This window comes from Agelaius tricolor, unplaced genomic scaffold, assembly GCF_023055355.1.
Source record: "Agelaius tricolor isolate 1412-34295 unplaced genomic scaffold, bAgeTri1.0.p SCAF_5, whole genome shotgun sequence".
NCBI lineage: Eukaryota > Metazoa > Chordata > Aves > Passeriformes > Icteridae > Agelaius > Agelaius tricolor.
Window position 1 is genome coordinate 18,123,079 of NW_027269265.1, and position 109,342 is coordinate 18,232,420.

The following is a 109,342-nucleotide window of genomic DNA, read 5'->3' on the forward strand; positions in this document are numbered from 1 at the left end:
CACTGGAAATTGCAAATTATTGATCTGTATAGCAAAATTCCGTGCCTCTTTACATATTAAGCAGCATCTAATGTTAGTTAAGTCCAATTTATGGAAACAGTTTTACAACCACAGCTGCTCTGAGTTCCATCCCAGCATTCAGAAAGCTTGTGCCATAAATCATCACCTGCGTGCTACTTCTGAACTCGTTGACAATGGAGTCCACCATTATAACTTTGTGCAGATAGAGAATTATGATGGTGTCAGAGCCTTCATTCCATCACCTTTCTTTACTCAAAATGCTGGCCAATAGAGTGCTCTGCTAAATTCTTTCCTTCTTTAATTCCACTAGCATGGTTACAGTACTGATGCATTAGGTGATGTGTGCTTAAGAGATCTGCAAGGTATTTAGATGCCTACCTAACTGTCATTGACTCAGAGTTTCTTGCCTAAATACCTTTGGGAACTTGTGAAACTATTTCTTTGTGATAATGAAAAAAAAAGGGGAAAAAATACCCAGAGTGCTTTCAGACTGCTTAGCAGAGTTTTACATGCCTTTTTTAATAGCAATTTTTATCTGGCTGTTCAATAATGTTAAGTCTCTTGGATCTAGATATTGCCTACATCACATTAGTTTATGTAGTAAAAAGGCAGATTAGAATTATTAAGTGGGATCTGTATAGACAAATACAATGTAAAGATGTAAAAATACATAGTGGTTTATATTGTTCCTTTTAAACAGAAAATCTCAAGGATTTTCTATGCATTACATACAGAAGTAACTGCAGCTGGTTTAGAGCTGTAAGGGTGCATTCCTGAATTACTCCATAAAAGGCTTGAAGGGATATAATGGAGGCTGCCTGAAGACAACCTGCAAATGTTAGCTTAGGAAATAATTATATATTACATTTTTCCATTCTTCAACATGAAGATATGTTATCTTCAGAGATATACAATAGTTCCCAAGTCATGTAAACTCTTCTTTGCCTTTATATTACCAGAATACAAATGGTCCAGAACATTATTACAATTATATACAGTGACACATTTCTTTAGATGGGTAGCTGAATGAAATACATGTCACCTCTTGGTCTGTAGGCTGTAGCAGATCTGCTAACTGTGAGAAGTCACTGCCTATGGGTTGATTCACAGTGAGGTTCTCACTTTGCTGAGAATATGCCATGTGTGAGTAACACTGCATTCTCTTGCCATGTTACATCTAAACTGTTGTAATTCCACTACATCTTCTCCCACAAAATACTATGAAACAGGTAAGGAAATGGAGAATGGTGATTATTCCAGAAAGTTACATTATGTATTAGGATAAATCCAATTTTTTCAGTGCTCTCTTTTTGCCAAATGCACTAGATTCCCCTCATGGATTTGTGTTGGGGGTTTTCTTTTTGTTTGGTTGGTTGGTTTTGGGATTTTTTGTGACTCTAGATGTGTATGCACAATTTGTGTAGAAACCCAAATTGGGATGCACCTACTGTTAGGCTTTGCATCTTCAGAAATGCAGAAATAGCTTTTTCCTTGTGAGTATATTAAGACAGTCATGAGCTGTTTTCATGACTGTTATACTGCCTGACACACTGTTCCTACTATTAATATTGATGATTTCTAACTTACACTCAGAACACAGCCCTCACTCTTCCTACAACAGAATAATAATTTATTGATTTGACTTTGCTTGAAATATCATCCTGTTTCAAAGTAATTTTCCCCTGAGAGCTCCTGCACTGAAGGTGGCAATGGTGTGCAGATAAGGGGACACAGGCAAATCCCAGTGTTAACCTTCTGAACAATGGCTAAACTAGTGATTGCAAAAGTTCTACATCTGGCTGAAAAAATGCATGTCTTGTACTACAAGGCTGAGGAAAAACGTGGGACACTGTTGGAGTGAAACTCAATAGAAAGCCTCTTCTCATTCCTTATTCCACAGCTCCAATCTCAATCCCATTGCTTTCACTTTTTGGGAACTGCTTCTTACTACTCGAGCCATGTGAGAAATACGTTACTGAATTTAGAAAGTAGTAAAGCTCTTCTGAGTACTGTAAAAGTGATGATGATTAATGCAAGAGTTGTAGTCAGCCTTTCAAATGCTCAGTGTAGCTTCTTTCTTCCCTTGCTGTTGAGAGTAGAAAAGAAATAGGCAAGACTGAAAGCTATAGGAGGACTGGTCACAGTGAATGGTGTTTGTGCAGACTGTTCCTCCCTACTTCAACTGTTCTATAGCTGCATTAATCCCCACATTTAATAGGCTGCTGATATGATATATTGCATTGCAAAACACTGAAAGGAACAGCTGCTGTTAGTGGTTGATTCTAAGAAATGTGGAAGTTTTCAGTCAAAATGGGTGGTAAGACATTTCTTCTGAGATCAGCATTAATGTCTTTGGTGTGGATGGCCCCTGATCCTGCCCCACTGGCTGATGAGGCCACTGTCAGCTCTGTGGGAGGTAAGGTCAGAGTGCAGGATAATTGTTCTTCCATGTAACTGCATTCATTCTACTCTTCCTGCTGAGGAACAAGCAAATATGCAGGCGAGGCAGCAACACAGAAAACAATCTGAACTCTTACCCAAGATCTCTGTGTCTTCTAAGTGCAAAGCTTTGTAGGTTTGTTTCTTATATCTGAAGGCTTTAAACAAAGGGACATTAGTGCAACAAGCATATACATAAAACTATGGGAAGTTTGGCTCTATTTTCCTTTCCTTTCTACTCAAGCAGTGCAATTTTGCACCTTGCATGTGAAGGTGTGGTTTAATGTGTTTCTTCCACTCATTTATCCCTCGTTCTGTGTTCAAGCTAGCGAGTCTCTCCAACCTATTTATTGTTACCCTTCTCATGTCAAAGCCATTTATTCTTTGATCTTTTATTTGTATTTCAAGTGTTGGGGTTTTCCTGTTTCTTTCTGAGATCCCCACTAACATGGTTGCCCATGCTTCTGTCACTATGCTCCTGATATTGATTGTCTTTCATCTGCTGCCTCTCATTTTCCCTTTCTGGATATTTTGTGTGCTACTCTTCCTCCGTGCCTGCTGCTGCGTTCCTTCACAAGGTGGCAGTGCCACTGCCCTGGCGCTGCATTGCCTTGGCAGGCGGGACTCTCACACGGGCCATGGACCTCATGCCCAGCGGGGCTCACAGCCCCGTTTCCCCTCCCCGGCCAGCCCCGGAGCCGTGGGACCCATGGGTAAGAGACGGCCGGGGCGGCAGAGGGTGTCCCTGTCCAGGGTCCTGAAAGCTGGCTAGCCTGGCTCCTGCCACCCGCCTCCGCCCTTCCTTTCGTGGCTCTGCTGCTGGTGTTAATGGCAAAGAAACGGAGGTATCTTCGAAAGCTAACTCCCAAATTTCCTGTTTAATATGGAGGAAAGTTATCAGCTGGATAAGATAGAGTTTCATGTATCTATCAAGTAAGAAATCTTTGAAAAGTGACATGAGGGAAGAGAATAGTACTGCTTAAAATGAACTTGATGGCTTGTTTTTATTAATCAGGCTTGCTATTTTTGTCAGATATCAGCCTTTGATCTTATGAGAATTCTTCAGGGACATCATGGAAAAACTGAGAGCCAGATTGTAACTCTCTCATGAGTATGATGCAGGAGTAATTGAACTGAAGTCAAATTAAACTAATGTGAAACAGATGTAAGTGGGTTCAGACAGACTCAGTTTCTGCAGCTTTAGTTAATATTTTCTTACGAGACAAAAAAAAATCTACACTATACTAATACACTAATAATGTGCATGTAGTTTTTCAAATAGAAGAAAAAAGTGAGGGAACTACTACACTATAGTCCCTGCTGGCCATAGAAAGGGACTGATATAAAAGGTGTCTGAAAGCATGAGTCTGTTTAATGAGGAAAGGCTACCAGAAAAAAGCCAAGAATGGTGAAGATGATTACAAACTGTGAACCAGGTACCCCCTGTCCTCTTCAGGCACTTAGATGACTGATGTGTTAGGATGTGAGAAGCAGGATCATGGTGTATTCTGTTTAGTGTCACTGGCCAAAGGAACTGCAGACAGGCTGTGGTACCATCCCAGCATAGTTTAATGCTGATATGTAGTTTCCTCTGGCAGATTCGCTGTTTTCATTTAAACCATTTCTGCCAATCAGTACATTTTCTGTTCTGAGCATTAATCCATGAAATAAGGAAAACATGGCACTTCATGGGGTAACTTAAAAAGCGAAAAGAAACTCCATGCAATAAAAGACAATAAAAACATTTCCTTTCCTTGCGTAGTCCTGATTCTTAGTTAACTCTCTGATTCCTAATGACAGTAAACCTTCTGAAAACTACTTGAACAAGAAGTTTTCAGCTTATCCTAAAGAGGAGGTTTTAAATGTTCTCCTTGACAGAAAGCTTCCTGGAGAATAAAGAAATTATAAAAGGATTCTGCACTGGATCATGTCCAAATTAATACTACTGCAGGATGGGTCAATAGAACATAAAGAACAGGATGCAATTCACTTGAGTTGCTCTCTTGGTCTCAGTGTAAATAACAGCACTCCTGTGCCAATAAACTGAAAGAAGAATAATCTTCACAATTAGAAACACCAGATTTCAAACAACTATATAGGTAACCATAAACTGAATAGTTATATACACAAATGAGTACAATGTTAAGTCTAGAAAAAGACTGTCTAGGCTTCCATCTAGCCCTGCCTCATTTCTTCAGAGCATGTAAGAAATGGAACGAACAAGTTACACATGATTTCTGTCTACTATCAAGGATCAAGTTATTTTCCCATTCCTGCTCACTAGATTTAAGTAGGTATAAGAGGTATTTATTCATCTGGTTTTCTATGGCTTTCTTTGAATTACATCAATTTCACTTCTAAATCACTCACCACATTAATGAACAGTAAAAGGGCACTTAGCATTTTATTCTTTTTCCAATGAGATGGCTTGCAATAGACGGCCTTTTATCTTTTGTGTTGTGACTGTCACAGGCCCTGTCGTGTAAGGTGCTGATTTTCAACTAACTTCAACTCTGAGGATTTTGAGTCTGAACAATAAACCCTGAATGAGAAGTAAGAATTTAGGAAGACTAGTCAAATCCTGAAAATTCCTGTCCAGGTACTAAAATAGGTTTATTTTTCTTGGTGATCTTTCATTTAAACATTAAATACTACTGAATCCACTTAGCTTATAAAAGTTGACAGAGTAACAGCTTGAAACGCTATAGCTTCAAGGCACCAGTTCTCCCTGTCATAAGAATATGACATCACTGAGGGGTGAAAGGCCTTTTATTTGCATAAGATAATAGTTACGTTTCTATGCAGCAGCTGTGCTGTCAGTGAAAGATGCCAAATTTATCTCTGAAGTAACCCCATTGATTTTAAATGAGTTACTTTGGGAATAAATTGGCCCTCAATAAAATTGCAGGTTTGAGGCATTGAAATAATTGAGCAAGTTTTCCACGATCATAACATGATTAAAAAATTACAAAACAATTACATGATGTCATGCATTTATGTACCCGATAGACCACAACTGATTTGCCACAAGGTTTCTCAATCATAAAGCTAGAGCAAGTATGTAGAGCTTACATAGATATTTTTTGGGAGTATGGGATTAAGGAGATACAAGAAACATAAATATGGTATTGTGTCATTATTATCTATTTAGTTTTACAGGAAGTCAAACAATTGTGAGATGTCTCATCATATCATTTTCATGACAATTCCTCTTCTTTAGCCAGTAACAATCAGGATGCATTTCTGGTAATACACCTGAAGAATTCACCTCCAGACTATAGACTTCTTGCATGTCTTAGCAGGAATTTAATGCCCTCAGCTTATCAATGGATATTTCAGTTTGGCCATCTTAGGTGAGTTCCCAGCGTACCGGTGTCTGTGGCAGAATACACTTCATCAGTTAACTGCTGATAGTTATGGTGGAGGGACAGGGTAGTGCTTGGGTTAGGGTGACACAGCTGAGTGATATTTGTCTTTATGTTAGGTTTTCCCTGGTGATATACAAGGAAGACACCAGTAAGCTGGAAACTTCTGCATGCTAAGGAAAAGTTATTTACACACATATATATATATTATATATGTGTGTGTATAAATACATGAATTGTTCCTTATTGATACATATTTGATAACTTGTCTTGTTGGGGCTTCAGAAAGCTTCTGAAGCCTTTTAGGTCACTGTAACCCTAATTAAAGTGATTATACAGCACAATTAGCAAAGCCTACCCTCAATTTTGTTCCCACTAAGTTTGCAGAAGTAACATCAACAGAAATCCCAAAGTGTGTTCAGAATGCATTGTGGTTTGCTTGCAAAGGAAATACCTTCTGCTACTGATGTCATCATTGCAATCATCTGAAATTCAGTCTGACTGAGCAGGCTCATTATCATTCTCACCATGTCCTCCCTTGGAGCAGCCTCTCCCTCCTCCTCCTGTACAGCACAAAACAAGAGCCACAGGGGTGCTCAGATTAGGGGAACGAGAGACTCCTAGCACCTCCCTCAAGAAAACTTGCTGCATTACTTCCATCTAGTTTCTTCAAACTACGTGCTGCTTTACAGGACCTTGCACCCCAAATGAAAGAGTGGATTCCCAGTACTGATTTCCTCTTCCTGTTTAGGGTTGAACAAAGACTAGGAGAAAGCATGGATTTAGTTTCACAACGTCGATGTGAAAAGAGTGTGTCAGTCTTCACAGTAAGAGTTTCCTAAGGAGACTCACACATTTTGGACTGCTTTGAGTTTGTTTTTTTTTTCTTCATCAGGGCAGATTTCTCCTTTTTGGTCTTATGAGGTTAGTTCAGAGCTAACCTCGAGCAACAGATGAAAAAGAAAAACAGAAAAAGGGCAGTTGAGAAAAAAAGTACAGGGGAAAAAGCAGAGCATAAATTATCACAGGCATCAGGTTTAGATCCCAACCACATTTCCTGAAAATTCAGAAGGTCTATGGACCTCTGGATTAATTCTGGTATGGGTCTCTGACCATGACATATGAGAATCTGTGGATCTGTCCACTAAACCATCCCCTGTAGGTGATCCCCTTCACACAAAGAGTTGATTTCCACTGTGAAAGAGAATAGGCAAGACAGGGTTAACCTCACACAGTTTTCCTTCAGGCCCCCAGAGGGGCTGGGGTTTTGTTTTCCTGGCTAACAGAGGGGAGCTGGGGCATGTATTGTAACTGGAAGTGGAGACCTTTCTGGTGTTACTAGCCTGTTTTGGGTTTGAGGGAAAGCCTGGAGAATGAGGAAGAGGAGGGAGAACGCAGATCTGGAAAGAAGCAAGTGCCTGGTAATTGCACAAGTGTCCTCCGTTTCCCCGAAGGCCCCTGACAGCTTAGGGCAGCTTCGAGGAACCTCCAGCCTCCTGCCCCCTCCCTGCAGCTTGGCCGCGCACAGCCCCGCTGTGCCAGGCACTGCCTTGACGCGAAGTGTCTGTCCCTGTCCACAGTGCGGATCGAGGACAGAAAGGGTGCAGGGGTCCCTTGGCTTTCGGGGCACCCGGTCCTGGTCCCCAGAGGCTGCGGGGGCTCGGGCGATCCCCTGCCCTTCCCCTCCCCCTGCGCTGCAGAGCCTCTGGATGCTGCCGTACTCCTGCCATGTGCTGCCGCCGCCGCTCCTGCTGCTCGTAGCTTATTCGAGCGTGTCTCCGGCTGCAAACTCCGCCAAACAAGGCTGCATTCCCCTCCCGGGAAGGATTCCTCGTGAGTACCAGCCGGAGCCTGCCCCCTCCCTAGGCACCCGCCACTGCCTCTTACAAAGGGACTCGCAGGCTCTCCCCACCCCCTTTTTATGCCAGTGAAGAGAGGGGCTCCGTGAATTCCCTCCAAAGCTATAGGGTGGCTCCCTCCTCCTCCTTCTCTTCTTCCTGCTCCGGCTCTCCTGGGCGAGCCAGGCTGCTGCTGCATTGAGCCGGGGTAGTCCCAGCCTCGCCCCTGCCTCGCCCCAGCCGCGCTGCTGCGGCTCCCGCCCCATGGCTGACTTTTGCTACCCCTCTAGAGCCCGGGGCTGAACTGAGGTGCGCTCATTTTTGGGGGATGGCTGAGGCCAGGGAGCTTGTGCACGTGTGGGAGGTGTCTCTGGGGGCGTGGGGGGCTGGACGACTCCCCGAGCCTTGCAAGCCTGCGTTGTCTCCAGCCCGGGTTCCCCTCGGGTGGGCGCAGCAGAGGGGCCGCGCTGCAGCGGGGACCCCGCCACCCTGACATCTGCAGGTGGACGGGGCGAAACAGCTGCGGGAGCCTCCCCAGGAGCCAGCAGCGCCCTGGACCCGCTGCCTACCTCAGTCTGCTCCGTTCCTGCTCCTCCAGATTCTCTCCTGTCCTCAGTCCATCCCTTATACCCCTCTCTGTGCTGGGGTGCCTGCAAACCCCTCCATTCCACTCCCCTGCCCGCCCCTCCCCACCTTCTTCGATTTATTTGTGTATTTCTTTCCTTGGCAACCACCAGTTTCCCTCTGTCAAACAGCGCAGGCTCCCTATAATTTGAAATTAATTTGTTTGACTGCAGCATCAGACAGGAAGGTTGGGAATTTATTTAATTCTTTTTACTCCCTTTGCAAAAAGGAAGCGATGAAATTTCCAATTGAGACTCCAAGAAAACAGGTGAACTGGGATCCTCAAGGTTGGTGATTCTCTATTACTATCATTACTACTGTAATAACAATTATTATTATTCCTTGTGTCTATTGACTCGTAGCAGACTATGTGATTCCAAATGGGAGGAGGCGTTGGATGTTTATCTGCTTTCCATGAGCACTGCTCAGTCTTTCTTGCTCAATCCTATAGCAGTGCATTAGAAAATGCTACTGAGATGTCGGGTTGGGTGGCTGCATGGCTAAAACCTCTTCTAGGTATAAGTTTTACAGTTTTATATTTGATACCTCTCTTGCCTCCCCCTCTCCCTTTTTCTTGAGTATTTTCAAGGCAAACTTGGCTGGCATGGCAGTGATCTCTGGCTCACAGCATTGTTTGTTTTATCAGTGGCTCCTTTGTTGTTTCTAGTGATCATTGTCTCTGCTAAATGGGTGGTACAGGAGTGGACACAGATGTGAGTGCTTGTTCAGGGCTCCTCGATGGCACGTGTTGGTTGGCAGGAGCAGAATGCTGCAGCAATATCACCTTTAGTGTGGACAGAGCTTTAGTCTGAATGGTATAAAATGACACATTAAATAAGGGAGCCCAAAGGGACCTTCACACTCTTTACTGTGTCCTATTAACAACTGATCAGCCCAAGTGGATAGTTTGATTAACTACATTTGGTACATTTGGACTCAATCTTAGGAAATGTGTTTGTGTGATGGTGGAATGAGATTTACGCCAGTGCAGTGGTTTTCAATAAGATGATCCGAGTAGTATTTAAAAATAAACCATAGTCAAATACTCTCTTTGCCTGACATGGGGAGGAGGTTCATCTGCATCCTACAGAAGTGACTGAAAAAACTCTTTTGGTAATTTGTACACTGGTGTGTCATATTTCTGTGCATTGGTACAGGAGCAGAACAACTTGAAGCCATTGCTCAGGTTTGCAGCAGAACTGCTGGCAGCCAGTTGCTGTACAGCAGTGCTTGCAGGAATTATGAAGTGATAACACGGGCTTTGATTATTCCTCTTTATTCCACAGGTTTGGTTTTAGTGGTCAATTTGCCTGTCATCCTCCATTCCCTCACATTTACAAAATGAAACATTAGAAACAGTTTCTCATGTTATAGAAGGAATACAGCAGAACAATCTGCTGTACACACAATTCAGGTTTAGTTTAACCCTCAGTATATCTTTAATTAGATGAAGGATGAAATTGACACATCAGCCTCCTCCGCCCTCATCTTTCTAATGAACACATGGGTAGTAGTGCTAACAGAGATTTAATTATTTAAAAAACAATATATTCCTTATCCTAGGGTCTAAATTCTTTGTGGTGAAAACTTGGTCTACCCAGGTGCTTTTCTAAATGTGTGTTTGCCATTTTATGAATTGTAAAATATCTTTTAATGAAAAAATCTTTTCCCTTCTTTTGTCTGACAAGACACTTAGGAGGATGTATGATGGCATTCTGCGTGCAGCTCTTTGCTTGGCAATCAGTTTTAAAGCATATGGATCCAACAGGTGGTTGGCCACAATTTACTGATGTGATAAAATCATAGTATTTTAGCAGTTAAAACACCCCAAACCCAGCAGGTTTCCTCTCCGCCTGCTAAAAACTTCAGAATCCTACCAGTTATTTCCCCTTAGTGTATTGACTTTGTTAGGTAGACAGAAAGGATGCTGATGTGTTGCTAAGAAGGAAGCAAAAAAAGTTCTTTTCTAATTCTCCAAGAGACTCAGAAACTAGATAATATTTGGTGTAATAGAAAACAGGCAATTTGACAAGGAAAATCTGTCAAAGTCCCAATCCTTTAACCAACAGAGGAACAGTACAGTGACATTGTACTCACATAGTCCCACTGAAGAATTATGAGTGTAGAAGACAAAGTCGATCAGAAATCTGTTATTTTTGAAACAAAAATATATTTATGTAGATATAAATGTTACCAATGATCTATGTGAAATAACTAAAAACTCTAAAATGAATTTGATTTACAATCACACTTATAGTCTGTTCTCTGCACGTACAAGAATGATGTTATGGTTTGCATCCTGTGTGGTATCTCTGGAATTAAGAGCTGAAGTAGCTTTTCTCAGATACAACAATCAATGTGTAGAAAGTTGGTGGTGAAGGGATGCAAAGAGTCCTAAGTATTAGAGCACAGCTCATGTCCAGTTAGCATTCTCACTCTAATACCAGGCTCATTTCAGAGTTTATTTTATAACTGTGCCCTGTTCTGGTTGTCAGCCAGAGAACATGCAGTTTCCATACTTTTGTCTGGTAGGAATTGTGATAACGTGCTAACAGTATTTGGAATAGATCAACTGATGCTCCTGGCAAGCAAGATAGCAAGGACATAAGTGAGGGCTATGGCATCTCAAAGACTGTTTAGACCTGATTATTGCAGGCAATATTTTCTAGAAACTATACACATTTCTAAAGGTTGGGACTCTTTTTTTGGAGATGTGGCTGGCTTGGAATTGATGATATGCTGGTTTGAACCCAGGTCAGAATGATAGTAATTGAAATGAATTAATGCTCAATGCCATAATGCTGACTAAACTATAAATATTTATATAGATAAATAGATTAGGGGTTGTTGGTGGCTCTCTTCTGGCATAGAACTAGTATTCTCAGTTTGCATCAGCAAAAATCAATATACCATAGAAACTCTGTTGGCCACAAAATCAACAAAGATTTGGAGATTGGAGAGAAGGTGTTAAAAGAATATAATTGACATGAAGAATGGTCTGACAGACAGGTGATGGGACACTGATTTCTTAGCCATTAAGCTGGTCCAAGCAGGGCTTGGAGATGAAACTGTGACATTATCATGTTGTGAATTATCTTCATGTGTCTTGGGCATAAAGTATATCTCTGTGTTACATGTAAATGCTGAGTGTGTTTTATATATAAATCAAATATTTCATAAACCTGGAAGTGTTAAGTCTGGATTCCTACAGTGAAGTCCCCTTACTAAATCAAGCAATCAAACTATATGAAGCCCTTAACAAACAGATCAAACTAAATCACAAAAATCATTGGGACTTGGCCTTAACAATTCAATGTGAAATATGCCCTAGAATTTTATATATATTGATTAAAACCCATGTAATTAATATTCAGTGAATTAATAGGTTAAGAAATGACTAAAAAAAACCCAAGCAGGTACTTCAAGAATGTTTTAGGGAGCACTGGACATGTTGAGTAGGAATAAATGATATCACAGTACCTGGCCTTACATTTTAAAAAACAAGCTTGCTATTTTGTGTTACTGGTGGAATCAGCATGTATGTACTCAATCAGAAAACATTTGATCTGCCAATATCTTAGTGTCGCTTCTCACATTTGGTGCAAATCTCATCTATACATTCCAGAATATAAGATTGGATTTTTAGCAGCATGTGAAGACTTCAATTCTCATAATTGTTGTTCATATCTCTCCTTTCTTGCAATCCTCCTGCTGTTTGTTACACCCACCTGTTTTCTGTGCTTGAATTAGCTCATGTCTTTGCACGTGTATTTTTATATAGTACCTAAAACAAAGTGTGTCCCTCATCCTGTCTGAGACATCTGGATGTCACAGAAATATAATTTTTTTTTCCTGAAAATTATCTGCTTAAAATTGGTGTTTCTTTGTAGGAAAAAAAGAATAGATGAGACAGCTTCAAATATGCTTAGAAATTATCCCCAAGTGTGACTGTCTTTTAGGGTGAGGATGAGATGTCTTTTTCAAGGGAAGGATGTCTTGTGATGCTCATAGCAGGGAGCAAATGGAATTCAGTCTTGTTTGTTCCTTTGTGCTTGCAGTTTCTGCTGTCATTGTAGTGATATGGATTGTCAGAGCTTTTTGGATATCCAGCTCAATGTTTACCTCAACACTAAAGTTTTGGAACTCTGAAGTTTGCATTCAAGTTCCTGCATCCTTTTACACATGCACTGTTTGCAGTTTGAAACTCTACAATCATGTATTTATTACTATTCTTACATTTAGCATGGGAGTTAATGGTCTGTGGGAAATAAAAACTGTGGTTGAGAGTCTGGAGTTCCTCTTCAAATTTTGCTACTGACTCACTGTTTAACCTTCAGGAAGCCACTTACCCTTTCTTGTCTTCCCTTTATCCTAGACTGGAAAACAGGAATATTAATACTTCCCTAATGCACAAGGGTGTTGTGAAATATAATTAACTTGTTTAGAGCAATCTAAAATCTGCCATTGAAAGAAGAGCTTATGCATTGCAATTAAATGCTAAAACAATTAGGAGGGAGCAAAACAGCCTGTCATCATACACAGATCACATCGATTAAGAAATAAGGTTGTCTCTGCACTTTACAACTAGAGGAAACTAGTATCATTTATGCTCCTTTACAGAAACTGAACAGCCAATTGAGTTTCGCATTAGAAGTACCAAAACACCTTTGATATTCCCCAGCTGCTGCTTCAGAGAAGCTCAAATCTTCCATAGGTCCTTTGTCACTGACCTTGGGATTTCTCAGATCTGAGACACCTCAAGCAGCACTGGACACTTATGTGTGGGACAATTAGCTGAGTCTCAAATGCCTTCATGCAGGTATCAGGATTGGACCATCCCTTGATGACTGTTTGAAAAATCTTCAACATCCGTACTCAGTACAAATTAAATTGATGCTGCTGGTGAAGTGTTACAAATTGTTGCAGTACCTGCTTTTTCTGTTATTTTGTTTGACGAGACCAATACAGAAGGTAAGCTTGATTAGAAAGTCAGAGATGAGTAGAATAAAGGTGCTTGTTTCTGTCCTCTGTTTTCAAGGAGAGATGTAAAAAGGAGTAGAATCCAACTCTGAGTTAGACAATATCTTTCTGCACTAGCAAGTCAGTTGTTACTAGCTCAGTAGATAAAGGCTGTTCTGGGAAGATGTAATGTATGAAAAATTAGGTCTGGTCCCTGCCAATGACCCATGATCAGAGGGTACTGACCCTGTGCTAATTGTGCCACAAAGTCATATTGGCTACTTACCTACCCAACTGATAGACTGGGACTGCTGTGCCTGGTAAGTATGGATTGTAGAACACTGCAGGGAGTTTATTTAAATGAGATATCTGAAGGAGGATATAAACTGGACAAACAGGAGGACACCTGGAAGTGCAAGGTGTAGGCACAATAGTGCCAAATACAGTAAGGTGGAAAATTCGAAGAGTTTGGAAAACAAATAGAGGAGAATAAAACACACAGAGCTTTACTGAAGGCTGTATGGAACCTGCAGAGAAGACGGATGAGTACTGTGGATGCCAGTGTGACAAAAGATAGAAAGATGCAACTGAATTAGGAGGAGAGGAAGAAAGACAGCAGACAGCTATTAGTTTTCTCATTGTTGTCATTAGGATGCCCTGGTAATGGTAAAACAAAGGATTCAGAAAAGTAAAATTAGTAGTAAGAAAGTGGCAGAGCAAAAGACTTGACAGTAGCTTTCTCAGAGTAGTGAAGGAAGACTGAACTCTAGTCAAGGTAAGAAATATGGAGGGAAGGGTATCATTAAGATGTCATCTGTAGTGTGAGGAAAAGGGAATGAAAAAAATCAAAGGCAATAGGAAGCTGTAAGTCTAAGATAGGAAGAGCAATAGAATTGTCATCAGTGGGAGAGGTTAGGACAGGATTTTGATTTCAGTGAAGAATACCAATGCTCTTTTTTGCTGTGTATGTACAAGAGTAATCCGTTAACGTCTTTTGGACAGAAAAGTCCCTTGGGCAACTCTTGAAAGAACTGATGGTACCTGAAGTGATGGAGTTTGCTCTTGGGATGAAGATATATGATACCAGTTGTAATTGGGCAGGTTTTGGTTCAGCTTTTGGCATTTATGTGGATTTATGCAGCTAGTGTGCGGACTATATCAGCTTCAGACAGAAGAGTGCATATAGATGGCGATACAGTTTAATTCTTACCCTCCTTATTTAATCCAGAGCTAGGACTTATACCACTCACTTCAGTGTGAGCAAAATGCAATTTTTCATTTTTAAAGAACTGTGTTGTTGCTGCAGGCTACTAAGTTAAGGGTAAGGGAGCGCCTGGAATTACTGGGAAAACAGAGGCCCTAGATTTTGTGCTCTAAATAGGGTAAGCACCTGGAGTGCAGAAATGGGAAGGGAAAAATGAAGAGGTCAATATAAGAAAGGGATAAGCAACACACTAGTATTCAAGGTCGATTATTAAAGACCTCAGTGTGATGCAAGGGCATAACGTTTATTTTATAATAATCTCAGTGTAATAGCAAAGGCCAAAGCAGAGAATATGAATGCTGAGCAGTTGTCTTTTTTTATATATAGAAGTTTTCTGTAAAAGAAGTGACATTCAGCAAAAGGCTAAATAATACCTTTTAAAATACCTTTTTCATAGGAATATCTCTGGTCTTTTCTGTAGGAGTTAAAAACATCCTGGGACCTGGCCTTTGTCAAACAGAGGCTGCTTATATCCCAGTTCCTGAAACATTGGTTATTGGTAGTTTGTCTATAATGTAATGGGAAACCTGCTCTAAGATGAACCTGCTGACTTTCATAAATGATGTGCCATGCAGTTCTCACTGGTTACCCCAACGAGATAAAATAACAGGTGAGAACAGCATATATCCTACACCCTTGTACTTCATTGTGGTAGTATCAATCCTTTTTAGTCCATGGACCACTATTATTCTCCAAGCATACTTTCTGGACTGCTTTTCTCACAATCAAATATCAACTCAGAGTATTTAAACAAAAATATACTTCAAAATTGAACTTTGTATCTGTTACCACGCTAATGAGTCACAGAATTTAGGGACTGTTTCCTTGGTTTGGGAATGCTGAAACCAAGAATTCAGATTTCATCTTTTTCTTTAATTGCTAATCAATCCATATGCTATTACAAATCTTACTATTGGCAAAGTGTCTCAAGTACATGTGTTAATATGTGTTATCCAGTTGTCCTAAAATATGATGAGCATAGGAGAACATTGGTGCAATTTTGAGGTTAGGGTAGAAATTTCAATGTGGGTATATCATGGTGTTGGAAGTTGAAATAAAAGCTAGTAGGGTGATAGAATATGTTATCAAAATCTATATGAGAGAATAAAAAGGTGGAAGAGAATGCACAAGCCTGGCTTAATTTTATTTTTATGCTTTTAAAATGGAAAGGAAACATCCTTCTGGAAACTGAGTTGTGACAAGAGGTGTGAGATATAGCATATATGAAAGGGATTGAAATATGCTGCACTTAGGAACTGGAGTCCTGAAAAGGAGTAGTAATCAGTAGCAAAATCTGGGTGTGGTTCAATTTATTTTTCGAAACTCAGACGTACTTATTTCCAGCATTTTGTGAGAGTTTGCTATTTGAAATTTTAGAAGGTATTTGAAAAGATATAAAGACCTAACAGAGAGAGACGAAATAAGTTGCTTCAGGAAATATGGATTACAAAAGTGTGGGTATAAAATGTGATAGGGTCAAATCTGCTGACAGAAGTGCAGAAAATGCTGAATGAACAGAGTGTACCTGTGGTAAGGCTGAAACTGCAGTGAAAAGAAAATAAATGTGTAGACATAAAGATGAGTTTGTCTGCCTTCAACTAGAATTCACTGTTTTCAAGTATATGTTGTTATTTTGACTCTTAGAAGTAAGCATATATCATAGTTCATATTTTAAAGATCCCTGAAATATCTTTGTGTTCTCTATTGCTGCCACAGGCATGTATCAAGTTCTTCTGTGACTCAAACTAAATCACATTATAAATAATCTCATGGACATATTACAAAATATTTTTAGCTCATGAATTAAGTATCTGTTTTAGATGATGATCTGTTTATTTCACTAGTCTTTCATTGGAGAAACATGCTTAATGTTTCTTCCTTTTGTTCCTCTATTTTGTCCCCAAATGGATGCATTTAATAGAACTTTAAATTGCCTCAGTTCTTTTTCTGGTAATCTGTGTATTATGCAGGACTGTGTGACTTTTTTTTTGCTGAAGACAATGGACTGTTTTGCTAGCAGAGGATGACAAAAAACAACACCCTAAAAAATCTTGGAAAGCAATACAAGTTATTATGGTATCCCTGTCCTACAGGACCATCACAGTGCCTTAAGCACCAGGCTTTGAGTACCTAGGTTTGTTAGAGCCATATGTTCATATCTCAGCAGGACTGACTCATCTTTTCTTCCCGGGGAAGAAAAAACAACATGCCACTGACTTTACTGGATGAAGATTTTGGATTTTGGCAACTTCAACTTGTGCCACTGAGTTTTTGAAGATTCAGTGATATGTTGTTGAAGGGTGTTTGAATGATTTCCTACTTGATACTGCACTATAATAATATTAGTGTGATTTGAAACCAGAAAATACATACTGACAGCTTGTCCGGGGCTTTTAACCTCTCAAATTTCAGCTTTTCATCTTAGAGAAACAAAAGACAGTCACTAACTACTGTGTGTGAAAGACCTCATTGATTGAAAGAATTATGAAAGATGGTACGACAGAAGCTCCCAGCTGAAATGCAGGAAGCAGCAAGAACATCTCAAAGATGTTCTTCTAGGTTAACCCAAATCTATCACTGATTACTTAAATGTTAACATTGCTAAGTTTGGATTGCACAGGAAAGCATTGGGCAAAGAGGCTTGAGTAGCAGCAATCATGACAACTGCAGAAACCACCTCAGAGTCACCTCTTCGTGATCCTACAGCCTAATTTGTCTTCATAGGAAATAGAGTCTGTTTATTGGGTTACAATGATGAACTGACATGTAACTTTGTGACCTGAATTTTTCATTCCTATCAGACATTTTTTTGTTGATTCAGTTTTCTAAAAATAGGCATCTGCTCTTATTTAAGGGGCTTTAAGGTAGGTGACATATTTGTATAAGCCTGGTATATGTGATAATAGACCTAAGGGAGACTTCTGCCCTTCTGGAGCACAGCTTAAGGTGGTTAGGTTATCCCATAACCTCACACTTGGTTGTGGTATAGGCAACTGAATTACACCATTTGAGTATGACTTAGATGGAGAATAAAACAGCCACAAATAAGTAGGTATCTGAAATTCTAGGATATTCTAAGTTTCTAAGGACCTTCTATGGTTTAGGGAGCTATAGGCAAATATGGTTATTGGAGCCAGGAGAATTTTCAGTTAATGTCTGGTTTAGGGTCAGCAGATTCTCTCTAGGCTGCACTGATCGATTTGACCACATCTGTATTGACAGATTAATGGCATGTAATCCAAGTTACAGACAAGCAAATAAATGAGACAAGGGTTGTTTCTGTTGACTTACACACTGAAAGTGTAAAAGAAAAATGTGTGTATTACAAAGAATTTAGAATAAGAGGATGTAAAAATGCCTATGCTGAATAAATATGTTTCAAACAGCAACTTCTTATTCCTTGTGAAAAATGTTTTCTGCACAGATTAGTCTTGTCCCACCTGTTTTATATATATTCTTCATCCCATTCCAGAATAGGTTTTTAAAGTATTGGGAAGCTTTCATTCACTTTAACTAAGAGTATTAATGTATATAAGAACTTAAGACCACAAAATAGTTATGCAAATAGTATAGCTTCAGTGAACTAAGATTTCAGACCATTTCCACATGGAAAGATCCACTTTTATTGCTGTTGCACATAAAATTTGAGAAATTATCACTTAATTGAAATGCTAATGAGGTTTGCTTGAATTTGAAGTATTTTTCTATAGTTCCTATGCAGTAATCAGACTGGGGGACATGCCACTAGCCTGATGTCCAGTCAGTGATGCTGCTAAAGTCGCCTTCTCATGACTGAAATGATCAATAAATGCCTTCACTCCACTGTAAGGCTGTACCTCTGGCAGACAGCCAGCATTAATCATATTTCAATGTAGATAGCTTAGATAGCTTCCTTCTAGGAAGGCCAGCACGAATCTTTGCTTCTTGTCTCTGCCACTTGATTGCTTTACCCCTAAGTTTCTTTTAATAAGAAAGTCCCTCCCTTTGTACACAGGCCTTCTTATGCTAAATTCCAAGACTTAGGTTTCCTTGACTATTTGGTCTGGCCATGAGACCATTGGCTGAATTTCTTTTCTGACTCTGTGAGACAGAATATTTGGAAGATTCCAGCAAAATCCCTGACCCTAGATCATCCTGTGAGTACTTTGAAGAGGAACACACTGAAAACCTGTGGTGGGAGATTCAGACTCTTCCTAAATGTTGCTGGAATCCTGGGACACTTCCTATTGAGGAAAACTAAACAACTTGTTTCAGACAAAGCACATAATGGTGTAATGAGAAATTTTGGTTTAGTCTGTAAAAAGAAGATTATGGATAAATAGAAGCATCATATTCAATCTGTCTGTTGTTCACTGAAGGGTGAAATCTGCAGAGAGCCAGAGAGCAGCTGTTTATTCTTTGGTGCTTGTACCATACTGACAAAAAATCAGTTTTTCTATATGTTACCTAGTGAGGAAAAACAATGATATGGTCATTTCTTTTGACAGACTCTTTTTCATAAAGTCATCTCTACACCTCAAGATCTTGAGCCAAAAGCACTTGCTTCCTATTTGGCAGAGGAGAGACCTGCATGAACTAGAAGTCTCAATTTTAGCAGGAGCAAGAACTACCAATCTATTGCTAGGGAAACAAGTTTTAGTATGATCTATTACTTTTAGTCTTATTTCAGGAAGAGAAAGGTGAGAATTTTTCATGAGTTTCTCCGTATTCAGTTTCTCTATAAATAGCCTCATAAAGCTGATAATAGCTCTGCTGCCAATGAGTGTGTTGGAACAAACACAGTCACCAATCTTGAAGCAGGATGGTTCCATATTTGGGACTTGCCCCTGCCAATCACTTCTAATCTCCCCTCAGTACTTCCTGCTCCTCATTGTAATGCTCTTGTGCTCAATTTTTCATTCTCCTGAAGTTCATTGATGAGCCCTGTCCCACATGGACATGGGCTCAGATGTCGGGGGCTGTGGGAAGGGTAGTGCTGAGAAGAGGAACTGAACAGGGAGGTAGGGGTGTGCTACCTCCCATGCTGCCAGCACGGTTGGAAAGAAGTGAGGGACAAGAGCAGATGGATGGATTTGGAGGAGGGCAGGGTAGAAGAGAGGTCAGGAGAGAGAGAAGGCAAAAACAAGGGAAACAAAATCCAAACAGCCCTCCAGCAGTGAGTGTACAATCTCACTCCAGCACGAGACAAACCTCTATCAAGTATTCGTCTGGACTTGGCAGCTCTGTAAGTAGTGCTACAAATGGTGTCAGCAGCAGTGCATCTTCCTGCAAATGCCAGTGCTAGCTAGGAACCTCCCTGAGGACTGCTGTCCTGAAGCCAAATGAGAAAAAAACCCTGATGCTTTCAGCTATTCCTGGAGTTCATGTCCTGCCTTAGCACATCCATTCTTTTGACCAGTGAGCTGTCACGTATGCATTAGAATAGCGCAGTGCCTGGGAGAGGGAGGAGGGAGGGGAAAGTATCCCAGCATCCCATGACCATGACTTTTGCAGATTTTTTTTAATGTCAGTGGATAAGTCCTGGCAGATACCTGCTCAAGCCAGCCTTGGGCTTCCTGTTGTTTCCCTGACATTTGCACAGCCTCAGTAGCAGGAGCTCTAAGGCTGTGTTTGCAGAGACTAACTCTTGGGCACTCCGTTTTCAGTTCACGAGCACGCTCAGACTGCAGTTCTGACAAAGGAGAGGCTGGTTCAGAATCTGGAAATTCTTGTAAATAATATTCTAGACCAGCTTACACATGGTCATCATATTTTTCCTTTATAACCAACAAAAGAAAGAATCTGGTTTATGGCTGTCCATTATATTTGTAACAGATAGAATGGCATTCTAGTAGCGTATAGTGGAAAAGAGCACGTCCCCTAAAAGAACTTGAAAATTTGCTAATACATTGATGAAAAATCATTGTACCTTCTTGATGCACATATGAAAAGAGCTTGTTTGATCAGCTTTTAAAATTACTTGTGAATTTAATTAATTTGCTAAGTTCTCTGTGGCAGTGTTTACATGAAGCAAACTGTGCACACATACAGTGTTGTTTCTTTCCAGTGTCACAGGGGTTTATCTATTATTTGTGAAATGCTATGAGATTTAGCACAACTGATACAAAAAGGAATGTTGAGGTGTGATTGACTATCTTACATTGAAGGGGAGGAAAAGGATTTCAAGAGCATTTTCCTGCTAGGAGTTGAGACTAGATTGTCAAGATGGATGATTTTTATTTATTTATTTATTTATTTTAATATACCTTTAACATTTCAGTAGTTGGGGTTTTTTTAACAGATTCTGGATGTTGAATATGAAAATATTAGCCTGTTTTTCTCTGTTACCCTTCACTGGTAGCTTTTCTTCTTGGATTCACAGGGATATGCAGGACATGAATAACACTGACAGTTTCTGGCAGGTGATTTTATGCCCTGTTCTTAGATACTTCCAATAAAGCTCATTTCAATGTATTGATGGCTGTTCCCATGCTTAGCTCTCCTTGTAGCTAGACTTTTTCCTAATATATATTCCCCTACTTCCTTGGTACAGATTAATCAGTTATTTCCTGCGCTGTTCTTAAGAGATCTAGGAAAGAATTTATCACCCTCTTTAGTTACTCAGTGTCTTCTTTTTCTTATTTTTGTGAAATTACACTTCACCTTTTTACATATAATCTAAACAGCATTTTCATTTATGTTAAGCAAATACTTTGGAAGCTGCAATGGAAATTGATGTGGGATGTTGAATAGATGACTGCATTGACTATTAATAAGGACATATACAAAAACTAATTTAGGAACAAACTTACTGGCATAGCGAGATTTTCTGGGGTTTATATGGTTAAGGGCACTTAGATTTTATCCCTTCAGACTTCTTATTTTCCTAGACCACCACTGTGAATTTTCCCTTTCCCTGTTTTGAAAGCTCCTGTGAGATGCTTGAACTGCCATTCTTCTGTCCTTTAAAACATTCACAATTAGAAATGGCACTGCCTTTCAGATATAGAATAAGCATGAAAATGGTATTCAGACCCTCCTCTCTCACTACACTTTCTTGACTAAAATTAAATTTGCTGATGCATACATTTTTCTATCTCTTTAGGGACAGTAGGTTCAGAATTGCTAAATTATAGAATAGCAGAGTTTTACAACAGCCTCACAAAGCAGAGGGACATGGCATAGCTCAGGGGGAATGATAATTGCATAGACTTTTTAATCTTTTGCATACTTGTTAAACTGATTACAACTGGATTAATAAGTAATCCAACCTCTCAGGTTTACCCAGCACCCAATTTCAAGCCATTTAACATCTACAAGAAGACTGAGGTTTTCTTATACTTTTTTAGGATTTTCAGAGGCATCACATTGTATTGGTACCTCATTGGTTACATATGCATGGACTTCCTGCCAACATGAAAAATTTAATCAATTTGACATTTAGCTTTATGTGAAAATGTATGCTGCTGGCATCCATTTTTCTTAAATGTGTGTAGAAAGTGAGTGAAATAAAATGCTTATGTTTGAGAAGGGAAAACTAGAATGAAAGGTAATAAAAAGTGAAAAAATCAAATCCACTCAACAAGACAAATGAATGTTTTTGTTCCAAATTGACTCAGCTCCAGTAGAGAAGGACAAAAATGCTTTATTGTTGGAAGGATGTTTGCTCCCTCTGTAGCTAACTCCTGTTCATCATTGTTCTTTAAATCCTGATCTATACATTGATGTTCTTAGTGCTTGGACTGATGACTTTTTCACAAAATCCATATGCAAATAACTGCTGGGACTCAGGGGAAAAGTGTTGCTGAAAAATACAGTCTGAGTTGTGTCCTCATCTTTATTGCACTTGTGCAAACTCTCTGTGGTGGGTTGACCTTGGCTGGCTACCAGGTGCCCACCCAGCCACTCTCACTCTTCCTCAGAGATAAAAGCAGGGAGACCAGTTAGAGATTGCCATCACAGGCAAATGAGACTTGAATTGGGGAAAGTTTATTTGATTTATAGCTAATTAAAATAGATCTGGGTGGTAAGAAATAAGGACAAAGGTTAAAATAACCTTTCCCTGCTTTACTTTTTCCTAGCAACTTTATTGCTTCATTCCTGACTCTTCTTCATCCTCCCCACCTCACATGGTGCAGGGGGGATAGGGAATGGGGGTTTTTGGTGGGTCTATCTCCTCTAGACTGCACCTTTCTCCTTATACTTTTTCCTTGCTCCTGCATGAGTCCATATCATGGGGCTGCAGTCCTTTAGGACAGACCTCCTCCAGCATGGTCTCTCCACAGGTAGCAGCACTTCAGGAAATATCAACCTGCCCTGGATTGGGATCCTCCACATACTGCAGTGTGAATATCTGCTCTGGTCTGATCCTCTCCAGGAGATCAGACCAGATTTGGGAAATACCAAATCTATCATGATCTCTTCCAAAAGTCACAGGCTGCAGGACTATATCTCCTACAGCTCCTGGAGTGCCTCTTTCTCTTTCACTGACCTTGGTGTTTTTAGGATTCTTTCTCACACTTTTTTCCTCATTCTTCAAAGTCTGTGCAATATTTTCCTTTTCTAAAGTATGCTTTCACAGAAGTGCTACCAGCTTCCCTGATGGGCTCAGCTATGTTCTGTTGTGAGTCTGTTGGAATCAGTAGGAACTGTCTGTGTCCAGAAAGGGGCAGCCCCAGGCTTTCCACAGAGACCACCACTGTGGCCACCCTGCTACCATCACCTTGCCACCTAAGCCAGGTATTTGTTTCTGTCAGGCACTTGCTGCACAGGTAAATGGGAGCAGTATGTTCTGGTGGTAGGACAGTGGAAACTGGAGAAGATATCCTCAAGATTTGTTCTTTGGAAAAAAATGGTTTCAGATAAGAGTGATATTTTCCTTCAATGGAAGGTAAAATTCATTCTCATTACTTACTGCATAGCTAAGTTCTTGTCTGACAGTAAAGAAGCTCTTTGGGAAGAGACAAGAGGCTTAGGTTCTCCTCAGTTCTGATGATTTACAGTGCCACCAGCACCACCACTATGTGTAGACTCTCATCATTGGAAAGCTCTTTCTAAAGAGATACCTTAACTCAGGCATAACTGATTTCTTAATTTCTACCATGTTCCAATTTAGGCTGCTTAATTTTTTTTTTTTTTTTTGCCTAAACTATAGTTTTCTAATGAAAAAGAATGAAAAAAATTATAAAACAGTGCCTTTTTGTTCTCTCATAAAAGCTGTGTTCCAGATTAATTAAATAGCTAGGGTATTCCAAGAGTTATTAATTTGTATGTTTCATTTATAACTGATACAGCAGAATTACGTAGATTTTTTTGTAAGCTTAACAAGAATCATTATTTTGAGCACTAGATGGGAATATATGACAAATGGTACAGAAATTACAGAACCCTTTTGGTATGACATACTTCCCAAAGCTGCTGCCAGGGATGGCAAAACAATGGCCAGATACAATTCCCTCTGATACATAGTGCTGACATTTCTCTCCCCACCAACAGAGACAAATCAGTATTTTTTTACTATTATGAACTTTTACTCTATTTCACTATTATCCTATAATAGGAAGAAAACAGTGCCTTTATTCCCTATGCAGAATTGTAACCTAACTTACTCCCCCTTTTTCACCACCCCACTCAGGGAAAGGGGCAATTGGGAGGAATCAATGCTACTTTTCTTCTAACAGCACATCCAATCTATTTTGTTTAATGTGTATTGCCCTTTCTGCCTTTACCTGTCTCCCATACTCCATGTAAAGCCCTGCTGCTTATGACTGCATTTGCAGCAGACAGCTGAGATGTTGCTGAAGTCAGCAGCACTAATGCTGCATTAGAGAATCCTCTTCAGGGAAAACAGTGTTAGATTTAACCCAGGGGGCTGTTGCTGCAGTGAAAAGCTCTATGCTCTGAGCCACTCCGTGTTTTCCTAACAAACAATATGTCAAGCTTTGCTTTCATGAACAGTAAATGCAATAGTAATGCTTCTCACTTGAGTGGCAGTTCTCAGCAAAAGGCTGTAGAAGCAGTAGGGTGAAATTCCCCTCGTGTGGCAAGCTTGCGATGACTTCCACTGCTCAATTTGTGTGCCTTGAGGATAGGCAGAAGGACCAGGGCCAAGCTGGTGTAAAACATGTCAGCACTGATAACAGTTTTCTTGATCCATGACTGTATGAATCCCATGGTCCCCAGACAGCAATCCTTATTATTCTTATTCCTCAATCCAGAAAAACTGCCACAGGGGTACTAGTGTTCTGTCCCATATGTGTAATCGTAGCCTGCAGGCAGGATTTTTCTCCCATTTCTTGATCACAGCTGTAATGTCACCTGTTAATTAGCCCACATCATGCGAAGATGCTGCACAAACACAAAGGCAAACATGATCATTTTCTACTGGGATTTTGTTCTAAAAGCCAGACTTTCTAAACCAGCATCAGATTTTTAAATGCCCAGTTATAAAAATTCAGCATTCATTGTGCTGGTTAAATGGATGCTCCCTACAAAACCTGTTAAAAACCACAACAGAAAGAGATGAATGGGAGATGAGGGGGAGTGGAATAACAAGCAAATCAGGTAGTGGAAATTATTTGCCATATCCTCAAAATGCAAAATTTTGACAGTTTAATAATTTTTTGGTGACACATGGATAGAAACTTCAGTGTTTCAATACTTTCACCTGCTTCCTGTTAGACCATCCAATTCCCTTCATTCACTGATCTGCATGCATTTTCTGTAAGTGACATATTCTTGAGAAGTTCCTATAGGTGATAGCTTAATACACTGATTGCCTCCACTATTTCTCTAACATACTTCTTATACTTGCTATGACTTCCAAGCACAGCCCTGCTATCCTAACTCCAGCAGCCCTTATCTGAAAGAACCTGAGGAGTCTGTGGGAAAGATTTGAGATTGGAAGCAAATGCTAGATGCCCACATCCCCCAGGAATTTCTGTTTGGAGATGAGCAAGAGCCTTGGAGTGAAAGATTAATATTTTATCCACTGGTGGGCTGCTCATTTCCCTGGCTTCTATATTGTTCAGTCAGGAAATCTTTTAATCTTAAATTCAGTGTGTGGCTATTTCAGAAGAGGAACTGGGGGAGGAAAAAACCCTGTCCAGTTTAATTGAAATAAATGACTTTAAAACAATTATGGTCAGTGAGGTCCCTTCATCCCCTAGTCCTTTATGATCCATTCTAAAGAATGTGGATCCACTTACTCTTGGTGGTCAGTTCAGGGAAGCTCTAGTGGACTTTGTCAACACCTCACAGACATTTCTGAGCTTTGGTGCATGAGTGCTCTGTCCTGCAACTTCATACACTTGACAAAAAATTGTATTTTTTGTCAAGTGTATGAAGGATTGTATACAGTACAATATAAAAATTGTATTCAGGAAGGAGTGCTGGCTTATTAAGTAGTGCTACAGGAAGGATGTAGAAGTGCCAATAACCCAATGTAGGATCTTGTAAAAGCTGTAGGGAAGACTATTTGCTCCTGAATTTTCTCAGTGAAACTGGACTATATGATGAGATTATTTTATAATTCTAACTAAATTTCTAGTTTAATATAAACATAAGAAAGGCTTCACGGGAAATTTTGGATGTTTGACTATAAACATGTCTGAAGAATGCATAATTTTCTTTCTTTGAAGAAACCTCCAGTTGTATTATGAGGATTTTGGGGAAAAAATACTGGTACATACCTTTAAACATGCATCAAAAAACCTTTTTACTTGAGCTATTTTATTTCCTTCCTTTGATGGCACCAATAAAATAGGAGATGAAATATTGAGTTTCATTTTTGATCAACTAATATTTCAAGCTTAAAGCCTGGGCCTGATTTTATGAATGTGTAAGTGCATATGGCCTCTATGTAATTCTGTGTTGAATCCTATGAAAGTAGCATTTTTATTAGATGTGTCTATTATTCTCTCATTAAAATGCACAACATTGCTGTGTGCCTGTGTAACACAGGAATGTGCAAGAGAAGGAGGTACTAAATAAGACACTGTTAAACCTGACTTAAATTTTTTCACAATAGAAATTGTGACACCAATAACACAGAGGAGGGTGTGTTTATTTAAAAAAAAATTATTTGGTTTAAACTATATAAGAAGCTCTCCTCCAAAACCAGGTTTCTTAATACCTCCTATCTTCTTAGCATATTGAGTAAGATAGTTGTCAGGACAGAGGTCACTGTGGCAAAGCCACATTTTGATACTTTCGCAGTCAAAAGTAAGTGAAGACTGAGGCAAAAAAGTTGTTGAGTACCCCAGCTTTCTCTTCATCTGCTGTTACCAGTTTGCCAATGTTGTTTATCAGGGGGCTTGTTTGACTTTCCTTTTCTGGTTAACATACCAGTAGAAGCCCTTCTTGTTGTTATTGGTGTCCCTTGTGAGGCTGAGTTTCAGCTTTGCCATAGCCTTCCTTTCCCCATCCCTTCATCTCTGTACTCTTACCAGGTTACGTGTCCTTGTCTCCACTGTCTGTGCATTCATCTCTTTACCTTTAGTTCGACCAGCAGTTCCCTACTCTGTCTCAGCTACACCAGTCTCTTGCCTTTCTTGTCCAATTTCTTGCTCCTGGGGATTGCCAGGCTGCCTTCCTAGAGGAATTATTCCTTTCAGATATTTCCCTGGTGTTTCCCTGTGGCTTCTTTTAGGACTCCCTGGCTCATCTCCCTACGACTGCTGGTATGGTCCAGGATGGCTGGCACAGTTCAGAGTCACTGCAAAGAGCCCTCCCTAGCACCCTGTCCCTCACTCTGTCTATTTTCATATCTTCTCACGTTTGCCAGGGACAAGCCTCATATTGCCCCTCTACCCACTCACATCCAGTTCAAAGCCTTGCCAGTGAGCCCCACTAGTTCCTGAGCAAAGACTCTCTTCCACCACTGAGAAGGGTGAATCCCATCTGATGCTAGCATGCCTGGGGCTGTGTGGAACCATTTCATTGTCAAAACCCCCAAAATTCTGATGCTAACACCAGCCATGGAGCTCCAGACTCAGTTTGCCCATTTCTTCCCATGTTGCCACCTTCAACTGTAACTAGAGAGCAGACTATAACCCCCACCCCGGATTCCCTCACCAAATGTCTGAAGGCCCTGAAGTCCTGTTTGATCACCCTTGGACCATGTAGGAGTCCATTTCCTCGACCCCTTCTGTGGCAGAGCGGGACGGGCAGCAGTGTGAGGGCCGTGCCAGCTGGAGGTGCCCCGGTGATGGCCGGGCCCCAGGCCCCAGGGCTGGCGCGCCCTGCCGTGGGCTAGGCCCAGTCAGCACACTGGGCCCTCTGCTCTCCCCGGGAGGGATTTGCCTGCAATTTTAACCAGTAAAGATGTACTCATCTTGATGATGAGTGAGAGTTTTGCTTCCTCAATTCTCATCAATTTTAGCAGAAATTTGAGGTATTTAAGCTCCTGACACGCGAGACCTGGCAATGATGTACGCCAATAGAAGAACAGGTAATGTGGTGATCTCAGATGTGAACAACTGTATAGATCCTAACATTGCAATTTCACTTGTAAAATTAATATCTTCAGTTGTTTAATTTTGAAGGTTATAAAAAAAATCAAGAATATACCTTTCTTTGCTCCTTGGCATCCTTTTACTGGGATAAGGCCTATTTTGAAACACTGGAGTGCTCCTTTGAGGGTTCTTGACCTATGAGATTAGCTGTCAGCTAATATAGTGCATGCATGTGAATGGATATCTATCATTGCTTTCACTAAAGCTGATTAATTCTTCTTTGATATGATTTAACAAACATATGGATGAGGCTGTGTTTGGGGAAAAGCCTGTTCTGATAGCAGCTTGTTTTGAAAAAACATGAACAAATGAAGAAGGGATTGTTCTGCATTTATTGTAAACATGTCCTCTTCTCTTTTGCTCTATGTTTGTCCTAAACTGTGGTGTAAACCATCTTTACAAATGCAAGAGTTTATGTAGCCCTTTATTTTTTTAAGCTTTAAGGTATAAACCTCTGCACATTGTTGAATTGCCAGTTCATCCTTTGACTTTAGTAAAACTACCTGTTAAACTTCTGGAATTTTATGTAGCTCTTATTTTCAGAAATGGACTCTCCCAGGGAGCTTGTAGAAAAGTAAGCACTACTTTATCTTTTTGCTGTTGATGACACCATGATTTAAAGGTAAATGGCAGCACTTTTGTGAGAGTTCAGGTTCACAGAGACAGTGTTCCAAATAGAAATTAGGATTTATGACTTCTTACCATGTGCTGAAGTCACTAACCCCACTGTCTTGTAAAGAGTGGGAGAGCTCCTAGATGGAGTATCTACAGTGTTCTTCCAATACCTAACTCCTGCTTAAAATTCTCAGCAGTATTGACTGCTGTTGTGTCTTGTGCATTGGCTTTGTAAGACCATTTCTGTTACACATCAGTTGCTTAACTAGCTGCTTTAGTACAGTCTTTATATTCATTTATATAATATAAAATACTTTAGGATCAACAGTTCTACATTCACTTAGGATAGCTATTACTAATAAAAGAAAATGAAAAACTAAAACAGTTCTCTTCTTTTTAGAGATAAGCAGGCTGAGCACAGTAATCCACTAAGCTCTTTAAGTGACAAAATATTTATAAGAACGTTTTGTGTTCTCTACTGTGAACTTCCCATCTTGTTCTTAAATTAGTACAACACATTTTCCTTAGAAGACAGAATCAAACAGGCCATGATTTTACTGTAAGGCTGTTACTAACACTTTGCCAGAAACATTCTTTGAATAAGAAAAATCATTTTTACTAGCAGACAGAAAAAGGAAACTCACAAACACTGTTTTAATGGTACCAGCTCTTTGCTTCCACCTTCTTGACTTACTTGTGTCATATCAAAGGCTTTCCACTGAGAGGCTCACCCAGTTCTACACTGGACTATGCCAGTTGTGGTAAGGTGGATACCTGTTTCAAAAAATTGTAGCATTGTTACATGAACTCTGCTCTCTTCTTACCACATGAGCCTTGGATCCTGACGCTGAAAAGTGTGAAAAATCAGCCCTCAGGCTTGCAGATTTTGTGTTGGTTTACAATATACACGGTAGTTATGGGCTCTAACTAATTAAAATGGTATGAATTTTATGGAATCTATGGAAGCTATGTTACACTGAGTTACATCAGCTGAGCCACTTCTGTGAGTACTCAAATTTAGTTCAGTAAGGAGATGCTGTGACTCAGGTTTAGGACACTTGTCTATGGAGAAAGGGTAGTTCTAACTGTTTCATGCAACCTCAATATTTTGTGTTTCTTCTGCATACTTTTCTGGTGTTTCCTGTTGAAATTCACTTTATTACAATAATACTTTCAGGAGACTTAGAGAATAAATATACTGACATTCTACAAAAAATGTGACTTTTTTCTAATACTGTCGCTCTTCTTCCTATTGTCACATAAAGTTCTTAATAGTCACATGAAATACATCTGGAGGTAAGAGAAAATATCCTTTTAAGTTTGATATTACTCCATCCTGGTTAATAAGTGTTGGGAACCATAAAGACCTTTTGATGGTCAAACTGAACAGCTATGCCACAGGGTGTTGCAAAACAAACAAAAAAGGAATCAACCACAAAGGCTTTTGCCCTGATCCTGGATCCTTTCTAATCTATTTGGTATCTGGAAACTCTAAATCATATATGAAATGAAATATTAACTGTAAGTATAAAGCAACTATAGATTTCTGTAGTTTATTGGTTATCGAGGAATCTGGAAGCTCTATCCTCCATGCAATGCTTCAGAGTTGTATTGCTTGTAGGAAAACATGACTGTAGTAAATGCCCAAGTTCTGAAATTATTCAGGATCATAAAATGGTTTCTGTTGGGAAAGAGTTGTGGCCCACCTCAGAATCAAGGTATAATCATGTTGTATGTTTAAATTTTAGAGAATGCAGTTACAATGCCACTCTGATGGGATGTTGTAAATCTTTCTGCTTTAATTTCTAAGTGAAACAGCACAGACACATTGTGAATAAGTTCAGAGAATGAGCCTAAAGTAGCTGTATTTTAACTGTAATCTGATTTAGGTCTGATATGCAAAAAATTAATCTGGTTTCAAAGAAATAACAGGCCAGTGGCAGCTGCACCATGGTAAGATTACACAGGAATTTGGTTTAAAATTAATCCAGCATCTTCAAATCCTACATGTGGTACCCTTATGTCAGTGGATGCTGAGGAACCTGGCCTCATCTTGCCATTGGTAACACTAGCAACACAGAGTGGGGAAGTGTGATGATGGAACACCTGAAGTATTTGGAAGGGACTGAGCTTTGATTTACATGCCTTGGTAGCTTGACACAGTGGTTGGGCTGTTAAGTCCAGCTGGAGGTCAGGACTGGTTAGCTCTGATGTATTGTAAAGGTCACCTGGGCTATGCAGTGTCTCAGTCCCAAGATGAGAGATCCACAGTTGCGCTTGGTGTGTAACTTTGACCTCAGACATCTCACATACTCTGCCTAACACATGATTTATACTAAATTTATACTAAATTTTGTGAAGCTTCCAGGCTTTAAGGACATTTTCATGAGTGATGCTTTTGTGAATCCAGATAAATGGTATGGGCCACTTTATGTTAGTGAGCCAGATAGCCCTGTGGTTTGCAAAGCATTTTCTGTTTCTGTCAATACCATGTCAGGTGGTGATCAGCGTTCATTAGCAGTTCAATTTCTTAGTGCTATGAATACTGTTAGAATTATGATTTAAGTTTATAAATCACTGCCAGGGTCCTTCACCAAACACCACCATGTGTAATTTATACACTAGCTGGTCAGAATTTCCATGTTCATTTTGCATAAATGGTTTTCTGCATATTTCTGAACTTTTTGCACATGTAACTGGCCTGTCCAGTTCTAGAGGTAATGGGTGAAGTTCTAGAGGTAATGGGCAAAGCAAACCCTTGAGGTGTCTATTGAATATGAATGGACAAAGAAGACATGGAACTTTCTAGATGAGAAGAACCATATCTATATGAAGAATGTGATTTATGTAAAAGTCTTGAAAATATTATTTAAGATTTTTTTAAATGTAAATCAAGGTCATACCTCAAGAGACTTGATTTTGAATAAGGTTTTTTGCTTTGTGTTTCAGCGGCTGTTCCCCCAGCAGTGAGGGCTCGTGAGCCTGAGCCCAAAAGTATCAGGCATTACCCATCCCCACAATTCGCCGTTTCCACCCAAACCACTGTTGTTGCTGCCATGGAAGACACTTCTCAAGGCCGGCAGAAAGTGATGGATTGGAGAGCAGTGGTGGCCATCTTTATCGTGGTGGTAGTTTACCTGGTGGCAGGAGGACTCGTCTTCCGTGCCTTGGAGCAGCCCTTTGAGAACAGGCAGAAGAACACCATTGCGTCAGAGAAGGCTGAGTTTCTTCGGGAGCACCTTTGTGTCACTGAGCTAGAGCTGGAGGCACTCATTCAGGTAGGCCATGTGAAGAAGATGGTACTTCTTGGAAGTTAGGAGAAACAGCTCAGTGGTTTATTGACCAGCTGAGTTGGTGGGGAGCAAAATTGTTCACAGAGACCTTGGAACGGGCAGTGTGAAGCAGGCTCTTTCCCAGTCATTTTAAGGTCTGAGAAGCAGAAACTATGTGTCCAAAATGTTGTAAATATATATAACCATAGACTCATAGAATAAGCTTGGGTAGGAAGGAGCCCATCATGATCATGGAGTCAAACTCCTGACCCTATGCAGGAGACCCTGAGTCACACCGTGTGCCTGAGAGCATTATCCAAATGCTTCTTGGACTCTGTCAGTCTTGGGGCTGTGACCACTGCTCGGGGTATCTTGGTCCAGTGCCCAACCACTCTCTGGGTGAAAAGCTTTCTCCTGATATCTCTCCTGACTCAGATTCAGGTCATTTCCTTGAGTCCTGTCACTGGTCATGAGAATGAAGAGATTGGTACTTGTATACACTAGAATTATGAAAGATGTGTGCAAAGAAAAGCAGAACCTAATATCTGGAAAAAAAATTTGAGACAGGTGATAGATTTGCAAGACTTATGCCCTCATCTCTACAAATTTTCGAGTAGTCTTAAGTTCTTAATTCTTTCTTCAAAATTAAACACAGCAACCAGGAGGGCACATAGAACATGACAGATGGGATTTTGGAAATAAATATTTAGCCAAGAATTCTGAACATACAGGTTTACTGTTGTAATTTTAAAATAAATTAAGGAGGAAGAAGTATACAAATCAAAAAATAACTGTCATTTAAAAGCTTTGGAATTTTTAGTCTGATGTAGTATGAAAAGTTTTAGAATCAATTTTGAAGGAAATAATTATTGAATATGCAAGGATAAGGGGAAAATGCATTAACATGCAAGAAAGGTCTGTCAAGGATAGATTTATCTATCCTTAATTGATTAAAACTCTAGACAAGGAAAGTACAATGGATCTCACAAGACTTCAGTAGAGTTTCTTTTGGGATTCCATGTAGAAGCCTATCAGTTAGCCTGGATTTATGTAGTCCCGGAGAAAACAAAGATTAGATAAGAAATGTAACATACCTAAGGAATATATTCAAACTTCAGCCTCAGTATAAATATATAGGTAGATCACTTCTAGGTTGATTGGTTCTTAAAGTCCTTTGAGGAATAGGTAGAAATATTGAAGGAATGGACTTTGAAAGTTGTTACTTTTGATTAAACCAGAAAAAAATTGCTGGCCTTGGTCCTTAGAAAACGCTGTAGTGGAAAATTGAATAAATGTCAATTTATAATGAGGGTCTCTAATCACTGTATAAGAGGTGGTGAGAATAAGTAGAGAGGTAGGGAGTATATTAAAAAGTTATTAAAGAATTAGTTATTAAAAGCTGTTTGCTAATGAGAAGCATCCTAATAATCCTAATCAAGAAATATCAGAGCATGAAAGGCAATTGAAGCAACTCTTTGTATGCTTGATAGGAATCTGCTTGGAAAAAGAATTGTAGAGGGAGATAATAATTATTGGATTAGAATGATCTGTGAAGAGGAATTAATAGAGCTAGGCAAAAAAAGGACTAGAAGTTTCTTTTCCTACCAAATTCCTATCCTTTATAACAAATAGAGTAGATACATCTTTGACTGTCTCATCACTTGAGAGGGATATTATCCTTATCCTTGAAAAATATTTTTCTTCTTTCTACTTGGGATCTTACTGGAAAAATTACAGAAACATGAGCAAATGGAGCAGATAAAAACCTTTCTTCATGGAGAAACCAGAAACAGTCTGTTTTGCTCTTCTCTCTCCTCACCAGCTGCACTGGCTTCCAGCTATCTTGTTGCTTGTGTAAGTGGAATTGATGAAGTGTACTTCAGACTGAGATGCAATTTGGTTTCACTCTCTTTGGGAATACAGGACTCAATTGTTCCAGTACCACTACAAATGCTGGGCTTCTGCTCTTGGATTTGCCTTCAGTCCCATGCAGACCATGTCACCACACCATGTCTTTTTTCTTCCAGAAGGACTTTACTGTGTTGATACCAAAGGGGCTGAGAGTAAAACACACATCTATGGAAGGATGGGGAGAAAACCAGAAAATTGTGGTCAAAAATACATGTTTTTAAAAACAAATAATATCAAGTACTTTTATCTACTTCAGTAGTTTTGTCATTCTCTTTGCTCCTACCTGTCTGTTTGCTTTAGCATGCATCCATCACTTGAACATCCAGAAAGACAATTTCTGCCCTTTGAGGTATTTCAAATTATTGCCTTCCCTGAAATGGGTGGCATTTCAAAAGAAAAAAATACCATCGGTTGGTAGTCATTCAGTAAAGAAGATTGGACGTTCAATTTATAAGCTACACTGAAAAATACTGTGTACTTGTATACTGTGCTTGTAGCTCCTCTGGAGAAGGAAAAAGAGATGGGGAAAGGAGCAAGTGTGAAACAGCTTTGGGTACTCTGATGACCTCTTACTGTCAACAATATTTCGACTATAGAAGTAGCTGAAACTACTAGTTTAAAATATCTTAAATATGTGAGGCTTGTTAGCAAAGTGTTTAGCACTCTGGAAATTAGCTTTTTTCCTACTCTGAGATAACCTGAGGATGCCTCTCTTCAGGTCATTGCTGCAAAACCAATCTGAAGTTTCAGATGGGAAACTTGTAAAATTTCGTGGATTGTGTGAACTGGGAGAGTCTTGCCAGTAATAGTATCATTGTTTAAATTTTGTGTCAGTTTCCATCTAGCAGGATAGTTCTGTGTAGGTGGACTTGTGGTGGTAGTAGTAAGGCATCCTTTTCTCATGCATGAGCTGAAATTGGTTGTTTAAGTGCTGTTAGCTGCAGGCTGACGGCTGCTTTTGTTTTGCTGCTCTCTTTTTGTCCTCCATCGCTGTATGCAAAATACAACGTATTAAAAGACAGCATTGGAATAGTTGGATATTTATAAATGAATGATGTCAGTGAAGATTTAAAGAAAAAATTAATTTTTTTCTGGATGAGAAGGGAGTCTGAGAATCTCAAAGCTATCTAAGGCAACAGCATACTCCTTCACTTCAGGGGTTCGTGCTTGGCCCTGAAAGACTTGCTAAACTGTGTAAACTCGAGTGTGATTTAAGTGTAATTAGCTTGCTGACATTCACACACTCACGGGGAGGGCAGACAGCATTCTTTGGCAGAAGTAACCAGGGTAGCTGACAGTGTGTCATGGCCTATTTAAACGGGCAACCTGTCTGTTGTGCTGATTTATGCTGTTCTGCATAAACCAACAAATGATCTCTGCTTTCACACCACCTGCAATATGCAGCAACTGGTACAGAAGCCCTTTCAAAGGGTTTGGTCTGAAACAGATCCATTCTCTATATCCCTAATTCTTGAGGTATGGACACGTGCTGAGGAACCCTGGCTTTCTGCCCACATGAAATGAAACTGGTCCAGCCTGGAGCTTGCTTGTGCTATAGTTTCACTATCAGCTTAGCCTGGCATGTAGTAGCTCTACTTCTAAAAAAGGCTGTCCCATACTGATGTCTTTAGATGTAGCTGTCTCTGTTCTTGCCCATACACCTCTTCTCCCACTCCTTTCCCTTTTGTAAGGCAATGTGATGAATAACTAAAAGCTGGGAAGCAGATTAGCTACAGCTTGCCCAGGCTAAAAAAGCAGTAGAGGAACATTTATGACCATGAAATGAATTGGAAATCTAGGCAAAAAATGAGTGAGAAAAATGGAAGTGGAAGAAAGAATGTGGTAAATAAAGCATTGGTGGAAAGAGATTAATGAGGAGGAAAGTGTATCCTGAAGGCTAGGGAGAGAAGGTGTTAAATGAATGTGTTTAAAAGTCAGTGCTAAACCCATAAGAGAATGTGAGGTTTTAGAGAAGATTAAGAGATAACTCGTAGACATGACCAGGTAAGAAGTGGGGCAATGGCAAAATAGAATGGCTAAACTTGCTTTGCACATGGACAGTATAGGAAAAGGTGAAACAGAAAACCACCATGACAGTTCATAAATCATATGGAAAAGGGAGCTATTTAAAGAAATGCAATAAGAAAAGTCAAATCTGTGTTGATAGGTGGAATTCCATTTTGAACATGCCAAAGAAACAGAGGATGCAAGAGGAAGCACTTTGCTTCACCTGTTGAGCCCAGCAATAAGTTCACTGAAACTACCGAGGCTAAAGATTGGTGGCAATATTTAGGAGGAGGAGCAAATAACAGAAAGAGAAGGAGAAGGTCTGGCAGTAGTGTGAGCAGCTGATAACAGCAACATGAAGTGAGGCTGGACCACTATGGGAGAAAAGCAAAGAGCTGGAAATGTTAGGAGGAAGAAAAAGAGAATCTTGGTTCCTCTGCAGTGGTTTTATGGAAATTAGACTTGGGAACATTTGGAAGGGAGAAAGGCAGACATTTCTGCTGCTGTTCAAGAGTGAGGTCTGAATTTCTCTATGATGAAGAATACCTTATATATGATCTAAAAGCAACTTGAAAATACCTGCTGAAGGGCATATCAAAAGTCATCTTAGAGCAATTTAGGTGAGTATACTGGATGCTGATGAGAGATTTATTTCTGTACTTCGTAGGCTGATGTGTTCAGCTCTGTCTTCCTTTGGACTGTGAGGCTGCAATGAACAGTGAATGTGTATGTCCCCATGATACAATATGGTGCATTTTCAGAAATCCCCAACAAACATTCAGGAGGCTGATATGTCTGCCTGGTTTGATTCAGTATTATGTGGGACACAGGACAGTGACCAGGAAGCAGTATAGCTACCTCAGCTTCTATCCAGAATATACTTCATTCAAGCACTGTCTGGGAGTCTCTGTATCTTGTTGTATTTATGGACATGAGATCATGTGTAGTGTGGCAACTGGGAAGCTTGAGCTGATCACAAACTTTATTTATGATGTTTCCATAGATATGTTATTTGTTAATTTCAAACAGGGTATATATATGCCATATTTTTTTCTTTTGTTAGCATAAAATATAAATTACTTAATCAATTACTGATTGCCTTGGAATTTAAATTCTTGGCTGACTAACTTCAGTTGATTTCAGAAACACTATTTGTATTTACCACCTTTCTAGCTGCTTCTAACATAACTGTTCCCAATGAGGAATTTTTCCTTTGGCAGTAGTCACTACAAGAACAATATTTATGGAAGAATTTATGGTGTTGGTCCTTTACCTCTCAATTGCTTTGCATCTTTTGTCATTTGTTTATGCATTTTATCTTTCTTCTACCTTAATGGGTAAGTTCAGTTGTGTGTTCAACTTATGTGTACAGAAGAGCTGTACTATACTCTGAGCACATATTAAAAACTTAAATTGAGGCTGTTTCCATGGTCCTAGAAGTTTCCCTTTGGAGCCTATACGAAGTAGCATAGGTACAGTAAGGCATGCATGATGCTGATTCTTTGTATTTTCTTTGCAGCGTGCTGTTGATGCTGATAACTCAGGAGTCAGTCCCGTTGGAAATTACTCTAACAAGAGCAGTCACTGGGACCTTGGAGGTGCCTTTTTCTTTGCTGGAACAGTCATCACTACTATAGGTATGTTTATTGTTTATTTTTTAAAAAGACACAGTCACACTGAGACATAGATGATGAAATAAATTTGAGGAAGGTAGGAAACAAAGAAATAAAGTAGCTGAAGTGTATTTCTCTGTTGGCAGAAGACATGACTCCAGCATGTGTCAAGGGCACTGAATCTTTGGGTAGGTGTCAGAAGCTGTCCACATAATTAGGGTAGAGTAGCAATGCTGACCTGAAAACAGGTAAAACTCATGCAGGCTTTATAACTGTTTTTGATATAGATTGAAGCAATCTACAAGCAATTGCTTGAGAACAAGCAATTCTTTTCATATCCTCCTCCTTTCCATAACTAGAAATATATTCTCATAACTACTACATCCTTTTAAAAATTCTTACTTGCTTTCTTACTAACAATTGGAAGGAATTACACAAATGATACATTGTATAAAAAACCCCTTTTTTTCTTTCTAGAATTCATGGCCTTGATTATTGATACATTTCTCTGTATTAAATAAAGAGTACACTGAACTGCTCCATTCACTTTTCTTGAACCACTTATTTTAAAAAGATAATTATTCAGGCCCTTATCATCTCTCTCCCCATGCATTGTGTCCAATATATTTAGAATTAGATCTCTGAATGTTGTTCTTAGATATGCTAAGGGTTTTAATCTCTCCTCTGTAAGCCAGTTCCTCTCTTGAAGAATGTTCAACAAGCTTGGATTTCAGAAGATGGTCTGAAGGAAAAAGAAAATAAACCAACGGCATTGTTGATATAGTTAATCTGCAGAAAATTATACAGTAGTTTTATAATTTTAAGCTTGATTTCAGTGCTGTCATAATAATCAGATCAAGAGATCTAATTATTTGGAAGTCACTGGCAAATTGTTGATTTTTATTTGCATTTTCTATGAGTATTACTCTGTTTTCAATATTGTATAATTTGCTTCTCCACATTACAGCTGTGGTGCACACACTGGTGACTGTACAGAAAAATAACTTGATAATCACATAACCCTTCAATAAAGTATGAGAATCTGACTAAATTCTGTAGGCTTTTAAAACAGGTAATACAATAACAACAAAAAGAATCCTGTGGCAGTTGAAGATTTGCTGTGGTGATCATCTCTAACAGTAGAGTTAGAGATGCCTTTGGCTCTGCCTTTTCTTTGCTGTCAGAGTGAGGGGGAAAGAATGATTTTATAGAGTGTTCCTCTATCTTAAGCTACATTACCACATATTTTTGATGGTAGCATAAAACCAGAGGGTGGCAAGAAAGAAAAGATTTCTGATTCATACGTAAGAAACCCGCCCCCCCCCCTTAATATTTGTTTACTCAATAGACCCAAGTGACAAGCTTTTAAATTGCTCATTAAATAAATGCCACTATGTAGGCATAGTTCATGCAGGCATATTCATTGACATCTGCTATTTAAATAATTTTGAAAAGACCTTGCATTTTTGCCCATATTTGTTGTAAATTCTCCATGAATGAGATTTTTATAAATCCCATTCTGCATAAAATCTGTGTATTGTGTCAGGGCATGAAAATGGTTTCAGTTTATGCACCAGAGGCCTGTTAGGCCTCCTCTTCGGCAGAAACTCAGATTACCTGGTCAACCTCAGTCCAGTGGCCCATGGAGCCTGGACTTTCTTGGAATTTTAGGAGACATCTGGGATGATAGATGCAGCCTGAAAAGGACAGTAGGTTATGGGACATGCATTATTGTGTGTCAGTAGTTCTTTCAGCATCCCATGACAGAGAGGTATATCTGGTGCCAGTGATGCCAATCCAGCAGGAGCAGGACCTGACACTTTCATAGATTTCCTCCTCTCTGGATGCTTTATTGATGCCTTAAGATTTAGCTTTCATATTTTCCAGATTCTTTACTGCCTTAGTATGTAACTCTGAATTTCATATAGAGTGCTAGCAAGTTCTCTTCACAATTCAGTTAGGCAAAACAATCCTTTTCCAGCCTGAGAACCAAGGACACCCTTGCAGCTTCAGGCCCAAAAAATATAAGCAACAGTGAATTAAGGAGAGCAATTTGGAAGGATGGGACTTCATAACCTGAATCTGTAATTGGACAATTAACCCCAGTATTAAATTGACCAAAACTTATAAAAGTGTGAAAACCCATGACTCAGGGTCCATCTTGGGTGTAGCCATGGTCAGGCTCTTGTACTGCCCAAGGTGTATCCTTTGAAGGCCTTTTAATAAATACTTTATTCCTTTAACACGGTCTACCCTCTGTTCTAGGTAGCCTCTCAAGGCATCATTATTGCATCAGGGGTTTGTGATTATATGGTAATTTTTAAGTAATAATGTATAGTGAAAATCAAAATCTCTATGATATTTCAATTAAAATAGCCGATCTTAAATAAAAAAGGTGCAAATATTACTGTCACAATTCTTGGGTTTTTTTCTCTTTAACATTTTAACAGAAATACCATGTCTACTGGAGTCATAATGGTTTATTGAAAAGAGTTCAAGGGCAGATTTGCGTGGTGTGGGTACAGTTTGGAGGCTGCAGTGTAACTAGTCAGTATGATGAGGGGCTGAGCAAAGTATGAGCTAACCACTGAAAATGAGCCTTGTCAGGTGAATCACACTCCTGTCAGGAGACCAGTGGCACAGGCCAAGAGGAGCAACAGCATGCAGGCACCAGGCCAGCATGGAGGGATTTTTGTGCTGTGGCATCAGTTAGGTCAATTAAGCAAACAACAATTTTAGAAAGATAGAATCTACAGAAAATATGGGTAGCTGAGGCTTCAAGAAAAATGGAATAACATTTCCTGGCTTACCCAGGAAATGACGTCATGCCATTGAAAGTCTTTAAATAGGAATTATAGATGGAACAAAGGTATGCCTGCAGGAAGACCAGTTTTTTAAAATTGGTTAGTTTGTTTTCTAAAAAGCCATGTATAAGTTCTGAGAGTGTAACAATTGTTTTTCTCCTCAGGGTATGGGAAGATTGCCCCAAGAACTGTTGGTGGCAAGGTTTTCTGCATCTTGTATGCCCTATTTGGGATTCCACTGTTTGGCTTCTTGCTGGCTGGGATTGGAGACCAACTTGGAACCATCTTTGGGAAGAGTATTGCAAGGGTGGAAACGGTTTTCAGAGTAAGTTCACAGACAGTTTTCTGCTTGTGTTGTATAGCTTGCTCTTAATTTTGTTGCTATTACCTGCAGCATTTTTTACATGTTGGACACCATGAAACATGTTGAGATGATAGTTGACATCTGTAAGGATCTCTGTAGTCAGTGGAGAGAAACAGACTTCTCTAGATGATGATGCAGGGGTTATAGGTCAGACTCTGAATCTCCTTATTGAGGGTGTTGCTGGGGAATGTATCTCCTAAGCTAGTTTCCTTACAAGGAATTGTTGTAATACAGTCTTCAAAACACTGTAAGTGCTTTAGATACATACATCTATTCACTGAAAATGGAAAGAAGTTAATTGTTCCCTCAAGGAACAGGGATGTGGTCCTGACTGTGTTACTGATACAGCCAAAAAGAAAAGCAGGAAAGCAGGAAAGCGGGGTTGCTGTTGTGAATGTAAACCTGGGAAGAGAGATGGTTGAGTGTTATGCCTTCACTGCAGGGCAACAGATGTGTTGGTGTAGATCTGCAGCTCTGCCACAAAAACTGCTGTAATGCCACTGGCTGAAATCATGATCATTCTCTGCCCTGCCTACCAGGAAGACATCCTACCCTAAATTTTTGTGTAGACCTCCTCATGTATAATTTCCCTTTATTTTGCCAGTACCCTCTGGTTTGAAGTCTGAATTGCTGTAAGCAGTTCTTTTGCAAGCAGTGCCACAGACCTGGCAAATGCTTTTTTGCTAACTTGCTAATGGTTCACTTCAGGGATTCTCTCTTTGAGGCAGAACTTCTAGAGGTGACCTGTGTGATATTTCCCTTGGAAGTGGCATAATTGAAGGTAAGTCTTTCCAGGGATGGAGTGGATGAAAAGCTGCCCAAGCTGGTTAGTTTAATAGACATCTATTTCTAAAACATTCCCACAGATGAGAGCAAATTGGTTGTAACTGTTTTTGGAAGGAAGTAATTAAGTATTAGACTGAAGAATGAGCACTTTCCATTTTGATTAAATGACTTTTAGGTGTCCCAGACCAGACATAAATAGTGTATCAGAACAGTGACTAGTGATTATCGGTGAGTAAGCATGTACATGCCTGTCTGGAGAGCACTTCAAAAGGCTTATATTTTCATTTAATGAAAAGAATCTTATTGAAAAGTGTCTCAGTTCAGTTTGGTGAAAGCACAACTAAGATCCCTAATTTATTTTTTGTCTACCTTTTTATTACACCTGCTTAACTTCAGTGGAATCTCTGAACATTCCAGCCTGCTTCTGCCCAAGAAAAATGACAATCTTTAAGTCATGATATGGATTGAGAGTCAGAAAATCTTTGATTAATTGTCAGCTGAGTGTTGTATTTCTGAGTGACATGGAAAAGACATTAAACTGTTGGGATGATAGTTTATGATTAAAATAACCAGAGAATCACAAAATAACTGGGGCTGGAAGGGATGTCTTGAGATCATCTAGTCCAGCCTCCCTGCTAAAGCATAATCCATACTCAAAGTATTTTAAGATTCACAGATGAGTGCTGATAGTTATGTTTCATCCAGAGTATAGCCATTTGGCACATAATGTGAGTTCTTTTGGTATTCAAAGTATTCCTTAATTTTCTTGAGTCAATGCAGTTGCTTGTTGCTTATAGCCATACAAAGTATTTGTTTTCCTCCTTGGTATTTTGTCAGCTTCAAAGAAATTTGGAGATTGTGGTCTTCTTGTTTAGCCAAGATGTGTGTTTATTCCTTTTATTTTGATTGTCATAAATCCATTACATTCCATTACATCTATTATTTTGTGATTTGGTGAACAGGGCTATACATAATTTCCTTCATTACTCTTACTAATGAGTTTCAGCTATTTCAAATATTTCTGATGGAGTTTAGAATTTACATGCATCTTAGTAAATAGTCTTAATACCAGTAGTTTCATTTCAGGTGATTATTTAACATTTGGCATATGCAGAATATAATAATCATTATAATTTTAGTAATTGTTTACTTTATTATCACATTATTAGGCTTCATAAATGTTTGTACCTAATCAGATGAAACCTCAAGTAGAGTAAGAGTTCTTGATTTAATGCTGAGCACGGAGCAAATTTTAACTCAATGTGTAACTCTTGTTTCTTATTTTGTAACTGTCTCCTTAATGAACTGAAATTCAGCATGTTTGTGGGTGTAAAACACCATTATCACCTGTAAAGAGAGGACATAAAAATTAGGAGACTAGTCATTCAAGAAACTAAAAGGAGAAAATATAGGCTAAAAAGACACTGAAAAACATAATAACGTGTGCCTGACAAATCTTCTGGGAGTAGCTGAGAAGTCACTGAGTGCATCAGTGCTCTAGAGAGAGTACAAACTATCTATCTGTATTATTTGGCCTCACAGGCAATTTGGGACAGTCCAGTTTCTTGTGGAAAGAATGGGAAGAAACTTAGCATGTGTATAATGCATCAAATTTCCATGTTCATATGCCTTAGCACTCTGCTTCTGTATGTATCCAGTTGCCTCTGTTTATGCCCTTCACTCTTAGGAATGTTGCAGGGCTGGTGTCAGGGCAGTGAGAGTTCTGGAAATCCTTGCAACTATGTCATTGCCTGAACAGGTTGAAGGGACTTGAGGGCAACTTGATCCTGCATTGTGGTTAGGATCATTTTTGAAGCTAGGTAGGATGCAGGATGCACACACCGGCATGTGGGAAGGAGAAGAAGAATTTTCTGTTGTCACTGCAGTCCTTTCACCACAAGCATTTCCTTAACAGGTCTCTTGCTCCATCCAGCAGTGTATCTATGAGCATGGAGCCCATGCCACACTAGGGACAGCTTGCCTCTGGCATTCCTCAGCATATCTGGAAAGATGAAAGGAGGATTTCTCCCAGAGGACTTGTGCTAGTGCATTTCTGCTGCCTCTGACATGACCTGTGCAGAGCTCCACCAACCTTACCTTAATTAACACCACAAATTAGACCTTAAGAATCCCACATTTAGCTCCTGCAGTAATCAGCATTCTGTTGGAATTTTAAGAACAATTTGAACTACATAGATTGAGAAACAGATTTGCTCTCATCCAGTACACACTACCCCAACAGTATTGACAGAATATTTCAGCAGAGGAGCTGGGCACATGCCACCACTCATCTTCTAATCCAAAATGTTACCATTATTTCAGTGTGTAATTAGCCAGGAAAACAACTACTCATTTATGAGTAGGTAGGGCTGGAGGTACTTCATTGCAAAATAATACTTTGTAAAAAATAGAATTTTTCCTGTACCATTTTAGGAAACGGAGGCACTGGCAGGATGATGCTATCTCAAACACCATGCATTGAATACTTAATGCCATCTGTCCTACTGGAATGGTTATATTTGGTGCAAGTAAATAAGCATCAACCAGGTCAGAGATGTAAACCAAAGCTTCCCCCACAAAAGCCCTGTCTTCTCAGCTCCTGGTTATTTCTGTATGTTCCATATTCAATAATCTAGGGCAAAACCTGGGTCCCAGTCTGTTTTTACATGCATGCAACTGTGATTCCCCAGAAAATGAATATGTACAAGGCCAGACACAACAGAAATGAAATATGCATTTCAAGGTGACATAATGCCATAAAAGTAGTATTTTTATCTTTCACAGGTTGTTCATAAGATCCCTCATGTATGTATGTTTCTATAATAAACAGTAGAACAAAGCCCCATTCTCTTGGCATGCTCTGTACACACAGTCTGCAAGCATCTAAAGATAGAAAGCACTCCATAGGCAGAGTACACTGTCACAGAATGCAGCAGCTGCCATTATCATGAGTTAAATATAGGCCAATTCAGATCATCTTTTTTCAAACCTTGAATGAGTGTTTAGTCTCACCAGAATTAGATGGGTTTAGCATAACCTGAATGATCTTCACTTATCTTGCAGTTTAGTACAGATGCAGGAATTCAGCCGGGGCACAATGAGTTTCTGAGAGCACTCCAGGATTTTCTGGCTTCTGAGGTGAGGCCACTGTGAGCAGTTCCTGGGCTTGGTTGCTGTTTCACTCCTCTGGTTTCCAGCAGGACACAGAGGACAGGTCTGGCAACACAGCTGGTAGACTGTGAATTGCAGTACCAGGATGTGAGCAAGCAGCCAGAGACATGAGTGGTGGCAAGGCTGCACCACTGAAAACACACTGCTTTGTGCAGAAAGGCAATGCCTCTGCAAGCACCTTGTGCCTCACTGAACCAGGGACTTGTCAGAACACACACTTCTGCTGCTTCACTTTCAGGTTTTCAGCTCAGGGAACAGGTTTTGCTCTAGTTTTCAGAGACATGCTATGAAAGTGATCTACACTTAATATTTTTCTGAAAGATAACAGTACACATCACCTAACCTTGGTATTGTCCTAGGAAAAGTACCTCTTAATTGGCAGATAGAGATGGGGCCAGGGTAGTCACATTGAATGGGTGGAAAGATTTCTTTTAGCACCTGTCAAAGCTCTACCTTTCCTAAACTTTATTGTTTGTCTTTCTGAATACATCTGATCAACTCTAGCTACTCTTTCACTTAAAGATTCAAGTTCTTTTTAGAGATTTTTGGCTTCTCTGATGTCTTACTGCAAAAGTGACAGGAATTCCTTCCCTGAAAGTGAATGGAAAACACGATCTGGGGAAAAAACTTAGTATAAGACAGTAACTGTGTAGAGGAGGAGCACTTAAAAATGCAGCCTTTTTTCATAGTCTCCCCTCTGTTCATGGATTTGCTCTGTTCAAGACAATCTCTTTTATTTTGTTTAATTACATAATGTTATGAGCCAGCATCAGTGTGTTATTACATCAGCTACTAAAAAATCACATATTAATACTTTTATCTTTTATTTTTTTAAGATAGTGTTATTCACTGCTATTTTCTGTAAGGAAAAAGGTAAAATTAAAAAAAGATATATTCACATAAGTTCTACAGAGTAACTATCTGATGCAGTGATCTATCTGCCATCTGCTGGCATCCTGTCTCTGAACAGAGCTGTCAGGACAGGGTGTGAAATCCAACCTCCTGTTGCACATTCACATTATTATTCAAAAATTATACAAGGTTTATGAGCTGAAAGTTCAGGGTTCAGACCTCAGCCTAGCAATTTGCTGAGTCATTTCCACCAAAAAAAAGGCAAAGAAATATAACAAATCAGTGATTAGAAAGGTGATTTACAAACTCAGAACAAATGCATGTAAACAATCTCAGCTCATGATCTGTTCTTTTGCCTGTCACACCTTAAAGGTCCTTCTAAGAGTCACATTTCCCTGAGCAGGGTTAACATAGGGGTGCTTGAAGGCTTGATGGTGAGGGTTGTCACTGCATTACAGGTGGTGACTCCTCATCAAGAAGAGACAAATTTGTCTCTGAATTCTATTTTAGGTTAAACCACTGTCTTCCATACGTTGGGTTTATTCTTTAGATCACTTACCCCTTCCATTATATCCGAGCTGCAGAAAAGTATTTTTTTCTGCACAGACCTAAGATAGTAAGCTAGTACTAAAAAATCAATTAGAACATCTATGGATCCCAGGTTTTGATATTTTAGGCCATCTAACTGGGTATTTAATTTAGTTAGTGATGCTTACATCTATTCCATTTCAAGGAATGCAACTTAAGCGTAGCAGACATTTTGCTAATTTTGTTCTTATCCTCTGGTCTTTGATGGTGAGTATGTTATACCAGGAATGGCAAGATCAGATCCATTCAGGTACAGGGAAGCTATGTGAAATAATCTTTATTAACCCATTTTTGCACTCTCTGGGTGGGGGGATATAGGTGTAACTCAGACATGAGTTGAAGGAGGGAAGGGAGGAGCAACACATTACAAATTCAGCCTCTAAAATTGCTGAAGTCTATGCCATCAGCTGCTGTCCTTTGTCTGCTCCAGTGTTTAAGGAAAGCCTGTGTATATATGGATTCTTCTTATTCAATTTGGTTTTTTGCTTCTTTTTTTTTCCCTTGGGCTGAATACAGCTCAGCCATAACAGAGGTTTAGGATCATAATTTTTATTTTTGTAATAAGCAACATGCATAAATTAGTGGGTCCACATCAGAAATCCCTCTGTGTGCTTTCTAATGAGAGGAAGAAGATGGAAAAAGACATATAAAGCCTAGAAAATGTCTGAGCCAGTGTTTCTGTATTTTCTTGACGCAGTACTCCCATTATAACTGCAGCAAGGTCCATGCAGAGATTTACAAAAATGACATTAGTGAAAGCTACTGCTCTGTGAGAAGCTTGTTGCATATTCCATCTGGGTCTAGACAAACACCCTACAGAAATGTGGTTTTATGGGGAAAAAAGATGTTAAAAATAACATGAATCCCTCCTTACTCTGCCCTGTGTCTTGTATGAGTTCAGGATTGTGTCTCCCAAGCCTAATAATAAATGTGACTGCTTACAGCTTTTAATATCTGTCTCTCCTCTGGTACTGACTACAGTTAAAAAGCAGAGGATGGATTCTGCACCTTCTTGTGCAGCCATAGCAGCATTCTTTATAAAACATGAGGACTAAAATAACAGTGGGGCACCAAGAGGTTAGAATGTATGGGAAGCCCATATCTGGTAGAATGGTTCAACCCCCTTTTTATAACCCGTGGAGATGTCTGAAATGTCATCTATATTTTAATAGATATTATAATTCTGCTGCTTGTTTTCAAGGAGTGTTGTCTTCTTCACTGATGTGGTTAGTAGGTCCTGGCTGGCAGCAAGCACCCATGCAGCTCTTTGCTCACTTGCCTACAATGATGGAGAGAACATGGGAAGAACAATGGAATGTTCTCTAAATAACCTCATGGGTCAAAATAAAGACATCAAAGTCACCTACCATGTACTGTACTCTCACAGGCAAAACAGCCTTGATGGTTGGACTTTAAATTAATTTATTGACAATTAGCATAAAAATATTAATTACTGAGTTGAGTGTTTGGAAACAAAATCCCCACAAACATTCAAAATGCCTTTCTTCCCCATTTTTCAAGCTCAGCTTCACTCCAGACACCTCTCCTCCACCCATGTTGTTACTGTGGAGCAGCAGCAGTTGGAGCAGCAGCAAATGGCACAGGGGTTGGGGTCAGAGCACAGTGGTTTCTCTGCTGTTCTGAACTCTTTTCCTCTGTTCCTTTGCTGGTCCTCCATGGGCTGCAGACCCTGCAGTACTGGCATTGTCATGGAGAAGCTCCCACTCACGTGACCTTGTTATTCCCTTGTTCTCTCCTCTTTCCCTTGTCTTCTGCCTGTCCAGCCTTCCTGCCCTTTCTTAAACACACTTTCCCAGAGGTGCCACCATGTCATCTCAGTGGCTCAGCTGTGCCCTGAGGTGGGCCTGTTGGAGCTGACAGGAACCAGCAGTGTCAGAGAACAGAGAAGAACAAAATATTGTTATATTTTTCTTAGGTGCTATGTCCAAGTCAATGATATTTAAAATACATTTCATTTCAGTCTCATTTTGAACATGAAGGAGCTCGGACAAGTTACAATGAAATCCACAGTGACTGTTACAGGCAGCAAAGAGGTTGATGTGACCAAATCACTCATGACCAAGCCAGTGCTGTGCCAGTCTTTCCATATAGCCTGTTGAGAAGGGCATCACACCTTACTGTGTGTGCCAGGCTCTGGACCAGGACTGGCTTGCATTTGGCTGAGCTGAAAGACAAACAGTGTGAACTATGACTGCCTGCACCATGCACAATAGCTTTGCAAACATATTTTGACTAAGGACATATCAAATGTTTGTGAGCTGATATATGTGATATTCTGGTTTATGGCTTTGGTACAAAGACTGTCATTCCTAGTGTTAAAATATTTTGGTCTAGAGAAAGTGATTTAGAAGACAAGCTGTTTAATTAGTGCATGGGCAGAGACAATCTGTTCTCAGAATAGTTGGCAGCATGGGGAAGGGCAAAAAGTTAAGAGTAAGTGAAGGGAACAAAAGAAATACTAAAGAAATGTGTTTTGTTTGAAATGTGTTTTCTCTGCTCCAAAATACAGAGCCTTTTGGAGAGATGAGGACAGCATTTTCCATGCAGGTATATTACATTATCTCTAAAAATCTGCCATTGGTCATCTAGCAAAAAAGGTAGCCAGCTTGCCTGGAGCCTTGGGGAGATTTGTCAGGAATTCAGAAAAGGAAAAGTTTGGAAGACAGAAAAACCATCTGAGCTCACTGTGAAGCAGCAAATGTTCCAGTGCTATTTTTAGTTTAGTAGTACTGTATAGTGGGGGAGCTTTCTATGAAATGACAGGTGACACTACAGAATCTTGGAATAAGCTTATATGAAATATGCTGTCCATGGAAATATATATATGCTCCACATATTTACCATTTAGTCTAGTCTGATAAATGACTGTAGCTTCTTTTGATCCCCAACTTCATGCCTCCTCCTCCTTTTTCATAGGAATATATATCAACTGTGTGGTCTCAGTTTGCAAACTTAAAAACACTGTTTGGTGCTTTTATTGTCAACCCTCAGGTCAGAAAAATTGTACCTCAGTAGTTCACCTGAAGAAAGCAGAAAGTATAAAATAATCCACTACGCTGGCTTTGATCTATTGGGCCAGAGAGAGAAAAAAAGTAAAAAAACTCCAGGTTTATTTTAACTCCTGAAATTATTAGGTAAGACCAAAACTACTAAAACCCCTGTATATATAATACAAAATGAGGAAAAAGTGAAGCTGCAGTTATTGATGGAAAAGATGGATAACTAAATTCCACTGATAAGGGTGTGTTCATTGCTCTGTCTGTCCTTACCCCTGTTGGCACTAGAGCAGATTGACAGGAGGTTGTTTGAATTCATGTAAGCAAGTAATGTATGTAAAGTAATTCATGTAAGCATCAGTAATGTTTGGCCAGTTTAGCACTTAGCAACCTCAAGAATAAAATCAGCACTGTCAGTGGAAAATGGGAATGACCCTGATGGGTGCACAGAAAATTCTCAGTTCTTAGATACTTAGATTACTTTGATGTTTTTCAGGTTAGTTCTGGGTGGATTTAAATTGGTCTCATTAGCCGGCACTAATTTATTTATATTTGAGGAATGTCTTACAAATCATCTGCTTCATCACTGTGGAAGGAACTTGTGGGTAAACAAACTTGAAAAGAAAGAGTGGAAACCATCTCTTTTAAAGGTGTTTTAATTTTACTTAAACAGCTATAAGATTAGCTACCTTTCTTGGAGGAAGAGGTTTGTTGTTTTTCCTTTTGACACCTATAAAAAATTCTCTATTTATGTCACAAATATGGGTTCAGATGATTTCTTAGCCTGGCAGAAGTTGCTCAGCTATTTGACAATGTTTCGCTCCAAGCTGAAAATACTGTTTAAAAGAGAAATTTGCGTGAACTTATTCAGACTTCTAAACCCCTATGTTATATAATGTGATTATTTATTTATTTATTGTAATAATGACTTGGTGTAACACTGCAGTGGATTGAATTTTGTAGTGTGTCATTATTACAATGTACATATTTCATTAGTCAGTACAATTATGCCTTAGCATTTTTATTCATCTGTAGCAGTTAGACTCTACTGTGAATTTCCTCTGATCACAAGCCTAACTGTAAAAAGACCCTCCTTTTCATGTCAGTCCTGCATTTCATGTGTTATTGTTCATTAAGTAATTCTTTTTCTGAGTCCTGCTTTTGTATTCTTTTCAGCAGCTCTAAAAATGCTGTGCCAGATTCACCATTGCTTTCTACCTTCATTTGTACCCTCAGCTGCTCTGCTTTTGTGTCAGTGACAAAGGTGCACGATAACCATGAGTCAGGCCTTTTACAGACCCTTTCATTAACATTGTTACCATTTTTACTTAAAAAAAACAAAAACCTTTGGCTGAGTTTATTGCTCACAGACAAGGGGATGTCCTGAACATTTGTTACTCTTTGAAGGCCATTCTTTTCATTCCTGCCTCTCTCATGAGACAATTCTGACACATACTGAAATGCATTTTAATTTTTGCTGTGTGGGGATTGGAGGAAGAATTATTTTGCACTACTTTGATGCCAGGCAGCTCCAAAATACTTTTTGTTCAAGGATGTCCAAGAGGCACTTGTCTCCTAACTTCCACAAGGCAAGGTTTCTGACATTTCATTTTTACATATCAGGAATCTGAAGCATTTAGTAGAAGTAAACAAGTCACCTTGGTCAAACTAGAAATTAAACCTCAATTTGGTTAAACCCTTATTCGCAATGAAAAAAGGCAGGGGTGCCAATGTAGGACACTATGTAACACCCATGTGATCTGTTCTTTTCCTTTCACTGCTCATTGAATAAATCTGAAATCCTGCCATTGTGAAGGTGTGTCCATACCTCTTAAAGAAGATAGATTGTCCTTTGGTATTTTAGCAAAATACTCAAAATGGCTCTTTGGAAAAAGAGGCGATAAGGAATGAATTCAGATTTTATATTTTTTTGTTGCTTTTCCTCTTGGTACTTGGCACTTTCTTCCATGTCTTATATTTGGCATTATATTGCTAATCTTATTGAACTATTTCTATTCATCCAGACACAGAAAATAAACACATACCCAAATGAAATATTAAGCATAGGGATCATAATAAACAGTTTCAGAACTAAAAGTATGAAATATATTTATGCTACCTGGTTCTGAATGCATCCCAGATCAGAGGAGTACTTAACGAGGGTCTGACACTGCATCTCTAAAATAAATGCTCCCATTTTAGGGTAGCGCAGTATTGCTCACGAGCTGGTTAGATATTAACCAGTTCAGGCAATATCCCTTCTGTATATTACAAAGATAACTTCTGAGATCTTATTTCCTGTCTAGGCAGTGCCTTAATCTGAAATGAAATCTCATTCCTGGGTTAAGGGAGAGGCTTGATTTGAAAAACTAATTTGGAAATATGACTTACAGTGACCTCCACATTGCTTTTTCAGAATAAATAGAGAATTTACACTACCACTGAAATGAATCCACAGTAATGTTTCTAGTAATTTACAGGCTTCTCATGAAACTTTATTGGGTGCTGAGATTATTCACAGCAGAGAAAATCTGAAATAAATCTGCCAGAGTCAATTGTGTTAATCCAGGCTTGCATCAATATTAATAGAAACAAAATCTAAGTATATATTAAATAAATTGAGAGTTTATATGATTTAGGAGTGTAAAATATTACAACTACACTGGTTATATTTGAATTCAGTTTATAGAAGCCAGTAACACATACTCTTTGTTCAAGAGCTTTCCAGTGTGGATTTACATAGGTAATTTTATCTCAGGCTGTTTGGTATTTGACATAAATCCTTTTTTTCTGGAGTAAACCAATAATACAGTTTTCTATTTTTGAAAAGGCGATTTGACCTTCATATTTGTGAATGAAAGCTGGAAAACCTGAGTCTAGAAAACCCAAAGCATGAATTATTTCTACATAAAATTGCACCTTTTCAGTGAGGGAAAAGGGGTTTATTTTCATTTTAACCTTGGTCCTGTTTGTTGAATGCTTGGTGCTGGTGAGGCAATGTGGGTGTACACATACTTGTATGGAGGTGTGAATGTGCACTTTTTCTTAGGCATTGAACCTGATATGGAGCATATTGATGCCTTTCTGAAGCTCAGGAATGTTTTTCCAGGTGGTGTTTGTGGTAGATTAGTCACTTCCTAGTGCATAGAAATTGGGAACCATGATAAACTGGGGCCAGACATGGGGCTTTACTGTTACCTGGACAGGACTCTCTCTAACAGGGAGAGAGGGTTGTATTCCCAACAAGCTCACAAAAGGCAGAAAGAGACATACCAGGTGACACCAGCATAATCAGTGTGTCATTCACAAAGAAAACCGTTCCAGAAATCCACTCAAAAAATTTTTTTTCCTGTTATTTCCTTTTTCTAGAATAAGCAAGTGAGTCAAACAAAGATCCGGGTGATCTCCACCATCGCATTCATCCTGGCAGGCTGCATTGTCTTTGTGACCATTCCTGCAGTTATCTTCAAACACATCGAGGGATGGACAGCCTTGGAGTCCATTTACTTTGTAGTTGTCACTCTGACCACTATTGGCTTCGGTGACTTTGTAGCAGGTGAGCAGCTTTGAGCCAAGATGCTCTGCACAAGGGCCTTGGCTCTTAGAATTTGCTTTCTGGTGTGGAGAGGAGGCTCTTCACCATGTGTTATGTTCCAGTGAAATCATGCCAGGTGTTTCTGTTGGGATTACTGGGCAGTACAACACCAGGCTGATTTAAGGTCCAGGTGCCTTGCCATGTGTAGATTGTGAGCCTTTGGCAGTGGAGATAACGGGAGCCTGGAAAGTCCTGATTATCCTTTATCATGCCATGAATTATGCAAAAGTAAAATTACTTTCCCATTGAATTAAAGATTTGTATTAGTCCATTAGCGCTCAGTCTGAGGCTGACTGCAGGAGCAAGCAGCCCAGATGATGAATGGAGGAAGCTTTTACAAGGGACAACTGAGCCATAGGTCTGTAGAATTCTCTGGTCAGATGCAGTAGTGGGCTGCTACTACAGGAGCTGCAGCATTTCAAAACCTGCATTCTGTTTCCTAACCTTGGCAGAAATTTTGACATTGCAGTTGACCTGCTAAGGAAAACTCTTGTAGGAGAGAAGGACTAATGGGGTATGTATCTCAATACTTGGGGGAGACTCTCCAAGATTAATACAGTGCAAGCAGGAACTATAAATGTCTACCCATATACAATTTCCAAAGAGGGAATTGAGATAGCTGGCTGGAGAGATAAGAGAGACATTTTTTTCACACAACTGCTTTGCTAACAAAAAGGTGTTAAAATAAGTGAATTTTTTTCCCATCAGTGCATGACCTCTACTCCTCATTCCTGTCAGTGGTCCTAATTAAAGGTATTAAGTTGCCTGTGTTACAAACAGTCAGGATGTGCTTCTTAGTCCCTATAAACAGAATGAGTTAAAAACATCAAATAAAACTACAAAATTTTCTTTGTTGAAGGACAGTAGACAAGTCTTTTTCATAGAGAATACTCTAATCTTCCCTTTTTTATGACATACTGGCATAGAAGACATGAATTATTGAGGGAAAAAAGTCACTGAACAAAGAAAGACCCAGATATAAAAAAGAAAGTTTTAGAACCATTCAGTTACAGAAATGATTGTGTGAGCTTTGCCCATTTTAACCACTTAGATGTGTAAAGGAATTAACTGATATTCTTTGAGGTATCACAGTATGAAATAAAAATAATTTACAATATTTTTCTTAATAATACAATATTTCAGTATTGGTTAATAATGTGATAGTAAAAAAAAAGCTCTGAATAATAAATTGTTCTATATGCACATGATTAGGAGAACATAATCCACAGCTGGGTGGCTACTAACAAGCATGATTTTCCAAAACTCTTATGGAAGACCCTGAATAAGAAAACTTCAGAGGCGTTTTCATTATAAGAGTTTAAGGCAGGTGATCACTAGGAGATTTGGGGTTTATTGCTGGTTTTGAGAGAGATTTTCTGCCCCTTTTATTTTCTGTCACTTTAATCTTTCAGTATCTTTGTTCCTTCAACAGCAAATAAAAAATACTCTACCTTGATGGTTAAAACAGTGTCAATGGAGCTATGCTGGCTTATTCCCCTAGAACAAATCCCAGCTCTTGGGAAACTGGGAGGTTTTTGTACTACAGTTGGAAATAAAATTGTGCATGGAGCCTGAAAAAACACAGTGTCTGATAGGCTGAAAAAAGTGGTCTCATGCTTTCTCAGTCACCTGATTACTCTGCAAGATAGATCCAGACAATCTGTTTCCTAGTGAGTTCCTCAGGGACATGTATGATCAGAAGAGGCTTCTTGTACCATAGCAACAGCAGTCCCTACCTCCCATTGTTTCAGACTCTTAAAGACTGGAAAAAAAGAGTGTGATTCATGCAGTCTATGGGGAGAGATTAACATCAAAACCAATGTTTGGGTCCCTGCCAAGTCTCAAATGTCTGACCTTCTATGGGGTGTTCAAACATTGTAACTACACTCATATTGAGCCTTGATAAAATAAAAGAGTCACAGAAATGTCTCAGATTTCAAAAAGCCAAAGGGGAAATGTTGAACTGTGTTGTCTGGTGATTTTAGCAGGGAAAACCCCTAAAATTTCTCTGCAGTCATACAGAGGAAATATGCAGACCTCTGCGTGAGTCTCCTGGTAGGCTTGCTCTTTGGGCAGGGATTTACACAGGTACCCCCAGGGGGATGTTCACTTGCATTGAGGGACATAGCAGTGCCCATGGGGCTCTGCAGACTCTTTCCTGCTGACTCTCTTCCACTCAGGGCTGTGCTTGCCTCTCACTGGCTCATTCTTGCAGTGCACATAGCACTGTGATGGGACTGAGAGTTGCAAAAGTGTGGTTGCTTTCTTTTGTAAAAATTTCAGTATTTTACTCTATAGCAGGCAGCAACCTGGCCCCTACTGCACTTATTTGGGAGTCTTCATAGTCCATGAGGTTTGCCAAATGTCTCACTTCTTGTTTTGCCAGCTCACCCAGAGACTTGCATGAAGAACAAGATAGTATATTTGTTGCTTGGTTTGATCCATATCTCCTATGAAGTTACTGTCCAGAGAATGCATCCCTCTGAATGATTCCCAAGACTGTACAGCCTTATTTTCAGGGCTAATGCATGGTTGGCTTCCTGTCAGATACCCTGATTTGGAAGAAAAGGCTACATTTCTTTATTCTGCACACAGATCTCTCAATCCTGTAGCTAAACCCAAATAGTCTCAAAACTCTAAAGGGCTTGATCTGTAAATTTTCTTCACTGTGAGGCTGCAAGCAGTTCGGAATAAGGAAGACCAGCTATTAAATTTTTTTCTTGGACAGATGTTTGGGCTGTTGCAAGTACTATCCAAGTAGAATTTCAGAGCTGCTTCAGCCTATGAGCAGTATAATGGAAAGTATTTATTGAGTGCTCTGGCAGATCACATAGCACCAGAACAATAGGTGATTTTGAAGACTTAAATTAAAACAGACTGGGTTCCTCCCATCTGACAGGCTTTTTGTCTTATTATCAGAACTACAGTACTGTTGACAAGAGTTAGGAAATACTTTTAGGCATTTTTCAGAATTGCAGATATTTTGTAATGATGTTGGCACCTCATGATTTGTAAGCATAATTATATGCTTATTTCAGGAGGAGATGCTGACATCACATACATGGAGTGGTATAAACCCTTAGTGTGGTTCTGGATCCTTGTTGGCCTTGCCTACTTTGCTGCCGTTCTGAGTATGATTGGAGACTGGTTAAGAGTCCTGTCCAAGAAGACACAAGAAGAGGTATGATCAGTAATTTCTCAGCAGTTTGTCATTTTACAAGAGAGATTAAAGGGCCTGATTCCTGCTTGTCTGAATAAGGATGCTGCTCTTCATGACCAGGGCTAAATATGCCCTGTGGTTTACTGTCTGCCTTTGGTATAAAGTTAACTCTGATCTTTAGCTCCTTCACAAAGGAAGAGAAAAAAGCCATGGAAGCAACCAAGGCTGTTACACCTCTATCAGTACTCAAAAATACACAGAACACATCAGTAGGATTGCAATTATGGAATGAGACACCAGCCTTCACTCTGAAACTAGTTATGAAATCGTACTAAAAATTTAAGTGTCCTCACCTTAAAAATTAGGAGATTTTCCTGTCTTTTCCTATGCCAGGGAATGTGGTTCTGAATAGAAGTTTACATTCATGTCCCTTACTGTGTACTCTGTTTTTAAAAGTTGAAGAAACTGAGTAGTCAGCATCAAGGAGAGCATGATTAAATTCACTCAGAACATGCCCTCCCTGATTCAAAGAAGATGCTGCTCTGGTTCCTATTTTTCTATTTTTCTCTTTCTATTTTCCATACTTATTTGAGTGTGGATATTTTCCACACTCAAATAAGTGTGGAAACTAAAAAGGCAATTGCCATGCCTCTAGAGCTGAAGCCTGTGGTGGAGGATGTTAGTAATTTAATTTCAAATTTTAAGGCAACCCTGCTTTTCTAGGAAAGTTTACCTGGCAGGATTAACCAAATAGCAAAATTTGGCAGGGGGACAGTGCTGTTTCTAATTTTTGTAGGCATCTGCACCACCCAAGGCCTGGTGCATCCCCCATGTATCTCCATTAATACAGGGGACTGCAGAGAGCGTGGCTGTTCTGCTGATCATCAGGCACCCACAGGGAGGAATCTGGTCTCCCACACAGATGCCTTCTGCCACAGTGCTAAATGGACACCTGCACATCTGGCCTGCAGAAAAAAAGATGACTCCTTGTGGGCTATTGGATGCAAAAACTTGAGTTCAGGCTGCAGCAGCACAAACAACTCATTGACCGTGGTGGGCTCCTGCAGACACTGTACTCCTAAATCTGTTCTTTAGCTGAACTTTGAGAAAGGCTTGTTTTAACTGAAATATTGCTTGGTCATTTTTCTTGATTTTTCTCATTTTGGAAAGTATATTTATTGAATACCAACATTGCTTGGTGCTTTATTATTAGCCATTATTCCAGCCTCCAGTGCAAAGGAGTAAAACAGAGAAAGACAGTAGGACATTCAAGGATATAGTCATAGTGCCCATACAGAATGTATATTGAAAACTCCTCCAGATGGTTTGACAGTGTGGTATTTGGACAGTTGTGCAATGGGAATCTCCATTAAAGACAGCTACATTTGTCCCTGAAAATGAACCCTAGACTGGGGGAGTCAGAGGGCCACTTGAAATTAGCTAATGGGTATTAAACATTAACTGCTCTGTGACCCTGTGGCTCTAAACAGAACCTTCAGTGGGACTAAATGTCTGCATCCGTGAGCAATACAGGAAAACACATTCCTGTACTGCTGCACTGGTTGTTGTGTTGTTCTGAAGTGTATTGGTTTAACTGTGTGTGATTAACTTTGCCCACTCTTGACCATCTACTGCTGACATTATAAGTCAGGAATTTCATTCTTAATCAAGGATGGATTAGTATGAACATGTCCCACCATGTAACACAGCTATAAAATGTATGGGGTGGCAAAGTCACACAGGCAGATGAGTTCTATGTCACATAAGCCATCAGCTGGTTTGTTTAGAGTTTGCCCAGTGTAAGCCCTTTACTACTGAAGTTTGGGACCAGATGGATGCAGTGGAGATGGGACCTCTTCCAAGTTTGATGCCAGAGAAGAAAGTGCTTGTGTTACTGTTACTGTTCTAAAGGAAAGATTTTTCTTTTTTTATTTTTAATTAATTTTTCTTTCCTCATGTTGTGAAGGTTGGAGAAATAAAAGCCCACGCAGCAGAGTGGAAAGCAAACGTGACGGCCGAGTTCAGGGAGACGCGGCGGCGGCTCAGCGTGGAGATCCATGACAAGCTGCAGCGGGCAGCCACCATCCGGAGCATGGAGCGCCGGCGCCTGGGCCTGGAGCAGCGGGCCCACTCCTTGGACATGCTCTCTCCAGAGAAACGCTCTGTCTTTGCTACCTTGGAGACAGGACGCTTCAAGGCCTCCTCTCAGGAAAGCATCAACAACAGGCCCAACAACCTGCGCCTGAAAGGGTCAGATAAGCTCAACAAGCACGGGCAGGGGGCATCTGAGGACAACATCATCAACAAATTTGGCTCGTCCGCTAAGATGACCAAAAGGAAAAACAAAGACGTCAAAAAGACCATGCCTGAGGATATGCATAAAATTTATGAGACCTTCAGAAACTATTCTGATAGAATACTGGATGAAGAAAAAAAGGAAGAGGAGACAGAGAAGATGTGTAATTCCAAGAATACTTCTAGCACTGCAGTTCTGACCAACTCTATCCAGCAGCACTCAGACCTGGAAAATGGAGTGATTCCCAATGAAGCCAAAGAAATGAAGCAGAAAAACAAAGTGTTACTTTAAGACAGAAGTTAAATGTTAAAAGATGTTTGACTTGAATTAACAATGTTGGTGTTTTTATATACGTATATATTGAGACACGTGCCTTATACAGACTCCTTATTCAGTCTGAATTATATAGCATCCAAGAATATTTCACTGTGCCATAAAGACTCAAGCTTGCTCTGCCAAAACAAATCAGGAACACAGCACTGCAGAATGGCAACAGAAAGCTACGCACATGGAAATTTCAGCCTGTATAAGATTACCAGGGCAAGACACAAAGAAGGGCTTGGACCATGGCAGTATCACCAGAGGGCTCCTACCATGGTGTGATATTAGACAAAGGGCAGCTATGCAAGAAGGGCCTGTGAAAGGGATGAAAAACAGTGTATCTTTGTAATGGAGTATGCATCCATAAAGCCTTTCCCTGGTGATTAAAAAAAGGAGAAATGATTGGAGTGAACTAGACACTTTCAGTAAGGCTTAGTTTACGTTTTGGCACGTGATCCAAGCTAGATTTTTTTTTTTTTTTCCTATACTGGAGTCAGATGCATTACCTTTCTAAATGCCAAAAGAATGTCCATGGACACAGCTAGCAGCTGAGTGCTGGTTGGAAAATCAACATAGACATAAGTAAGGGTTGGATTGCTCTTTTCAGTAAAAAAAAAAAAAAAAAGAAAAAAAAGAAAAAGAAAAAATAAAACAAAAAAAACCTCTGTGGGTATTTATCTTAAGCAATGAAAAAAAACCATAAAAAAGAAAATAAACAAATGGATTTTTTTTTCTCATGTAGGAAAATTCAAAGTAAAGTCACAGCAAGAAAGTGCATATGAAGAAAATACAGCATTTCGTGTTATGTTCTTTAAAAGAAGAGAAACACCAATTTAATGATATTTGGCTAAAAGTATAAAACAGTGGGCCAAGTTTTTTTTTTTTTAAGAATTTCTCATTCACACCTTCCACCACTGAAAAAGCCCCTTCTATTTTAATGCTGTAAGACTATAAGGACAGAAGGGAAGCTGTAGCTTTTGCATGTCAGCAAACTGCTGTTCTCTAGCTAAATCTGAATTTTTAAAAATAGACATAAAAGCATATATGTGATTCAAATGAGGGCCAGAGCTACCATAGAATCTCAGGGCTCTCTGTTCCCTTTTGCTGGGTTTGGTTTAGACATAAGCTGCTGTCATAGTCTCAGAAAAAAAAGAAAAAAGAAAAAAAGAAAAAACAAAAAAGAAATTTAGGAAAAAAATATTGTGGTAATCTTTTAAGTGCTTATAGCTTTAAGTGCCATTAATGCTGTCATATTTTTTAACTTTTTAAACAAGTATTTTGAATTATTTGGTTCGTTTTCTTTCAAGTACAATCTTTGTTGGAAACTTGCTATCCCTTTTATAGATAAGAACTAAACATGAGCTCTCTGCATTTCTAGACTAAAGTGAAATGTAACTAAACTGTGGGCATTTTTAAAAATCCTTTGTGCTGTCTGGGCATATGAATATGAAAAATAGAATTGTGTTTTCAAAGAAAATGCTGCAAAATAATTAATGGGAATTGCAAACATACTAAATTTTTATAGTGTCAACCTGTGGGCTACTGGGTGGGCGATTGCAGATAGAAGATTATGCATGCTGGAAATGAGATACACATGATTGTACCAGCAATGTTTTTCCTGAGCTCTCACAAAATCCTAAATATTCTTGCAATTCAAACTGTAGGCTTATAGGTAAGGTAAGCATGGATGTTGATTGCAGAGACTCATGCAAGCTAGTCAAACATGCAGACATCCACAGGTCATGCAGACACAGACTTTTGGAATTGCATGCTGATGTCTACACACACACAACTGCATGTATGATTCTCTGATACTTTCTGAGATTTTATGCACAATAAGACAACTCAACATCAAACTGGCCACCAGAATTCAAGATTGCCATGGCTATGAACAGAAGCATGGCACTGTGTATGCAGATTTTGAGTATACATATTTGCCTATCTAATAACTCTGCTGAAATTGCAGGAGGGAGCCAAATTCCACTAGTGCAGAGGAGGAAAGAAGTTTTTAGTTTGTTGTGTCTGCTGGTTACTTCTCTTGAAATATCTTATCATATTTCTAATTTCGTTATCTGTCTGAAAATCAAGGAAGAAAAAGCAATGTTTGAAAAATTTCAACTCATTTGGGATTGCTCTAACTCAATATGATCCAAGAGAAATTGAATTCTGCTTACTTCACCAGTGAATCTCTGAAGGTGCAGGGCTGCGCTCTGGCTTCACCTTACCAGAGACAGGACAGTAAGCTCAGACCCTGGAGAAGGTTCCACTTAACTCAAGAGCTGCCATGGCTTCTGGAGACCTTTGTGCCAGACAGCCCTCTGCTTGCTTTCACACACACAGTGGCTGGTGACCATCCCAGGATCCCATGCTCCTCAAGCCCCAGGCAGACACCAGCAAGGTGCAGGTCTCCTCAAGCTCTGGAGCTCTTTAATCCACCTGTTACTGCTGGTTTTGGGCAGGCCTTGAGTTCCACATATGAGCAAATGTTCTGAAGTCTTATCCATGAGCATCACTAATTCTGTAGTGTCAGGATGGATGAAGCATATCTGGATATAGCAAGGCTGTTCAGATCTGGTGTTTTATTGGTAGGAGGTTAGGAGTGAAAGCTACAGTTTAGATTTGTGTTTGAATTTCAGAAAAGGTTCAGAAGTGCTAAGATGCACAATTCGGGTCTGAGAATTGCAGTAATTCCTTGTTACATCATTCTGTGCTTTGCATCTGTCAAGGATCTGGCACTAAAAACATCTCATCTGACTCTGAAAGCATGCAATCCATTCAGTTTTGCAAATAATTCTCCTTGGTTACCAAATGCCAAGATCAATATCATGCATGCAGTGTTATCTGTTCTTCAGATGAGTTCTCACAAGAAATGCTTGCCTGCAATAGAAGAGTTCTGCATAGTCACACAGACATCTGTAAGGATATGGGAGATGCACTTTCCATATATGAAATATAAAGTTTAGCCATTGCCAGGGCATTTCTTCTGATTAAGGTCAGGGAAAGTAAAGTTTGCCTTGTAGGAATTATCTGTGTGAACAGGGAATTGGACAACAGAAAAATCACAGAAAACAAATCGACATGGAAAAGTGAGGAGGCAAAATTTGTTGGGCAAACTCAGAACTGTTAGCTCTGATGTAAGAGAAAGACAATGACATCTTGGTATAGTTTTAATCTTAACTTTCTGAGTTGTCAATCTGTCCCCTGTCCATATTCTACGTGATGGTGTGTGTATATCATTCTAATTTCTGATTGGCCATGCCATGCAGGAGCCCCTGGCTGACATTTTATCAGCTGTTTCTTCAGCATCCCCTGGTTTGGGATATAATAGTTCAGGGACAAAAGGTGATGCTCAATAAACTCAGTGAGATACTGAGCAGAGCATTTGATGACCTTTTATATGAAAACAAAATGCTCTCTTTCATTCCTCTCCATTTCTATGTCTGTGAAACTTGCTGAGAAAGTTGCCAGGCTGTGACAGGAGTAAATATTTTCTGCTAGATGGTTGTCTATTAAATACCTCAATATACATAATTTTTATTATAATGTGGGAAGTGCAAATGGTGTATTTCATAGGGGGCCAGACAGAAACATCTGGACACCTAAGATGAGGCTAAATTGCTTTTACCCTTTTAAAGGGCATCCCTTGGTTTTAATTGTCTGCAACAACTTGAGAGAGAATCTCAGTTCACACATCAAGTGTTTTTATGGCTAAAATTCTCATCTTCTGGCATTTAGTAACACCTATAAAAAAACTTATGTTATTTCTAGTGAGGCTATTCCACCATTATAGAAATTTTTTAGCAAAAGTAGTCTGAACCACATCCAAAACTTCTTTCTCTAAATTAGTTTATTAGCTTATTTCCCAGCAGCCTGAAAATAAGGCTGGGTTACTGAAGAGTGAGTTACTGACTTTTTAACTCTCTGATCCTGCCCTGAGCATAACATGACTTAACATGGGAATTGGGACCTGAAAGAACAAGGAAACATGGATTTTCTGTAGCTGCAGCCCTCACACACAGAGGATGACTCAGCTGCTGCATCCCTGTAGCTTTCAGCTCTACAGTCCCACTTTCCACCTCTTTGTGCAGGAGAACTCTGCTACACCACTTTGGGGATCCTTCTGAACCATTAACCATCACAAGCATTGCTGAACTTGTGCAGCTACTGGTTTTCAAAAGATTCGTAATTTCATTACCACTTAATAGGGAACATTATTTCTAATAAATTCTAGAAATAATAGTAAATAAAATACAATAATCCCCCCTCACCAGTGATTTATATTCATGGAACCTGATTTGGATTGTGGCCATGAAATTATAAATCACTCGAGCCTCTGCTGCCTGGCTTTAGGATGTTGCTAGTACCAGTCTGCTTCCTCCAAAGCCATTAATGGACTATGCCAGAGACATTCTGTAAAAATCTCTAACCCATAATAAATGAAATTATGTCTGAGTTCAGGTTATTAAAACCTTGTCCTTAAAAGCCCTTCATTGAAGTATTTGTATTTATGCTGTACATGGGCTGTTTATTTGCCAGCTTTGGTTTTCTCAGGGGTTTATTTGTGTTGTCAGGTTGCATGATGTCTGCTACTCTCACTTATCCCATCGTTCACTAGAAATAAATTACAGGTAAAGACCAAGCATCATGTTATGTTGTGTACTAACCTAGAGCAGGAAGTCTCCTACTGAACAGATATGAATTTGAAAGGTGACTGTTTCAGTCTTTCCTGTACATGTACTTGTTCTGAGCTATATTTTGTCTAATCTAGGCCAAAATCTGACCCTGTACATCTCTGCAGTAAAAAGAAGCTACCTTGTTATTTTTAAGCTTTTTATAGCAAAGGCCTGATGTTATAATTAATCTCTTCTGTGCAATTTATACTTACTGGAATGGCATTATATCAATACTAAACACAAATAAGCTGAGCTTCAGAAGCAGTTCCCTAGGCATTTAAATATCAATGAAAACACAAGGCAAATCGACACAAATCTGTGGAACTCAAAAAAAGGCTTGTAGATTAATGTATGAAACTGGTTGGCTAAAATGTATCACCAAAATAGTAGATCTGAAAATTCCTTTGGGTTGCTGAAATTTTCCCAAGGTCCCCATATCCTTTACTATCAGTAACAGTTACTGTCCTTAATACCATTGTTAAACTGGACTGTGTTTTTTCCTTCTGCCACTGCAGTTCATAACATTGTTAGTCTCTGTTGACTTGTGCTGTTGAAGTCATGGAGGAAGCAGTTGCAAAAGCCAATTTGGAGTTGTCCTGGTGTAGCCAGTGCATAATCTGTGAGCTGGATCATGCTGGGATGGGAAGGTCACCCTAAAGGCAAGCCTTATTCACCCCACTGGTGAGTTCTTAGGAGCCAGCTGAAGAATGGCCCCATGCTGGTACCCATCTCGTGGCTCACATAACTGGCTCTTGCACACAGGTTTATAGGTGATGCCTCCTCGCTCCATGCAGGTGGATGCAAACCTCTTGTGCTCCCTCCTCTCTGGTTGCAGGTCATATCTGAGCTAGGTCTCATCAGCAGGAAATGACAGGGCTGCTGCTTTGGGGGAAAGTGGACATTTCTACAGCATTTATCCTTTTGAGGCAAAGAGGATCTGCTTTCCCTTGCTGATCTTCAGAGCAAAGCAAAGGCAGGTGATACTTGGCATGTGAGAATACTTTTGTCTCCCAAATACATTCTATCCCCAAAGTGAGAGCTGGATGCTCTCAAGAGGAAAGCTTATGGTGCATGCTGTGAGATGTAAGCTGAACATACCAGTTTTCAGTCTGGTACTATTTTTCAAACCACCTTTCAAACTATTTAGCAGTTTCTCAGATCCTGGATTCATATAGTAAGTTTAATTAGAAAAAAAGCAGATTTTGTGTCTAGATCATATCTCCCCAACAATTTAAATTTATTCAGGGCAGCATATCAATGTAGTTTTAGAGTGATTCTTTTCCAAGTTCTAATAGAACTTGATCTAGATCTTGGACAGTACTGAGAAACCACTATTAGTCATTTTCAGCTTTGTATTTAAAAAAAGAAGTTTCTTAAAATTTGGGGAAACATTTTTTTGGGATGCTGTTCTAAAATTTTTTCCTGATCAACTTCAAATTGTATTATAAACAATCAGTAAAACCACTTGCAAGGGTATTTTATCTACTTTCTCGTCTCTGTCCCTCTTTCACTCTTTCTGTAAGATTCAATGGTGCTTTAGGAAGGCAATCTCAGAAAAATGAAAATTTCAGAAATGTCATTACCAGAGTGCAGAGCAGAATGTGCTTGTACCAACTTGATAAGTTTTGCTGCTATTGTCTTTATTTTATGATGTAATGTTTTGAAAGATTAAAAAAAATTGCAACAAAGACCATCCAGATGAAAACATTTTCCTTGTTGTTTTTTTTTTCTTCTCTTTCTGTTGTCTTATCATCCAGCAATGGGAGAGGAACCGTAATAAATCTCCTCTTTTGTGTATGTCTAGAAAACAGTGCATGCTGGTAATATCACTTTTGCTGGAAATGTGAGCTTGTGTTTGCCCCTTCTACCTTTTCTCTTTGGTTGATGATCCAGATTCCCATATTTCCAGGGTGTCTAATTTGGGAAGCCATGGTGCTGGACTGGTTTCAAAAGAGAGACACAGATTTCCAGCCATACTTCTGTTCATACTTAGCCATTTCTGCATTTAGTGACCAGTCAATAGGGAAGCATGAATCAGAACTTTGAGGAGGCTCTGTCACTCTTTCCTAGTTTCTTTACATAGAAACTATTTGCTAGAATGACTGGAAGAAGAAGTTATGGATGGAGAAATGAGGTGAAGCTTTTTGACGTTGGGAAGCACAGACAAGGTTGGAGTTGTCTTTTACTGTGAATTCTTTTGTCTTCTTGTGGCTTTTTTAATGTCTGTGTTGACTATTTTCGATGTTGGGCCTCAGATTCCCTCACTGTCTTGTTTTTCCTTTAGCTTGGGAAATTGCAACACAGGCCAGTCCACTCAGAGGGTGCAAACTCTTGAGCTATGGTTCCTTTTGTCAGCATATTGGGGTGATAAAAATTTCCAGTAATCATGGTTCATAGTTCTGCATAGTGTGTATAGAGATCCCTCATGGCTGAGCCTTTGTTTGACTTTGAGAAAAAAAAAAACAACCCAACAAACCTTCTCTGGATTGAGCAAAACAATCTGCCTTGTATTTGTGCTACTTTTTATATGCTTTGTATGCTTTATATGTTTGTTCTACTCAGTCCATCCTGATTCTTGCTACTTGTATATTAACTGTGCAAGTCAATACATATTTCTCCAAAGGCCACCTCCATCTCCAAAATTCTCTCTCTCTTCCCTTATGAGTGTCTTAATTGGACCTACTTTAGCCACCCCGTATCACTCTTATTTTTCATGAAAAAATGGTTATTTGCATTTTATGCACATTCTGCCTGTTCGCTTAATTTCGAGGTCCAGACTTTATCAAGCTACAGAAGTTTTCTCTGACTTTGTCACCTATTGCCTGGGATATAGAGATGGTACTTAAGTTTCTGGAGTCCTCCAGCAAACTGACCTGTCGAGCAAACTGACCCAAGTCACTTTTCCAAGAGGTGATTGAGAAAGACAAAGGAAAGAAGAAGAAACTCCAACAAGCCAGCAAAAACCAAAGGCTGGACATGTGACAAATTGTGAAATATCTTTTTTTTTTCTCCAAAATCTGTCTTCAGGATGCTGAGGGTTGCAGTAAGATTCTTGCTGAAAAATTATTTTCTCAGTACAGTCTGCTGTTTTGCATAATACCAACTGTTTTTGAAACAAATTGTTACATGGTAGAAAACCAATTAAAGTTGCTTTAAAAACAATAAATTAGTATATAATAGTAAAGCAACATAGTAAAAGTGAATAGTTCAGGAAGGAGTATCTCACAGAGATTTCACAGCACATTTTTTGGCCTGGCACTTGTCACTGCTTTCTAGCAAAGCTTTAGATCATTTCCACAGGGCACCCTGGAGACTTTCCCCAGTGTAGGAGGCTGCCTCTGGGTCATCTGTTCCTTTCATTCTGGCACAAAGTGCTGATGTTTTTCTTGATGGAGAACTCTTTTGACGGTGCCATTTCTGAAGCAGAGCAATGTAAATGTCATTACCAAACCCTATTTAAACAGGATGGATGGACACCATTGGTTTGACTTGAGGCAATTAGCTAAATGGACCTCTGCCACTATTACCCTCTAAGCACAATTATCTGACTAGGAAGAATACAGCTGTAAATTAAGATTGTATTACATTCCAAAGCATGTGGTCCATGTGAATCTTATTTGTGCATATGAAGAACTTGCTTTCCCCTTGCATGAATATCTGGGCAGAAAAAGAGACACCAAAAATTCTACAAATGACAGAGGTTGGGCCTGCACCTCTTCTTCCTACAAGGGTTTGCAGGAAAAAAATACCCAGTGCATTCCAGGGCACGAGCTGGGAACATTGTGATTGAAAAAGAACCAAAACAGCAAAAAAACATTGTGATTGAAAAAGAACAAAACACACAAAACTGAGGCTGTTTTGCAAAGAGTCATTAAATACAGACAGGAACCTCACTAGATCATTTTTATGATGTCAAATGACAGACCCGAGAGTGACTTTTAAGATGTCGCAGCAGGAAAAACAGGAGCCCTGGCAATCATTGTCACATCTGTTGAAGTGTGGAGAGGCTGGAGCAGGGCTAATCAATAACTCCTCCACAGTGAATAGAGCAGCAGGTGTTTGAGGGATTAAGCACAAATGAATGATGACTGTGTGTTTTGTAACAAGTGAAATAATAGGCACGATCTGAGTAACAACAAGATTTCAGGTGTGCCTTAGGTGCCAAAAGATACAAGTTGTGCTGTCAGGTTTACACCAAAGTGTTTAATCCTCCAAACATGAGTGTCTGTAAAACAACAGCCTACTCAAGTGTTTAGTCCAGACTATCCTAGAGCAGGTCCATCTTGTGGGGAATTCATGCTGTGCTGTGAAGCCAGTTATAGTCTTTCATTTCCTTTTCTCAGTCTGATGTAGCTCAATTTGGCAAACTAAACATATTTTGTCAAGCTAAGAAAGAAAAAAAACCCAACTAAATACAAAATAGCAACAAATATCCCCTTAAAGTCTGCAATTGTCACTTTTCCTCCTTGGATTCCTTCAGCTGCCTGCTGAGAATGATTTATAACAGAATTTATAATGTTGTTTAGAAAGAGCAAGTCTTGCTGTCTAAAGAAGGGTGTATGACTGTATTTCTTATGAGAAGGAAAAGAGGAAAAATCTCAGAAATCTGGTCTTGTCTTAAACTGGAAAATAAAATTTTTACTATCACATCCTGCAACGATGACTTCCTTTTTAGCAGGAAGTTATATTTCACAGCTTAACAAGAGCTTTAAATGAATAATTTCATTCCTGCTTTTGATTGCTTAAGTTTCCTGCCTTGCTAAGCCCTCACTAATCTATGAAAACAGGTGGCTTCCTCTCTGTAGAATGGACCTCCCTCCCCCAGGCTGACTACTGATAAATTAGCCCTGCCCACTTGCAATCCTGTATGAAGCAATCTGAGCTCGTTAGCTCTTATTTGGTAGTTCCCAAATAAGACAATCTAATGCAACAGCAAAACAGTTCGGGCTGTGCTTGGCAATTTCTCTTGCCCATCATTAGTCACATATTCCTCCCTGGGTTTCTGATTCCTGCTTGTCTGCTCCTCACTAACACCTGTGGTAAGGGACTTGCCTGCAGTAATTTTAATCTGAGTTCTCTGTAAGGGGGTGGCTGATGTGTGTTTTTTCATGTGTAAGTTCAAGATGTGAAGGCCAAGAAAATGGAGGTGCTTTCTGTAAATATGATAGTGACCATCATATTTGTGGTCCTCAGGCTCTTTGTCTTAAGCAATGACCATCTCTGGTGTGTGGATCTGTGTGTATTGGTCTAGGCACCAATACTTATCTGCTATTAACATGTATAGTACAGTTCCACTAAGCATACAGATGGTGGGGAAATGAGTACACTGGGCTGCTATCAGGTGCTGAAAGAAGTTCCAAAGAAAGAAAGTGTTACATGCCAAACCTTGTAGCTCAATCAGAGGGAAATAGTTAAGTCTTTTCCTCCCTGTGCCTGGTGGTATTTCTCAGTTATTCAATAAGTTTGTTGGTCAGTCTGTACAAAGAATTAAAAGGAGACCTACAGGTGCCTATGAAACCCAGAAAAGGGACTCTGTTTTACAGTGCTTTGTGGTTTGGAAAGGAGAACTGTCTTATGGGGGAAAGCTCCTTTTTGGGGGAGGTTTTCATGTCCATTAATGTAATCACCAATAACTTGCATTGCAATCAATATGTGTCTGGAGTGCAGAAATCAGAAAATGTTGGCTGAAATGCCAGCCTGTCAAGCCACAAATCCAGATGTGTCAGGGTGTCTGGGCCAGGCAAAGATGTGAACTTGTCACCAGCTGTGGGGACACTGCAGGGCCAGCTTTCAATGAGGAGTACTGCAGAGTAGGTAGAAGTGGGCTTTCTTCAGCTGTGGCCAGGGCCCTTCTTTGGTATCCCTGGTCCATTTAGAGACAGAAGAACTCCCTTAGTTTCTGAGTATTTTAACAACCACAACAGCAAAGTCTTACCTTTTCTTTCCATTTTAACAAAAATTCTGTTGTATCATGATGGGTACTAGGAGTAGTTTTCCAGAGAAGCAGACTCTGCTAAATGATAAGATTTGTTTTTTAAAATTTATTTTAGGAAAGTAAAAGAGGAATGGATTGGATTAAGGAATGCTGTGTTTGGATCAGACTTGAAATAGGGATTTGATCAAACATTAGAGGCAAAATTGCACAAGGCTAGCAAAATACTATGACAATTTAATGTCATTAGCTCATGACAAACCTGGGCTAGAGACAGACTGGAAAAGAGATGAAATATTGGCAAAGCTGGAGCTCAGAATCACTGATCTTTCAGTTCAAAGATAACATCTGCAAGAAAAAAAAAAGGCACCATTTGTGGGTCAAACCAAATTGAAGTAATATTTTCTCAGTAAAATACAAAAACAGTACAAAATCTCCAGTCAAATTCCATTAGAATGAATTATCTTTCCAATCTGAAAGCAAATGTCACATTTCCATTTAAAATGAACTTTTCCCTGAATGTTAGAGGAGCCATATACTACTTCAAAGGAAAAAAAAAGGCTTGTGAAGGAAAAAAAAAGCCCTTTTTTTTCCTTTTTTCAGGTGAATAACCAACGTATAATTCAACTGAATTTGGTTTGTCAACCCAAATGAGAAGTCAGATGGTTTAGCCAGCAGGAGGCATATATGGATCAAGTAGGAGTCACTGGTTCTTTCCTGTTGCACACTAAATCTCTGGGCAGCTCTGAAGCCTGCTCTCACCAGTGTGCCTTGAACACAATCACTAAATCACTAGAAAAACCAAGCTCATATTTTGGAAACATAGACTTTTCCCACTAGGAGTTTCATATAAGGGACCAATTTTCAATTGAGCAGCCAATGCTAAGGTTAGGGCATGTACAAACTCTTGATAATTTATATTATTTTGGTAGCATAGTAAGTGCTATCTGTGTATTAATTTAAATTCTAGACAGAGGATGTTTTCTTCCTTGAGGCTCTTATTTCAGCTTCATATTTAATGTACTGTGTTATATTTTTAAAGTCACAGAATTTACATGAAGCATTAGGAAGATAGGAGAATGTGAAGTGCAGAAAAAATTGTAGTGTTGTTAGTGATGTGATGATTAATATTTACTTAACTTTTTTTTCCCTAGAGGAACACTTCCTTGACAGGTCCCATGTGCTAGGAAATAACAATTAATTGTTGTCAAAATATTTAGTAAATATCCTTATTCCTAGTTCATAGCATAGGAAATGAATTAGATAATTCACGTTACACAGAAACCTGTGTCCAAGCAAGGGTTTTAACTCCAACTTGTTATTATGTGCTCTAGTAGCTGCCCAGCCATGCTTCCTTGACTATACCATGGCTCAGGTACAGCTTTTCCTATAAAAAAACTCCTGGATTAAACTTTGAGAGGATTCCATGTACTTAAAAAAAAAAAATTAAATTAATTGCTAAATTGTAGTCAGGCTTTCACAAAACTGCTAGATGCCAGAATTGAGATTGTCTATGCACTTTAATTCCTCCTCTTATGTCTGCTTTATGGGACAATCTTTGATTTACATCACCTCAAACTTGTCATGGGGTTTCTGTCTCATGCCATGTGTTCTGATCAGTTGTGGAGTACTTTGTCTGTTCCTTCATGTTCACCACATCAACCCTGGCCTTATTTACTGAAAGATTTTCCACCCACACTCTGTGGACTGATCCTTTCTCATGTGCTTTGCAGCAATGTTAATCATGAGTGCATCAGGAATGACTCACAAGCACTGACTACCCTTGAGGGGTGCTGCAGGGGGGAAAGGCAGTGCTATTCCTCCACTCAGAGGGCAGGATAAAGAATAAAAAGTGCCTTTTTCGTAACACCATGGCTCAGTCTGAGGAGTTTGGAACCTGAGATTTTAGTAAAGTACTATGTAGCACCTTGGGATATAACAGCTCCACGGGTTAATGTCCAGAAAATGAGGATGAAACAGATCCTGATCACTGTAAAAAAATCTTGGTTATATGGCTTGTTCAGCATTTCTAAGGAGAGAAAGGAAAAAGAATGCAGTTTTCTACTGTAGCATTTAATTTCCCAAACTGAGACCTTGTCTAGTTTCTGTATCAGAGTTTTTGAAGACATACCACATCCTGAAAGAATATAAGTGTTTTCATCAAAGTCTATGCAAAATGCTTGAGGAATGACACTTGAGACTTACTCTTTTCTTCATTCAGCACAGAAGCTGGAATTAGGTAAGGCTTCAAGAATGTTTTCTATTACAGCAGCAACCTTTCAGATGCCAAGGAGGTTACTGGATTTGTCCTGAAGTTCTTTCTGAGTTCTGAAAAGATCATCAGATAAAAAGCCTTGCATATCTTAACCCGTGTTGGAGCAATGGCAAAAGAGGAATATCAGTGTATGAAGATACGAATCCATCTGTAAAAAGGAAATACAGCATAGAGAGTTAAAGAAAAACAGTAGCATAATGCAAATATTTCCCTGGTAAGAGAGTGCACTTTTGGTGATGATGTATTATGAATAGCCAGCCTTTCTATGCCCTGGGTATATGGCTTACTGCTGCTTTGTTTTCAAGCCCTGGAGAAAAGTGAAAGGTACATAGATAAGACCATGGATGTTTCAGAAAATATTTCATGTGTGCAGTTCAATTTAAATCCTTTTATGAGATCTTAAATTTCCAGAAGTTAGTACATGAAATACAAAAATCTCCACAAACCTATAGTATTTTGTAGTTAATAAAAAGAAAAGGGCAATTTTCCAGTGAAGTATTCCAGAAAGTCATGCGGTTCCAGGTTTCTAAAAGGGCATTAAAGGGAGCACCCACATGTATCCATGATAATTAGATTCAGAAATAACACAGTTTGCACTCCTCTTGCTTCAGGCAGAATTTATATTTTGGCTTTGCAGCAACAAGACAACATATTTTGGGGTTTTTGTCATCTTAATATTTCATAATTTGCTCATGGATTTTGGGTAACTCTTTGATCAAGGATGGAAGCAATGGCTCAGTTTTGGAGCTGCCTGTTGAACTGCCTTCCACATGGGCAGTGCACTGAGACCTCAAATTTCTTAACATTCTGTCCCCACTTCCATCAGTTAATGAGAAACAAGAGAGCAGTTAGTGAGGGAGATCCTGAAATAGGACCCTTCTCCAGAGAGTCCTACTACACCAGCATCCAGTCTCCTTTTTTCCAACACTTTTTCTCTTTTTTCTTGCCAAGTGCAATATTTTTTTTCAGTACCCCTTTTTTCCCTCCCCCAAGGCTTGTGAGCATCAGATGTTACCAATGCAGGTGTTACCAGTCCTTTCAGCTGTGCCACCTGGTGAAGCTGACACTTTGAAGATGAGGAGTCTCTTGTGTTTGGTATGGCCACTTGTCCTGGCAAGGGGAAAGGAACAGGAGCTCCAGGCAGAGAGAGAATAACAGGAGGGATGAGGAACGTGCTCCTGAGTCAGTCTGACCTGTCAGGAGCAAGGGAATGGGCTCTTCGGTGCACCCCAGTGCTGCTATGGAACAGACTTGCAGGAAGTGGGGGCTCTCATGTTTGTCTCCCATGCTGTCCTTCTGTCCACACTTTGGGGTGCTCTGTGAAGTACATTTTCCTCTAAGCTTGGCACTTAAAGCTGTCCTGGAAGCCTCTTGTATGTATTAGACCTATCCATATCCATCTTCACCCATCCCAGAAAAGTCCCTTATGAGCAGATACCCTTATGGAAACAGCTTTACACTGAGAAGAATTCTCCTTTTATTCTTCTCCTTTTGTTGTAGTTAGCTATTAGCTAACTACATAAATTTCATTCTACAAGGGAAGAAAAAAATTGTGTTGAAGTTCCAGGGAAAGTATCTTTTTTCCCCCAAATTGATCTCCATCACAGATTTTAGTGGGAACTGAATTTGGGTTGCACATTTGTAATTGGAATTAAAAACTTAAAATAGTGCAGCACATTTTGCTTTAAGACTGGGAATCTGTTGCTTGACCTCACTTGTTTTTACTTCACTATATTTCCTTCAAGTTGTACATAATTATCTCTAAATAGAGTGGCAATCTGTGCTTTTTCTTTAGTGCATCTTTTCTTCTATAGCCTGTGATTAGTTATTTTGTTATATGATTATTTGATTTTTTTTTTGGCTTGTTTGTTTTAAGTGGCCATAATAATGCCCCAGTTCATCCTCTGGCAACTTTATAAAAACTACTTTTTTCAATGGCTCTGGCAGACTGAGGTTTTGAAATCTTTGATCTGGAACATCACATAGTCATTTCTTTATTTCAATATCTTATTGAAGGTCTGCTTATTAGAGGTCTATCAGCCTTAAGGCTGTTTCCAGCTGAAACAGTGAGCCACTCCATTTCCTCAGTGAGGCCCAAGTGAAATGCAGAAAAGCCTTAGTGCAGTTCCTTCTCCCTTGGCTGCATTAATTGTGCTGGGCTAACAGAGGTAAGAAATAGAAAGTATTTACTCTTGGCACTGCTTTGCCATGGTTTGGAATACACACCACAACATGGATGGGTTCAATTACCAGCTTTATACAGCAAATTGTCAGAGTAGAGCCACACTATCAGCCTAATGTTTACCAGCTGTTTTAGAGATTGAGTCACTTTTGCACCATTCTAGTCCTTTCTAGGGCAACAATAACATTCCCTAAAATGAAGAGGGCAGAACTTTTAAGGTTCATCCTGTAACTTTTCAAGGTCTATTATAAGTATTTTAACTGAAAGGATTTGGAATGAAAAAATAATTGCCTTTTTCCCAGCTCCAAAAGACTATATTTTGAAATAAACTATATTTATTTCTGAATTCAGTAGCCTGCTAAGCATGGAACATAAAGCTTTTCAAAGAGTCCCAGTTGTTGTTCCATAGATTTCTATACAGTAAATGTTTAGCTCAATTTCAAATTGAGGAAGTGGCTTTAACATAATATTATCAAAGGAAATTTCAGTCCTTTATGAGAAATGTGGAGGGAGCAAGGGAGTAAATTTGAAATTTTACTTTTTATATAAGTAATTTAAATTTAATGCAAACATTTGTGAACCTCTGTGAGCAAAGAGGGATGGAGAGACAGTTACCCTTCAATCCCATGAGGAAGTATTTACAGCCATAAATTGCAAAGACATTGAAGCAGCATTTTCAAAGACCTCTTTATCCTTTGCATTTTCATGTTTAGCTGATGACTGAGCACGGCAGAGCCAGTGTGACATTTGTCAGGGATGGGGACTGGTCTTGGGTACAATGGGGACTTCATTACAATATGGCAATATATCTCAGAGGACCCTTGCTAATGGTGCTAGATAAATAGGGCTGTGCATGTCCAGTACCATAAATACATGTTCTCATGCCATGCCACTTCAATGAGTTTATCTGTTTATATATGCATCAAAGGGAGCAAAAAATGTTTAACTTGCTTCAGTGAGCTGTAAGCAGAAAGAGAATAGATGAGAGCTGAAGGGTTTGGAGCACACTGAATTGTATCTCATTCAGGAAATCTTCTGAATTATTGATTATGTTTTCCTTCCATTTTTCATTTTTTGAGTCACTGCATTTGTATTAGCCAGCCAGAGTTTTCTGAGGTTATTGCACTAATTTAAAAGTGGCTTCTAACCATCATGCTAGTTCAAAGTGGGGTGTGCCCTTTTTGTCTGAGCTGGTCAGCAGCCAGTGTGGAGTGATTAATGTGGATCCCTGCCTGTGCAGAATGGCTTGACAGCAAAGCCTCCTTTCTGCTGGCTCCTAAGCAGGTACAAAGGCAGCAAAGACCTTTGCTTAATGAATCAAATTCACATATGTCATTTAGAGCTATTCACATCTGCCTCTCTCAAACAGACCCAAGAGGCTCCTGTCTCCCTCCCCCTCTTAGGACTTCATACATTTTTACTGAAGATTAACTTCAAAAACAGCCTTGTGCTGTTTCATCCAGAGGGCTGTACTGTCACTGTGCCTGGCAGGTGCTGATTTTCTGTCATGGGGACCAAAGCATCCAGAAAGTGAGGTCTGAAGTCAGTAACAAGCCAGGAGAGGGGATGACCTCTCCAGCTGAATGTGGACCTGGCACAGGACCTGGGACCTGCTGTCCCTTGTGGCAATGCTATTGTGCATTGCAGATGCTTTGTGGTAACGTGGTTTTAGGCAGACAAGGGGATGACAGGAGAGGTTCTGCCCTCCATTACTTAGTGTAGTATGTGGCTTCTGGAACCCCTTTCAGTCCTCAGTGCTGATGAGCTGTGGCTCTGAAGTGTGAGATTGCCCAGTGCTGGTGAAATAAATGCAGGGATTCCTTCTGAGCTCAGGGAATCCACAGGAGAGAGAGCTAAGGAATTATCTCCATGCAAGGGTCACAGGCTCTGTGAGGTCTTGGTGTTCACCTAGGCAGCTGAGTGACTCCTGATGAGCCTGCAGATGATTCAAAGGACTCTGGAACCCATGTGGCTTGGTCTTCTACTTTCTTGTTCTAACTCACTTCAGTCTTCACTGCACAGTATATATAGAACAAACAGATGGTAGGAAAACAGAATCAGCTCCTGAGGTGAGATGATAATTTTTGCATGAATATTCCTTTCCATGTGCTGGGGTGACTCTGGGCTTTATTGCTTACCCTTGGTGCGAGCAGTCCTGGGTGGCTGGGGGTGTTCCTGCTCTGACCCACCTTGGGGTGGCAGCTCCTCCCCACCTCAGGCTGCCCCACCTGCCCTGTCTGGGCTGTGTCCTCATGGCTCCCACAATGAGAACATAGAAGATAACAGATGCTCTTACAGTCACTTGAGAAATGCCTCTTCTTTCAGTGGGGAAAAACCCCAGCCCTTGTATGAACTCAACAGAAGCACAACAGTGAAGTAATTGTTCCTTGAACCATATCTTTTGGATTATTTATTTACCTCCTTTTAACATAGCTTTTCAACTATTCTGTTATCAAAATCTCCAGTCAACACAGGTCAGGTTGTGTTGGTTTTTATACACAAGTCTTTGATACTATTTCATGTTTTTTTAAAAGAAGCCCCTGGGAACCTCCTATTATCTCCCTTTATTGTTTTTTTCCTCAGATAAAAAACAGAGAAGAAATTCCTTCTCTTATACTCTGAATACTTTCTAGAACCCAGCACCAGTTATTTAAGAATTTCTAAGTCACTCAGCCCACCAGCTGATGGACAAAAGCCTTTTGCCTCAGGCTCCCAAACCATCTCTGCATACACAGTATGTTCTGCTCCTTGCTTCTAATTACACCACAGCTAATTGCAGTGCCTGGATAAAGTGCAGCTGGGGGGAGCTGCCCCCTGATTCTGGGGAAGGTCCCTGAGCACCCAGCTGGTGTCTGGACAGAGATCCTGCTGGGGTTAGAAGGAGAGGGAGCATTGCCAGCATGTGCTTGTGGGCATCCTCCTGGATAAAACCCACTGTGCTGCTGACAGTCACCACTGTTTAATTCAGGGAGAGCCTCAGGATCACAAGGCAACATTGCCAATACTTCCATTCCAGGAGAGGAAAGAGTGGGAGCCTTTCCCAGGCCTTTGGTGGAGTCCTTCAGAGAGCAGACAGACTTGTAATTGATGAGCCTCTATCAGTTCTTGGCCCCAGCCTCAAAGGGCCTCGTGCAGTTTAAGTTGTCCCATCAAAGGGGGTGCTGGGGGAGCAAGATTAGCACATCAAATCAAGTCATGTGCTTTGCCTGCTATAAACTATGAAGACTGAATTAATAAACACTCTAGTCTGGGAAATCCAACCCTCAGTGTTCAGCTGAAGAGATTTAATTACTACCAAGTGTCTCAGACCCCCTGCAGCAGCAGAGAGCATCCCAGCCAGCTGAGGGTTGCTGCTGTACAGCCCTCCCCAAAGCTGCCGTGCCTGGATCGGCTGGGATGGTCCATCTGATACACTCCAGGCTAGTCAAGGGGCTCCTCCTTCAGCTTAGAGAGGAAGAGGGGAATGGCCATGAGGAGAATCTCCCCATGCTCTGGGTTAGGAGAGCTGTGTGCTTGGGAATTGAAGAAGCCAGGGGAAGGAACTGAGGATGAGAGATGGCTCTGACTGTGGGTGGTGAAAGACTCGAGTGCCCTGGGCACTGTTTTCAGCACAGCTATTTATAACAGTGATGTTACTGGGAGCAACAAAACCAGTGCATCTCAACAAGAGAACAGACACTTTTTCACAACTCAGTGAATAAACTCTAATTAACCTCTTTACTGTATTTCACCCAGTACATTACTAGTCTTGCACCAAAATTCTGTACCAGAACTTTTGGAAAATAGGTTGAAAATCCTGGTGGTCTCACATTGTTCTATGTTTGAGCTACCAGGGCTCCATGCACTGGGAAGCAAAGCTGTGCCTTTACCCCACTGCTCAGGATGAGTGCATGGAAATCACCCAAGGCACTGCTGCTCCAACCAGCACACAGGAGCTCATCCACAACACTACAGAAATGTCTCCACTTGAGAAAATCACCATTAATTGCTCTCATATTCCCTGGGAAAACCATGTGGCTGAAACTGAGAACTGGAGAACAACCAGATGGTAAAATTACTAAATTCTCTGGGGAGGGGAGCAGCGTCTCTGCCTGAGCATCTTGCCATATTGGACTCCTGTTTTGCTAATCTTCACTCTCTGGTGTTTTTTGGACTGTTCCCTGACTGAGATTAAGACAGAGCTACAGCATTCACCCCAAAGTGGAGGGAATGCAGCTGGATATGGGAGAGAGAGCTGCTGTTCTCTCCTCTGTGTTGTCTCCCCACCTGCCACTCAGTGCAGGGATTGCAATCAGAAGGAACCAGGGAGCTCTGCACATTGCACAGACCACGGCCACCATCCCCAGGGGAGAAGATTGCTTACCTATTCAGTGCCTTGCCTGAGCATTGTCATAAACCCAAACACTTGAAAGAAGCTTGGCAATACCCAAGAGGTTTGTAATGGTGTGGGGTCCTCTGAGGTTCAATCCAGGACAAATAAACACAAGAACACTACCTGAGAAGCTAGTTGTCTATTTGGGAATCACAGCATTTAGAGCATTTTAGAAATGTGCTTCGGCTCTCCAAACTAAGTAAGAATATTGCTGTGCTGGGCCAGACCCAGTGTCTCTCTTGGCTTCATGTCTCATTAAATTCTCTGTAATATTTTACATGACTGTACCATGGGATACAGAGGTAGAAGTGGAACATGCATCAAATCCTTCTCCTCCTGCTTTCTGCTTCTCCTCTGCCTCCTTGTTTGAACTGCCAGATAATATAACTCCATGCTTATCCTTTCCCACTGAGATCTCCTGCTGATTATTACTATTAGCAAAGCACTCTGACTACACTTTTCTCCTCCTTGCTGCATTTTAGCAAAGGTCACCAGCGTTAATAATTGGAGCAATCATTTATATTAATGCTTATCATCCAGATGGCTCAAGGGAGTAGAGCAAAAAAACAATAGAAAAGAATTTAAATTTTTACTCTGCAAGTAGCAGGATCTGGAACTTTGGAAGATAACACAGTGAGAGTGAACCTTTTAGTGTTAGAAATCTCTGTCAGAAGCAATTCCAGGAGAGCAAGGCAACCCAGCAGCAGCTTTATAATACCTGGGACAGGTAAATAGGAGCAGACCTAGAAAATGAGGGTGAGGGCTCTGTCACAGGTACAGAAGGCTCCAGTGTGTACACCAGTCAGCACCAAGGGAACGCTCCAGCCCTGGAAACCTGAGGTGTGCTTGGCTTGCAAAGCTGTGTGGGAGTGTCTGTGTCTGCACTGTCCCTGTACCTTGCCTGTGATGCCAGGAGAGAGCAGCAGGACCCATATCCCTGCTGCCATGAACCTGCCCTGTGTGCTTGGACATGCTCAGGCAGGTGCAAATCTACATCTCACTCAAGCTTGTTGTGAAGATACCTTCCCTTATTCTTCATTTAAATCACATATGGGGTCAATTTTAATGTTTCTTTTTCCTCAGCCGGAATTTTGTCAGGGATGGATGCATCTGGTTCCTTGGGAAGTGAAACAAATGATGAGGAGATAAATGTGCTGCTCTGTGGAAAGCTTCCCTGTGGGAAGGTGTCTCTGATTGCAATGATCCTATCTGAAGCCAGGTAACGTAAAAAATACAAAATGCACTTGAAATCTCAGCCTTCATCACTCTGAAATGTCATAAATATCTAAAAATTCGGGATTTATTCTTAAAGTTTGGTCTTGCCCAGACTCTGAAGGACCTGCCTGTTCTGCAGACTCCAATTTGAAAAGCCTGCAGTGGCCAAATGAGAGTCCTCAGAGCTGTGCATTGATCATGGCACAGGGTAAATCTGTGTGCAATTCCTTGCCTTGCCACAACTTTGTTTGCTTTGCTTTTTAATAGCTTAAAAATTCATAATTCTCAAAAATTCATAATTCTCAAAAATTCTGTCATGGGTAAGTGATTTTTGCTTGAGACCATTAAATTGAAGGAAATAATTTTTATTTTGTTTTAGTTTAAACCACTTGAGAAAAAAAGCTTTCATGCTCAAAGTTACATCCATGTCACTGATTTTGTTCAGGTAACCTGCCCAAAGGAATTTATGGGCCTGTAGTTTCAGGCCCATATTCATAGCTGTGACATTCAGGGGTTTCTTTGTCTCATGGCTGATAAACAGCTTATTTAAAGACCTTGACTTCATTTTTTTCTCCTTAATCCCAAGGCAGTTATTAATCCAGTTACAAGCTTCTTCTGTTTGTCAAAGTTGAAATACTGTGCTGCTCCCAGACACAAGCTGGGGACACAAAAAGAAAGGAATCCATATGCCTTTTCCTCCCAAGAATCCCACAGAACTGATTTTATGTCAAATATATGGGAAAATGGAATATTTCAATTCACTGAAAACAGTGAATTGAAATATTCTAGCACCAACATTGCACCAAAAAAGTGCTGGAGGTAGAATTGTGCACACTCTTAACACATGAAGACAAGCATCTTCCTGCTGGAACCCTGATAAACTTTGCCATATTGAGAAGTGCTAATGTATGTCTGGGGCTCTGGTGCCAAAGCTCACCCCAGCTGCTGGGCTTGCAGAGCTGGGAGGTGGCCAGGGCAGGAGCCTCAGGGGCTGACCAGCAGCCCAAGGCCACAGGGGGCAGTGCCTGGGCACAGCCCATCACCACTTTGACCATTACAGATATCACAGGGTGCAGCTCAGCTGTCAAAGCTTTGATAAGCAAACTAATCCTAACCTTCAGGCTTGCTTTTGAGTCTGTAATTACCTAAGCAAGTCAGATCTCATTCTGGGATCCTCTCCAAGGTGGAAGCCTTACCTCTAGTGCTTCCTCTGGCTTGAGAATAATTCCCTTTGCCTTGGGTCAAAATGAGCAAAAGGATAGAGCTTAAGGTCAAGAGTCTTAATAAGCCTTTCATTTATAAAGCAACCCCAAAAAAAGAGACTTTAGGAAGTGTGCCAGTGCTAGCTACTCTGTAGCATTTCCTATTTGATATTTCTATTAGCAGGAGAATTCTGCTGGGTAAGAGCCGCACAAAGCATCAGCCTGGGACCTGGGTCCCTCATTTCTGCCAAAGGCACAGAGCAGATGGGCAGACCCCAGAGCTTTACTGCTGCTAATACTGTGCAGGGCATCTCTTCATAGTACAGGTATAGTTTGTTTAGGCAAGAAGGTATCTGATCTATAACAAGCTGGGTCCATGCTGAGCAACAAAAATTTCAGAAGTTGTGGGAATATATATCTATGTAACGATGCAGGAAAATAAAACAGATCACCAGAAGCCTTCAATGACAATTTTTTAATAATACACTTTAAGTCTTCAGCAATTACTCCAGGCAGACAGGACAATTTGGGTTTTTTATTCGTGTTTTGATAATGAGTCCTCCCAGTGTAAGGACATCTTCTCTTTGCCTATCACCTAAAATTATCAAATTGAGATTTGGTAATAAACCAAAAAATTAACTGAGAGCTACAAAATATCAATGCAGGCAAACTGCCAGCCTACTGAAACCAAAGCACAAGGAAAAACACTAAATTTGCAATAAAACAGGTGACTAACATCTTTTAGCCAAAGTGTAGGGAGAGGAAGGATTGACTCATTTTAGGCTGTATTATAATACTAAAGCATTAGTTATATATGCAGAAATAATGTTCCATATGTATGTAATAAATTACATTAAAAATTTTTTTTTTTATTAATGTGTAAATAGGAATATCCAAAATCAGGCCTTGGTATTATTTCCCCCTTAATTTCATCAATTGCTTGAATAAAAAGACAATTATTGCAAAACAGAAGTTTTGACCAAATTTTTATGAAATGTGTTTGAAAGGCCACAGTCAAAATCCAAAAAAAACCTCTTGCTCCCCAAGGCTTTCCTGAATGGTGATTAATGGCAATATTTACTTTGATGAATTCTGCAGATGTACTCTGCTTTCAGTAATGACCAGGAAAAGGAGATTTTGGGGGGAATTAATTATTTTGTGGAGATAATAATTTGTCCATTCATCTAAGCTGGTAATTAATTCACAGGAAGTGTATCCTTAGTATTTAAGCAGTGGTCATATAAGTTTAAATTAAAATTACTTTGGGAAACCTACTTCAACATGAGTGACTGTGGGAATATGCTACCCTTAGCTCCTGTCCAGCTGGACTGCATTCCAAGGATTCATTTGCAAAGCCCTGTTATGGGCACGTGCTCCTGGCATACCTGCAAAGCCACAGATTTGTTGTTGTGGCCGACATTTTCACAAATTTACAAACTTGGGGAAAACAGGCCCAGCCAGTTCTGGAATGAGGTAAGAGCTCAAATACAGGTTTTGCTTGTCTGGGTGAAGCAACAGGAACTGTGTTGTGCCAACACTTCTGTGCTGACCTTGCTAATGCTCCTCTGTGTCATGCATGGCTGTTTAGCTGCACCAAAAGCACCATGTCAGATTTGTGTTTTGAGGTGATATGGTAAAAGGGTCTTTGTCCTAAGTGGTAGATGTTATATAGAAGTTTTGAAAACTGCCTCTGAAATGTGTGTAGTTTTTATGGATATATCTTTTTTCCCCCCCGAGAAGCCTTTTTCTCATCTTTAAGAGAAAAGTTTCTAGAAGTTGGATGCTTATTCTTTATTCCTTCTTCAAAAAGTTTGTTCTTTGCTGCTTGTACAGTTTCTTCTTTTCCCCCTCAAAATAGAATAGTTCTTACTCCATTTTCCTTTATATAATCTCTTCTTTTCTCCTCTCCTCATGATATGATGTTGAGTTGTTCAAAACCCAGACAAAAAATAGCTTGTGCCTCCACTCCAGCAGAACAGAGTGAAATTGTTGCAGAATGGAGTAAAGGTTAATCCCATTTCAGTTCTGGACCACCAGTGTGCTGATACAAGGTTGACTCAGAAGGGCACTGCAAGAGCTATAGATATTTCTGTCTGCAGAGCAAGAGAAAAGGAGCCTCTGAAAAACTACAGAGGGTGGTGAAAACCCTGCTGGTATTGACTTGCTTGGGTCACAAATGGCTCTGTTTCTGAGAACAGGGTCTGTTGCTTTGTTCCCTAGGAAATTTTGCACTTAGCTGCAGGGAAGAATAGGCTGTCCAGCACAGCCTCCCCACCAGGTAAAGGAGCAGGTTGCTTATGCTCTTCCTCCATCCACCATCAGTTGCTGACTTTCTCTCATCAAGGTTCCAAATGTGTAACAGGCAAGGTTGTCCAAACAGATTTGAGGGAGGCTCTTTAACAAGCCCTGCTAAGTTTTATCCTTTGGAAATTATTTCACATGTATTCTAAGTCAACATTGAAAGAGCCTAAAAAATTCCCCTTGAGATCAATAAGGAATGCTACTGTTTTATGGTAAATATTTTAAAATTACATTAAAATAAAAGGTAAATTCAGGGTAAATTTTGCTGAAGTTCAGGTTTTCTGCCATAGAATGCAGTTGGTCAAATTTTAAAAAGCCTTCTTGAACAGCCTTTTCCATCTGGACTGGAAGCAGAAACTCAGGAGAAGCTATGTCTCAAAGTGAGATAAATCTGAGCTCTGTATTTTGTAGCACAGCAGTGATTGCAAATGTCCTCTGAGGCCAAGCATATTTGAATCTCATTTTTATAAGTGCCATTTTTGCATGCAACCTTCTCTGTGTTTAGCTTTTCAGTGAAGGATTCTGACATTTTCTCCTTCATTTCACCTTTTCTCACTTGTTCTGACCCTGTCCAAAGATGGCTGTTTCAGCTGGCCCCAGTATTGACGTGCTGAGCATGGTTATCACCAGCTCACCCTTCAGAGCTCTGCCTGGACAGCACCAGGCAAGCCAGACTGGAAGGGTTTGCTCTTGGTTTGAGTGCATGCAAATACTTCTACAAGGGCCAAGCTGCAGTGACTGCAAGTTTAGAGATGCTTAGGTTTTTGGTTTTCTACAGTGATGTTCAAACCTCCAAAGCTCCCCATTTACACATCAAAAATGAATACATACTGTGTGATTAGCCAATTTTCTTGTGAATAATAATCACTGTTGCACAAGCCATGCTGTTCTTGTTTGAATTCTGTGACAAGCTGAAGGAAAAGAAGGAAAGACAGGAAAATATTCTTAAATATCTATAGCTAGCAAATAAAAGATCAAGGAGATTTCAGTGAATTTTCATATTTAAATAGCTTATGAAATCCAATATTTTTCTTGTTAGAAAGTGTCATTAAGATTTAGAAATACCAGCTGATATGGACAGATTCTTAAACATAGACTGAACACAGGAAAAATATATTGGTAAGCTTTGAACTGAAATTCAATATTGCAGGTGTTTCCATGATACATAAAGCAGGGAAATAGGAAGTGCCCCAAGGTCACTCTTAGAGTTTTGGGATGAAAGATCATTGAGAAGTGATCAGGGTTTGAGGGATCAGTGGCTACCTCATCATGGTACACAATATGTTCTGCTGTGGCTGCCTGGGAGTTCCAGCAATACTCAGACATTATTTTAATGAGAATTCTGCAGAAAATAATGCTCACTTTTGGTTATCTTTTGAGGATTTTCCTCTTCAGTACCAAAACTGGTTTATATTGGAGAGTGTATTTGCTTTCTCAGTAAGGAGGGTGTGGCTTACTGCTGGAGAACTTGTGTAGTGGAAAACAACTTTCAACAGTACTGGGGAATAAGTACATTGCTGAACAGAGGGGTTTTCACATCTTTACCAACTTTAAATGTAAGTATACATTTTCAATATTTTGCAGAGTTAAATACTACACCAACCTTTTCCAGCTATCCTGAATATAAAATTATGCTTACCTATATCATATGCTACTCTACACTCACAGTATCTGACAGCATCTCTTATAAGTGTAGGGAAATATTTAAGGGGAAATCCTGACTTTCTGAGGGAAAACATTGCAAATGGAATAGTTATTTCATTAAGTTATTCCACAGAGTGAAAAATTTGATGATCTCCACTTCTCTGCTCATAATGAACTGGTGGATTTCATTATGGGATCAATTCCCATGCCTCCCTGCAATCTGTAAAAATCATACTCCAAGTCTCCCAGCAGAAACTATCTGGAAGTGAATATGGTTTTGTCTTGCCAGCTTGGAGTGCTGGTACAGAACTCTAATAAATGTGTGGTTAATTTCATTATTTAAACACCATTCAGTTGGTAAGGAATTTGCATTCTGAGGTCCTCCTTAATGCCATTTGATTGCAGTAGTGTTCCAGGTAAATTAAAACAAATAGAAAAGCCCCAAAGGTATCTCATTAAGGCAAATCATAAGTCCCTCTGTATCATGTAAATGAATTAATATACTTCATGCTTCCAAATGTATTTATTAGCAGTTTACTTTCAATATGTTCTTCAGTGAGCTGTTTTCTTTACTAGTCAGCTGTTAAATTATATATTTTCTGTATGTTAGCAAGTGATATCTTCTGTCACTTAAAATGTTAATGGGTAACACAGGACTGATACATCTGTTTGAATTGGCATGAATGTAGGAAAAATCCCATAACATGCTGGTAAGCTACTTCACGTGACTGTTCCCACTTCTTTAGTGCAAAGATACTGCACTAATTTAAAAGATGTGCTATTATAACAGTTGATCTAGATGAATCATAAAATTGCATCTTTGAAAAACTGTAATGGTATTGCAGAATAAAATTTAAAGAGAATAAAAGTAATTTGGGTTAGGGACTCTTTGACTCTTTGAAGCCTAGGTGATGTTGGAATCTGTATCTACACTGCCTTGGGAATGCTGCCTTGTGCCTGCTTGCCTTGGGTTTGCAAGCCATGCCCAAGTGTGGTACCCAGCACCCATTCTAGTGCTGCCTATCTCAGTGGAATATCAGGCATTTCTGATAGTGTGCTCTTCTTGGGACTTGATGGTGCCTCATTTGCCGGCTTTGACTGGAGCTGGTTGCTGTCTGTCTGTCCCCAAGAGGCCTGATAAGACAGGCTGCCACCCACATCAGTCCCAGGTCACGTCCCTGCTGCGCTGCAGCCCCGGCCTGGCAGCTGGGGCAGCCTCTCATGGGGATGGATCCCAGGAGCCCCCATGGTGTGCAAATCCTCAGCTTCTACCCCACCTTTCCTTCCAGGAGGAAGGACAGATATCTTCCTGGGAAATGATTTCTTTCATCTTCTAGAAGCTGCCTGAACTTTGACTTAATCAGATTCTCCTTTAGAAAGTTTTGGTTTTGGAGACAGTCTGTCAATACCCACTAAAAGGAGCCTCTTTTCTAGTTGAGCATGCAGTGACAGACAGAAAAATTCTGGATGAGGTGGGTCAGCTCAATGCCAGGTACCTGTCCTGCAAATACAGCATTTTGCATGTCTGGAACAATTGCCCCAGTTGTGGGTTCCCACAAAAAGAATTAATCCAAAACTATCGCTAGGAGTGACAACCAAATTCCAAAAAATACACTTGACTATTTAGAGCACACTATCCACAGCTGTGTTCAGTCTGAGAATGGTTGAAGTCCAGCCAGGCAGTGAGAAGAGAAGGATATCTTTGCAGCTGTATATGTTCTTTACATTGCTGTCAAAGGGAAATGAAATGAGCAGCAGAAGTCATGAATCTAAACTCGTTGCATGACTAAAGCAGTTGGGTCATGACTAAGGCTGTTGTGAGACTCCACATACCAAACTGCCAACAATTAGTACAAGGCTGAACTGGGTTCCTAACAAATACTAAACCCACAAATGTGCAGTTACCAAATATGGCTGGCTTGCAGAGTTCATTCTGTTTTATTCTAGCTGTTTTGTCCCCATGCTGCCCACTCACATCCTCTGCAGTCAGTAACCCGTCTGTTGTCTAGAACGATGACGGTTCAGCATGACTTCTGAGATAACAAAATCTTGATTAATAGGAAGATTATTGTGAGGATTTATTTTATGGAAGATGGCTGTGGAAATAGCCCATATGTGCCTGCTTCTTCCAGATTGAAGGTAGTCACTTGAGAACCTCCTGGGAGCTAGGCAAAAAGAGAACTGGAGAATTGATCCAAGGGAAATTTAGAATGTTTTTGATCTACAAATGGGCATCTTGAAAAAGCTCTTTTTGATTTGCTCATTTCACCAGACCTTAGTTCTGACTTTCATAATTTCATTTTCTCCTCAGTGAGAGTTTAAGATGCTTTTGTTTTTCTCCCTTTCTGTATAGTACTTAGCAGATTTGGTGCTCTCTTGGTGTTCAGAGACTGAACCATGGATAGAATGGCTCAGATGAAAAATCCTAATGGCATGGTCCATGAGACAGAGCAGAATTCTGATGAAAATCAATTTAGAGAAAATTAAATCTAGTTAAAGAACAGTAAGCATGCAGGAAATCCCTTTTCTGGTTTCTGCTGCACAAGTGGATATAGACAGGCATCTCATAGAACCAAGACCAAAACCAAGACTCCAATGTCTTGAAGTCGTGAAGCAAACACGCCTGAAGTTGGAAGGCAGTGAAATGAAAGCTATGCTTATTTTAAAGCTATGTTTATTTACATTCATTTTAAAGCTGTGTTTATTTCAAGCTGAGTTTGGTGCAGCAAGCAGGAGTTCACCTGCTGTTGTAAAAGGAAGTGTCACACAACATTTGTGTTTAGACAAGATGTACCAGTTTCAGGTAATGAACGACCCAAAAGACAGTCCACATGAATGTGTTGACTTTATGAATGAAGCATGCAATATATTTCAACACTACATTAGTCACAAATATCCTGTGACAGACACATAAAATTGTTCATGCACCTTCTCACCAGAGAAAGCAAAAAACCCCATAACCTGTGGTTAGGTGACGCTGTAAAAGTTTTTCTTTTGGTTGTAGACATTTTCATGAAATATCTTTTCTCAATGGAAGAGACCAATGGAAAAAGAATGACTTAAAAGAATTCCTATTTACAAAGACTAGGCACTTTGATTTTTATTACGTGCTGTTTTTCTCAGTTTTGACTCTCATCTACCCCTCCCACTGTCACATTCCAGAGACTATTTTTGCACAGTCTTAGAGCAAAACATTGGTAGGGAAGAAAAGCTTTCTCTGCAGACATTTGGAGAATGGCTAGCAGAGGTACCTAGTGAATGGGTACAGGAGAAGAATCTTGAAAGGAATAAAAATAGCTACTGCTCCATAAAATCTGTGTGACACTAAAAATTCCTGTATGCAATGGAGGAAACAGGGGTTTCATTAAATAACAGTTTGAGGATTTCTACTTTTCCTGAATTGTTGACTGTCAGATTGCAAAGCTTTGGGTCTGTTAATTATTAGATTTGTGATTTTCCTTACTGAATAATTCTCAGGATGCAACTCCTGTGTAATGCAGTAAATAAGTAGCTGACTGAGTAAGTTTAGTTATGGGAGGTCATGTTCTGTCCTTTCATTATAACACAAGGTTTATAGTACATCTTGCCACTGACTGCCAGCAAAAGCAGCAATATATGAAATATTTCCTTGGAGAATACTTGGGCTAAAATTGACCTTTTAACATGTAACAAATGCTACTAAAGGTCAACACCACAGCCTCCCCAGTAGAGGGTTTGCCTTCAAAAAGTCTTTGAGAATCGTAGCTATATTTAAACCATCAAACTACAACAGTTGGATTATTTGATGCAAACCCTTAAGCATGATCTTTTGTCTTACTTTCTCTCATCCTAACTACAGGAGAGTGGGGAAATGTTCTGCCCCAGTGAATGCACTAAAATCATTACAAGTAAGACAGCTGCATTGTGCAGGCTATATAAGTAGAAATGTGTGAAGGATGGGGACCAGATGCTCCTAGACTCTCAAAGACCCCTGAAATCAGCACCTCCTTATCTCTCAGATGGATGAATATTATTTCTTGCCGCCTTCACATTTGGTGACTATGAAGGTCGTGACAGAAATCAAGCTTGATGGTTCTTTCATGTGTGTAATATCAGGTGATGTTGTGAAATGTGTTCTCTCAAAACCCCACAACTGAGTTTCCTTCTGCACCCATGCTCAGATTTTTTTTGGAGTTATGATGAAGAGCCACAGGGCCTAACAGCAGGCAGGCTGTGAGCAAGGAGACAAGAGTTTTTTGACTGCAAGGGTGAATCTGAGGAATTATGAGGTCATTAGAGTGGGAGCTTGCTCCAGGCATTGAGCTTGTTATTCCAGCTTATGCAATGTACAGGCACGTCCACAGGTACACCCACGTTTCTGTGAAAAGTGCAAGAGATATTAGGTAAAAAACACTTTGCTCAAAACCAGGGTCCTCTGACCTCAGTATCACCTTATATCCATCACCACCAGCGCCTCATAAACCTCAGGTTTGAAATCCTGGGCAATGTGGTGATGACAAACAGGCTAGTACCTAATCTTGTCATGCCAAGACATCCAAGCACACCATGCCCCCACAATACCCCTGTCAGCAAAAAGACTTTGGAGACATCTTTAGCTAGAAGTGACTTTTTACTGACCCAGGTGTGTTTGAGAGCCTACAGCACCACACTTTATCACCTCTGACTGCAGTGGCTCGAACAGCTGTGACATCTGAAATGACCTACCTCAAGCTTTAACTTAGTTTTTATTCCATCACCCTTGCACCATACTAAGGCATTTGTTTAGTGGTGTTTTAGAGGGAAGCTGCTGACATCTGACTCACCATTTCCTGCAGCATGTAGGTGTTTCTTGGAGCTCCATCAAACAGGGCCCATCCCGACGTTGCTCACCATGAGAGCTGGCTCTGAATCACAGCCACAGCATCACAGCACTGCTTAAAGCTGGAGCATGCTGGCTACTTGTACAGACTAACATGAGCACTTTATAGTAGCTAAATGCACCTCCTGTATGTCTCCTGCTTTGTGATATCTTTGCTTTGTTTTGCACTTTGAAAACAAAGGATAAAATATAATTTCCGGTAGAACCAGAGTTGTTGCAGTGGAGATGGACTAAAATGGAAATGGCCCCAAATATTTGATTCACTCTCAACAGAACTGAAAAGCAAAAGGATTAAATAAATTGTAGAATGCAAATGAAGCTTTTTCTGCCCCTCATTAAAAGTGAAAATCAATGCAGTAAGTAACATGGTTGTCATGGTGATCAAGTGCTTGTTTATGATAAAATATATCAGGCAAAGCTAAAATGTTTTTAATTTAAAGCCCAGATGATGGGAAACTGAGTAATATAAGCCAGAGAAGAAATATATCTTGGTAGATACATGCATTAATTATTTTTCCTATGGAAAGTCATGTCAGCTCTCTGTGTTTTTTCTGCCCCTTTCTAATCTTCGTTCAAGTTCTCAATATGTTTGTCTTCCAACAGTGCAATGAGCCAGCAAGACAGGTTTCAAGGAAAATGGAAATGGACACTACTCACAGGCACACTCCTGCTAGTAAACAGACAAAAGGCCCTCTTACAGTAATGTTTCAGAGAAGAACAATTCTTCAATCTGAATGCTGCACTGTACATTCTGTGGTCCTGGTACCTGCAAATACGTAAGCACTCAGCTTAATAACCTGCAGCATTGCATTAGTTCAGCATTTCTTTCTCCTGAAATTGTCAGATGATTCAATTGTCTGAGCACCAGAGACTAAAATTCAGTTTTCTTTGCCTAAATATAGCATTCATTAAAAAAATAGAAAAGAAAGGCAATGAAATATTCAATTTCCTTCTATTTAAAATGAAGGGGAAATCCTGTTAAGGGAGGAAGTGTCTGACAGACTAGAAGATAGCCTGCCACATGATTACAAATTAGTTGCATGTAATTACTCCTGTTAAGCTGCAACAGGCCCTAGCATTGCAAGGAACTTTGTGAAAACATTGGGGTAAAGCTGCCTACTTAAATTTGATGGCAAATTTCCCAGAGATTTCAGCACCTCTGGGCTCAGCTGAAGACAACTGAAAAGCAGCATCCTCACCTACAGCTGTGCAATTCCAGATGGTATTTCCATGTGTCCATGTCAGAACATCTAATGGACTGTAACAGGAGATTTCCACACAGAGCTCAGTCATTGTAGTGCAGGAAGCAGGGATTTTGCAGAGAGCCTAAAGAACATCACAGACATCACCTTGGCTCTCCTTCTCTCCACCTCTCTCTGATTAAAGGCAATGAATGTGATAAACAGAGATAAGTATCTGAATAAATTGGCTCACAGGGGAGACTTTGGTGGTAACAGAAGGGAAATACAGCTTTTTTTTGCATTTAATGATATTTTTTGCAGCATGACACTTTATGCTTTATCATTTTAAATGAACTGGTGAAAAATAAGCTAGTAACAATCATTACAGATTAATGGTCAGAGATAAATCTCATTGAATTCAGTAGTAAGGCATATTAATTTTTACAGGCTTGAGATCAAAACTTTCCATGATACAAGCTAGGTACCTTTTGAAGATGTCACTTCAGAGTAAAAGAGGAAAAATGTTAAAAGTTCTCATCTTATCAAAGAAGAAAATATGTGGTTTTAAGTTGAAAAACCTATCAGATGACTTTGCTAGATAATTTCATTTTTTAGCTAATTAGGTTTGCAGATATATTCCTATAGATCATAGGAATTGTTTTCATGGCATCATTAGTAACCACAGCATTATTATTATCATCATGAAAATAGCTTTTGGATGAAATTTCCATCTCTTCATGCTTCATCAATGCAGTATCAATTTCACATTTATTGAAAAAGAGTCCTTGGGCATGGATGAAAGTGGAGGCAAATTTATTATTTGGCCTAAGAAGATATATTAAATCAGTGTAGCTCAAATTATTTCAGTAGTTGCATATTTCTTTCAAGCCAAAGTGCATGTCTTTTAAAAGAGCTGAAAGTCCCTCAAGGTCTCCATTTTGCACAGTGCAATGTCTTCGAGGTGCAAAATTAGAAAGTAATACATAATTAGATTAAGGCTAAAATTCATCCAGTTAGAAATACTTGACTTGTGAAAGCTTGGTTTTGGTAAGAGCTGCAAGTGTGCAGCCCTTGGGTAGTGAGACAGGAGACCTGTGTGACCATTTTAATCTGGATAATTTTAAGCTGTCTTTCTCAGGAGGTGATGCACAAGTCAGACCTGAGAATTAATACTAGTTCTCCTGGCTACTCACAGCCCAGGTAGGACACATACAGGTAAACTCAGTAAACAGCACAGACATCTTCTTTCTGCCACTGGCCTTACCTGTGAAGCAGAATATTTTGTTTAGAGTAATAAAAAGTTTGTCCTTTCTTCTTGGTCTTAATGGTACTGAACGATGCCATGAGCTTTGTTGTGAGGACACCTGCTAGAAGGTGGACAGAGATCTCCCAACTCTTCTCTCATCATCCATAAAACCTTCTCTTGCACTAAGCAGGAATGGCCTGCACATTTTTTTTGAGCTCTGCAGTCCATTTTTTTCCCCCATCTCTTATAGATTTCCCCTCATGTTCATCACTGAAATATCTGATCATATTATCCACATCCCACTCAGGCGCCATGGTAGCATTATGGAGAAAAGAAATGGTTGAATAAACATGATTTTCTTTGTGTTATGCTGTGTTTGAGGCTTCTCTTTTGTTATAACCATTTAATTTCATTATTAAATTCAGAGATGAAACACTAGCCTGTGAGTTTCCACTGGCGTGTGCTAAAAGGGTATCTGCTTTCCCTTCTGCTTCCTCTGTCTGCTTTATCATTTTTCCACAGAAATAGATAAGGATACAGATTTTCAGCAAAATGGCAAGGAGAAAGCTGAAACTCCTAATGTGCCAAGGCTGCTTTGCTGATGTGAAATCAGGCATGTTCCTGCCTGTCAGCACGGGCTGGGGTCTGCAAAGTGGCAAAAATGCCACTTTGTAAAGAAATGAAAAATAGGTTGAAACTTCAACAACTCATGAAAGATTTTTTGTTTTGGTGGAATTCTGGTCTTCAGCAATTTTTCTTAGTGGCTTTCAGCCTCAGACCTAAAGTAAGAAAGTCTGTATTTAAACTTCACTAGATGTCTTCTGTTTACTCTTTAGAAAGGCAAATAAGATGCCTAAAATGTGGTAGCACATGTACAAAACAAAATTATAAACATTAAAAAGGCCAGATAGTTTTTGTTCAAACTCTATTTTTTTTTTTCTGTGATGAGATTTTGGTGTGTTAATAAATGATTCTTTAGCCTTTTTATTCTGAAGAATACTAGAAAGGTATAGTATTGCTCAATAATTTCAGAATGTTTGAGCTCCTCAGAATATTTACCATATTCTTTTGGCAGCAGGCAACGTGTAGGCAAGTCCCATTGTCTTATTTATTGAAGTATTACACAGTTTTGAATAATCCTTTCAAAATACGAAAGGTTACAGCACAGGGAGTTTCACAATCTTGTGTGGGGTGTTTATCTGTACCTAGACAGTCCAGACCATCTGCCAGGATTGTTTTTCCTTGATTATGGATCAAAAAAATTATAGTGACAATGAATAATTATTTTCTGTGATAAACCAGGAGGCAGATTAATCAAAAGACTAGTAATGCCTAGAAAACAAGTCTTTGTCTTCCAGTTTACTGGTTCAAATGCATTTTGAGCCATAACAGACCAGAAATCAGGCCCAGATAGTTTTGGGGACATTGTATGGAATAAGCTTGGTTGTATTATTCTGACAGTTGTGGGACCTCATGAGAAAGTGTGGAAGTCTGTACTACAGTAACATTAAACATCTAACTCCATGGCAGCAGTATGATGCACCAAGAAAGGACCATGGAAAAATGGAAAATGTGCAGTGTTTGGGTCTCTCTCATGGACACATGAGAACCTGGCAACCAAGTTGGGACTGCAGCTGCTGAGGACCATCAGCAAACCACTGAACTACAGATATAATAGAAGAGAAAGTGGGAAATCAGTCCTTGGTGGTGGTTACAAAAATAGTAACTATTTACACATTTAATGTATAAGCTGTCATCTGCAGGTCCCAAATTGTGTTATGGATGCTGATGAATTAAGTTTCAATACACCCTTATGAGATATTTTATTTCAAATTTGCTCTGATCATTATTGTATGAATAAATGCACAGGGACATGAGGTGATGTGGCACTAAACCCACTGTAGGTTTATGTAATATTGTATAAAAATTTGGCCTCATGGCTCCAGCTGTCCACACCACAGCCATTAGATACTTCAGTTTCCAAGGGCATCAGTTAATATAATAATATTAATAAGCTCAGGGCTTGTCAGACTGTTCAGCTGCCCTCTTCATAAAGGATATAAAAAAAAAAAGGAAATTAGAATTTCTGTGCAACAATTACTTATTCCTATTGATTAATGGAAGGCTAGCTAGGTTAATTTGTTTTCCTGGTCACTTAAAGTGATGTTTCCCCATGTACAATGATTTCTCTTATCCCATTAAAAATAGAGGGAACAATATAACTCTGAAATTGTTTAAAAACTACACAAAGTTTTTAAAATTTCATGCGATAACCAGCAATATCAACAGGGATTATGGAAAGAAAAGATTCAGAGATTTATACTGAACTCTTTTTTTCTGAATTTGCACTATCTCAAATGTATTTTAGGTTTGGAGTAGTTACAGAGAAAATGCATTATAGGATATACAAATCTTTATGATCTATCAAATAGGAAAGGTTCTTATTCTTTGAAAAAATTAATTCTGTGTAAAACCAAAATCAGCTGGTTTCCTGTGATCAAAATCCCTTTTCCTTTTAATGATCACTGCATGTATAAGGAAACTGTTAAATCTTCTGGTTTTGATTTTTGGCTCAAAGCTCTGGTTCACTTACAGGTGCTGTCCCTGTCCTTTTGGATTGTTTAGTAGAGGACACTTTGAAACAAACTAAAATCCAATTGGAGCTAATAACTGGCTTTGGTAAAAGCAAAGCCTGCTGCTATCTTTTTCTTTTTTTTTTTTTTTTTTTTTTGTAATTGAAGTTTCAAAATATCTTTTTCACATTAGAGCAAGTTTAGAAAATTGGTAATTTTACAGAGAAAGAACTGTGCTTTATCTGTGGTTTACTTTGTTCCCACTACTATTGTTGAAGGTTTTGTTCCTTTTCACCTTACATGTGCAGTTCAGGGTTGCTGTCTCTTTTCAGAACAGCCCTTGAATGACAGCTCTGACTGTGCATGCCATTATTCCTGCATTGACTTTCCTGCTGTTTACCTGATTCCAGGAGAGCATTCCTGATGTACATCACTCCGGAAGGAGGAGTGGCTGGAAATCAGAGCCCTGGGTTCCATGGCATGACTGGCAGCTCAGGAGCCCTTAGCAGCAGCTCTGCATCTCTGTCACTTAGTGCTTGATTCTGGACTTGCAGCTAAGCACTTAGAGCCTGTCTGTTGTTAATTTTCTGTGTGCAGGTCATTTCCAACAAGCAGCACTGACTTTGGCTCCAAGGGGCAAAGCTCAGCCTTCTGCACAAGCACCTTTGGCTGCAGTACATGAGGAGAGTTTCTGCACAGTTTAGGTGAAAGCACTGGCTTTCTCTCTTCTTCCTTCTAGTAAAGCAGGGATTATATTAATAATTTTGTTTTTAAATTTCTTCCTCTTTAGTTACACTTTCAGTTTATTAGCTGCCCTATGCCTCTAAAAGCTTGATCAAACTGAGAGAGAAACACATATCTACTCCTGGAAATGCCTTTTGGGGAAATTTATCAAAGGCACAGAAAGGAAGAAGGAGCACAAATTATTGGACTTTTGAAACTTTTGACTCCTGTTTTAGCCCATTTTACCTGTAGATCTGACAGTTTTAAATAAGGCAGTACTTTCATTTCAGTTTCTTCATAGCTTGGCAGGCTGGCCACTGAGAGAGCTGTCAGTCAGCTCTCAGAAGGCACATATGGCAGACATGTTAGTGTGCTTGAGACAGAGACCCATCCCAGGTCTTTCCTATATTAATCTTTTTCCACTCCTTTAGCCACTCATGTCATTGAATACCTTCCTTGCCTCTCTTCTTCAGCTATGAGAGCCACTGTCATGGGTGCAAGATTTGACAAACAAGCTCTTAGCTGCTGTGTGCAAGGATGCATCAGGAAGCAGGATTTACTTGGTAGGATCAGTACATGTTTAACTGGAGAGAAAGCTTGCACTGGCCTCACATCATTCTTCTTTGAACACCTCCTGTGCAGATCCCTCAGTTACCATGTCTGCATTTCTCTCTGCTTCTCTGTGCTGAAATATTCTCCCATGACCCGTTGCATTACCAGATGGAGAAGCTGTCATTCAGAGAGGAAATGGGGATTTCAAAGTCAGCTTGCCTTCATCACCTCAGCAAGCTGGACTAGCCCTAAATGAAGGCAGCCCTCTTGGCCCTGTAGGGAAGCAGTACTGCAGCATAGCTTGGACATACTCCTTCAGTCAAGTAAATTAGCCCGGGTCACATGTTTTCCACATATATACCAAGGGATTAATTTTTTTTTCCAAAGGAGACTCTTTTTAAACTGTATATTAACAAAATAAACCTTCAATGACAGGGATTCTGCAGGGTAATTAGACTCCATATGATGCAGTAGACTTTACACTGCCTGCAGGGTTAGACTTTATATGATGCATTACATAAGCTGATGAAGTTTTTTAATTAGTAAATTTCACACACACAACTAGAAGTATAATGTGAACCTGAAAAAGAAACTGATTTAAAAAAATTATTCTCATGATTGGAGCTTGTTAGGAAGTTTTCCCCATCTCTTGGCAGTAACTGGCCAGTCTAGGCTTCACATCTTCATGGTTTTGTCTGTGGTTGTGTAGGGTGGGATTGCAGCCTTGGATCTCTTTAGTCAAACAGATTCCCTTATGGGAAAGAACCTGGAGCGTTAACAATGTCTTCGAGTTCACCTGCTATCTCCATTTTTAAATTTTTATTTGTGCCTGTACGTATTTTATTAAAGGTTAAAGGTTGTTAGGGAGATTTGGGGAAATATTTTATGGCATGTGGGAGTAAAGGGGAATCAATGCTCCATGGATCTGGCTGTGCCTACCATTGTGCAGTCACATGTTTGAAGCTCACATGTTCACTTTTAGTCTTACATTTCTACTGTCCCAGTACCTTTTAATTGATCTGGTAAGGTTTTCACATCTTCATGTACCACAGAAAGCTTGTTTTGAAAGTAGAGTCTTTGAAGTGGTTTCATGAGTTTGAAAGGCAGAATACAAACCAAAAAGAGAATGTGAATGGTGAAATATACTGCTAAGACAACTTTAGATGGCAGGCACAAACCTTCCTGAGATACCATGGTAGTGGGAATGCTGTGGTTAAAAAAAACTGCCCAGGGCAATAAAAAAACCAGACATTTCTCAAGTAATTGTAGGAACTGGACTTAGGAAGCAGAATAATTGAAATGAGATACTATTAGCCAGAAGGGGAAGCATAAATCAGTAGCTGGAGGAAAATGAAATGACAAATGAAGACAGTGCTGGGGAACAGGCACTAGTACAGCTAAAATGACATCAATAACAAAAGATGAAATCTACAGCTGTTCTACAGAGCCAATTTGTGAGTAGAGAGAAACTAAATATCCTGGATGATGTATTTTTATTAATTTAGATAGCTAATTTCTGCCTACATGCTTGCTACTTTATTTTGATAGTGATTACTTACAATTGTGGACAGATCATGGAGAACATATTTAGAAAGCCTCTTCTGATGTCAGCAGTTTCTTTGATTTGATGGGCAATGTGAATACCTACACAACCACCAGTATTTCTCATATATGTAATAATATCCTTGTTTGGAAGAAGGTGGCTGCATGCTCCAAACTTATATTTATTCTTCAAGCTGACATTGTCATGCAAACTGGACTCCAGACTTTTTAACTGGTTTTGGTCTGAAATTGTTTCAGTTTAGATTGCAAAACGCCTTTCATGAAAGGGGAATGTGAAACAACAGCAGGCAAACTTCTCCTTAAAGGTAATTCTTACCTACAGATTGTTGTACTGACATTACAGAATGTAAATCTGTAAATTTGTAATCCTGCCATAGATGTTTCACCAAAAAAAAAACCCAAAAAGCAAAAAAACAAGACAAAGAAACAAATCCAACAATATTCACATATTTAAAGGGTTTTACTGAAATACAGAAAGATTAACCTGACACAGCACAGCTCTTTCAACTAAAAGTTTTTTATTGCATGTTTTTAACACAATGTCACATAAAAGCAAAAACCTTTTATCTTCCTCACAGGAGGCTGCACAAAGCATTTAGCATCTACTTCAATAGCCCTTACTGTGCAGAGCCTCCTGAATCTCAGGTGAATATCCCATTTCATTCACAGCCAGCAATCATGCTGGGGAAACCAGCTCATCTGTGCTTTGGACCTCTGACTCCTGCTGTAGCTCTTCAATCTGTCTTTCTGTTTCTGTGTGTGACATTTTATGCCCTTTCATTCATTCTAAATAGGTTTTCTCTTTAACCTTGTGGTACCAAAACATTTCATTGTATTTGAAACTAATGGCATTTGGTAATTGGCTGTGCATTAAGTGGCAAAGGCCACCTCCAGTAAGTTGCTTGAATGCTGTTTGAAACTGAAATAATTTGATTTTCAGAAAAGAGCTATAAGCATACTAACAGTGTCTTCTGAGCCATTAGCGTAAAGAGGCTGTCTTGGCTCTGCACTGTGTCTGCTTTAAAATTAATAATCAACACATATTGATGAGAAGGATTAGTAGTAATAGCTTAAGTGGGTTTGGAAGTATTTTTCATAGCTATTTTTTTTTGTCTAGGTTATATAGTCACTTTACTGTAACTTTACATTTCGATATGTAATCAAAAATCCAAAATGTCTGTCATGTTGAAATTGTAGCTTTCTGCCTAAGTGTTATCTGTATGCACACAAGGCAGAGAAAGAAAATGAAGTATAAATATACAGTTATGCGTGAACACAAAAGGGCATATGTACAAGATTCACTGTGGATTAAAAGGCAATGTGAGCCCTGGGGCTGTGTACAGGGCTCAGAGTTGGACATTAAACCTTATGATGCTTGAACAAAATGATTGAAAGCTATAATTGACCATATGAACTTCATATGAAGTGAGCAGTGTGTCCTAAGTTTCTCCTTCTTCAAAGTGGTAATGATGAATTCATTCTGTGGAGCATTTTAGAGCCTTTAAATACATATTTCAGGCAAGGAGGACAGGCAGAACAGGGAGTCTTTCTAGCTTCTATTATTTTCTTCTGTTTACATAAAAATGTAAAGATTTGTTTTGGCCAAGTCTATTGTATTTAAGCTAGTCTTGTTCATGTAAGAAGGCATTATTATCTAATAATACATAAGTTAAGTATATCTATTTTGTTAAATTACAGGTGGGAATTACTTGCCTAAGCAGAAAAAAGAAGGGGATAAGGAGAGGGGCACAAGGATGGCCATTAGCAGATTCACCTGAAGTGAAATGCAAAAAGATCAGACTGACAACCCACACCTGAACTTTCTAGGTGTATATTTTGATATGCAGTGCAAATGTTTTTTGCCTCCTATTTCTCAAACCATTTCATCTTCATTCAGAACAATTCTTATTCATTTACATGTCATTATACAATGCTGATGGTATGTTTAATGACAAGAATCACATAAGCCTGCAGGTTCAGCAACAGTTCAACTAACAGATAGATGTTTGTTCCTTCTTAATGGCATTAATTTGGGTGACATTGGCTTTTAGTGCACATTATTCATGCTCAATTATGGTGGAATAGATAAAGAATTGAAAGACACAATCACATCTGTGTTCCTGAATGAAGAGTCTTTGTGACATGCTTATAGAGATTGAAGTGTCATCCAAGTGAATTAATTATAACAATCTGTTTCCCAATTCAATCTGGAAATTATTTCCTTTTCAGAATAGCCAGCTTTGATTTTTGTTTACAGATTTTACACAAACTTTGCAACAGACCCATAACCATGTCACCAATTCATTGCTTTTATGCAGATCTAGGAGAGAGCTGTGCAGCTGCAGAGGTTACAGCAGGACTGAGCCTGGGGAGGGAGGGAGGGGGGTGGTCTCCATCCTCTGCCATTGCTGGAGAGCATTAGGGCAAGTCTGTCTGTCTGTCTGTCTGTCTGAGCAGTGGATGATATTTCTGAATGTGGATCATCAATGGGGGACCCGAAATGACTCTGGTGCTCAGTCTTTCCAGTTCTGAACTCCTAGTATGTCACAGAATCACAGAGTCATAGGATAAGCTGAGCACAAGGATCGTCGAGCACAGCTCCAGGCCCTGCCCAGCACCATCCCCAAAAGTCTCACATGTCTGCCAATGGCACATAACATTTGTGTGGTAAGTGATAGTTTGATTGTTTTTCATAGAAGATTTTGATCTGTTCATGTTGAAGTCTATAAGACAAAAAAGGGCTGAACTTGGCTCATGTTTGTCAATGTGGGTACACAGAGTAGTAATGATTTTTTTTTTTTAGACTGAAGTTCCTTTTTAAACTCATAACAGTGCCTTCTAATGTTTATTGCTGTGAGGTTTGTCTTCACACCAGGTGTGAATTTCACACGTGCTATCAGGGTGCCTTTACCATCAGCTCTCTTTGAACACACACACTTTTGTGCTAATACTTTCCTGGACTCCAAATCACAGTTTTAAACTGACTCCTTCCTATCTTTCCCTACTTTTCCTTTAGTGGGATATCTGCAAATTAATCCTGCAAAAAGCCAGTACTAAACCTTGCCCTATTCAAGAAAAATAGGAAAAACAGGATCTGGATTTGCGTTTCATTACAGCAAGTCTGAAACTGGCTCTTATATTTCTTTGATGTCTGAAATAGTTTAACTGATGGTGATCTTGAACCAAATGTTGGATGGATGAAAGTATGAAAGCACATAATTTCTACCAAAAGGTACTTTATGGCATTTTTCAAGAAAAATGGAGAAATGCAGGTTGAGGGAGGAATTTTTTAAATTGAAATATTAGGTGTCTCATGGTTATTCAATAAATGAATCCATCATGATAGTGCTGTTTCCAGAGAAACTTTGAAAGTAATTCCCTAGAAACGAGTTGAAGATCAATTATCTCCTGCAGAAGTGCAATACACTTAGAGGATGGCAAAGGCATGCAATGGGAATAGTGGCAAAGACAGGTTTTTTTCCCTTTAGTATGTCAGTCATAGTAATCAGCTGCTTCTTTCTTTGTCCTGTTAGATGGATTATGAGGAGAAAGTGCTATCAATGTAAGGAGAGATGCTTTCTTGCCAGCATATTGCCTTTTTCTAGATGGTGTTGAAATATTTTTTAAAAAGGTGGCATCAAGAGCAATCTCACAGCAAAGGAGGTCCCTTGCCAGCTACTTCCTAGCACAGGGCAGCCTTCTTCTGGTGCCTCAGCCACAAGTTGGGTACTGGGTTTGCTTTGTGTGCTAGGGGCCATCCACAGCAAATCACAGGGGGATTCAGAGCCCTCCCTTCAGCAATGCAGGAGAAAAATAGATTTTTAAAGGTGAAAGAACAGCATGAAATGCTGCAGAAATAACTCCTTTAATGATTTGTGAATCTAATTATTATTGTTATTAATGATGACACCATGCTTAGAGCAATTAGTACGAATCTTGAATAAATGCAGGGAAAGCATTTTTTTTATAGCCTGGAATTACACATTCTAAGGGATATTCATAAGTAGAAAGCTGCATTACAATAATATGCATTACGGTTGTTTTATCAGTTAATTCTGCTGAATTTGTCTAATTTTTGGATTTGCTTGTAAATCTTAATTAGCCATTGTGGAATTGAGTGCAAATAAAAGATTAGTGAAAACAAAATAAAATGTTTAGATAAAACCTGTTAAATTATGAGAATGAATTCTGTCACTTATTAAGAAAAATAAATTAATTGACTTTAAGTTTTACCACAGCCATTACAAAAAAGCACATTTCATTCCTGGTTTTCAATATTAAGAGCAAGTTGGTTTTGTTGCCTGGAAGCAAGGGACAGTAGACTCTTATGGAGATGCCATCAGTACATATAAGTCAAGGAAGGTACTCTTTTAGCAATGTCCTCCATCCTTTGAATTTAGATGGACAACTGCCTTCAAAAATCAGGTGCTTATATAAAATGCAGCCTGGCTTAATCACTTTCACCTCTAAAGTGTCACATGCACCCCCAATTACAGTTTTACACTAACTGTTTCCTTAGGAAGTGTTGAGGTGTTGATGAAAAAAATCCCATCACCAATGAAGAGATCTCCAAAGTAGCTGAGGAAATGTTTATCCTCAACAGAACTGGAGACTGTTTGCTGTATTCTGGTGACCTACCTGAATACCTCCATACCCCACACTCCCCACCCCTCACATCCAGTGGAAACAATAGGTCTAAGAAAAAACCTGGTTCCTCAATGGGAACCAGTCCCTGCCACTGCTTCTGGAGAAATGGAAACAGAGATTTCTATAGTGAGAGGCCTGAAGATCTCTTTGTGCTCTTTGATTCTGAAATGCCTCAGCAATTCTGTATGCTAGCCTATAATGTGTTACCAAATTAAAAAAAAAAAGACCCCACAGCTCTTAAAATAATAGTTAAAATAGTTTCTCCAACTATTTCCTATCATGAATACTGCTTTAAATCACCCACTGCACACACTGAGCCTCATGCTTTTGTGTATTGCTGTCCCTGTCCTCGGTACTGAGTTACTGATTTCAGCGCTGGTGGCTGTAGCTGTGATATTGAGGGAGCAGCAGGAATGAAACTCCAGGGCACAGTCTGTTTCCTCCTTTGTGTTGCACAGAGTGGTTAAAACACACTCCTCTGCTGGCTGTGCAGGAGTGGGGGCAGCTGCAGCTCCTTCAGCCACTGTAGAAAATCTCTGCTTGCATTCAGGATAAGTGGCAAGGATTCAGTCACTCATGGGTCATCACAGTCTATCCTACTTATCTAGCCTGCATCTTTAAATGCAGAATATTTATGGGGAAAAAATGGATTATAGGTTTTTTGAAACTATCTTGCCTCATTTTAGAGACTCCAAGTGACAGTGCTGCTGCCTTGGAGCTTAACAATGTTTAAATACCTGTTGTACAGAAATGGCCTTTTCCATATGTCAAACTGCACCTTCTAAGCACTTGGACCTGTAATCCTTTCTGGGTAGCCAGGCAGATAAACTTCTCCTGTCACACACACCTTTTCAATGTCTGAACATGTAAGAAAGTGATCAAATTACTCCTCAGCTTTCTTCTTGGGTGATCAAACATCTTGAATCCTTGAGACATGCAATACATTTTTCTAGTGCCTGGATCTTCATTTGTGAAATTTAGACTGTGCAGCAGAAAGCAGTTCACATCTCTTAAAAATTGGCACGAACATAGCATTTTATCATACAAAACAACCAGCAGAGAGATGCTTCTCTCCTATTGTGAACTCATCTGTGCTTCACTCCTAATAAATATTTATTTCCCTTTACTGATGTATTGACAAAATGTCATAAATGTTGAACATTACATTTATTTAGCCTTAATAGCGCTCATAAGACAGCACTAATTATTTTTAGGAACTACTCTGCCATAGTTAGTGGTACTAACACAGATTTGGACTCTACCTCATGTATTGATTTCCAGTCAAACCAAGAAGAAATGCATTATTTCCCAGGTGTGCCTTCTCTGGGGTTACTAAGGCAGACTTGGACTTCAGCCTTTTTTACTGAAAGGTCAGTAATGTAGTAATGCCAGCTAGTTGGCTCCCCTCTCATTAATGTAACAAAGGCAGCTATATCCAGAATGGATATTATGGAATGTATGTCGTGCCCATCTGTTAGAGCAGGGTATTGAGAGCCTGGAGAGGATGATTCACAATTCTGAGGCGATGTCCTATGGAAAGCATAGAGCACGGTGGCAGATGGGAAGAGATGGATCCGAGCAGATGGATCTGGGTGTGGTTCACGTCTCACGCACTGGTTTACTCTGGGATGGAGCACTGGGGCTAATTTCTTGCCAGCAGGAACAGCCTGCAATGTGCACTTGTAGCAATCCCCAGCAGATACCAAAATAACTCTGCTGAGGAGGCAGGAGTGCTCACAGTGCTGCTCATCCCAGCGCGAGCACGGGCTCAGCAGCTGCACTGCAATAGCCAAGGGCAGTATTTCACTTTCAGAACAGAATGCCAGGGTGAGAAACCACATAATGTGTTCAGGTATGACTGCTGCAGTGTCTGAGTGTGCTCAGGATTGACTGACAGGACTCCCCAGATGCCCACAGTTTGTAGTCAGTGACAGCGAGGTGACAAGCACATTGCCAGCAGAAGGTACTGCACCACATCATCTCCTGAAATGGTGATAAGTACAGGAATGATACAATTTGATTGAAGAAGGCAGTTCTTGGTAATGTTAGAGATCATACTTTCACTTGCAATATAGTGTTTTCAAACAATATGTTAATACTTGTGATGCTCCATAAAAGCAGCCTAACCAAATGAAATGTTTAGCAATGACGCTGTTATGGAAAAATGAATCACACCGATTAAATACTACTTTCTATTTAAAATTTGAACTTGCCATTACTAATATGACATGTGCTACTCATTTGATGAAATAGAGCATAGCCCAGAGCTCTCCAAACTCCCCAGGAATCTTTTTTCACAATCTGAGAGGAGCTAGTTTATGCTTTTTGTACACTCATATTGATTTTGGAAAGAAAGTCGCTGCATGAAAAAAACATTAACAAGGTGAGACAAGATGATGAGAAAGAGAAATAAGTAATATACCTTGCCACAAGTGCTTCCCTTCACTGTTGCCATACCCAAGGAAACACTTTTTTAGCTGAGTTAATTTATTGAATTAGTGCACACAGTAGTTAAAAATCAGCATGTACATACAATTTTTAATAGCTGCATATTTTATGTGACTTCTCAATTGCAATAGATAGAAAAATGACAGCCACGTTGGGGACAATGGGGTTCTTCCCTTCTGGGCAGAGATGATGACTTCTTTAATGTCCTCTTTATTGAAATCTTTGTGGTTTAGCACCTCATATGAAATGTAATACTTTTCCACAAATAGCTGACAGTGAGGAAGAAATACAATTATCTCAGGACAAAGAAGTTATTTTTAGAGCTCTGTATTGTCTGCTTGGCATTGGTTTTTTATAACACTTGATATGTGCATGACATATATAACACGTATATAATTGGACTTCTTGCTGCACTCGTATTCAGACTCTGAGCTGCACTGTATTCAGACCCTGATCTTATATCTTTGCTGTGGGAGATTTATATCCAGGTGTGGTGGCTGAACTGCTCAGCAATAGCCTTTTTTCAGTCTGGCACAGTCACTGGTAAGGCAAATCCTATTGGTAGTAGCAGTTTGCTACTAGTCAATATAGAAAAAACCCTTTATTTGGAAAATAACAGCTATTATATCTCTGCTTTTAAATTCATTAGGAAATAGGGACTGTGCTAGTGATGTATGTTTAAGATGACATAATACTTGTTAGGTAGGTGTGGCTATGCAATACAGGGTCACAGCTTCCCATAACTCAGTGGGAATTATGGAAATTTTCTTGGCTACAGTGATTCTCTGCAAAGCCATTTTCCAGCAGCCTTACATGCCTGTGAGTGCATGTGTATACCTGCACACATGCTGCTCCCCTGCTGACAAAATGCACTGCACCTTCAAAGAGAAGTGATGCCTAACACAAGAAAAGAGCAAAGCACCATCCCAGGATGGCAGCGTGGCGGGAGAGGAAGAGCGTGGGCAAAGGGACTCTAGCCTAGCAGACACTCAGCACAGCATCAGGGCTCTCTGTTCCTTTGGTATCTGTTTCATATGAACATGCTTCCACAGAACCAAATGTTTCAGATACCTTCCTTGTTGATAAGAATATTGGGCACATATTTTCTTGTTCTGTCTTGAATGGCATAGAGTGAGAATTATTGGGATGTGTTATTCTTATGGTAAATTACACAACCATTTATTCTTGAAAAAAAGATTGTGTAAGTGGGAAATAATAATAATAATTATTACTACTATAATTATTTTTAAAAATATTAATAGTAATATTACTATTATGGTGGGAGCGACTGAGAACATTACCAAAACATATTCTGAGATAAAAAACTAAGCCTGTTTCCAACATTTCAACACTGGAAGTAACAGACCCTGAAGCTTAAGTCGTGTTTTCTTGACAAAGATTTATATTCCCAGCATCTGAACTTACCACTGGTCCTCCTGACACATTATTGATTAGTTCTGCTTTTGTTGTTGATGAGCATTGTTGGCATTGTCAATACTGATTGAGGTGAGAGCAGGAATCCTCCCTCCATTCAGCTCTGCACATCATAACTATTCCAAGGTTGCAAAAGGAGAGAATGGGAAGGTTTTTTGTGTGTCTTGTATGAAGCTCCATGATCAAAAGCTAGGAGACCATTTAAATGTGTATAGCTCATATAGTTATTTGAGCACCTCGTTGCAATGCTTATATATCTACAAAACCTTTCAAAGCAAATAAAGACATTTAATACTTTTCTCATTACCACTCATATCTGAGAATATGGAGAATATGTCTTTTTTTTTCCATGCTTTTCATTGCAAGAGGAAAAATCATGTTGTTTAAATAAGTAGTTGTTATTCCTGCCCAATATAGCACTCTACAGTTGTTCTGTGTTTATTCACATATAATTATTAATATGATGTAAGAGCTCAGCAAGATCTTGTCTTTTCTGACCAAGCTAATTTAGCTTTCTGTAGTAATCTCTTGAAATTCAGTATGAATTTATGCTTATGCTCATAGTATTCTAAGGTAAGGTAAATTATGTTTATTCTAGCAAACAACTTTTAATTTTAAAAGTGCACTTTCTAAGTTACTTCAGTTGCATATTAAAGAGCTCTTTGGAAAAGTAACTAACAGGGACAAAAATAGCCCAAATAAAAGGGGGGAAAAAGTGGGGAAAAGTACAGAAGATTGCAGTAACAAGGAACCTGGGTTGTATGACATCTATTTATTTTGCCATCACATTCATATGAAACTTCATAGAGTTCATTTAAGCTCTGAGGAAATTCTCCTGAATCCTGCTTGCAGCTGCCATTGTGGTAAATATGTCCTTCCTGACCTAGCCAAAATACTGATACCTAGTGAGCTTCTTTTTTCCTTCCCCAACAACATGACAGTTCCATGTGCTGTGCCATGGCTCAGGGTTGCTTCTATTGGTAATAAAGATGTGAGGAATTGAGCAGAGATTTTCAATAAATATTCTTCAAGACACACCATGGACCAGGGTGGAGCAATATAGAAGAATGAACTCTGGAAAAATAAAAAAAGCAAATGAACATAAGTGTCGCAGACATCTTTCATGAAAAATCCTTTCTTAGGATTTTTCCTTGTGAGAAGCTGCAGTTTCAGCAACCAAAAGTATCCCAAATGTTTATCTGCTGCTGTGGAATGTAACAGGTAGACCTGTGATTGGTTCCTGTGGGTGTTTGGATTTCTTGACCACTCATGGCAGAGCTGGCTCTTGCTCTGTCTGAGACACAGATCTTTGTTATTCATTCTTTTCTATTCTTAGCTTAGCTAGCTTCTGAAGAAACCTTTTCCTTTCTATTTCTTTTTAGTATAGTCTAATGTAACATATATCATAAAATAATAAATCAAGCCTTCTGATCATGGAGTCAACATTCTCGTCTCTTCTTCATCCTGAAAACCCTTGTGACCATGGTCACACATAAGGACTAGTGAAATGGAGGTGGAAGAAGAGAAACCTAAGGCTTCATATCGGATGGACTTGCACAGCATAGCACTGAACATTTTTCTTTGTTAAATATAACGTTTAGATACAGATGACTGAACCAGAAAAATGAGAGCTCATGGTGTACTACTGCAGACAGCTCTCAAGGCTCCCTGTTGGGCTGCTCCATTTCGCTCCTGGGTCTGATGACTGACAGCCTGACAACTTGCTGCAGCTCAGGGCAGAGGTTGAAAGGACCATGGGGGCTCCCTGCAGCCTCCCGGGAACTCGGGCAGCAGTGGCCAGCTCCGTTCTCAAAGTTTTCTTCTGTTTAAGAAACACAGCCTTAAACTAGGGACGTTTTCATGCTTTTCCATGAAGCCTGCCTAAACAGACCAAAATCGCCACCTAGTGAGGACAGTCTCTCAGCTCACTCAATTTACACAAGGCTTTTGTAAATACAACTGAGGTAATCCTAATACCCCACTGCATTTAAGTTTGAGTGATAATGATAAATAATATTTTGCAAGAAGAAAAACCAAGAATTTAAGAAAAACTGTATTTGCTGAAGTGACAGGAACACAGGCATTTTCCATAAAATAATATCTATCCAAGCGCAGGTGTTCCTGCAATCATTAAGATGCTGACTTTATTGTCTTCAGAATGTATTTACAGGAATCTTGAGTGAAGAGCCAGGTTTAATGTCTGTGTTGGGTGTCTAATGCCAGGTTTAATGTCTGTGTTGGGTGTCTAATGCCAGGTTTAATGTCTGTGTTGGGTGTCTTTTCCTCCTGCATAGGTAGTGCTGCAAAAGGTCTCCGAGTTCTTCTTCCTTGTTTCTCTGAATAAATTGCTAAAAATAAACAGACTGCCTAACTGGCCAAAACACAAAGAATTATTAAGAAGTGGTTTTTAGTATGCCTGTAATGAACTAAAGTGAATGTGCAAGAAAAGATAAACCCCTATGTACCACGTTGGCAAGTTTTTGAAAGGCTTCCAGCTAAATCCATTTTGTGGGTTCCTTTAGCTTGATCTGAGTGATCAAGAGACTTTTCTATTATTTCCACCTCGACACACCATGTTTTTTCCTGTTACATTGAAGAAATAAACTGACTGTTAAGGTTTAAAAAAATGCATAGCAAATCACTCTTAAGATGTTATTTAAAATAAATTACAGTTAAATAGAATATATTTTTGATTTAATTTTTCCTTCCCTACATTTAGTCTTTTAAAATTAACATGTAAAGACTGTACATTTATGAATATAAAACACAAGGGGAAGTAAGGAAAATACACATGAATCTCCAAATACAAGAGCTGTGAATTTCAGGGAACCACATGAAAGAATTCTGAAGAAAATGTGAGTATAAACAACAGTGAGACAGGAAGAATCAGAAGTTTTTTCCCTCAGATTAAGTTATTTTCTTTGACTTGCCTTGGTAGGGATGCAGTTATGGTGCTTACTGCCAATGAATATTTCTAGATCTTTTTGAAACTGCATGTCAGGCTTATATAAAATCAAATTTGGAATATACTAGCAGTGTACTAGGGATCAAAAAAACCTCCAGGATTTTTTTTCTCTCTAAACATGTCTAATTTTAAACTGCTAAATGCTACTGCCTAAATTTATTTCCTGCTTTCCACAGAAGTAAATCATCCTCTAAGTTTGAACACTAGACTTCATCATTAAATGGTCTTTTTAGAGCATGGGGAATTTTCACAGCTGGAAAATTCAATGCAAAGTTATATGTGGAATCACAGGCAATACACAGCACCCTCCACAATACATTGTAGTATCTTTATCTTTCTGTTATGTTATGAGGTCTGAGTCATGCATGAACAGGGTTTAGACCCTGCATTGGGAGCTAAAAGCCGTCAGACAGGGAAGGAAGACTGGCACTGATCACATCAGAGCAGATGTCCAAGAAATTATATCCTGTATTTCACACATTTCTGGCACAAACTCTGTAACAAATGTGACTGCAGCATTGTTTCCCTGTATAATGTCTCAGGATTCTTCCTAGGTTAGTTGTGCTCCACAGAACCTATATTAGGTTCACATACACTGAGCTGCCAGACAGTGACATGTGCTTGTTCTTTGCATGCCAGGAAGGAGGGCTCACAAGTTTGCATGGGGTTACCATGAATACAGCAGTCCTCAACAGCTTGACCTTTTCTGCTTTTTATTGCTGCAACTCATTCTGAGAAGGAACAGAAACTTTAGTTTACCGAGAATTATTTGTCGGGTTGCACTGCATGAGGATAAGCAAAGAGAGTGAAGCTAGGTGTTTATGGTCTCTTTCTGAGCACACAATGAATCTCAGGAATTGTTTGGTAGGTATTTGGCAGAGTTAAGAATTCCTTTTGCCCACTGAGGACTACCTTTTTGTTTAAGTCCTTGGGTCTCCTGTGGTGAAATGATATCTAAGATGAACTGCCATAAGCCAGACC

The 109,342-nt window shown here is 39.6% G+C and overlaps 1 protein-coding gene across 1 annotated transcript; it reads left to right on the forward strand.

Annotated features, from left to right (window-relative positions):
* The first annotated feature begins 8,076 nt into the window (after positions 1–8,076).
* Positions 8,077–64,755, forward strand: KCNK10 (potassium two pore domain channel subfamily K member 10). Its single transcript, XM_071426670.1, has 7 exons — positions 8,077–8,574; positions 31,568–31,896; positions 37,328–37,445; positions 40,390–40,550; positions 52,373–52,559; positions 55,637–55,779; positions 57,725–64,755. Exons 1-7 carry the CDS (start codon positions 8,523–8,525, stop codon positions 58,343–58,345), a joined length of 1,611 nt encoding a protein of 536 aa, XP_071282771.1. The 5' UTR covers positions 8,077–8,522; the 3' UTR covers positions 58,346–64,755.
* The last annotated feature ends 44,587 nt before the right edge of the window (positions 64,756–109,342 follow it).

Bases quoted from the DNA above. Each gene is read 5' to 3' on its own strand.
- KCNK10 (XM_071426670.1), top strand. From the start codon at position 8,523: ATGAAATTTCCAATTGAGACTCCAAGAAAACAGGTGAACTGGGATCCT. The intron at 37,446-40,389 runs GTATGTTTATTG...TTTTCTCCTCAG, and splicing joins AACAGTCATCACTACTATAG to GGTATGGGAAGATTGCCCCA. The intron at 55,780-57,724 runs GTATGATCAGTA...CATGTTGTGAAG, and splicing joins CCAAGAAGACACAAGAAGAG to GTTGGAGAAATAAAAGCCCA.